Source organism: Protopterus annectens, chromosome 10.part0, assembly GCF_019279795.1.
Source record: "Protopterus annectens isolate FY-2018-M chromosome 10.part0, PAN1.0, whole genome shotgun sequence".
Taxonomy (NCBI): Eukaryota; Metazoa; Chordata; order Ceratodontiformes; family Protopteridae; genus Protopterus; species Protopterus annectens.
This window is the reverse complement of record NC_056744.1, coordinates 1724179947-1724324125: the sequence shown is the minus strand read 5'-3', so window position 1 is coordinate 1724324125 and position 144179 is coordinate 1724179947. Positions and strand designations below refer to the sequence as shown.

The following is a 144179-nucleotide window of genomic DNA, read 5'->3' as shown; positions in this document are numbered from 1 at the left end:
AGAAATAAAAATATAAATGAAAACATACTGCAAAATTGATACATACAATATAAGTGAAACATACATATTCAAGTACTCTAAACTGAAACAAAGCTACAAAAGTAATACCAAATAATCATCAGTATTATAGCTGCCATAAAAATGTAGCTTAATACATCCAAAGTTTCAGTATTATATATCAGGTACCAAAGTTTCTGGAACACTCAGACACAAGTACAAATGAGCCTGCAACAAATTCATATTTTCAGGGGCTCACAGCCCTGAAAAAGTAAAACACAGAGCCTTAATGTTCCCCTGCAAGCTTGGCTGGACCGCATCCAAAGCAAAGAAATACATTTTGCAACAGAACGCTGTTCATGTAGGTGCAAAACAAACTGCTCCCAACCAAAAAATGCATTGCAATACAATGATGGGGTTATACATATTAGCCACGATCCCCTATTATAACATGTACTTAATAGTTTCCATGCAATGCATAATAATGGATATAAAAGTAGGTACAAAATATAAGTACTTTACAAATTCTAGACAGTCAGTCAGTCAATGGACAACACAAGAAGGAATGCATAATAAAAGATCACAAGACCAAGACTAAACAGTTTCACAGCCATTCAAAATCAGACTCTCCAAAGCATCATTACATCATACCTCTCAACATATAAGAGCAAGAAATCTGGACAAAGACATAAATAAAAGGGGGACAAAGGCCCAAAAATAACAATTTCTAAATATCTCTCTTACAAACTTAGAAAGTTGATAGAATAACAGGTTTTGAATTAGTGTGACTATTCTGAAGGATATGAAGTCTGAAACCTAAACATCTGTCATCTGTTTCGAACTGCAATATTTAACGATTTACCAGTAATTTGCCAGAAAACCACTACTTTAGGAAAAAAAGACAAAAATATGAGGCCAAAATCTCAACATAGTGTGTAAATCTGTACAGTTGAGAGGTATGATTTCCATGCATAATAGAAGGATACAAAAGTCCAGGACAGGAATGACTCCATGGTAGCACCAGGACAAGGTGACTGTACACTCAACAGGCACTTCAAAACTGGCCATATAAAATCAACGGATACATTCCAGTGAAATAAAATGTACCATGAAGTTGCATTCACCTGGCAGCTTAATTACCAAAGCTTCCTTTAACATCCGGTCATCTTTCTCCCATCACCTCAAAACTCCTGTGCACTACTAATTGCTGCACATTTTTACCACAAAATTGTAGAGAGAGAAAAGCAAACTCTATTCAATGTATACAAAATAATTGTGCTTATACTATCTTCTGCAATAAGCCCTCCTGTGAACACTCTTGCATGTTTTTTTCCTTCTGTGCATGTCATTCAAGACAAAACATTTCTAATATGCACGTTTGCTGCAATTACTTTCACTTTATCAGCTTTGACAAGTCCATGTATACTGAGAAAGAAAGGTGAAATACAACCAATTTTGGTAAGGGGAGAACATGTCCAGTACATCTATGAATAGGAGCAAATGCACTTATCCTGTAACAAATACATGCAGCGCGTAATACAGCCTTCTATGGTAAGGGTATCTCTGGTTTCCTATGTCTGTAAGTAGGACTACATGTAGTTATCCTGTAACATTAATAAATGCAGCACATGTAATACAGCCTTCTATGATAAGGACTACATGTAGTTATCCTGTAACATTAATAAATGCAGCACATGTAATACAGCCTTCTATGATAAGGGTATCTCTGGTTTCCTATGTCTGTAAGTAGGACTACATGTAGTTATCCTGTAACATTAATAAATGCAGCACACGTAATACTACCTTCTATGACAAGGGTTTCTCTGGTTTCCAATGTCTGTAAATAGGACTACATGTAGTTATCCTGTAACATTAATAAGTGCAGCACATGTAATACAGCCTTCTATGATAAGAGCATCTCTGGTTTCCTATGTCTGTAAGTAGGACTACATGTAGTTATCCTGTAACATTAATAAGTGCAGCACATGTAATACAGCCTTCTATGATAAGGGTATCTCTGGTTTCCTATGTCTGTACGTAGGACTACATGTAGTTATCCTGTAACATTAATAAATGTAGAACATGTAACACAGCCTTCTATGGTAAGGGTATATCTGGTTTCCTATGTCTGTAAGTAGGACTACATGTAGTTATCCTGTAACATTAATAAATGCAGCACATGTAATACAGCCTTCTATGATTCTGGTTTCCTATGTCTGTAAGTAGGACTACATGTAGTTATCGCATAAATTAATAACTGCAGCACATGTAATACAGCCTTCTATAATAAGGGTACCTCTGGTTTCCTATGTCTGTAATTAGGACTATATGCAGTTATCCTGTAACATTAATAAATGCAGAACATGTAACGCAGCCTTCTATGGTAAGGGTATATCTGGTTTCCTATGTCTGTAAGTAGAGCTACATGTAGTTATCATGCAACATTAATAAATGCAGCACATGTAATACTCTCTTCTATGACAAGGGTATCTCTGGTTTCCTATGTCTGTAAGCAGGACTACATGTAGTTATTGTGTTGTTGTTGTCTTTCGGCTTTTCCCGGTTAGGGGTCGCCACAGCGGAAATCCAGTCCGCTAATGATTGGCAGTAGATTTTCACGAATGCCAAGGTGCCAGCTCGACATTCAACCTTCAACGAAGGCACGCCCATTTACGCATGTCTTTCGAACGCCCACCCAACCATGGGGAGGACATGCAGACTCCACACAGAAGGGATTCCCCGCACTCTAACCAAGAATCGAATGGGAGAACCTCTTGCTGTGAGGCAACAATGCTACCGCTGCACCACCGCAGAAGTGCCAACATTAATAAATGCAGCACATGTAATAAGCCTTCTATGATAAGGGTATCTCTGGTTTCCTATGTCTATAAGTAGGACTTAGTTATTCTGTAACATTAATAAATGCAACACATGTAATACAGCCTTCTATGATAAGGGTATCTCTGGTTTTCTATGTCTGTAAGTAGGACTACATGTAGTTATCCTGTAACATTAATATATGCAGCACATGCAATACAGCCTTCTATGATAAGGGTATCTCTGGTTTCCTACGTCTGTAAGTAGGACTACATGTAGTTATCCTGTAACATTAATAACTGCAGCACATGTAATACAGCCTTCTATGATAAGGGTACATCTGGTTTCCTATGTCTGTAAGTAGGACTACATGTAGTTATCCTGTAACATTAATAAATGCAGCACATGTGATACAGCCTTCTATGATAAGGGTATCTCTGGTTTCCTATTGTAAAATTTATTTTACTACACTAAAAGGTAGTCTGTACTTGAGCCGGTTCAATCTGATATGAACATTCCTTTACTGCATACGAGTTAACATCTAGTATAACAATGAAAGATACACATGTAACAAACTTTACAGCATTATGACTGTAAGAATCAATGTCTCTCATACAAAAGAAGTCCAAACTTTATAGTCTCTTTCTAGTTTACATCAGCAGTTTAGAGAATATACCAGAATAATAAGACTTTCCCATGAAGCTGGGCTGTTGACAGTTTGTTTCCCATGTGTCAAACATTCCATTCCTGAAGAATAACTCCTCAGCCTTGCTCTTATCTTGTACGTCCTGTTGATAGAGACACAGCTGCATACAAGAGTTCATCTTGACCTGCTTGTAGATAGAGAATTTCACAAACTGCACAGTTTATAAAGATAAAATATTTTACTTCTGATTTCTAATAACAATGAATGCCAAGCTATATGCTTTAAACTAAGTGCACTTTTGTACTACACTGAAAAGCAGAGTACTTATTTTACATTTTCAGACAAATCCACTGAAAGCCATTTTTAACTTGTTCACTGCTGAAAGCAGAATATATCAAATCTCACAATTCCCTCTTTTCAATTAAAAGGCAGAAAATAACTGTTCATTTTCGACTGCAGTTGCAAACTCTGAAACCTTTTTCAATTTATCCAGGTTAACCATCATGATCTATTGGATTCTGTAAGTTTTTCGCAAATGACAACTTAAATAGCAATTCCAATATAGTTAATATGACTACAATGCCTAAAACTACTACTACAGGATGGATTAGCCAATCCAACAAATTCTTTCCTGATGTGGACCAACCCGTAAAGATATCCCACCAATTGTGAGCAGTGCCTTTTTTGGTCTTTTCAGCCAAACTAAGTAATTTATCTTTTGGAATGATGCTCAATGCTTCATAATACAGAATACTTTTATTTCTTTTTTCCAAATACTCTCTGAGAATCTTTGTGTTGTTCATTATTTTCCTTAAATTATCCAAAGATACAGATATACTGGAAAGCTGTATTAAATCATAACTCCAATTTATGGAAGCATCCACTTCTATGGTTTTAGTAAACACATAGCTCCGATTATTCCATTTAAGGAAATCAACATGTGATAAACATCCTACAAAAGGTAATTTTAAATTTTGACCTACATCCTGATCTGTAACCAGACAAACATGCTGAGGAGTCACTTCTATAAACACTTGAAAAGAAGATGGCACAATTGTCCACTTACATAAGTTAACAGAATGCTGCAGTAAGCATGGTTCATAGATAAGCGAATGCTGTCCACAAATTAATCCATTTTGAGTCTGTGTACAATACTCAGTTTTATGTGTTTTTCTCCTCATATCTATATGATTACCTTTAAATTGTGGCAACCAATAGTCATGTCCTTCTGGAACTAGAAATGTCATAGGTAATATCGTAAATTGACACATAGCACTGGTATCAGTAACATTGTAATGTGAAAACTGTCCTGTGCAGTATTGCGGAGTACAATACGCTACTTTAGTATATAATTTAATCCAGTCTGTATCAGGTACCCATTTATGAAACAATTATCGCCAAACATTTTCATTCTGTAACATCAATTCAGTTTGTATTTTATTCTTTTGAATATCCACATACAAAGACTGCAAAGTACATTTCGTCCAATTTACAAAAGTAGTCATGTTACCATCAATTTTTAACTGTTGTAACTGCATAGCATCATGATTGTCTAAAAATTGCTGCTGGTAGTTTAAATTGTGCTGGTGTACCTTCCATATCTCTGGATTCCAAGATGCTTATGCAATCTGACAGATATCGTCCCCCACTGTTTTTAAACGATATCAGCTGCATTAATAACTCTTAATGCCTGTGCCTAGGCCTCCTAGCAGAGTATTATACCAAGCTCTTTTGTATTGGCATTTGCCTGTGTCTAGGAATGTAATGTTAAAATGTACTTCAACCTTTTGATACTGTCTGTCTACCTTTGTACAGGTAGAAGGGATTTTAACCAAATGGTCTGTATGAACAGAGTAGGTTTATCTGTTAATATTGATAGAACATATGCCTAATTTGCGCTGCCTGTAATGACTGTGGTATTAGTACATATACTTGTACCCACCTTTAGCTGGGGGTAATGTACCTGCAAAGTCAATTTAGATGGCATACCAAGGTCCATCTGCTGGAGTTAGCCTTAGTAACTGTGGCTTTTTCAATTGAGCATTAACCTGCAAACATATTAGGCATTCAGCATGTACTAAATCACAGATTTTCTTTAGCTGTGGATGCCAGTACTTGTTCTTTACAATGGGCCAGAACTTTTGTGTGCCCAAATGTCCCAATACTTGATGATTAAATTTCACTAACTGTCGTGCCTGTTGGTATGGAATATAAGGAAGACTAGAACCGTCTTCAAAACATTTTGCATAATATTGCCCTGGACTGTCTCTTACAAGAGTAAATTTCTGTAATTTTTCCTTCAGTCCAAACTTAGTCTGTATCTGCAGCAAATCGTGTTGCAAATTTTGAGCTGAAAATGTCCGTATGGCATGTACTGAAGTAGTTTTATCTGGTACACCAGAAAGGTGTTCTGTAGGATACAACTGCATTCCTTTCCTGGCTGCCTTTTCTGCCATCTGATCAGTATAGTTATTTAACTGAAAAATCTCATTTGTAGCTTTTTGATGAGCTTGTACCTTTAAAATACTGTAGTAACCCACAAGGGACCGGCTACAAACTAAATTTTAAATAGTCTGTAACACAGAAGCATGCTTGAGTGGTTTACCCATATTATCAACAAACCCTCTCCTTGCCCATGTAAACATAGGCAGCTAGAGAGAATTAATGACATATGTACTGTCTGAAAAACAAATTTCCTTTATATTCCATGAAGTTAGATTATTTATTTATTTATTTGCAGTTTGTTTACCAGGGTGGTCTACTGGGCCTTGAGGAGCCCGTTTTCAGTGGAGTCTTGGGGAGAAAAGCTCCAAAGTTACAACTGGTTAAAATAACAGTATTACAAATACAAATACAACACAATTAAAAATTAAAATAAAATAATTCTAAGTTACACAGAGCTACTAAGAAGTCATAACTGTGAATCTACTAGATACTGACACAGCGGTTAAAGAGAATTTGAAAATAATGTCAGAGTAAATAAGTAATACTTATCTCCAGTCTTTACTGCAATTTACTTGACACTAAACCATGCCAACCATTTTGCAAACACTGCTTGACTGATGTAATCAGTTTATTAACTGTGTCTCATTGACCAAAGCTTGTATGGCATAATGTGGTGTTTGTACTACAATGACTTTGGAGAAAGCTGTTAAGTATTTAATTTGTTTTAAACCCCAGTAAATGGCCAAAAGTTGTTGAATGCACAGGTGATATCCCCTCTCAACATGTGTCATTTCTCTACTGAAGAATGTAAAGTCTTTTTCATTTTAGCATCAGAGCCGTGAGGCCACGCCTGTAAAAGCACAACAGAGAGTGTGTTGGGTCCAGCTGCTGCCTGTAACACAAAGGGACTTGTTAGACTCAGAGCTAATAGCTTTGTAGCACTGGCCAATGCTGCCTTTCTAAATTACAAAAAGTTGTATTTTTTTTTTGTCTGCATTCCAGAAAGGGAATTCTTTCTGGCTAAAAAGCATGTCATGACATGAATTGCACCTTTTTACTTTTAACCTTAAACCCTGCCTCCTGCAGTGGATTAAGGACCTGTATTACTTTAGCTAAATGCTGTTTTTTTTGTTTCCGACACAATTAGTGTATGCTTGCCCTTTGGCTGTTACCTGCCCTCCCTTTTTGTAAAGGGACCTGCATATTTTAACTGCATACCATAGCCCATGCTCACCCTTTGGCTGTTACCTGCCCTCCCTTTTTGTAAAGGGACCTGTATATTTTAACTGCATACCATAGCCCATGCTCACCCTTTGGCTGTTACCTGCCCTCCCTTTTTGTAAAGGTACCTGCATATTTTAACTGCATACCATAGCCCATGCTTGCCCCTTTGGCAGTTACCTACCCTCCCATTTTGTAAAGGGGCCTGCATATTTTAACTGCATACTATAGCCCATGCTTGCCCTTTGGCTGTTACCTACCCTCCCTTTTTGTAAAGGGACCTGCATATGTTAACTGCACACCGTAGCCCATGCTCGCCCTTTGGCTGTTACCTGCCCTCCATTTTTGTAAAGGGACCTGCATATTTTAACTGCCCACCATATCCCATGCTTGCCCTTTGGCAGTTACCTACCCTCCCTTTTTGTAAAGGGACCTGCATATTTTAACTGCATACCATAGCCCATGCTTGCCCTTTGGCTGTTACCTACCCTCCCTTTTTGTAAAGGGACCTGCATATTTTAACTGCATACCATAGCCCATGCTCGCCCTTTGGCTGTTACCTACCCTCCCTTTTTGTTAAGGGACCTGCATATTTTAACTGCATACCATAGCCCATGCTTGCCCTTTGGCTGTTACCTGCCCTCCCTTTTTGTAAAGGGACCTGCATATTTTAACTGCACACCGTAGCCCATGCTCGCCCTTTGGCTGTTACCTGCCCTCCCTTTTTGTAAAGGGACCTGCATATTTTAACTGCATACCATAGCCCATGCTTGCCCTTTGGCTGTTACCCACCCTCCCTTTTTGTAAAGGGACCTGCATATTTTAACTGCCCACCATATCCCATGCTTGCCCTTTGGCAGTTACCTACCCTCCCTTTTTGTAAAGGGACCTGCATATTTTAACTGCACACCATAGCCCATGCTCGCCCTTTGGCTGTTACCTGCCCTCCCTTTTTGTAAAGGGACCTGCATATTTTAACTGCATACCCATAGCCCATGCCTGCCCCTTTGGCAGTTACCTACCCTCCCTTTTTGTAAAGGGACCTGCATATTTTAACTGCATACCATAGCCCATGCTTGCCCTTTGGCTGTTACCTACCCTCCTGTTTTGTAAAGGGACCTGCATATTTTAACTGCATACCATAACCCATGCTCGCCCTTTGGCTGTTACCTACCCTCTTGTTTTGTAAAGGGACCTGCATATTTTAACTGCATACCATAGCCCATGCTTGCCCTTTGGCTGTTACCTACCCTCCCTTTTTGTAAAGGGACCTGCATATTTTAACTGCATACCATAGCTCATGCTCGCCCTTTGGCTGTTACCTACCCTCCCTTTTTGTAAAGGGACCTACATATTTTAACTGCATACCATAGCCCATGCTTGCCCTTTGGCTGTTACCTACCCTCCCTTTTTGTAAAGGGACCTACATATTTTAACTGCATACCATAGCCCATGCTTGCCCTTTGGCTATTACCTACCCTCCCTTTTTGTAAAGGGACCTGCATATTTTAACTGCATACCATAGCCCATGCTTGCCCCTTTGGCAGTTACCTACCCTCCCATTTTGTAAAGGGACCTGTATATTTTAACTCCATACCATAGCCCATGCTCGCCCTTTGGCTGTTACCTACCCTCCTGTTTTGTAAAGGGACCTGCATATTTTAACTGCATACCATAGCCCATGCTCGCCCTTTGGCTGTTACCTACCCTCCCTTTTTGTAAAGGGACCTGCACATTTTAACTGCATACCATAGCCCATGCTCGCCCTTTGGCTGTTACCTGCCCTCCCTTTTTGTAAAGGGACCTGCATATTTTAACTGCATACCATAGCACATGCTCGCCCTTTGGCTGTTACCTACCCTCCCTTTTTGTAAAGGGACCTGCATATTTTAACTGCCCACCATATTCCATGCTTGCCCTTTGGCAGTTACCTACCCTTCCTTTTTGTAAAGGGACCTGCATATTTTAACTGCACACCGTAGCCCATGCTTGCCCTTTGGCTGTTACCTGCCCTCCCTTTTTGTAAAGGGACCTGCATATTTTAACTGCATACCACAGCCCATGCTCGCCCTTTGGCAGTTACCTACCCTCCCTTTTTGTAAAGGGACCTGCATATTTTAACTGCATACCATAGCCCATGCTTGCCCCTTTGGCTGTTACCTACCCTCCCTTTTTGTAAAGGGACCTGCATATTTTAACTGCACACCGTAGCCCATGCTTGCCCTTTGGCTGTTACCTACCCTCCCTTTTTGTAAAGGGACCTGCATATTTTAACTGCATACCATAGCCCATGCTTGCTCTTTGGCTGTTACCTACCCTCCCTTTTTGTAAAGGGACCTGCATATTTTAACTGCCCACCATATCCCATGCTCGCCCTTTGGCAGTTACCTACCCTCCCTTTTTGTAAAGGGACCTGCATATTTTAACTGCATACCATAGCCCATGCTTGCCCTTTGGCTGTTACCTACCCTCCCTTTTTGTAAAGGGACCTGCATATTTTAACTGCATACCATAGCCCATGCTCACCCTTTGGCTGTTACCTACCCTCCCTTTTTGTAAAGGGACCTGCATATTTTAACTGCACACCGTAGCCCATGCTTGCCCTTTGGCTGTTACCTGCCCTCCCTTTTTGTAGAGGGACCTGCATATTTTAACTGCACACCGTAGCCCATGCTCGCCCTTTGGCTGTTACCTACCCTCCCTTTTTGTAAAGGGACCTGCATATTTTAACTGCCCACCATATCCCATGCTTGCCCTTTGGCTGTTACCTGCCCTCCCTTTTTGTAGAGGGACCTGCATATTTTAACTGCATACCATAGCCCATGCTTGCCCCTTTGGCAGTTACCTACCCTCCTGTTTTGTAAAGGGACCTGCATATTTTAACTGCATACCACAGCCCATGCTTGCCCCTTTGGCAGTTACCTACCCCCTTTTTTTGTAAAGGGACCTGCATATTTTAACTGCATACCATAGCCCATGCTTGCCCTTTGGCTGTTACCTACCCCCCCCTTTTTGTAAAGGGACCTGCCTATTTTAACTGCATACCATAGCCCATGCTTGCCCTTTGGCTGTTACCTACCCTCCTGTTTTGTAAAGGGACCTGCATATTTTAACTGCATACCATAACCCATGCTCGCCCTTTGGCTGTTACCTACCCTCCTGTTTTGTAAAGGGACCTGCATATTTTAACTGCATACCATAGCCCATGCTCGCCCTTTGGCTGTTACCTACCCCCCCTTTTTGTAAAGGGACCTGCATATTTTAACTGCACACCGTAGCCCATGCTTGCCCTTTGGCAGTTACCTACCCTCCCTTTTTGTAAAGGGACCTGCATATTTTAACTGCATACCATAGCCCATGCTCGCCCTTTGGCTGTTACCTGCCCTCCCTTTTTGTAAAGGGACCTGCATATTTTAACTGCACACCGTAGCCCATGCTCGCCCTTTGGCAGTTAACTACCCTCCCTTTTTGTAAAGGGACCTGCATATTTTAACTGCATACCATAGCCCATGCTCGCCCTTTGGCTGTTACCTACCCTCCTGTTTTGTAAAGGGACCTGCATATTTTAACTGCATACCATAGCCCATGCTTGCCCTTTGGCTGTTGCCTGCCCTCCCTTTTTGTAAAGGGACCTGCATATTTTAACTGCATACCATAGCCCATGCTTGCCCTATGGCTGTTACCTACCCTCCCTTTTTGTTAAGGGACCTGCATATTTTAACTGCATACCATAACCCATGCTTGCCCTTTGGCTGTTACCTACCCTCCCTTTTTGTAAAGGGACCTGCATATTTTAACTGCATACCATAGCCCATGCTTGCCCTTTGGCTGTTACCTGCCCTCCCTTTTTGTAAAGGGACCTGCATATTTTAACTGCATACCATAGCCCATGCTTGCCCTTTGGCTGTTCCATACCCTCCCCTTTTTGTAAAGGGACCTGCATATTTTAACTGCATACCATAGCCCATGCTTGCCGTTTGGCTGTTCCCTACCCTCCCTTTTTGTTAAGGGACCTGCATATTTTAACTGCATACCATAGCCCATGCTTGCCGTTTGGCTGTTCCATACCCTCCCTTTCTGTAAAGGGACCTGCATATTTTAACTGCATACCATAGCCCATATACTGACTTACTCGTAGTAGTATCTATGTGCAAACAGATTATTAATGACACGTGCACAAGTATGACATCTTATTACAATTACCAAGCAGGATTTTTGTTAAGCCATTTGGCCTGGCAACCAGTCTTGTTTCCTTGACCTTATAAATTTCAGTACCAGTAACGTTTTATGTATGCAACATTCCTTGTAACTACCCATTCCTGGAAAGATTTGAACTTACACACTTTTATTCTTTCTTTCTGTGCATTTGAGACACTTAACCCATAACTCCTTCAGCACACTTACTCGTACTTTCAGTTATTCGTTAATATACTTGTAACTTTAACTTGATTAACTATGCTTAACACTGCTTTTGAATAATGTTTTACCTGGAGTCTTTGCTATTTTTTATGCTATGCGATTACAAAATACTGTAAGAAACAAGAGAGATACATTTGCTGTTGTCTGCCTTTTGCTGCACTTTGAAAAGAAAATACATGCATATCAGTCTTGTGACATCATGTCTTTACTGTGTTTAACTACTGTAGGAAATTATTTTTTATCGGCGTAGTTAACTGCGGCTAGCCAGATTATATTTGTCAGTATTCTGTTCTGCTGACTTTAAATGTCTTATGCACTTCTGAAAAAGTGTTTATAAATGTCTGAACTTTTTGAACTCACTCTATGTCTTAGAAGTTAATTAAATCTGTTATTTTACCATGAACCTCATCTCTGTTAATGTGCAGTGCTTTTATGCCACTTTTGCTGTATATAAGTCATGAAATGCTGAGGAGAAAAACTTCAGAAGTCACGCTCAAGTGTTTCAATTTATACAGTGCCTAAAGTTTTAAGAACCCAAGCTTCAAATGTAATCGTCATTAAAAATACCCTTCTGTTTATCCCACTTAGGGAGAATTTTTCTCTAATTGAGCTTGTAATGTGTTAGTCTCCTCCCTTGCAACAGTTACATCATGCTGTGTGTCAGCCAGTTGTCTGACATGTTTATTGTAAATTATACCATGACCCCCCCCCAAAACGTGCACGCTGATTGGCCAGCGTGCACATTGTAAATCGAGTTATACTAATGGAAAAAGGTCCGGTCGCCCGGACTTTTTCCATTAGTATAACTCTACTTTTAAAACACTGTCTCGCTATGCTATGTTAAATGGGTTTAACATAGCGAGACAGCTTTAAAATAAGCAACGGAGATCTCCGTTGCTTATTTTAGCTGTCTCGCTATGCTAAACCCATTTAACATAGCGAGACAGGTTTTAAAAAAGCAACGGAGAAAGCAAGATCTCCGTTGCTTTTTACTGTTCGCTATGTTAAATGGGTTTAACATAGCGAGACAGTTTTAAAATAAGCAACAGACATCTCCGTTGCTTATTTTAACTGTCTCGCTATGTTAAACCCATTTAACATAGCTTAAAACAGTAAAAAACAACGGAGATCTTGCTTTCTCCGTTGCTTTTATACAACTCTGATGTACTGCGCGGGCACAGTACATCAGAACTGCCGGATGCCAGACATCTGCGGAAGGGCAGTAAACAGGCATTATACTATGCCATTATTTAAGAAAAGTAATAGTTTCTTTTCTTAAATAATGTTATGGTATAATAGCAATACATGCCTGGGTGTGGTAATGCTTTACCCACGGTTGGCTTTGTTTGGTCCTCGGCCCCTGGGACCAAACCACGCCAACCGTGGGTAAATCCAGCATTACCCACACCCAGGCGTGGGTTATTGCTATATGAACAGTTAACCCTTTTATTATACAAATAGCTTTACTGCCTTGTTTAATAACAGTCTGCGTCTTAATTTTAGTCTATGAGACTTTCAAAAACTGAGAAAATTATTTTGTACATTTAGCAGTGTCAGCATGCAGTTTCCCAGACATATTGCATTTATCACAGTAAATCTGAAAGTGGCCCATGAGGTCAAAATAAACTCCTGGAAATCAGACTGTAAAGTACAAACTTTGACATCTACATCACCCTCTAATAAATCTTTAGAAACAGGAACCATTGTCTGTGCTTCAAGCATTACTTTAACCTGGTTGTGTTTCAGGTTTTGTACAATATGTACAATACGTTTATGACAAGGCATGCAAAATACATTTAAATAAAACATTTCTGTACATTGTGACATTTCTGCCCAATGTAGTAAAGACTTACAGATGCTAACATGCTGATTATACTATGTATTTAAATAATTCCACAGATCTACATATAATTCTGCTCCCTCAACAAAGTGCAGTGAGATCATATTCTGATTTCAGGCACTCCTACTGTGTACAAAGAGAGCATTTGGGAAGGAAACCCCTGTAGCCTCTTAATCCTGCTCTGTTCCCTCCCTCAAAAAAAAAAAAAAAATATATATATATATATATATATATATATATATATATATATATATATATATATATATATATATATATATATATATATTATTTTTTTTTTTATTATTCAGCTGCTCTTACTGTAACTGTCTTATTGGCTCTTCTGTGTGCTTTTATCTGTTCAGTCGCTCTTACTCTGCACTTATTACTGCTTGTTAATAGCCTTCTAATTTACTGCCTTCTGCACTTGTTTTTTAGTCATTTGTTAATTTAATTGCATTTATTTGAACCGTATTTGTCGTAGTGTTGCTACACACTCCGGTGTGCTGGCCTGCACTACAATTTTCTAAGCTTGTTTCCTGCCTTTCCTGTAACTAGTCACATCCAGATACAGACTTGCTGTATGCAGGACTGTTGGTAAGCTTTAGAGCCCCCCCAAACCTTTCTGTGTTGGAGGGAAGCCTTCTAGCTTATCAGTGGGAGTGGTAAGCACTAGGCAGCCTATCTACCATGGGAAAAGTGGGTTTTGGCCCAGAAATTGTAATTCATTGGCCGTTTGGGCAGTTTTTCCATCTCTTTTAACTTTCTGGTTAAAAGCCCGTCTTGCGTTTGGTCCCCGCCTTTCTTATAACTAGTGTATTCCAGTTACAGATTTGCTGTATCCAGGACTGTTGGTAAGCTTCTGAGCCCCCCAAGCCCTTCTGTGTTGGGAGAGAAGCCTTCTAGCTTATCGGTGGGAATGGTAAGCACTAGATAAACTATCTACCACAGGAGGAATGGTTTCTGGCCCAGAAATTATAGTTTATTGGCCGTAGGGAAGCTTTTCCATCTCTTTCAACCTTCTGATTTAAAAGCCTGTCTTTGCGCTTGTTTCCTGCCTTTTCTGTTACTAGTCTAGTCCAGGTATAGATTTGCTGTATCCAGGACTCTTCGTAAGCTTCTGAACCCCCCCAAGCCTTTCCGTTTTGGACGGAAGTCTTCTAGCTTATCAGTGGGAGTGGTAAGCATCAGGTAGCCTATCTACCACAAGAGGAGTGGTCCCTTGCCCAGAAATTGTAGCTACTGGCTATTTGAGCAGTTTTTTTCCATATCTTTCAACTTTCTGGTTGGAAAGCCGCACTTGTGCCGGTTTCCCGCCTTTCCTATAACTAGCCTAGTCAGGTTACAGAGTTGCTGTATCCAGGATTGTTAGTAAGCTTCTGAGCCCCCCCCCAAGCCTTTCTGTGTTGGAGGAAAACCTTCTAGCTTATCAGTGGGAGTGGTAAGCACTAGGTAACCTATCCTCCATGGGAAGAGTGAGTTTTGGCCCAGAAATTGTAGTTTATTTGGCCGTCTGGGCAGTTTTCCATCTCTTTCAACTTGCTGGCTTAAAAACCTACATTTGTACTTGTTCCCCACCTTTCCTGTAACTAGTCTAGTCCAGGTACAGATTTGCTGTATCCAGGACTCTTTGTAAGCTTCTGAGCCCCCCAAGCCTTTCTGTGTTGGAGGGAAACCTTCTAGCTTATCAGTGGGGGTGGTAAGCATTAGGTAGCCTATCTACCACAAGAGGAGTGGTTCCTGGCCCAGAAATTGGCCTTTTGGGCAGTTTTTTCCATCTCTTTCAACGTTCTGATTTAAAAGTTACACCTGCGCTCATTTCCCACCTTTCCTGTAACTAACCTAGTCCAGATACAGAGTTGCTGTATCCAGGATTGTTGGTAAGCGTCTGAGACCCGCAAGCCTTTCTGTGTTGGAGGAAAGCCTTCTAGCTTATCAGTAGGAGTAGTAAGCACTAGGTAGCCTGTCTACCATGAGAGGAAAGGTTTTTGACCCAGAAATTGTAGTTTATTGTCCATTTGGACAGTTTGTCCATCTCTTTCAACCTTCTGGTTTAAAACACCACATCTGCACTGGTTTCCCATCTTTCCTGTAACTAACAAACTGGGTAGTACTAGAAAGCCTTAAACTGATACAAGCCTTCTAGCTTTAGAAGAGAGACTTTGGAGTGATTAAGTATCAGTTTTCTGTACTTTCATGCTGTACTTAACTGTTTTCTGCCTAAACACAGACTTCCAGCATTTATTGTGATTTAAAAGCTTTTTTTTTCACATATTGTACTTATTTGACTGCCTGCACTTTTAAAAAGTTGTTTTTTGTTTAAATAATTTAACTGTTGTAGGCTACACACTAAAGTGCGATAGCCTTTTCTGATCGTTTGTAGTCGTTTAAAGCTGTTTTAAGTGTATTTTTTACTGTTTTTGCCTTATCCTTTCCAAAAAAGCAAAAAAATTCCTTGTCTCCCACTTTTCTAAGCTAGTATAGTCCAGTTTTCAGGCTAGTGCTGAATTCAGGGCTGTGATACTAGTTTCTGAGTTGCCCATACCTTACTTGGATAGAAGGAAGTTTCTCTGTTCACCTGTGAGAGAGGGGAGCTTTGAGCAACCTATCTGTCCCTGGAGGAGTGGTTCCAGCCCAGAAGTTAGTAGTTTATTGGCCATTTTAGGCTAATTTCTCTCTCTTTCATTTCCCTACAATAAAAACCACATTTGCACTTTTTTGAGCACCAGCAGTGCCGATTAGCTACGGTTAAATTAATGCCGCTCCACTAAGTCTCCTCTTCAGTTTTTCCCTTGAAACTAGTCTCTCTCTCAACCTAAGCACTCAAAAAGCATCTTACAGCCCAGCACTTGCTCAGACCTAATAGCAAGCACTAATATACCCTGACACTGATTGCCCAGCAGGGCAAGGCTCTTTACTCACCCCTTTGCTTATTCATGCTCAGAACTTGTAATCACTAAATAAGCTACTAATTACTATAGCACTCCATCTTCCTTATTATCTAGAGGAAAACAGTTTTTGTACCAACTATTCACACTTTCTTAGAGAAAAAACAGCCCTTGTACTCACTTTCTTCACTTATCTAAAGGAAAATAGTTTTTTATTCAGGCATGTCCAAGGGTCAGCTCCCAGTGTTCTCTCCTGTCTATCTGATGAATCTGGACATCTTGAGGCAATGTAGAAATTGCCTCATGTACACAGACAACCATCTCCTCCTACTACCCAACACTACAACCTGTGAGAGATGCACTTATCTAGCCAAACTGGAGGTAAAGCTCTCTCCAACCAAGACTGAACTTGACAGTCACGAGGAGAAGGTAAACATTTGCACCACACCCATCACATAGTCTCACTAAATGTACACCACCAAAATCCACACACAGTAACACAAACACATTCGCGGAGGCTCTCAATAATAATCTGCCTAAGCAACAGAGACCTTCAAAAGCAGAAACGCAAGCAACCTCCATCCCCCAACACAACCCAAATGACACATAGCCCACAGACTCAGTGTGCCACTCAACCCCAGCCAATAAGGCAAAACAGCGTAGCCAACACACTAGTCATAGGTGACTCTATAGTCAGGCACACTGATGTCCCACTCACCAGGCTAAACAAGTAGAAAGTTGCTGTCAGCTGCCTGTTGGGTGCCAGGATCCACCACATAACCCATGCACTCAAGTCACTCCACAACAAGTACAAATATGACTGTGACATTGTCCATGTTGGTGTGAATGACCTGAGATGTACCTCTCTGGACTACATGAAGAGAGACATGGAAGAGCTCTCCAATCTTGTAGCCCAGGCAGGTATGACCCTAGCCCTGAGTAGCATTCTGCCATCGCCGAGAATAATACTGCAATACAAGGACAAAATGATTGACTTCAACAATTGGCTAAGCTTCTGGTGTCATTCTAAGGAGATCCACTATCTGTCTGCTTGGGATCACATGGTTGACCGACCACGATGGTTTGCCACAGATGGCCTGCACCTGTCGCCCCTGGGATTCCAGATACTGGCTAAGGCTCTTGCTGCCCCTACAGTGCCTTTTATAGGCAGGGTTCAAATAACAAATTCACCACCATAACAAGAACAGGCAAGCAAAAACTGAGGGTAATGCTACTCAATGCTAGAAGTCTAAATCTCAAAATGTACTCACTCGAAGCACTCCTTACAATGGAGAACATCGATATCTGTTCAGTGACTGAGACCTGGTTCAAGGCTCCAGAGAGCACCCCTGCACTACCAGGCTATAACTCATACCACACTTTTCGGCCATGTAACCTGGACTGAAACACCAAAGGTGGAGGTATGTCCATATTCATTAAGGATATCCACACCTCCAGGCTAGTTGCTCAGCATAATCCATCCAAGGTTATCCAAGTGCAACTAACTCTGGGCAAAACTGCAATCCAAACTGTAGCTTGCTACAGATCCCCCACCATGCCCCAGGATTCCCACTCCTTTTCTTGATGTACTGGAAAATATTAGGGTTCAACCAAACACCCTAATAATGGGCGACTTCAAATACCCCACCATTAACTGGGAAACTACTCATGTACCAACTCCTTAGCGCAACGCTTTCTGGAATTCATAAACTCCAATGCCCTAGATCAACTTATCCACACCCCACCAGGGGCAACAATATCCTAGACCTAGTCATTACCAACATGAGTGACCGGAGTTCCACACCTGAAGTCAACTCCTCATTGGTCCGATCCGATCATAAGCTCATCACCCTTGATATCCACATCCCGCCCCCACCTCCCATTAAGGAAATCACAGTAAAAAAATTATCCAAAGCCAACTTCATGCTTCTTAAGACAGAAGTGGTGAACTTCATGACACCCATGCAGATGGACAATACAGTTAAAACTGCTGAATCCTACACAAATGCACTCTATAAGCACTTACACGACTGCATGGATTGTGCTATCCCAAACAGAACCAAAACGCTATCCTCCAAAAAAAGTAAGCCAATCTGGTGGTCCCCTGCCATAAACAAACTGTACAACAGAAGGAAGAAACTGTTGCAAAAGAGAGTAAAATCCCATGAGTGGAGGAGCTCCATGGCCAGCCTCAGTAAGAAGCTGAGACCTCTTATACGATCCTCCAAAGCTAGCTATCGCCACTAAATCCAAGGGCAACCACAAAGCATTCTATAGCTATGTCAAGAATCTAGATGGCAACACCCACAAAGGCATGAAAATTACAGACCCAACTGATATTGCCAACATCCTGGCAGATAGGTTCAGTGCTAACTTTACCCCCCTCTCACCCCCTAAAGGGCCCATATCTATACAGGAAGAATGCAGAGTCCCTGTAATCACAACTAAGCAGGTAAAAGCTGCACTCTCTAAAGCCAAAAACACAGCATCCATATGACTGCACAACATCACAGGCTGCGTTTTACACGAACTTCAAACGAACTGGCTCCCCACTTAAGCACCATGTTCAATAATAGCCTCACATCAGGCTTTGTGCCCACTGAATGGCAAACGGCAACAGTTACCCCACTTTACAAAGGGGGGAGCCACCACTGATCCCAAGAACTATCGACCTATTAGCCTGATGAGCCTGGTCTGCAAGGCCATGGAAAGTATCATCATGGAACTCATAAACAAAGACATTGGTAACCTCCAAACTCTGGATCTCACCTAGTTTGGGTTCGTGAAAGGCAGATCATACCTCCTGAACCTGATCGACTTCTTTGAGGCAGTCAACAAAGCCATGGATGAAGGTAATGTGGTTCACACAGCCTATCTTGACCTCGTCAAGGCTTTCAACACCATCCCCCATTCTGGAATTATAGCTAAACTCACTAAACTACGTATAAATCCCTACATCATAAGATGGGTTGCCAACTGGCTCACTGACAGAACCCACACTGTAAAAGTTGCACACTCCAAATCTGACCTCAAAGCAGTGACAAGTGGAGTACCACAGGGTTCCATCCTGGGACCTCTCCTGTTTGGTATCTAGTTCTCTGAAGTACAGGCTAACACAGAAGGCCTCTGGCTAACGAAGGTCACAGATGACTGCAAACTAGGAGCCATAATCAAGTCCCCAAAAGATGTGGACATCCTACAGAAGGGCCTCATTTGAGACAGATGCCTGGTGTCAGAGCCATGGCCTCAAGCTCAGTGCCAAAAAGTGCAGTGTAATCCCCTTTGGTAAAAACTCTGTACCCATGAACTACCACATAGGCAGCAATTGCGTGATAAAGAGACCATGGGACCCAGGGGGACAGTAGTCTCTCCTTTGATAGTCATATTGTCACAGTAGTCAAGAAGTCCTTCTACATGGCACACCTCATCATAAAAGGGTTTTCATCCAGGAAAAAAATGGTCATTGTTCCCCTCTACTCGACACTCATTAGACCCATTATAGAGTACAATGCCCCTTTTGGAATGTACCTCACAAGACATCTGCAGCAGCTGGAAAGGCCACAGAATTACCTCACAAAGAGGATTACAGGCCTCAAACAAATGCCCTATAATGACCGCCTCAAAAAACTCCAGCTTTACTCCGTAGCATACTGCCTACTCCGAGGTGATCTCTGCCTAACATATAAAGCTATGTCAAACCCAGAGCTGTTGGACATGCTACACCTAAATAAATCCCAATCCCTCTGAGCTACACGCTCTAGGGACCTAAACCTTGTCACCACAATAAACGGGACACACTGGAGGGATAGATTCCTGTCCCAGAGACTTCCTATACTCTGGAACAAGCTACCCATCTATGTCAAGCAAAGTTCTTCATTAGCACTCTTCAAGAAAAATCGTGATGATTGGATGGGAAATAGGAAATGCACCCCGGGGGATCACTTCTGTGTCTCTGCTAGACAGTGGCACAGGAAAATAACTTTCTTGGGTGGTGTAAGCCATCAAACCTTTTTGGCTAGTCTTACTTAAGCCCTTGGGCCGATAGCCTAGTATCTACCTATGAACCAACCAAGTGACTAAGCAACTCACCCTACTATTCAGGCATGACTAAAGGGCAACTTTGGGTGCCCTCTCCAGTCCAGCTGGTGAATCTGGGTATCCTGAGGCAATGTTACAACTGCCTCATGACCACAGACAACCCTCTCCTACTACCACAAAACACTAACATATGCGAGAGATGCAATTATACAGCCAAACAGGAAGCTAAGCTGTCTCCACCCAAGACTGGAACAGACAGTCAAGAGGAGAAGGTTAACACTTGCACCACACCTCCAGCCGCACACAGGCCTACTAAAACAGCACTGGCAAAAAATACACAAATACACAAAATCATTCTCAGAGGCTTTAAATAAAAAAATGCAAAAGCATCAGAGACCTCCATAGCAGACACCCAAACAACCTGCACCTCCCGTCACAAACCAGACAACACATAAAACACATGATCAGTGTGCCGCACAATCACAGTCCTTAAGGCAAAATAACATACCTAACACACTAGTAATAGGTGACTCTATAGACAGGCACACTGACGTCCCACTCACTAGGCTGGACAAGCAGAAGGTTACTGTTAGCTGCCTGTCGGGAGCCAGAATCTGCAACATAACACAAGCACTCAGGTCACTCCAGAACAAGTACAAATATGATTCTGTCATTGTTCATGTTGGTGTGAATGACCTGAGATGTACCTCCCTGGACTACATGAAAAGAGACATGGAAGAGCTCTCTGATCATGTAGCCCAGGCTGGTATGACCCTGACCCTGAGTAGCATCCTGCTGTCACCAAGAATGATACCGCAGTATAAAGAAAAAATGATCAAGCTCTACAATTGGCTAAGTTTCTGGTGTCATTCAAAGGGGCTCCAGCTTGCACCTGTCACCCCTAGGCTTTTGAATACTGGCCAAGGCTCTTGCTGCCCCCATAGTGCCTTTTTTAGGCAAGGCTCAAAAGTCAAACCCACCTCCATAAACAGTACAATTAACAAAAAACTGAGAGTTATGCTACTCAACGCCAGGAGTTTAAATCTCAAAATGCACGTGCTCGAAGCACTCCTCAGTATGGAGAAACTCGACATCTGTGCAGCAACTGAAACCTGGTTCAAGGCTCCAGAGAGCACCCCAGCACTACCAGGCTACAACTCATACCACACGTTTTGGCCACAGAACACGGACTGAAACACAGAAGGAGGGGGTGTATCCATATTCATCAAGGATACCTACACCTCCAGGTTAGTGGAACAGCATGATACCGCCGAGATCATCCATCTGCAAATAACATTGGGCAAATCTGCAATGCAAATTGTGGCCTGCTACAGATCACACTCCATGACCCAGGACCACCACTCCACCATTCCGGAGACACTGGAAAATATGAAGGTCCTACCGATCACCCTGATATTGGGCAATTTCAATTACCCTACCATTCACTGGGAAAACTACTCGAGTACAAACTCCCAGGCCCAGTGCTTCCTGGAATTCATCAACTCAAATGCCCTGGATCAGCTGGTAAACTCCCCTACCAGAGGTGAAAACATATTGGACCTGGTCATCACCAACATGGGCGATAGGTGTTCCACACCAGAGGTCAACCCGTCACTGGTTAGATCAGACCATAAACTAATCACTCTGGATGTCCACACCCCACCATCACTCCCAGCTAAGGAAACCACAGTAAAAACTTTCTAAAGCAAAGTTCACCTTACTTAAGACAGAGGTGGTAAGTTTTACAGCCCCCATGCTTAAGGAGAACGCTGCCCAAGATGCAGAAACCTTTACAAATAAACTCTATGAGCACCTACAAGGATGCATGGATCGTGCTATTCCTAGCAAAACCAAGACTCACTCCTCTAAGAGAAAGAAACCAGTCTGGTGGACCCCTGCCATAAACAGGCTATACAACAGAAGGAGGAAACTAGTTCAGAAAAAAAGCAAATCCCAAGAAGGAAAGACATCCCTGATCAGTATCAGTAAGAAACTAAGGTCCCTCATAAAATCCTCCAAGGCTAACCTCGAAAGAAAAATAGCCAAGGATTCGAAAGATAACCACAAAGCCTTCTTTAGCTATGTCAAGAATCTAAGTGGCAACTCACAGATATGCTCTGAGCTAGTGCAAAATAACACAAAATATACTGAACCCAATGATATTGCCAACATCCTGGCAGATAGATTTAGTGCAAACTTCACCCCCCTCTCACCTCCAAAAGGGCCCACAACAATACTGGAAAAGTGTAGTGTCCCGGAAATCACAGATGCACAGGTGAAAACAGCCCTTTCAAAAGCCAAAAGCACAGCGTCAATGGGGCCAGATGGTGTCCCAGGCTGCATCTTGCAAGAACTACAGAACGAACTAACCCCCCACCTAAACACACTGTTCAACCCTCAGCCTCTCCACTGCCTAGGTGCCCATAGAATGGCACACAGCAATGGTTATTCCACTTCACAAAGGAGGGGCCACAACTGACCCTGGTAACTTTCACCCCATAAGCCTGACTAGCCTGGTCTGCAAGGCTATGGAGCGCATCATCATGGAACTCATTAACAAAGACATTGGGAACCTCCAAACACTTGACCCGACCCAGTTCGGCTTTGTTAATGGCAGATCATGCCTACTAAACCTGGTTGACTACTTAGAGACAGTCACCAAGGCCATAGATCAGGGGAAGGTAGTTCACACAGCCTACCTTGACTTCGCCAAGGCTTTTGACACTATTCCCCACTCAGGAATTATATAAAAACTCACCAGCTTGAACATAAACCCCTACATCACGAGATGGGTTGCCAACTGGCTTACAGACAGAACTCACACGGTAAGAATAGCGGGCTCCGGGTCAGACTCTAAACCAGTCACAAGTGGTGTCCCACAAGGCTCGGTCCTGGGACCCCTAATGTTCGGCATACACTTCTCAGAAGTACAGGCAAACACAGGAGGACTATGGTTCATAGGTTCATACTAGGCTATCTGCCCTAAGGCATTTATAAGCCTAGCCAGAGTGTATGTGGCTTACACCACCCCTTAGGATGAGAATACTACACCCTTTTAGGGTTTAGTTTACTATGCCTCTGTCTAGTAGTGACACAGAGATGACCCCCGGGGTAAACCTACGATCTCCCATCCACTCGTCGAGATTTCTCTTGAATAGAGTCAGTGAGGGGCTCTGCCTAACATGGACTGGGATTCTGTTCCAGAGTGTAGGGAGCCTCTGGGTTATGAATCTGTCCCTCCAGCACGTCCTATTTATTTCTGTGTTGAGGTTTAAGTCACTTGTTCTCGTGGCTCTGATGGATTTGGATTTTCTGAGGTGGAGCATGTCCATTAATTCAGGATTGGACATGGCCTTGTACGTCAGGCACAGATCACCTCTGAGTAGGCGGTATGCGACTGAATAGAGCTGGAGTTTTTTCAGTCGGGCAGCATATGACATATGTTTAAGACCCTTTATCCTCTTGGTGAGGAACTTTTGGGGTCTTTCCAACTGCTGCAGGTGTCGGGTGAGATACATCCCAAATGGGGCATTGTACTCAATCATTGGCCTGATAAGAGAAGAGTACAGGGGCACAATGACCTCTCTTGATCTAGATGCAAAACCCTTCATGATAAGGTGGGCAATATAGAAGGTCTTCCTAACCACTTTGGCAATGTGAGTGTCAAATGAGAGGTTGCTGTCAACCTGGGTCCCTGATTACCTCTTCCGTACTTAATGGATTACTGCCTATGTGGTAATTTGTCGGTACCTTGTTTTTCCCAAAGGGTATGACTATACATGTTTTGGCGTTCAGCTTAAGGCCATGGCTCTGGCACCAATTATCTGTTTCTATGAGGCCTCTCTGAAGGATGTTTGTGTCCGCTGGAGTATCAATTATGGCGCCCAGTTTGCAGTCATCTGCGAACTTCGTCAGTCACAATCCTCCTATGTTTTCCTGTACTTTGGAAAAATAAATGCTGAACAAGAGGGGTCCCAGGACTGAGCCCTGTGGGACACCGCTTGTGACTGGCTTAGAGTCTGACATAGCTCCAGCAACTCTGACCCTGTGGGTTCTGTCCTTGAGCCAGTTTGCAACCCATCTTGTGACATATGGGTTTACATTTAATCTGGTGAGTTTGTCTATGATGCCCGAGTGGGGTATTTTGTCAAAGGCTTTTGCAAGGTCAAGGTAGGCTGTGTGAACTGCCTTACCCTCATCAATGGCCTTAGTGACTGTAAGTCGACCAAGTTCAAAAGGCAGGATCTGCCCTTGACAAAGCCAAATTGAGTAGGATCCAATGTCTGTAAGTCCCCAATGTCTTTGTTTCTGAGTTCCATAATGATCCTCTCCATAGCTTTGCAGACCAGGCTCGTCAAGCTTATGGGGCGGTAATTTCCAGGGTCCATAGAGGCACCGCCTTTGTGAAGTGGGACCACTGTTGCCGAATGCCACTCTTTGGGTACGTATCCTGTAGTAAGGCTACGATTAAACAGCAGCCTTATGTGTGGGTTTAGTTCCTCTTGGAATTCATGTAGCACACAGCCCGGGACACCATCCGGTCCCATTGATACTGTGTTTTTAGCTTTAGAGAGGGTGGCTCTCACCTGGGCATCTGAGATGTTAGGGAGGCTACACTCTGCTGGGATAGTTATTTCTCCTTTTTGGGGGGGAGGGGGAAGAGAAATTTGCACTGAACCTGTCTGCCAGAATGTTGGCAATGTCAGTGGGTTCAGTGTATTTTGTGTCATTTTGGACCAACTCTGAGCATATCTGGGAGTTTCCACCCAGGTTTCTAACATAGCTAAAGAAGGCCTTGTGATTGTCTTTTGCGATTTTTCTCTCAAAGTTGGCCTTGGATGATTTTATGAGTGATCGTATTTTTTGCTAGTACTGATCAGAGACGCCTTCCCTTTTAGGGATTTTGCTCTGTCATGTAGTAGCTTCCTCCTTCTGTTGTAAAGTTTGTTTATGGCTGGGGTCCACCAGACCGGGCGCCTGCCTTTGGGGGAATGGGTCTTGGTTTTATTTGGGATTGCATGATCCATGCATTCTTGAAGGTGCCCATAGAAGGCATTTGCAAAGGATTCAGCAGTGTGGGTTGTGGTTTCCACTGGCCCAGGGGCCTTGAAGGATACCACTTCAGTCTTAAGAAGTGTGAAGTTTGCTTTTGAGAAGTTCTTCACTGTGGTCTTTTGTGCAGAGGGTGGGGGCGGGATGTGGATTTCCAGTGAGATTAATTTATGGTTTGATCTTACCAAAGAGGGATATACTTCCGGTGTGGAGCATTTTGTCCCCATGTTTGTGATGATGAGGTCTAGTATATTGTCCCCTCTTGTGGGAATGGTGACTAGTTGTTCCATTGCATTTGAGTTTATGAATTCTAGGAACCTTTGGGCTAGGGTGTTGGGGCTTGAGTAATGTTCCCAGTCTATGTTTGGGTAGTTGAAGTCTCCCAAAATGATGGTATTTGGAGAGACATTCATACTCTCCAGTGTCTTCAGGAAGGCTGTGTGGGGTTCCCGAGTTTGAGAGGGTGGTCTGTAGCATGTTACAAACTGTAAGGCAGTTTTGCCTATGGTTAGTTGCACCTGGATAGTCTCCGATGCTTCGTGCGTTGCCACTAACCTGGAGATGTGGTATCTTTGATGAAAATGGATACTCCCCCTCCTTTTGTGGTTCGGTCCAAGTTTTGGGGCCGGAAAGCATGATATGAGGTAAAACCTGATAGTGCTGGGGTGCTCTCAGGAGCCTTGAACCAGGTTTCAGTCACTGCACAGACATCGATGTTCTCCATACTGAGGAGGGCTTCGAGGGTGTGCATCTTGAGGTTTAGACTTCTGGCATTGAGCAGCATTACCCTTGGTTTTTTTCCACTTGTGTTTTCTAGGGAGGTAGATTTGTCATTGGAGCCTTGCCTAAAAAAGGCACTATGGGGGTGGCAAGAGCCTTGGCCAATATTCGGAAGCCCAGGGGTGACAGGTGCAAGCCATCCCTTGCGAAGCAGCGTGGCTTGTCAAGCATGTCATCCCAAGCAGACAGACATTGGATCCCCTTAGAATGACACCAGTAATTAAGCCAATTGTTAAAACTGATCATTTTGTCTTTGTACTGTGGTATCATTCTTGATGAGGGTAAGATGCTGCTCAGGGTCAGGGTCATACCGGCCTGGGCTACATAATCAGAGAGCTCCTCTATGTCTCTTTTCATGTAGTCCAGGGAGGTACGTCTCAGGTCGTTCACACCGGCATGTACAATGACTGAGTCATATTTGTACTTGCTGTGGAGTGACCTGAGTGCTTGTGTTATGTGGCGGATTCTAGCTCCCGACAGGCAGCTTACTGTGACCTTTTCCTTGTTCAGTCTGGTGAGTGGGACGTCAGTGTGTCTGACTATGGAGTCACCTATTACAAGTGTTTCTGGCATGTTGTTTGGCCTTAAGGGCTGTGACTGTTTAGCACATTGACTTTGTGAACTATGTGTTGCATGTGCTATGTCTTGAGGTGGTGGTTGCTTGGGTGTCTGCTTTGGAGGCCTCTGTTGTTTTGGTAGATTTTTAATCAGCACCTCCGAGTATGTTTTTGTGTGTTTATGTGTTTGGTTTGCTGTTGTGATAGTTCTATGTGAGACTGGGTTTGTGGTGTGTGTGGTTACCTTCTCCTCCTGACTGGTCTTGCCAGTACTGAATTGAGAGAGCTCAGCCTCCAGTTTGGCTATATAGTTGCATCTCTCGCATATATTTGTATTTGTTGGGAGGAGGAGAGGGTTGTCTGTGTACATGAGGCAATTGTAACATTGCCTCAAGATTCCCAGATTCACCAGCTGAAAAGGCGAGGACGCCAGCAACTGACCCTTCGACATGCTAGAAATAGTGAAAAAGATTGCTATGTAACTGAGTCAGAAAGGACCTATAGGGAGATGTGTACGCAACAGAATTTTAGGTGAATGAAGTACTTTCTTTTGTTTAAGAGTGCTTTACCTGTATAAAAATGCTTTAGGAGCAAGTGCTGAGCTTTTCAGATAGAGTATAGGCTGTTTAGATTGCAAGTAGAAACAGTTCTAAGGGAAAAATTGAAGAGCAGACTTGGCGGAGCCAGAAAAAGTTTAACCTTGTTTAACCAAGTATAACTGGCGCTGCGCACGACCGCGCAAAGCCGTGCAAAGGCGGATTTTAAGCAGTGAACTACAAAAGAGCTAGGAATGGTCCCAAACAACCAATTACTACAGCTTCTTGTGCTGAGGTCACTTCCCCCAAGGACAGGTAGGCTGCTCAAGGCTCCCCACTCCCACTGGTGAGCAAAGAAACTTCCTTCTATCCAACTAAGGTAATAGACAACAAAGGAACTACACCACAGCCCAGAATACAGCAAAGCCTGTATACTGGTCTAAACTAGTCGAGAAAGGCGGGAAAACAAGGATTATTTTTTTGTTTTTTTTTTTTTTTGTAGAAATACACAGAAAATGCAGAGACAGTGATAAATTAGTTACACAGGCTAGCACACTTTAGTGGGCAGCCTCCACAGTTAAATTAAACAAACAAACAAGCAAACTTTCGATTAAATTCGACTAAATGTAACTTTAAGTGCAGATTTAAAAATAAATGCAGTAATCAGAAAAAAAACAGTTCATGCTAGTTTAAAGTAAGCAACAGAAGCTATTTCCAGTGGAAAAAAAGCAAATATACTTAAATCCAGAAGGTAGTCGCTTTTTCGAGTTCCTTGGCTATGGCTAATCAAGTTCAATGACTGCAAACTGGGAGCCATAACTGACTCTCCGGCTGGCAAGGATATTCCAAAAAGAGCCTTACTGAGACGGACACCTGGTGTCAAAGTCATGGACTCAAGCTAAATGCCAAAAAATGCATAGTCATCCTATCTGGGAAAAACAAAACACCCATGAATTACCACATAGGTGGTAGCCCCCTTAATACAGAAGAGGTAATAAGAGATCTGAGGACCTAGGTATATAGTAATCTCTCCTTTGGCAATCATATTGCCAAAGTAGTTAGGAAATCCTTCTATGTGGCCCATCTAATTACTAAAGGGTTTGCATTTAGAAATAAAGAGGTTATAGTGCCCCTCTACCCATCACTCATCAGACCCATCATAGAGTATAATGCCCCATTTGGGATGTACCTCACAAGACACTTCCAACAGCTAGAAAGACCACAAAAGTACCTCACCAAGAGGATTACTGGCCTCAAACATATGTCCTATGCAGCCTGACTGGAAAAACTCCAGCTGTACTCAGTGGCATATCACTTACTCAGTAGTGATCTCTGCCTGACTTACAAAACCATGTCCAACTCAGAAGTGATGGACATGCTCCACCTAAAGAAATCCAAGTCACTGCGAGCCACTCGCTCTAGTGAGTTAAACCTCGCCACAACAATAAATAGAACATGCTGGAGGGATAAATTCCTGTCACAGAGACTCCCTATGCTTTGGAACAAAATTGCTAACTACATTAGGCAGAGCCCCTCACTAACACTTTTCAAGAGAAACCTTGACGAGAGGATGGGTAACAGAAAATACACCCCTGGGATCACTTCATTGGCTCTTCTTGACACAGGCTCAGTTAATTAATCAATGGGGTGGTGAAAGCTGACACACTCTGGCTAGGCTTATAAATGCCCTTGGGCAGATAGCCTAGTACCTACCTATGAACCTATAACGAGATGTATAACGAGATGCAAACGAAGCAGATCTCAGCCCAAGGGAAACATTCAAAATTCAGACGTATCTGGTCATGATCGAAAGTCTATTAGCTGAACTGGAAAAGCGGATGAAAGCGTATGATGATATTTGTAAAACATTCGGATTTCTCTCAGAGCAAAGAATCTCGTTTCCTCGTACCCAGATGACTTGGAAGACAAACTGGTGGCTGAGCTGATACAGTTTGCTGCATTTATGTGCACTCAGAAACCGGTGACTGTGAACAAATCAGCAGAGCTTACCATGTACAAGCTTTTGTCATCGTTGAATCTTTCTCAGACATTTCCCAACGTCGAGATTGGGTTGCGCATCTATCTGTGCATGATGGTGTCCAATGCTTCTGGCAAGTGGAGCTTCTCAAAGTTGGGAATAGTCAAAGGACAGCTGCGGTCCTCAATGGGGCAGGAAAGACCAAGCATGTTGGCGCTTATGAGCATTAGCGGTTGCACAGCCTTGACTTCACTGACATGATCGAAGAATTCGTGTTTGCTAAAGCTCGAAAAACAGCAATATAAGTAAGCAGCACTTGCGCAGTAGTAAGAGTGACAATATTCCTAGGTAGGCTCGGTTCAGTTGATCTAGTTTAGCCTTTTCTGCATTAAGTGCACTTTTCAGACAATTGCTATTGAATGTTGATGTTACATAGCTTGATGTTAATCTCGAGTTGCTACGATAATACATCAGCACGTCGTTATTATTATTCATGTTCAATAAAGGCTGGCTGGTTGCGTCACAATAATTAAGGCTTCTTAGTCAGTCTGACTGCGCATGTACGGTGAGTGCCGAATGCACATGCACCAATGCCGAGAAAAAATAAGCCCTTTTTGCGCTGCAGCATCAGGCTCAATTTGGTCTTAATCCGGCCTTGCTCGCCACTGTAAAATTTATGTTACTACACTGAAAGGTAGTCTGTACCATTACTCAATAAAGACAATTGAGTCGGTTCAATCTGATATGAACATTCCTTTACTGCATACAAGCTAACATCTAGTATAACAATGAAAGATACACATGTAACAAAACTGTACTTCAGCTTTACAGAATCATGCCTGTAAGAATCAATGTCTCTCATACAAAAGAAGTCCAAACTTTATAGTCTCTTTCTTGCTAAAATCAGAAGTTTAGAGAATATGCTAGAATAATAAGTCTTTCCCATGAAGCTGGGCTGCTGACAGTTTGTTAACAGCTTGTTTCCCCATGTTTCAAACATTCCGTTCCAGAAGAATAACTCCTCGGCCTTGCTCTTATCTTGCATGTCCTGTTGATAGAGACACAGCTGCATACAAGAGTTCATCTTGACCTGCTTGTATATAGTGAATTTCACAAACTGCATAGTTTATAAAGATAAAATATTTTACTTCTGATTTCTAATAACAATGAATGCCAAGCTATATGCTTTAAACAAAGTGCACTTTTGTACTACACTGAAAAACAGAGCATTTATTTTACATTTTCAGACGAATCCACTGAAAGCCATTTTTAACTTGTTCACTGCTGAAAGCAGAATATATCAAATCTCACAAATCCTGTAACATTAATAAATGCAGCACATGTAATACAGCCTTCTATGATAAGGGTATCTCTGGTTTCCTATGTCTGTACGTAGGGCTACATGTAGTTGTCCTGTAACATTACTAAATGTAGCACATGTAATACAGCCTTCTATGATAAGGGAATCTGTGTCTTCGTATGTGTATAAGTAGGATTACATGTAGTTATCCTGTAACATTACTAAATGCAGCACATGTAATACAGCCTTCTATGATAAGGGTATCTCTGGTTTCCTATGTCCGTAAGTAGGACTACATGTAGTCATCCTGTAACATTAATAAATGCAGCTCATGTAATACATCCTTCTATGATAAGGGTATCTCTGGTTTCCTACGTCTGTAAGTAGGACTACATGTAGTTTTCGTGTAACATTAATAAATGCAGCACATGTAATACTGCCTTCTATGATAAGGGTATCTCTGGTTTCCTATGTCTAAGTATGACTACATGTTGTTATCCTGAAACATTAATAAATGCAGCACATGTAATACATCCTTCTATGATAGGGGTATCTCTGGTTTCCTATGTCTGTAAGTAGGACTACATGTAGTTATCCTGTAACATTAATAAATACAGCACATGTAATACAGCCTTCTATAATAAGGGTGTCTCTGGTTTCCTATGTCTGTAAATAGGACTACATGTAGTTATCCTGTAACATTAATAAATGCAGCACATGTAATACAGCCTTCTATGATAAGGGTATATCTGTAAGTAGGACTACATGTAGTTATCCTGTAACATTAATAAATGCAGCACATGTAATACAGCCTTCTATGATAAGGGTATCTCTGGTTTCCTATGTCTGTAAGTAGGACTACATGTAGTTATCCTGTAACATTAATAAATGCAGCACATGTAATACAGCCTTCTATGATAAGGGTATATCTGTAAGTAGGACTACATGTAGTTATCCTGTAACATTAATAAATGCAGCACATGTAATACAGCCTTCTATGATAAGGGTATATCTCTGGTTTCCTAAGTCTGTAAGTAGGACAATATGTAGTTATCCTGTAACATTAATAAATGCAGCACATGTACTACAGCCTTCTATGATATGGGTATCTCAGGTTTCCTATGTCTGTAAGTAGGACTACATGTAGTTATCATGTAACATTAATAAATGCAGCACATGTAATACAGCCTTTTGTGATAAGGGTATCTCTTGTTTCCTACGTCTGTATGTAGGACTACATGTAGTTATCCTGTAACATTAATAAATGCAGCACATGTAATACATCCTTCTACAATAAGGGTATCTCTGGTTTCCTATGTCTGTAAGTAGGACTACATGTAGTTATCCTGCAACATTCATAATTACAGCACATGTAATACATCCTTCTATGATAAGGGTATCTCTGGTTTCTTATGTCTGTAAGTAGCACTACATGTAGTTATCCTGTAACACTAATAAATGCAGCTCATGTAATACAGCCTTCTATTATAAGGGTATATCTGGTTTCCTATGTCTGTAAGTAGGACTACATGTAGTTATCCTGTAACATTCATAAATGCAGCACATGTAATACATCCTTCTATGATAAGGGCATCTCTGGTTTCCTATGTCTGTAAGTAGGACTACATGTAGTTATCCTGTGACATTAATAAATGCAGCACATGCAATACAGCCTTCTATGATAAGGGTATCTCTGGTTTCCTATGTCTGTAAGTAGGACTACATGTAGTTATCCTGTAACATTAATAAATGCAGCACATGTAATACATCCTTCTATGATAAGGGTATCTCTGGTTTCCTATGTCTGTAAGTAGGACTACATGTAGTTATCCTGGAACATTAATAAATGCAGCACATATGACACAGCCTTCTATGATACGGTAGATCAGTTCCCCAAGTAGTAGTTTAATACACACACTCCTTATTCACTGCACTTTCCTGATGTGATTTAAGGAAGAAGCACAAGAAAAGCTATTTGAGAACTGTAGGACATTTTTACTTAAGATTATTTTTTTTTTCAAATTTCTTTGCCTTTCCTACATAATATCCATCAGAAGAAAAACAGCTGGCTAGGTACACAACTGCTTGAGTGTTGCAGGCACACATACCCCTGCAGGTGTTACTACACAAGGCCTAACACTGATCAAAGTACACCATTTGTATGACACACATTTTTTCATAAAAGCATTTGCCTATTCTGTAGTTTTATTCCTCTGTCCATCTCGAACATTTCTTTTTCTGTGGACTGCAAGGATATTAACAAGAATATTTATTGTTTGTGCTCCAAAAGGTCTCTTTAGAGGTCATCTTCAGAGGTCATCCTTTGAACTTTATTCTACAATAAAGACAGTTGATGTGGACACAACTAATGCTACTAGGGTAAAAGTCATAAATTCTATAATTTATAATTTGTATTTTATTGTTCAATTTTATTATCAAGAATATAACTTTACATATAAAGAATTTATCTGATAAATAAAACATCTATTCATTTTTTTTTAATTTCGAAGGCTTAATTTTTAGATGAAATAAAACTATTTAACACTAAAAAGTTTATTTTTATTTTATATAATTCATATGTGATAGTGTATTATTACCCATAACATTTATTGAGGATATATTTTACTGTGAGACTGTATGACTTTAAAACACCTTTCAAGTCAGCTGGTGTAATAAGACCATGTTACTTTGTTATATAAAATGTGAAGTTAGGGCATACAAGCATTTTCTGAAGTCCAAAAGGAGAAAAGTGCTAAAAATTCTATTAAAACATGGGAGACATTTCCTATGACTTTGTTCAGTATGCCTATTGGTATGGAATGTGTTGTGGTTGTCCTACCCCAAGACAACACTGTCCATCTTAAAAGTCAAGGTGTAGCAATGAGTGTTCACCATTCAGTTAACCAGTGTAAGTACAGGGCATACTTGTGAAACTGCCCATCTTACCTTCAAACTCTAGCAATGCAGGGCCTCCCTTTCAGGCCTTTCTGATTACATCCCACATATCTATAGCCTTACACTTACTTGTTACTCTGCCTCTGTGTGTCATTGACTGGTCACCATTCAGGTAACCAGTGTAAGTACAGGGCATACTTGTGAAACTGTCCATCTTACCTTCAAACTCTAGTAATGCAGGGCCTCCCTTTCAGGCCTTTCTGATTACATCCCACATATCTATATCCTTACACTTACTTGTTACTCTGCCTCTGTGTGTCATTGACTGGTCACCATTCAGGTAACCAGTGTAAGTACAGGGCATACATTGACTGGTCACCATTCAGGTAACCAGTGTAACAAAGTACAGGGCATACTTGTGAAACTGCCCATCTTACCTTCAAACTCTAGTAATGCAGGGCCTCCCTTTCAGGCCTTTCTGATTACATCCCACATATCTATATCCTTACACTTACTTGTTACTCTGCCTCTGTGTGTCATTGACTGGTCACCATTCAGGTAACCAGTGTAAGTACAGGGCATACTTGTGAAACTGTCCATCTTACCTTCAAACTCTAGTAATGCAGGTCCTCCCTTTCAAGACTTTCTGACTGCATCCTGCAAGTCTATTTCCTTACACTTATTTGTTACTCTGCCTTTGTGTGTCATTATTGTACGGACTGAGACACATGAAAATTGTTCAAGACCAGTGATTTTATGCTATGAACCACATAAACATCTGACAGCCCCTGGGTGGGTATAAAGTGACAAATCTGTATGTGGGGCTGGTGAGCTACTGGGATCCAAAGCAGGAACTGGAGGAAAACTGGAGCTGCAGGTCTACATCAGAAGCTCTGTCTTGAGTGCTCTGTTATTGTACAGGGCAGAGCAGAGCAGTTTAGTATCTTCACTACAATCTTGCAGAACTAGGTTTGATTCCCACAATATCCACCTTCCTAATGCATGATACTAGACCCCTTTGTCATTTGTGAAAGGGGCCAAACATATCTAACAGGTTTTACAATGTAAATAAATAGTACATTATAAACATACAGAAATAATTATTTCATAAGAGTGACTCCTAGATCTCTGCATTACTACTTTCTTTAGACAGAGAAAGAGAATATTCAGTATTTCATGGGGCAGTGCACATTTACCAAGAGATTGCCGTTTCATGTAAAAGAAACAATAGATAAACCTGACAGGATATATAGAGGAGAAGAATATGAAAAGGTAGAATTAATAAAAATGTAATTTACAACATTGTCATACACAGCATAACCCACAGAAAGAGATTATTCATGACTATATAGATTCATTATAGAATGGTATTAAAATAGCTGTCATGACATCTGAAGTTAAAAGGTGGCAGAGATCTTTCCCCAGTACAATGCATACATTTCTGAAGGATTCATCTGTTTTCTTCTACACACCTACAGGTTTCAGGATTCAGGGTTAGTGGGGAGTTTGTATGCTTCTCTTATGTCTTATTAACTCAAACTTCAGTCTGCTTCCTAAAAATATGTTGACTGAACAGGTTTCTATAAAGTGCACACCTGGATCCATATTCATTAACCACTGTGGTCCAGGTCATCGCTAAAGATGGTCTACAATGGACCAGATCACTTATCAAAGAGTTGAGATGTCGTTTTGACACTGCATTTTAATAGGACACCCCTACTTCTTACAATAAAGATCTACCTAAATAGGATAGAACCACACATACCTACTGAAATCAGTGTTTCATAGTTCTGTATCATCACTTCTCGGTGAAGCTCCTTGTCTTGTTTTCTTAACATCTTCCACTCTTCTTCTGAAAACATGACAGCTAGATCCTCAAAGCTTTCTGGAACCTGTAAAGAGAGACACATTGTGTGGTTCATATTTTTTTTCTTTTACTGCTAATGACATAAAAGCTGCCATTTTCAGCAGGATACACTGGCATTTGCCACTAGAAGGGAAATTCTTATGCTAAAACTGCAACAGTGGTCATACATTAACTAAGAATTAAGTCACCATTTCATTCTAATGAGTATAGGCAGCCACACCATTTCAGTAATTCTGAAGGGTAATACTTGCAGAGAAAAGAAAATACCAGAAGTCTTTTTAATACAAATTCAAATGAAATGGGAGGTTGATATTTGTCTGATTGAGTTTAATAAATGATAATAGATAATAAAAATGCCAGCATAAAGGCAAATGACCAAAGCATAGCAGACTATCTATATGCCAGGGATTTTAATTTCTCTTAAAAGTGAGTTTACCTTGTGCTCTGTTGAAAGAAAGGAGGAACACCAAGCAAAGGAGTTTAAAGACAGACAGTTAAACCGCCCATTTCTGGGCACATGTCAACAACTGATAGCAGGAAATGAGCGATTGGGATTAGCCAAAAGCAAGACATAAAAGTCAATCTATCCTTCAGGTGAACTGATCAAGGACAGGAGTAACATGTCTTGAAGTTAAGAAGAAGTACCCCCTGCGATCCAACAGACTGGTACCCCTAAAACTAAAGTTGAAAATTAAAAAGGAAAGAAAGAAAGCTCTACTTCAACCCTGAAAAAAATTCTCGTCTTCTAATTTTTATAAGGTCATTTTATTTAATCATTTAAACAGCAACACAGCTGATACTTGTCAAATGAATACTAGCCTCAATACTGAATGACTACTGCTGGCACAGCATTGCTGGCACTCCACTTCTGCTTGACCAGCACTGTCTATCATGGTCCCTAACAAGTTGCACCTGGGACAGCCACAACCTTCACCCTCTCCTAGCCATGCATCAAATTAAGCTACAAGGACACAGGTCCATTTTCTGCATCTGCTGACTTAAGATAATAAAGGAATAAAACAGCAGACATTTGCCTGTTCCAGTTGTGCAACTAAGGATTTCTGAACGTTGTAGGTTAAAAATAACTCTCCCCTCCATTCTACTTTTCCACAGAACAAGTTTAGCAATGAGGCACGAATGGGAAATCAGCAAAACAAATATATTAAGGAAAAATCAATTAAGACTTGGTGACATGATTCAGAGAATGGAAAACAAGAAGCTGGAGGGGAACTTAGGAGAACAGTGGGACCATGACAGAGTGAGGGGTGGAAACATGAGAATGGACATAAAATTTAGTGATTGGGGTAGCAGTATGGTTGAAGAAGCTGTTGGGAGATGGCTGCTGAAAAACAGGAAGGTTATACAAAGTGGTCTGGCACATCAGTCAGGGTTTAGGAGAGAAAGATACCTAATCTGAGGTAGAAGACTCAGTGGTCTGGATTAATGTAAGGGCTATGGAACAGTTAAGGAAATTAATTAAGTGGTCAGTGACAGAAGTATGTATGGAGTGGCCAATGAGATGGGAGTATAAAGGAACTGATGGTAACAGCTGTGGGGAGAGCCTATCCAAAGACAAGCATCTGATGATTCCAGATGTTAGCTACACTGGTGAATAACGGCAGCAATCTGGTTAGTGAGGAGAGAGACAGAATGAAATATAGACAATAATAGGTACATGCAGCATATAAAACCATACCATGAAATTAATTCTAAGGGGTAATAGTCTGCCCATTTCAAGGGCTGTAGAGTTTCTGTTATGCTTGCTTCCCATGTGTAAATGGTTTGATACTGAACAGAACATTTGGCAACATCCATAGGCATTGCACTTAGGCATAGCTGGACTTTGCACTGGCAGTGCCCAAGCACGCCTTAGTTAAAATGGCGGACAACTACACTTAGAACCAGCTACTTTAGTAAGTTTGCAAAAAAAAAAACAAAACAAATTAAATGATACAGTTAGATGTAAATCAGGAATGGCTGTAAACTGTGTGATGATCTTATCTAAACAATGCATTTTTCCTGCCTGCTTGCAATTCATAGTAACATTTCTTTTGTGTGTTCCCTCACTGTGCACATATACTTAGCAAAGAGGAAGTCATGCCTTTTCTACCCTTGTAATTTGTGAAGATGCTTGTGATAACTGCTACCTTGGGTATTTCCTGCTGAGAACTGCTTGCTCTTACCAAAACTAGTGGTGCTGGATGGTCAAGAAGGTACAGACATCTTGGTCTTTGGCTATTTCCATGCACTCATTTCCTATCAATGGATAACATGGTCAGTACCCCCCCCCCCCCAGAGTGTATGGTAGCCTAAAAAGCTGCCAGCATCACAAGTTTCAGAACCTGGAAAAGGCAGAAGTTGACTATGCAGTGGGGAGACACCTTCAATCAACAGAAACTCTTCTTTAGCAGGTAGAAGACTTGCTGACCCAAATGTCTTTGACCATTAAGCCACCAGAGGCCCCCATCCACATATCATCAGGGTTCCCTCTGAAGACCAGTCAAGGAGGGGTGATATGTGAGGTCCTTCAGACTGGGATGTGACCTGTGCTGCACAAATCCTCACCCTTCCACTTTTGTGTCTGCTATCAGTATGTCTTCCACTTTTGTGTCTGCTATCAGTATGTCTTCTGTCCCTCACCATTGTGGGCCCACCATAATACTCCTGTCTTGTCCATATTTTATGCTGCAAGCTGCAGCCATTCCTTAACTCTTCCTTACACCTCTCTCCTACACCTTCTTCCGTTACTCCTTCCTGAACTTCTCATATTAAAAAACTAGGGGGTCTAGCCCCTGCAAAGACTTGCTGCCTCTCCCCTCATCTCCCACCCCCTCTAACACAACCCTCTTTATGCCTTCCTTCTGTGTGTCCCTCATCTTCTCTTTCCCTCATTTCCAGCTCTCCTATTTTTCCCCTTTCCAGTCTTACAAAAGACCAGTCAAGGTGTCCACTTAAGCACATCCCTACAATCAGTAAATAAAAGCTTTTAGCAGTTTAACTTGATTTCTAAACAGCTGTGCTGAGCGCAGGTTTTCTCAAATAACTAACTGTTAGTGGTATGTACAGGCTAGCACAGGCTTTCAATCACTTATAAAGAATACAAACAGCAGAAAGAAATTGCCACTTTACATTCAAGTGGCTTCCATGACATATAACAGACTATGTTTAATAGATTTTACAGTATTTCAGATAGCCACAAATGTTGCGGTCATTTCTGTACAGCACACCATTTTTCTGTAATCAGCACCATTCATTGGTGCTTACCACATTTATGTAAAGGTACAGTGGCACTCTTCTCAGGTTACCATTGCACATATGCAAGCTGAGGGACTATGAATGCCACCCAATGTTTTTCTTCTGGTGTTTCCACAACAGTACATAACCAGCTCAATTAATCTGTGCATTGTCTATACATGACGTTTACAGCATTTTGCAGGAAATACAAAACAAAAAATATAAATGCAACCACAGAGGTAAGAATCTCCATTTCTACACATCGCACTGAATGGCTTCTAATACATATAAATGTAATTACAGCAGTAACATTTATGAAGATGAAAAGGATGAGATGCAAGCACAAGACTAGATTATTACCCTACAGATGTCACTTGTGTACCACTACAGTACCGGCACAAATATTCTTCATACGTAAAGAAAAAAAAAACAGCAGGTATCAAAATGTTTAGTGTCGACACAATACGAACTGTTTACAAACAGTGTGCATGCGTGCATGCAATACGTTTTACCGTTACTAAGGTTAGCAGCAACAAAAAAGTTTAGTAACAAATGCTCATACACAGACACACACAGATAGGTCTGAATCATACTCTCAACCTTCCATCTCCTAAATGAGGAACACTGCCCCCAAAATGTGGAACAAATGGGCAAAATGTGGAACACCTCCCAAGAGCTTACTACCACCTTCAACTAGGAAGGTCACAGGATGGTTAAAATGTGCTACTTTATACTTATAAAAACTTATGAATTAATATGATTCAGTACTATTTAGCATGGATATCAGTTAAAAAAAATTCCTAACAATGAATGTGTGACAGACCCTTTTCAAGTGGAACTTTAAGAAACATGGACTTTTTAGCATTCAAAATGAGGAACGTTCCTCGTAATGAGTTACACTTGAGAGGTATGGTCTGAATTATCAAACCATTACTTGTGTAATGAGACTGGTACCACTGAGAGCTATAAAACAGTCGAGAGAAGTGTGTGTGTACACACACACACACACACACACACACACACACACACACACACACACACACACACACACACACACACACATGAAAGCAGGGGTTCAACATTTACTCTGTGCACTAACCAGTTAGCAGAACTCTATGCCAGTAGAATAAATGTGAAAGTATTTATTCCCCATTACAGACATCATTGTTCTAACATGCATATGCAGACTGTTACTATCAAGTCATCAGTGAAGTGGCCCATGGGTTTGCCTTAGTTATCCAATTCTCTGAGATGGAATTCAACCAGAAAAACTGAGGAGTGGGTGATGGGTGCAAGTCACCCCTGGAAATATGGGGCGGGGGGTTCTGTTAACCATCTCAGACCATGTAGACACACACTAAATCCTCTTAGAATCCATTTACTTAGCCAATTACTGAAGCTGGTTATTTTATCCTTGAACTTCGGCATCATTCTTGGTAACAGTAAAATGCTGCTCAATTCCAGAGCCTAGCTTTCTTCAAAGACATGAGCAGAGAGAGTCTGGCTGTGTCTACTCATCTCCCTTAAAGTGGAATGTCTATCATTCAACCCCTCGTGGCAAACTACAAAGTTGTAATTGTAAATGGGATGATGCAGAGGCCTAAGGACCCTAGTGACATCCCTAAACCTAGCATCATACACAGCTGTCACCTTGTCCTTTGCCAGCCTGGTGACCATGATCTCTCTATGTCTTGAAATGTAATTACCAATGATCAACATATTTCCTGGAATGCCTTACAAGACCTTAACGGTACAGGTGACTTGGGTGTAGGTATACTGTTAGCATTTTGACAACATGGCTGACATAAGCTAGCAGGATGTCAACTAGACCTTGGAGGTTAAGGAAAGGTTTAACGACCTCAGCATATGTTGCAGTGAAGTTGTGGAACTGTTTTACTATGTTATGTTGTGTTGTTTAATGGGTTACGGGTGGGACAAAGAGTGAGAGACACTAGGCCTCCAGATTTGATAAACAATGCATCTCGGTCTCTAGTGCAACCAGTGAATCTTAGAACTTGGCTAACAGTAAACATGAAACAGTAGTTATACTGCCTCAAAAATCAGAAACAAATAAGTTCTTCAAGGATGAGACTAAAGTATATTCAGACTTGACAGTTACATGCAGTGTTCTTTTAGTTCAATTAATTACACAAATGACTGCTGATAGAATATACTCTCAGTATGGATCTACAAGCAATGCAAACAGTGATAGTTGATGACACCCATGTATAACTAGCTTGCTTACACAGTAAGTGGATCAGCTCTGAGTGAGAGTCTTTTAGAAGGTCATTGGTTTCGCCCATAGTTATATGTCGGCACTCAGTATTCTGGGTCTATGGATCACAACAGGAGGGAAAATTAATTTAAACAGTTTGAGAGGAGTGGCTTCACACAAAAAATACTTTTGGGTGTTTACTGGTGAGGGTCAATGAAAGATGAGAAGGAAGGTAAATTGTGGTAAAATTAACATGAGGGGCAGATAACTACAATGCAATAGGTTTAATAACAGAACAGGAACATAGTGGAATGATGTTAAATCTTTAAATTTGTGGGACATGCAAAACTTATTTTTTCATTGGAACTATAATGGTTTAGGACTCAGTAGATGATCATGAGAACGACATAAAACAGAATGAAAGACGGAGTTGGGTTTGGTGCTTTGTATAATTTACTGATGAGAGAGAGAATTGCATGTAGCATCAAACTGATAAGAGCAGGACTATAAAAAGAACTAGCGATGACACATGACAAATCACTGATTATGTGGTTTGAATATTTTAGACTGAAAGCATGACCGAGAAGCTGGACATTGTAAAATAAGAACTATAACACATGGGGAAAGTAATACTGAAAATGAATAAAAAGAAATTAAAGTGAACACGAAACTATTGGCAACCTTAAGAGATAGGATGGGCCTGCTTATAAAAATAGCACTTAGACAGTACACCAAATACAAGCAATATACACGAGCCAGTCAGCCTACAGCTCTGCTACTCAACCAAAGATATTCTAATCATTTGGATACTGTTTACAAGTCCTACTTTCACAGTTTTTCTGCACTGTATCGCAACAGTGTCTATTATACATCTCAACTTCATGTTCAAGAATTCAGGCCAAAGCCAGAAAGAATGGGAAGACAAAGGCCCAAAATCAGAAACAATTGAGGAACATTACTCCAGTTCACTTAAAATGTTAATAAAGCAACTGGTTCTGTATTAAGAAGTACTTTCAGAAGGGCAAGAAAGAAACTCTGATGTCTAGCATTAACAACTGCCTGTAATCCTCAGTAATTTACCAAAAAATGAAAATTTTTTGAGGGACATGCAAAAATATAACGTAAAACAAGGAGTGTTCTGCAAAATTCTTGACAGCTGAGAGATAGGTTAGCAGATCTTACCACTGTGTATTTCTGTGTACTGCAATGGCTAGACACATTAACCTCCGTAACCTTATATTGTCTACTAGTGTTTTCCTCTGCATGTCTCAATATAAATGGACAATGCCTAGATGGAACTTTACAATCAACAAACAAACAAAGTTTAAACAATGCATGTTCTGTATTGGTGGTGTTTTGCATTATTTGCAAAATCCTTGATAAATACACTTCTGCAATACATAAAGAAAAACATATCACTGTTTATACTAAATCAACTGCCCAACCTTGTATATAAAATAAAACACATGTAACGAAAGAACACTTACAGTTAGAATATCAACAGTCTTCTGTTTTATAGGCTCCGACTTATCATACAATGCTTTACATGTTGCAGTAACATCACTTTTAATGTTTTCAGCATTTTCTTTCATCTCTTCCAGAGTCAGTGTTATTTCCTTCCTGAACTCCAAGCTGCCAGTGGGTACTTTCACACTGGTGACCACAGCATCATGTTTTGTACATTCAAGGTTTTCTTCCTTCTGTTTTAGAACTGCCACATTGTTATTTTTAAGCTGTTGGAGTAATTTTTGCTCCCAGTCATGTAGTAACAGGTGCAGTTTTGTAAACTCTTGTATGACGTATTGTTCCAAACTATAAGCATCATCCTGGAAAACAAACACAGAAAGAATCAAGTTGAGTGGCTGTACATCACAATGTCAGTTTTGTCTATGCACCTCTTCTCATACAACCAAATGAGTGAAGGTCAGTCCTGTCAGAGAGGCCAAGCATCTGTCCATGACATTTGTGACCCAATTTCAACACTTAGTCCATGACAAGAAAAGAGGGACAACTACCTAGGGTACTTTCTGAGAATGTTCAAAGGGGATGCCAATATAAAGATGATCCCCCTCCCCAAAAAAGGCACTGGAAATTGATGATTATGGGAGGAGGAAAACACAAAAAAGGGAAAAGGCACGTAGCTGTGTATTTGAGGGGTTGGTTTCTGCCAGTTCCATCTCTGTTATACAGCCTGGATGTTCTCTGATAACTAAATTGTCTCTCTGGATATGTCCAATTGTCAAGAGGCTATAATTCTAAGAAACCTCTCCAGCCATCAGGAACAAAGTGAGCTTAGTCCCTACAAGAACATTAATATATGATTAGTAAGAGAAATGCTGAGAAACCATTTTGACTGTGCTATGACCTCAGTCAGAGCAGCAGAGCAAGGCCTCATCAGTTGGGTCATACTGTTGTATGGAATTTGTTTAAAAAAAAGTGAATAAGTGGGGGATTATACATATAAAAGTTATTTCTACAATGTAAAAACTGGCACATAAACACACAAATAACTGCCATGATTCAGCCACAGCAAATAAGAATTTGCAATGCATCTGTAATTATGTGTTCTACATTGGGCCAGTCTTAGGTCTTTGTATGAAATTTGGGTACATACATGTGATGTAGCAGGACATGTAGGCGTCTGATGTTGGGAAACACATGGGATGCAGAATGGGTGGTACTGACCTACGGGAGATGCTGTTCACAGTGGGTACATAATGGCTCATGTGACACCTTCATAACTTCCTTTCAATACATTAACCAGAAATGGGGATTATCCAAGTATTAGATAATAAGGTTCATTGCCATTAGCTCAACCTTTAAAGACAAAAATCAGTCTGAACTTTCTTCCTGTTCCCTTCATTAGGAACACTGCAAAAAGTACAGTGTGTAAAACTTACCATAAAAGAGTAGACGCCCTTCTCATCTCTGTTGCAGTGCTCTTCACTGAAGGAAGCTCCTGCCAAGGACAGTCCAACATCCAGGCAACATACCAAAGCCTTTACATCTTATACCTGCCGTACGTCTCACATATGTTCTTCGCATTGGGTGTGGGGCATGAAGGTCACATATGAACACAAACATTCAGAAATGAATTGCCTCAGGAGAAACAAAATACTCCTCTCCCCAAAGACAATGCAGAACATGTATATCCAGAAGAAAAAAGTTCAGAATTGAAAGGAAGTTAGAGTCGCTCAGCAAGGATGGTCACAAAAGACAGGGATAAGAGCCATAACAGAGGGAGGAAGGAAGGAGGGGCCAAATACTGCCACAGTGAAGAGAAAGACATCTACTGTTATGGTAAGAGTTTCCACAACTGTACCAAGCCATTCAAAGTTACTGTTGCAGTATTCATAACAAATGGGAAAGTACAAGACCTAAGAGGAAGATTGGGAGGAGGAAGACACAGAAGAGCCCTTTACAAACCCATGCAGAATAGCCCTGGCAAAACTTGACCTGGGCCTGGAAACAACATCCAATTGTAATGCTGAGTAAAATTATGAACAGTGGACCAAGTAAGCAACTTCAAGGATGGAATTAGTGTCCAAATCCTTAAAAAAGACACAAGCAGAGGCAATCACCCTAGTAGAATGTGCATTTACAGATGAAGAAACACATTTGCCATGAAATAAATTAAAGGAAATGGCCTTAGAGATCCAGGTAGAGATGGTTTACTTGGAAACAGCTAAAGTCCTGGGATAAAAAGGAAACTAAAAGTTGCTCAGATTTGTGAATAACTTTTATTTTATCCAAATAATATCTGGGCTGTCTACACAGGCCCAGGAAGTGAAGAACCTTCTCACTGTCAGACTAAGAAGGGAAAAAAAGGACAGAAGTTGAATAGACTGTTTAAAGGACAACTCATTGACCATCTTAGGTGTAAAAGGAGGATTAGTACAAAGAGACACCCCATCTCTGTGAAAAATTTAAAAAAGGAGAAATAGCCATAACAGCCTGAAGCTCAAGATTTCTACTGGCAGAAGTTAAAAGCCAACAAATGAACAATTCCAAGTACAAAGTTGCAAGAAAGCTGAACTAGTGGGTTCGAAAGCAGTCCAAGTCAATTTTAAGAGAAAAACTGAGGTCCCAAGAAGGAGGACTAGATTTTTTCAAAGGCCTGATATGATAGATGAGTTTCAGTAACTGCTTGACCTCAAACTGAGAGGCCAAAGGAGGACTGAATGCTAGACAAGCAGAGATAGCAGGCAGGTGAGCTTTAACTCAAGAATACACCAAGCCAGCATGGAGATTATCACAGAAATTATAAAAATCAGAGGAACCCCTAGTGAGAAGGGATCCTTATAGAAGACGAGCACCAAACAAAAAATCTTTTCCATTTAGGCATATATGCTTTTCTTTAAGAATATTTTTATTAAATTTAACATACTTACAATATATACACAGAAAGGAAGAAATTCAACATCACAAATTGTTATACAACATTAGGAATATATTGAATCAAGGTAATTTAATTTACATTTGGTTACCACGAAAGTCTGACTGGACACAAGTCCTTTTTCAGCAGAGGCTCAAGAAGAAAAGCTCTATGTTTATGAACAATAATTATTACAATAAATGAAAGATACACAGAAGTTAATATATACAATTTAGGAAGTGTGTCATAATACAGGAAGGGTTAAAATAAAATACAAGCTTCAAAGTAAACATTATAAACAGTTTTACAAGTAAGGGAGGGTATCAAGATACTGGTAGTATGAGAAGCGCAGTCACTCATACACAAGTCTGAGTGATATAGGACATTCACTATATTATACAAGTCAGGAAGCAGGCAGGGAGTCTTGCACAGAGCGAGTTGATTACACTGTGAAGGTTCTGTGGCCTGTACTATGGACATGCTGAAAGAGAAAGTAGACAGTAACTGGTACGTGGGAGACATAGTTGAGGAAAGAAAGGAGAATAGTGTCACACTGTGGACTGGTGGTAGCCAGGAGTGGCACAAGAGCACTGCCTTGTGTCAGCCAGGTGAGCTTTTAAAGATTGTTTGAAATTTGCTATTGAGGTTGTAGTTGTTAAGCTGGTGAGTAAAGAATTCCATTCTCTAATTATAATATTTGAGTACAAGGATTCACCGGCTGTACTACTGGCTTTAGTTACATCCAGAAGAAGTCTATTACTGGAACAATTATTGGTGTGGGGATGAAGTAGATTTATAGAGCAGGGTGATACAGAATTTTATGGGCTAGACTAAGTAGGTTATAAATGATGACCTGTGGTAATTCTAACCATTTAAGTTGCTGTACAGCTATGCAGTGGTGAGACCTATAAGGAGAATCTGTAGCAAACCAACACGAGTCATGTTTTGCAAGGTCTGTTTTTCTTAGATTAGAGAGAATTAGAGAACTGTAGGTAAGTGTTGAGAGGAGGGATGTGCATGCTACTGTTTCTTTAGTTGTTCTTGTAAGAAATTTCTTATTTCTGTATAGAACACCCCATTTTTTGTGGACCTTCTTTATTGTTTGGGAGATATGAATATCAAATTTCAAATTAGTTGATTTTGACCCCAAATAGTTTAGTGTGGGTGACAGGTGATATAATGGCATTATTTTCGGATGTGATGTTGAATAGAGGAGATGGTGGAGTGTATCTATTTGGGTGGAAGAGCAGCAGTTTAGTTTTATTAGGGTTTAGAATAAGCTGGGAGTTAGACAGCCACGATTCAACAGAAAGAAAGGAGGCTCATGCTAGTGAATGAAGATCTTGAAGGAAAGAAGTGGCACATATTAATGTGGAATCGTCTGCAAATTGGATAACAGTAGCATGTAATGCAGAGGTATAAAGGTTGTTAGAGGACAGTACAGGACCAAGGATGGAGCCTTGGGGAACACCTAGAATAATGAAGTAGTGGGGAAAATTCTTTCTGCCAGTCTGCTGCTTGCTATCAACCTGATAGACAGCTTTGGAACCAGGCATTAGAAGGTTCACGGAGATTTAGACTGGAAAGAACATTAATAAGAGTCGTGTCCAGCTGTATCAGATGCCTTAGAGGTCCAGAAAGACTGCAGATGCAAATTTTCCATTGTTTCTGTGGTTATTAACTGTGTCCGTGAATGACATTAATGCAGTGGTGGTGCTGTGAAAAGGCTGAAACTCGTGCGGTGTATTAGACAAAAGTTTGTGAGTATTCAGGTGTTCCATGATTTGAGTATGTATACACCTCTCTAGGATTACAGAGGGGAAAAGAATGGCAATGAGGTGAGAGTTTGTCAGTTCTTCTGAAATACCTCCTTTGTGAAGTGGAATTATATGGGACATTTTCCAGATATCGGGGACTAGATTTTCAGATACTGATCTGTTAATAATGGCTACAGGATAGGCTATTGCATTAGTAGGAATTCTTAGAAAATCAGCTTGTAGTTTATCTGTCACTAATGTTGTGGGTTTTAATCTTTTTTGAAGTTTTTTTTAATCATGTCCATAGGAACAGATTGTACGGAAAATCTGCTATAGTTACCATTTGGCTTAGGTGGTTCTTTGGGGATGGAGGATTTTTGAGGGCTGGCTGGGGTGAGAACAGATTCAGTTAAATATTTGTTGAATTGTGTGGCTATATTCCCAGATGAGTTTGTTGTGCTTGGGGAGGGTGTACCAGTTTCACCAGGTAGGAGAATGTTGTTAATGGCTGACCAGAATTTTTTAGGCTCGTTTAGATGCTTATTTTGTATACTGCGATAGTAGTTGATCTTATCTTGTTTGACCAACTTCTTTGCTTTGCTTCTGAGCTCTAGGTACAACTGTTTTGAGGCCCGAGAACCAGTTTTATGCCACTGGTCCAAAATGTTGTCTCTAGCTTTCAGTAATTCTGATAGTTCTGGGAGAGACGTACAATTTTAGTATGTCTAGAAAGGTAGTGCTAAAGTAATTTACTGCTTCATTTAGGTTGAGGATCTCAAGTGGTTCCCAATTCCAGCTTTTTAGAGAAGTAATAAAAGTAAGTGGGGTTCAAGTCTTTTTTTTTTGTGTCCTATTAACTGGTAAGTTGTAGGTTTGGCATAATATGTAGATTGTTTAAGTATAAAGGTTGGTAGGCAGTTATTCAGGCTGTCAGCCAGAATGACATAATTGAGCTGGTCTATTTATCAATATCCCGTCCACAAATGACTGTCTCTTGGACGATTTATCAATTCTAGTCGGTGATGGCATTATTTGATACATACATGGAGGTTTAAGTAACTGGTAGGATTGGCTAACTTGTAACTCAAGCAATCTATATTAAAGTCCCCCACAATGATATTGTCATGAGAAAATGCATTGAAGGCCCAGTGTAGTAAGTTCTCCAATATGGGTATGTTATTACTAGGTGGTATGTAGCATTCAATTATGTTAATTTTTGGGGGGGGTTAATTTTTAGTCTGGTAAGGATAACTTCAGCTTTTTCAACAGTAGGGATGGAAGTTCCAAAGTTTCAACATTAAGCTGATTTTTAAACAAAATGGCTACAGTGCTTCACTTTTTATTTTTTCCATCATTACATAAGAAAAGAAGTCAATAAGTACTTCCAAATTAGTGAGAAGTTTTTAAAGCAAATCATATGCACAAAATACTGCCAAATGATCATAAGAAGATATTGCACAATATAAAAAAAACTGAAGAGGACAGAGACAAGGGAAGTGTACTGGGAAAGAAATACAGAAGAGGGGGGAAGTGGCTAAGCACTGTTGCTAGTGCATCACTAGAAGGGGAAAAGAAGGCTGTAGATTTGGACTGTGAGGGGGTAACAAGTATCAAAAAGAATGGCTTAGTTAGGGGGACGGATGGCAGAAGAAAGTGGTAAGTAGACAATAGAGTAGTAAAGTGCTATGACTGCAGGTAGATTAAGAGTAGTAAGCAGCAAAGGAAACCGGTAACGGGTAAAGAGCTAGAAAACTGGGTAGCCTGACGAGCCTGGTCTGCAAGGCCATGGAACGCATCATCATGTAACTCATAAACAAAGACACTGGAGATCTCCAAACTCTGGACCCCACACAGTTCGGGTTTGTAAAAGGCAGAACATGTCTCCTAACCTGATAGACTTCTTTGAAGTAATCACCAAAGCCATAGATGAGGGTAAGGTAGTTCACACAGCCTAGCTAGATCTCGCCAAGGCATTCAACACCATCCCCCACTCTGGAATTATAGATAAACTCACTAAACTAGGTATAAAATCCCTATGTCACAAGATGGGTTGCCAACTTGCTTACTGACAGAACCCACACTGTGAAAGTAGCAGACTCCAAATCAGACTTCAGACCAGTGACAAGTGGAGTACCACAGGGTTCAGTCCTGGGTCCTCTCCTGTTTGGTATCTACTTCTCTGAAGTACAGGCTAACACAGAAGGTCTTTGGCTAACTAAATTCGCAGAGGACTGCAAACTAGGAGCCATAATTGAAACTCCTAACGATGTGGACATCCTACAAAAGGGCCTCACTGAGACAGATGCCTGGTGTCAAAGCCATGGTCTCAAGCTCAATGCCAAAAAGTGCATTGTCATCCCCTTAGGTAAAAACTCTATACCCATGAACTACCACATAAGTGGTAATCTACTTAACACCAAAAGTGTGATAAGAGACCTTGGATCACAGGTGGACAGTAGTCTCTCCTTTGATAATCACATCGCCACAGTACTCAGGAAATTCTTCTACGTGGCACACCTCATCACAAAAGGCTTCTCATCCAGAAAAAAAAGAAGTCATTGTTCCTCTTTACTCATCACTCATTAGACCCATTATAGAGTACAATGCCCCTTTTGGTATGTACCTCACAAGACATCTACAACAACTGGAAAGGCCACAAAAATACCTCACAAAGAGGTTTACTGGCCTCAAACAGATGCCTTACGCTGACCATCTCAAAAAACTCCAGCTTTACTCCATTGCATATCGCCTACTCAAAGGCGATCTCTGCCTAACATACAAAGCTATATCAAACCCAGAGCTGTTGGACATGCTCCACTTAAAGAAATCCCAATCCCTCCGAGCTACATACTCTAGGGACCTAAACCTTGTCATCACAATAAACAGAACATGCTGGAGGGATAGATTCCTGTCCCAGAGACTTCCCATACTCTGGAACAGACTACCTATATCAAACAGAGCTCCTCATTAGCACTCTTCAAGAAAAATCTTGATGATTGGATGGGTAATAGGAAATTCACCCCGGGGATCACTTCTGTGGTTCTGCTTGACAGGAGCACAGGAAAATAATTTTCTTGGATGGCGAAAGCCAGGGTACCTTTTTGGCTAAGCTTATACAGGCCCTAGGGCCAATAGCCTAGTACCTACCTATGAACCTATAATAATTTAGAGGGAGGTATAGAGTGCTGGGGGCTAGCCTTGCTATTCCAAAAGCAACATTTCGAAACTATACTGAACACTAAAATTAGTAGGATTTATAGATCTTATTCTGATCACTTATTTTTCAGTTTTGCATAGTATTGCTGTTAATTTTTTTTAAATGTAGGAACTGAATTTGATTGCAGTGTTTTTGTAATAACTCTTCTAGCTACTACCAAGAGACTCCAGAACAATTGTCGTTTGTCTTTCAGGAGATAAAGAAGTAGAACAATCATTAGTATTATTAAATCAAGGTAAACAACAATTACCACACCATAACCCCTTAAAATACTTATCTCATCCCAATATACATTTAATTTTTCACAATGCATAAAAGTGCATGTCTAATCAGCCTTTACATCTTTACTACATCTCCAACAGCTTGAAGAAGTCATTTTACCAAACTTATGAGATTTTAAAGAGTGAAAACATTGTGTATAGATTTCCACATAAAACCTTCCAGTATAAACTTGAATAAGTTTGATTAACTTATTTAAGCAATAAAGTTTTATTCTCACCATCTATTGAGTCAATCAACCCACTCCTATCTAAAAAGTTCCAGAATGTTGCATCAAAAGTATTATTTATAATTAACTTATATAGCTTGGACAACTTTCATTTGTAGGTCAATTTACCTTTGATAATAGCATTCATATAGTCATATAATTGGGGAATAGTGTTCTGTTTCTCATCACTCATATTATCATGCATCTGGTTAACAGATACATCCAACTTGTATTCATTCATTAAATATTCTGTCAACTTAGCTTTTCCTTTTTCAAAGCAATCAGACTATAACATCAATCCATCCTTTTTAGTATATTAATTTCACATTCTTCTGAGTTTCCTTAGATCTAGAGGTGTGTGCAACAGGAAAGCACAAAATATCCAATTTTATATTAATGAAGTCTTAAAATGTATTTTTTTAACTATTTTAAAAAACTGATTTCATATATGCAGATTCTAAAGATTGAAATGAATTTCCTTCTAAGGTAAATTTTATTAACCAAATGAAAGGTTTGTTACATATTTCTACTTTATCATATTTGATAAACTTCTAAGAATTTGGTAACATCTTCTCCTGAATGTTTTTTTTTTTTATTGACTAATGTAACTGGAGCCTATCCAGAGTATAACAGAGTTAAAATTTGCAGCAATAGAATTAATTCTATATCTAGGAAGCTGATATCATCATACTCCCATAACCGTATGCTATTGAATGCAATACGTACATATTTGGTAATATAATCTTTTTAATAAATACTAATCTAGCCTCTAAAGTTAAAAAAAGCATTCCTTTTTTAATAAGTACCATTTCAGTTATTTTTCAAAAATTATTAATAATCTTATTCACATTTAATAGACTTTATTCCTAAATATTTTTGTTTTCTTCCCAGTTCTATCTATATTTATCTTTAACCTTACTATCAATTTATTTAACAGTAAAATTTTAGTTTTATCATTACTGAATTTCAGCAGCTATACTTCTTGAAACTATTCAATTTCCTCATTTACTTCTTTAATTGAATAATTTAAATCTGCTATAGCTGTATTTTAGATTAATAATCCTTGTTAACTGAGAATCCATCAATTTTTCCATTGCTTCTTATACTATTAGCTGATGTTTCAATAACGGACTAGGGACATACTTGCTCTTTGTCTTTGTTTAAAATGACTCCCCAGAGAAATGTAAGAACCATTTTTAACCCAGAGAGTCCCTATATATGTTTTTAAATATTCCAACAATTTTTTTCTGGAAATGCAAGCACTTAAGTTTTGATTCTGTAAACTGGAGCTACTTGTTTAAAAGCTCTCTTGATAAGTACGAGAATTACGGCTAAATTTGTGTTCTTTCTTTTGCTAAACCTAAGGCAGATATTAACATATGATGATATAAATAAGTTAATCTACTAACTATAAATCCTGTTTGATCTTTATAAATCTACTACACCTCAATCATGTACTGAAGATGGAAGTACATATATTACAACCTACATTTAATAATGAAATAGGTCTATATGAGGAAACAAACTTACTAGAACTTGTTTAAATATACATGAGATTACAGAAAATTTCTAAGAAGGAGGAATTATTTTGTCACTCTGCAATTATAAAATATTTAATGGAAGCAAACTATATAATTCCATACTTTTACATCTAACTATGGAGCTTTATCATTTTTTCCCTTTTTAAAGCTTCTTTAATTTCTATTTGGGTAATAGGTCTATTCAGCACAGATATTTGTTGGTCATTAAGTTTTAGTAACATTTTAATTTAAATAATTGTCAAATTTGTAATCATCAGGATTATTATTTTTATCTTTATTAAGATCCTCATGGATTTAAAAAATATTAAGCATTTCCTCTATATCGGAAGTATGATTATTAGTATGAGAATTTCTGATATTATTGATATGTGCCTCTTTGCTTAACCTCTAACTTCTATTATCCAACTTATGAAGGTTCTTTGAAGTCAACCCACAGCTTTAGAAAAATAAGATTGCACAGCCACCTCCACTTTATATATTAAAACTACTTGATATTTTGTCATTTTAATGATTTCATTATTTTCTAATTTGTTTGCTGTACAATCCTTAATTTGCATCTTTCATCTTGTATTTCTAACAACTGTTTATCCCACTCTAATTTTATTACTAGCCCATCTTATCATTCTATCCTTAATATGCATTTTTAAGGAGACCCATAGCATGACTTTACTAACCTAACCATTATCATTCAAAGATAAAAATTTCTCAATTTGTTCCTTAAGATAACTTTAAAATTCTTTTAATTTCATAATAAATACTAGGATTCTATAAATAATCAGAAATGTCCTTACATTAATTAATATATCAGTACTTAATGCATTATGATCAGATACAGGACAAGGAATAGCTTTAAAATAATTCACTTTATTAAGTCAATCTGCAGAAGCATAAATCCTATTAGTTCTAGTTTGTGTCTCATGCACATAAGAATGAGCGAAGAAGGCCAAAAACATTGCATCAATGGACCCAGACAACATCCCAGGATGCCTTCTAAATAGCATGAAATATGACCTACCAGGCCCTCTGGAATTGCTATTTAAGTGTAGCCTCCATACAGGCTTCATGCCTCATGTATAGGGAACAGCAACAGTCATCCCTCACAAAGGTGGGCTATCTACAGACCCTGGAAACTACAGACCCAACAGTCTCATTAGTCTTGTATGTAAAACCATGGAAAGAATTATCATGGAAATGATCAGTAGTGATACAGTAACCCTCCAGACACTGGACCCAACCTAGCTTAGTTTTGTCAGGGAACAAACATGCCTACTCAACCTGGTGGACTTATTTGAGGTGGTCTCCGAAGCAATAGATGAGGGCAAAATGGTTCACACTGCCTACCTTGACCTGGACAATGCATTTGACACAATATCCTACTCTGACATTGTTGACAAACTTAAGAGGTTGGATACAAACCTGTACATCACTCAGTGGATAGTCAACTGGCTCAAGGCAGGACCCAGGAACTTAGAACTGGAGAGTCTACCTCTACAAAGAGGTCTGTCATACATGAAGTCCCTCAGGGATTGGTCCTTGTAAATACCAAAAATGTGCAGTCCTTCTCTGAAGTCAAGGCCAACATCAATGGTCTCTGGCTGACTAAACCTGCAGATGATTGCAAATTATGAGCCGTCATTGAATCCCATGTGGATAAAATGTTCTCCAGGAAGGGCTGGCACAAACAAACAACTGGTGTCAGAGCCACAGACTGAAACTAAATGCCAAGAGATGCATAACACTATTCTTCCAGAAGTCACCCACCCCTGGTAATCATCCCAGTAGTCAGGGACTTAGGGACACACACAGATAGTAATCTAGGCTTTGACCATCATGTGTCTACAGTAGTGAGGAAATCATTCTATGTTGAGCAACATATAACAAAGGTATGGCATACAAGTTCAAGGAAGTCATTGCTCCACTGTACTGGGCATTGATCAGACCCATCATTGAGTACAATGCCCCTCTGGTATGTACATAACCAGACATATCCAAAATTTGGAATATCCACAAAGTTTCCTCAGTAAAAGAATATAGTGTGCAAGTAAAATGTTCTAGGCAGACTACCTCTAGACCCTATCTCTGTATTCTGTCTCCTATAGGGTTTTGAGGGAAGATCTATGTCTGGCATACAGGGCACTGTCAAACCCCACACTGATGGACCTCCTCCATATCCACAAAACAAACAGCACCAAAATTACCTATTCTAAACACTTAAACCTTGTCTGTGATATAAACAGAACCTGCTAGAGAGACAGGTATGTATCCTAGAGACTACCCAGTCACTGGAACAGGCTCCCCATCCATGTGAAGCAGAGTTTCTCCCTAACCCAATTCAAGTGAAACTTGGACAACTGGATGGGGAACAGGACATTCATCCATGGTTTGGGCACCTATGTCTCTAATGGCACAGGCACTGTAAATGGTTCATCTCCCAGTCCCTAAATATAAATGTTTCATCTCACAAGCCCCTGCTTCCACTTATCAATGGTATCAGAACTTGTCAGAGATTTGAGATGCATGGCTAGGCTTAAGAAGGCCTGTGTGTTTCTTAGCGTAGTAAATACCTATGAACCTATGAATCTTAACAGGTGTGGAAGACCAGGGAGGAGCACAGACGGATACCCCTTGTGGGGGTTTCAATGCCAGCATGGCATTAAATGAACACTGAATAAAATCCTGCCACTCATGTTAGGGATCTTTAGGAATAGGGGAAATATGGTTGGACTTTTGCTTTTCTTACACAGAACACCTACATTAAACAACCCTCAGTGGCTCAGTCCCTTGGCAGGATTAAATTATAGTAGGAATTGCTTCCCTGGCTAAGATTATAGTATACTCTCTCAGTCCCTCAGAAATAATCAACCATGTTTCTCCAGCAATGTCTGGAGCAGACATTTGAAAAGCCTCACAGGACATTTGATAACTTGGATCCATGGTGACCTCCAACAGGGTTGAAGCAGAGGAATCTGATGCAAACACCAGACATTCTTCAAGGCTTTCATTGGCTTCTACAGAGGCATCCAGTGAAGGCTGGACAGCATCCAAATCAGACCTAAACTGTTCAGCCTGCTTGGAAGATGGCTGTCTCTCAGGATGGGAGGATTCTGCCACAGCACCTATAGCCAACAATTTAAGATGTTGGTTCTCAAGGTATATGGAGAAGGTGGATAAGCAGACTAAGGAGGGTCATCATCTTCTTCTTTCGGCTGTTCCCATTAGGGGTCACCACAGCGGATCATCTGTTTCCATTTCTTCCTGTCCACTGCATCTTGCTCCGTCACACCAACCACCTGCATGTCCTCTCTCACCACATCCATAAACCTTATCTTAGGCCTTCCTCTTTTCCTGTTACCTGGTAGCTTCATCCTTAGCATCTTTTTCCCAATATACTCAGCATCCCTCCTCAGCACATGTCCAAACCAATGTAATCTTGCCTCTCTGGCTTTGTTTCCAAACCTTCCATCCTGGGCTGACCCTCTAATATACTTATTCCTAATCCTGTCCACCCTCGTCACACCCAGTGCAAATCTTAACATCTTTAACTCTGCCACATCCAGCTCTAACTCCTGCATTTTTGTCAATGCCACTGTCTCCAACCCATATAACATAGCTGGTCTCACTACCCTCTTGTAGACCTTCCCTTTCACTCTTACTGGTACTCGTCTGTCACAAATCACTCCTGACACTCTTCTACACCCACTCCATCCTGCCTGTACTCTCTTCACACTCACTATTACTCTGAACTATTGATCCCAAGTATTTAAACTCATCCACCTTGGCCACCTCTACTCCTTGCATCCTCACCATTCCTCTAACCTCCCTCTCATTCACACACATATATTCTGTCTTAGTCCTGCTGACCTTCATTCCTCTTCTTTCTAGAGCATAACTCCATCTCTCCAGGGTCTCCTCCACTTGTTCCCTACTCTCACTACAGATCACAATGTCATCTGCAAACATCATAGTCCATGGAGACTCCTGTCTGATCTCGTCTGTCAACCTGTCCATCACCATTGCAAATAAGAAAGGGCTCAGAGCTGATCCTTGATGTAATCCCACCTCCACCTTAAACGCATCTGCCACTCCCACCACAGACCTCACCGCTGTCACACTACCCTCATACATATCCTGTACCATTCTTACATTCTTATCTGACACTCCCAACTTCCTCATACAATACCACAACTCCTCTCTAGGCACCCTGTCATATGCTTTCTCTAAGTCTACAAAAACACAATGCAACTCCTTCTGATCTTTTCTGTACTTCTCCATCAACACTCTTAGAGCAAACATCGCATCTGTAGTGCTCCTTCCCGGCATGAAACCATACTGCTGACCACTAATCATCACGTCCCTTCTTAACCTAGCTTCCACTACTCTTTCCCATAACTTCATGCTGTGACTGATTAATTTAATCCCTCTGTAGTTACTACAGCTCTGCACATCATCCTTATTCTTAAAAATCAGTACCAAAACACTTTCTTCATTCCTCAGGTATCCTTTCACTTTCCAAAATTTCATTAAATAATCTGGTCAAAAACTCCACTGCCATTTCATCTAAACACCTCCATGCTTCCACAGGTATGTCATCTGGGCCAACAGCCTTTCCATTCTTCATCCTCTTCATAGCTATCCTTACTTCCTCCTTGCTAATCCATTGCACTTCATGATTCACTATCCCCACATCATCCAAACCTTCTCTCCCTCTCATTCTCTTCATTCATCAACCCCTCAAAGTACTCTTTTCCATCTGCTCAACACACTTTCCTCACTTGTAAGTATGTTTCCCTCATTATCCTTTATCACCTTTACCTGCTGCACATCTTTCCTAGCTCGGTCCCCTCTGTCTAGCCAATTGGTACAGGTCCTTTTTTCCCTTCCTTAGTGTCCAACTTTTCATACAACTCTTCGTATGCCTTATCCTTTGCCACCTCTCTCTTTGCCATGCACCTCATCTCCTTATACTCCTGTCTACTTTCTTCATCTCTCTGACAAGCTGACTTCTTCTTTGCCAACCTCTTTCTCTGTATACTTTCTTCTACTTCCTCATTCCACCACCATGTCTCCTTGTCGTCCTTCCTCTGTCCAGATGTCATACCAAGCACCTTTCTAGCAGTATCCCTTACTAGCTCTGCTGTAGTTACCCAGCTATTTGGTAACACTTCAATGCCACCCAGTGCCTGACTTAACTCTTCCCTGAACTCCACCTCACAATTACCCTTTTTCAATTTCCACCATTTGATCCTTGGTGCTGCCCTCACACTCCTCCTCCTCTTCTTGATCACCAATGTCATCCTACAAACCACCATCCTATGCTGCCTAACTACACTTTCTCCAGTCACTACTTTATAGTCTCTAATCTCCTTCAAACTGACCCTCTTACATAAGATATAATCCACCTGTGTGCATCTTCCTCAACTCTTGTATGTCACCCTATGCTTCTCCCTCTTGTTAAAATACGTATTCACCACAGCCATGTCCATCCTTTTTGCAAAATCCACTACCATCTGACCTTCTGCATTCCTTTAATACCATACCTACCCATCACTTCCTCATCCCCTCTGTTCCCTTCACCAACATGCCCACTGAAATCTGCTCCAATCACCACTCTCTCACCCTTGGGTACAGTCATCACCACTTCATCAAACTCGCTCCAAAATTTTTCTTTCTTGTCCATTGCACACCCAACTTGTGGACCATATGCACTAACAACATTCATCATTATACCATCAATTTCTAGCTTCATAAACATCACCCTGACACTCTTTTCACCACCAAAACACTTTTAGCATACTGTTCCTTCAGGATATCTCCTACGCCATTTCTCCTCCCATCCACACCATGATAAAACAATTTGAACGCACCTCCGATACACCTAGCCTTACTCCCTTCCATGTGGTCTCTTGCACATGCAGTATACCAACCTTCCTTCTGTCCATCATATCGGTTGGCTCTCTCTATACCAGTTATACTGCTAACATTCAAAATTCTGAACCTCAATACCACACTCCTAGCCTTTCTCCTCTCTTCCTGCCTTCAGCCATGCCTTCCCCCTCCTCTTCTCCAAGCAGACTAAGGAGGGCCTTAGGGAAAAATGCTTGAGAGATAGGGGATTCCCACAACCATACTTGTGATTGTCTTAGTTTAGACTCCCACACTAATAATGTTCCTTCTTGGGTGACATGAACACAAGTAACAACAATACTGAGAAAAAGGTGGAAGAAACCTCAGTGGGGAAGTTATCTGAAGACAGCTTGGGTAACAGCACAGCAGATGAGCATTTAGACTGGCAGCAAGTAAGTTCTAAATATTTGCATCTGTATTTCACTTTTATGCCCTATGCAGGGAGCATACATGTGATGTAGGATGCCTATAAAATCTAAAGGCTTTGATATACTGGCTGAACATCAAGCTATCCTAGACAGGACATGCCTATAAAATCTAAAGGCTTTGATATACTGGCTGAACATCAAGCTATCCTAGACAGGAGATCCCTTCAGTGAAGCATACTGCAACAGTGATATGAAAGGACATCTCAATTGTATTTCAGTTCTGAAGGACTGGCTTAAAGCATATTATGTTTACAAAGTGCTGATAATCTTAGGAGTAAAGCAAACTGAACAAGATCTTAAAATATTCTACAGAAAGGTGCCGCAAGTTACATTTTAATCAAGCTATAAACAGTATTTCACATCAGAAGAAGTTAACATATCTTACATTTATGAAAAACATGCCATATTCTCTTTAGTCTCTATTGGAAACCACAATTGCATATTAAAAATGTATTAAAAAGGGTTTACTGGAAAGCATAACTTGTGTGCAGTGCTACAAATTGTGTCATTAATACGTTAGGTTTATGAAAGTCTTGAGCAACTTGCTTTCCATCAGAATGGTACGGTTCCTTATGCTGTTCTTTACATTTTAATAAAAACCTTCAAGCGCCAACACAAGGTATGGATACTTAATATGCTAGCTATAATGAAAGCTCCTTGAAATCGCCAGCTGAATTACCTGTCCAATACATAAACGATTGTTGGATGGATTGGATGGATTCAATAAACCCAACACAGTCCATTAAAACCATGCGTGCGTTGGGCATGATGTGCACACAGTTACGCACAGTTTTAGATTCAGTAAGCAGCTCAACATGGTGTGTAGCACCACGCAAGCACAGTAAACATAGTGGCAAGCAAATAACAGTATAAATAACTGAACTGTATGCAAATCAAGCAATCTGAGATGGAGGACCAATTCAACAAGCTATGAATCAACTGCGTAGACTCAGTTCTAGTTTTCCCTTCGAATTCCAAAAACGATTGGAATACAGCAATGGAACGGAATCTACACAAAAAGAATGTTAGGGGTTGCTGTTGCTTTCATCCATGTGTATGTCCAACAGGCTGATGTCACTGCTGCATCTGAAGTCATGGTTCCGGTGCTTAGAAACATCTGGATCTGGAGGAGCATTGTAGTATAGAAAGCTTCACCATGTATGCCATGACACATTATCAACATCCTGAGAAAAACAACATCAGCAGGATCAGCAAGGGGAAGGGGAACACATCACACCAGCAATGGCAATATCACCACAGCCACATGCAGGTGAGGAGTCAGAGGGGCGTCAGCAGCTGCTATGGGTTTAGGCAGATGTAGGTGTACTCAACATGCCTTCACACTGGCTAAGAGGCAACATATAGCACACTCATTAACCACCTAATGGACTAAAACCTTCATCCTATGCATATACATACAGCAACACTCATGCCAGGCAATGCTCAGAGCCTTTACCTACCCATGTAATGGTTGTGTACTCCTGGCATCAGACAGACTCAGCCCTAAAATAAATCTGTATCAACTTCCAGACTTACAAGGAAAGTGTACAGAACATGGAGTGTTAAACCAGAATTGTGTAATACAAATGAATAGCATACCCTTGCATGTTCTTACTTGCTAATCTATGTAAGTAAAAGTTAGTTCACTTGTACAGCAATGTCTTTCCAATGTGAACGCTGAGACTTATGTGAATGCACGTGCCTTCTATCAGGTAATAGGCCTCAGGCAAATATTCCTACATTCATACTTCTCAAAAGTACTGATGGTTAATGAGTATCTTCAGTCTGTCCAGACTTCATAACTCTCAGAACATTCTTAAAAATACTGATGCAAAAAACTGCTTTTATTCAATCAACTGTCTAACTTTCCAACACCAAAATATATGAAGAGCATAATTAGCAAAACAACCACAAAAACACAAATATACTAAGCATAAATGCAGCTATGCACCATGAGCATCAAACATAAAAGCTTATGTATCCCTGAATTCAAATAGAAAACTAGGGTATGGCACAGATATCATCACTTGCACAGGGCATTTTTGGGGAGAAGGAAGCCTAGGTTGACACAAACGGTAATACAGTGAGTGTGAGTAAGAAAGAGAAACAGGGAGACATTCGGCTAAAGTAACACATGACCAGTAAGACACAATGAACCTGATACATCATGGATGAAGTGTGTGTGTGTGTGTGTGTGTGTGTGTGTGTGTGTGTGTGTGTGTGTGTGTGTGTCTTTATGGGCCCTCCGCTTGAGCTTGGCGTGCGAGTCTATGCAGCTTGGTATGCGAGTCTATGCAAGAACACAGCCAAGCTGTGTGCTAGCTCTACATCTTTTAATTGGACATGTGTGAGCCATGCATGGTAGAGGTGGCAGCTCATCGCTGTCATTCTCGACCACAACACCTGGTTTTGCCAGGAGTTGCAGTGGCATGTCAATGCCCCCATTCAGATTCACTGCTGCTGTTTGAATGTGATGCTGGATGACTTCTCATGAGGACAGCCGGGAACACGGCGCCATGGACTGCCATGTCTGGGAGTGGACACCCCAAGCAGTGATGAAGCAGTGGAAGTAGATCCACTATAGGAGTGTGATCTGTCATGGCCACATCTGCTAGCATCAGATGATGTTGATGGCTTACTCCCATGTGATTGCTGTGCCCCCTCCCAGCAGACGTTCCATCACAGACACCATCTGTTCCAATTTGTCATTCATCTGATCCATGGAATCAGCAACACAGTAGAGGCAGTCACACACGTCAGACTGTTCAACATCTACAACCCGAAGCATCTCTCTAGAGTACCTAATGGAATGTGCCTGTGCCTTCATGATGGTCCTAAACATATGTTGAAAGGCATAGGAAGACACACCTGCATCAGGTGGAAGATGAACAGCAGGCCTCCTATGAGCACCCTTAACAGCCCTCCTGAGTGGAACCTCACCCACACTTTGGCTATAGCCAGAGTCAACAGGTACTGAAGCCAGAGTAACCACACTACCCTGATTGAGTGCATCACCCTCCACCTGTCTAATATTTGATTGTTCACTGGAATGTGTTGGCAAAGGCAAGCTGGTTGCATCTGATTGAATTACAACTGATGGCTGAATGTCAACCTCAGTGTCAGATTCACCTTCTGCACCCCCATTGTGCTTCCGTTTGCCCACCACTATCATCAGAGACTGGCTGAAGAAATCCTGTCGGAGGCCCTATGGTCTCACCTGGTCATATGCCCTGCTGTGTCTTCCCACTGCATTAGCATCAGCTATCTGTTGCCAAATTCACATTCTACCAGACATATCTCCACATCCTGTCCCAAGCAGAAAGGAACTATGTTGCCTAAATGCTTACACAATTACCTCATTTTCAGAGTCCGCGAAGGAGGGTTTGTAGGGATTGGGACACCTGGGTGCTATATTCCTAGTTGACATAAAAACACAATAGAAGGACAATACACATAAGTATCACTTAAATAAAAGTCCTGTTTAGATAGTACACATAAAAGGTTCACTATTAGACACTGGAGAATTACAGATCTTCAAATATAAAACAAGGAATAATGCGGATGTACAATATTACAATAATACTGGTTGGTACAAAACAAGTACAGACTTTTGTTTTTTGTGCCAGTACAGTAATGGAACTTGGCTCCCCCACCCACCCAAAACAACATGCAAATAACACTTTTTGAAAACAAACCCTCAGTTAACTGCTTAAACCGCTATCAAATAAACTTCCCATGAAATGTGTGTGCACATTTACCACATAACGTTCAATAATATGCAACTGCCAGTCATTTCTACCTGTGTCCAGCACTTCCCTACAATTATGAATGGGCCGCCTTAGAAGGCTAACACCCCTGTGTCATTGACAAACATATAATACAGCTTTGTACCAAGATAACAATTTAGAGTTTGAAGAGGAAAACTGTTCTAACATAAGCACTTCGGATGACATTTAATAATGATATGCATCTGTGAAAGCAAAATGCCCTGACAAACATATATATGCCACTAGAACACTGATAAGAAATGCATATCCACTATACAGCTGACAACTTTAACCTACATTTTTCTTCAGAACAGCTCAAGGCAGGAAGCAATGCAATCAAGAATCCAGCATTCTGACACAACTGGAACACTCTTGTTTTCAAGCCTTTAAGTGCTACTTGCTTCATGAACAACTTGTGATGAGAACATGTTCATTGGAACAAAGAAAGCAAAATCACCAGCACTATAACACTTCTAATTAGCATACTAATTAGATCTGATATTCAGTTAACTTAGTAAGACAAATACTAAGCAAAGTTAAACAAATAAAATTCTTAAAGGATGTAGTCTTAAAAAGTTACCAATTCTACTGCTTGTAATTTAATGATATTGTCTTACAGGAAATATTTGTTTAATACTGATAAATACAGTTATAAGTTTAGTTATATTAAATATATTAAAAGCCTTTCACTGTAAATATAGTAAAATTAATCATTTATATGTATCATGAAAAATGTTTTAGCTTAAAATATAAATACATACTTACATATCTTTTGAAGCTTAAAGTCCAATACAAATCTTTTACCTAAAGGGTAAATCCATTGTTTCAGAAAAAATTCCTGCAAGCAGAGAATAAAAGTCACTTGTTTTTAAGCTTAATTTTAGAGGCAGTTTTCCAGGAATCTGGGTCACTCTGTCTCTTGAGGGATATAGTGTTCCAATCCATTTCTTTAGTATTAAGAATGTTACTTTTCCTAACAAAAGTGGGTGTCTCCTCCAGTGTGTCAAATATTTTAGTTCCTTCAGAAAGAAATAATTTGATCTCCACAGGAAACACCAAAGTGGCTTTAATATTGTACTTTTTAAGTTCCTTTACCGGTGATGAACAGGATTTTCTTTTACTCACTACTTTACTCAAATAATCATTGTCAAATCTGACTACTTAATAGGTGGGCCCGACCATGCTGTTTTTAATATTTGATCTTTTACTAACCTAGACTTAAACTTAACTATAATTGAACATGGTGATGAGTTTTTCCTTATTCAAAAGTGCTCTCAAGGATCTATGTCTCCTTTCAATTCCAAAAGATAAACTTTCAGGAGGATTTAATGTTTTATGTTGCCAGGTTGTTAAGACATTCATTATATTGTCTCCCACATACTTTTCAGGTGTCCCGTGAATTCTATTATTTCATCTCAGTTTATTTTTCTAAATCAACAACTTTATCTATGACACAGTTATTTTGTTTTAAAAGAAGTTCAGTCTGAGATTCGCCTTCAGTTATTCTCCATTCATAATAATTTATAGCTTCTTCCATACTCCTGATTTGTGCCCTTTGTTTTCAATAAGAATTTCTATATGTTCCATCTTCTTCCTGGTCTCTTCTTTGAAGCTTTCTATTTTGGTATCCAGTTTGTCCATTTAAGTAACACATCCAGCATACTAGATATTAGTGAATGGATGCACTTTTAACACAAGAATCGAGAATACAAACTTCTGAATGGCTCTTGTTGAAGTGTCTTCTCCCTTAACCAAATAGCTAAAATTATGAAAAATTACAGCTTTTGAAGAGCTTGAAGCTACAAAGCATTACCCTGATTATTAGTGAATAGAATTAGCTAATGAGTATTTCCAAATTTTAATTTTTTGATTAGATTTTATGCCACAGAAAGTTTTCAGCCACAGACCTTTCACCACTTGCTGCTCACAGTCATCTTGGGCATCCCCCTAGATATATACAATTTTCTGCTAGTAGGTTTTCTGGCCTACTGCAGAACCCAAACCATATCCTCAGAAAAGAGGTGTGTAAAAGGACCAAAACCCGATCACCCACAGTGTCATCTGAAGAGTGGAAAGGGGAGGGTAGACAAGAGATTCCTTGTCTTGTGTGAGAAGATCCACCCAGTGAGGTAACTTGTGGTGATTGCCTTTGGTGAGATGAAAAAGGGGAAATCAGTGCTATCTGGGCCAAAAGGGAGATTTTGGGAGAGTCCTGCTTCATCTTGTGCAGAACTCTTTCCAGCAGTGGAAGGGGAGAAAAGGCACATGGAAGGGAATGTTTCTAAGGAAAAGACAGGGTATCCACTTTCCAAGTCAAGGGACTTAGTATTCTCAAACAGAATAGAGGAAGTTGTCTGTACAGAGTGGTGGCAAAAAGATCTACCCAAGGAAAACCACAATAGACTATATCCAGAAACACATCTCTGTGAAGCATCCATTCATGAGCTTGTGTTTGGACTTGCTGAGAGTCTGCTATTAGACGATGCTCAGAAGGAAAGCAAACTGCCTGAAGAGTCACAGGATAATTGATAGCCCACAAAGCAGGACTTCGTACACCCCTACTTGTTGATATACCACATCATGATAGTATTGTCCATGAAGATTTTCAGGGTGCCAAAGACAAAAAGAGAATGAAAGGCCTGTAGAGCCAGAAGCAGAACACTCATTTTATGTTGATATGGTCTGACCTTTGATGAAGACACCAGAGATCTTGAACTTTTCATACAGCCACAAAAAACACCCCACCCAAGTTCAGAAGTGTCCATAAACAGTTCTTGGGAAGGAAATGGAGCATGAAAGGGCATTCCCAGATTGAGAGAAATTTGCTGAATCCAACCGTGGTGTTTGGGTTTGAGACAAGGAAGCAAAGGAAAAGGGAACTCCAGGAGGTGGCAATGTTGAAGCCACATTGGTTTGCAGTATCTCTGCATCTTCTTTATATGTAGTCTGGTAAGAAGAAGCATGGGAATGGTGAAGGCTATAAGCCCAAGGATCCTTAGAAATTCCCTGGCTGTGATAGAGGAAAGATGAGAAAAAACTGGAAGAAGGTTGTCACTGATAAAACCTTAGGAGCAGGAAAAAGGCCAACATGGGAATGGTCTGAATCCTGCAATTGAGGAAAACTATGATCCTAGGAGGGCATAACACTGACTTCTTGAGATTGATGGAGAACCCCAGATTTTGTAAAAGACAAGTGGTAAAATGAAGATCTTGAAGACTGCTGGGAGAAGGAGCCTGAATAAGCAGCTAATTTAGATAAAGGAATATCTATATCCCTTAAAGTCTGCAAAATGCAAGGGCAGGAGTGATGCATTTCGTGAATATCCTTGGGGGCAGCAGAAAGGCCAAAGGGCAAATCAGAGAAGTGAAAATGACAAGAAGAAACAGAGAAACATAAATATTTCCTGAACAGAAGGTGAATGGGGGGGTGGTCCCCTTCAGATGAATGAAATTCCAAAAGTTTGAAAGTCTTATGGCCGAGAGCATATGATCGAACATTTGAGATTTCCAACATAAAATAAAAAAAGTTGTTCATATATTTGCAGTGGGGCAAGACCCTAAGCTCCCCTACACCCTCTGCTAATTAAATATACCAACCCAGAGATCCCACTACAGCAAGGAAAATGGTAAATTTCTCGTTCACGCTGTACTGCAATCTCCATTCATACTTTGAAATTTCATAAGTTTGATCATATGGTCTTGGCCATATGATTTTTAACCATCTGAAAGGGACCCGAACAGGGATGTGAAAATTGTAGACCTCAAAAGATGCCCAAGACCAAGAAGGCTTGGAGGAGTAGGAGAGAAAACAAAGTCTGAAGAGACAAAATTCTAAAATAGAGACAGGTCCAGAACTAGTCACCAAGCAACTTCTTACATCCTAGAATAAAAACCTCTCCCCATTTTGGTAGCTGGAACAATTGAATGGTGTTCTGCCCCAAAAAGGACAGCAAAACATCTGGAAAAAAGAGAGAGTTGGTCTGCAGGAGGCTGCAGAATGTCTGAAAAATGGGGAGTGAGAGATTTCCATATCATCAAATACCCCTGACAAATTATAGATAGCAACCCAAGAGTCTGAGGTAATCTGTTGCCAGTTTGGGAGAAACTAGGGGACCTGGCTGTGGGGAAGTTGAGACAATGTGTTAAATATAAACAGGCTTATCCTGAAAGGAAGGCTTCTGACATGCAGGAGTCTAAGTGGACTTATCAGGAGGACTACTGGACCTCTTCTTACTTTTTGGGAGGCTGTGTCTGTCTACAAATAAAGGCAGATTCAGAAGGGAAGTTTCTCTGACATTTGAGTATAGGGGAGATATGCTAGAGTTCCTGCATGGCCTTACCCTCATCCTGGAGGGACTTGAGATCAGCAGCAGCTGTCCCAAAAAGATTTTTATTATCCAGAGGAGCATCCAAAAGTTTGGCTTTAGTATCAAAATAAGGCCAGTAGACAAAGCCAAGAATAATGTCTCATCACAGAACCAAAAGCAGCAGCCACAGAAGAGGTATCAGCAGCATTGTAACTACATTTCATGGAGTGACAAGTGACCTGGGAAGTGGACCCAACAGGGAAACAGCTGTAGCTTTCCCTTTTTAACCAGGCAGATCAGGCACAAGTTTAACTACCTTAACTACCTAAGAAAGGAGAGCCAAGACATACCTGGTTATGTGGGTCTGGTAATTAACATCCCAAAATGACAAGGTGGCAGCAGTATATACTTTTTTTACCCAACCTTTCCATAGGTCTACTACCCTCATCAGAAGGAAGAAGCTTGGAAGGTGGTCAAAGGTTAGAAGGCTTAATCAGTTGAGACTCAAACCACAGAAAGATGAGAATAAGGACATTTTAAAAAGAATTTGCAGTCTTCAAGCACCTTGTAGAACCTGTCTGGTTTCTTAGGGGCAGTAGCTGAGAGTCAGGAGCTACATAGGCAGCAGAGATGATGTCTAAAAGTGCTACCAACAGAGAAGGAGTAGCTTAAGGGACTCCACTTGAAGAAGCTCATAGTATCTCTTTTGGATTTCAGAGACCTGGGAGCAATACACTTAAAAGTACTCCATCACATGAACCTAAGTATATGCAAAGGGTAATGTTTCCAGGGGAGAATGAGGGCTCAAAGAATCTTCTTCCTCTGAACCATAGTTTAAAGAAAGGATTCCTTCCAGAACCTAGATCCTTGTCTGAGGAATCCAGTTCCATTGTCCTCTTAGCAGGTGTGGAAGACCAGGGAGGAGCATAGACTGACATCCCTTGAGGGGATTTCAAGCCCATCAAGGCATTAAGCAAGCACTGAATAAAATGTTGCTACCCATGTTGGGGACCTTTAGCAACAGAACCAACACTCAGCATCTCAGGGCCTTGGCAGGATTCAATTATCACAGTAGGGATCACTTCCTGGGTTAAGATTTGAGGAATTCTTCTCAACCCTTCAGAAATAATCAACCGTGGTTCTCTATCAACATTCAGAGCAGACATTTGAAAAGCCTCAAAGGACATGTGAAAACTTGGATCCATGGTAGCCTCCAACAGGGTTGCAGCAGAGAAATCCGATGAAAGCACTAGACATTCTTCAGGGCTTTCATTAGCTTCTACAGAGACTTCCAATGAAGGCTGGACAACAACTGAATCAGGCCTAGTCTTTTTATTCTTCTTGGGAGATGGCTGACCCTCAGGATGGCAGCATTCTGCCACAGCATATTGGTTCTCAAGGCATATGGAGAGAGAGAGAGAGGATAAGTGACTAAGGATGGTCTTGGGGGTAAATGCTTGACAGGGGATTCCCATGACTTGACTTGTCGTGATGGTCTTTATTGTAAAAGGACTCCTACACTAACAATTTTCCTTCTTGGGTGACATGAACACAATACTGAGAAAAATGTAGAAGAAACCCCAGTGGGGAACTTATCTGAGGACAGCTTGGTAGCAGCATAGCAGATGGGCATTTAGACTATCAGCAAAGAAGTTCTACGTATTTGCATCCATACATCACTTTTATGCCCTACGTGGGGAGGACACGTTATGTAGGGTGCCTATAAAATCTAAAGGCTTTGGTACACTGGCTGGACAGCGAGCTATCCTTGGCAGGAGATCCCTTCAATGAAGAATACTGCAATAGTGATATGAAAGGACATCTCATTTGTATCTGATTTCTGAAGGAAGTGCTGATAAGCTTAGCCATATAGCAAACTGAACAAGATCTCACTATATTCTACAGAAAGGTGCCAGAAAGTTACACTATCCTCAAACTATATAGAGTTTTTCATATCAGAAGTAGTTAACAGACACTTTTATGAAAAAACTCTATTGGACACCACAACTACATATTAAAGATAGGTTTACTTGATGCACACAGCTTGGCTATTGGAAAGCATAACTCATGTGTAGCACTCCAAAATGTGTCATTAATACAATGAAAGTCTTGAGCACAAGTGCATTATTGGCAAGAAAATGGGATATGCCCCCTTCCCCACTGCAGTGCGACCCTGGAGTTAGAATATACAGTTAGGGGGGGCACAGCCCCCCACAATGGGGGTTGGCCCCACTTAATTTCATATTATAATGTTTAGTTTTGCTTTAATATTCTTTAGTATACATATACATTTTTTGCTGTTCCTCACATTCTGATAAAAATCTTCAAGTGCCAACATAAGGATATGGATATTTAATCTCCCTGCTCCAATGAAAAGCTCCTTGAAATATCCAGTTGAATTACCTGCTCAATACGTAAAACTGTGTCAGTTGGATTCAATAAGCCCTACACAGACTGCTAAGACCATGTGAGCACCATGGTAGTGCACCATTTTAGATTCAATAAACAGCTCTATATGGTATGTAGAGACGGGCAAGCACAGTAAACATTGTGGCATGCAAATGACAACATACACAGCTGAATTGTATGCTAATCAACCAATCCAAGATGGAGAAGCAATTCAACAAGCTATAAAGCAACTGCGTACACTCAGTGCTGGTTTTCCCTGTGAATTCCAAAACCCAATGGAATACAACCATGGAAAAGAGTCTACATAGAACAAATGTTAGGGGCAGCTGTTGCTTTAATCCATGTGTATGTGCAACAGGCTGAAGTCTATGCTGCTGCTGCTAACAGACAAGGCCAAGAAGGAGAAGAGTTTTCAGACCCCATTTTACTTCTCACAGTCTGCATGATGTGGAAATTGTAGAGTGCGACAGGGTAGATAGAGACACTACAGGACCTCTGCAACCTCTGTCATCCTCAGCTGAGACCCAGGGCAAACAAAGGGGAACCAATTCCAGTGGAAACACAGGTAGGAGTAGCCCTTAGAGTTTTAGCTATAGGAACCTTTCAGAGACCAACAGGGGGCATGCTGGAGGGCTTCACAGGCATAAGCATCTAGGATACTCATCAGTTTCTGAATGCTATACTATAGTATGCCACTGACCACAGATTTTCCTCATACTCCTCAGGACAAAGCCACAAATATGCAAGAGTTCTATCCTGTGGCACACTACCCTGCAGTACTGGGTGCAATAGACTGTACTCATGTAGAAATCAAGGCACCAGCTGGGGAACAGGGCAGGGCAGGGTCTACATAAATAAGAAAGGCTTCCACTCCAACTGTCAAGTCATGTGTAATGCTAAGGGAATCATCCTGAATGTGTGCTGGCAACCCAGGCAGTTACCATGACTCTCATATCTGGCACACCTCCCAACTGTATCAGATGTTCGATATGGGTGATATCCCACGGGGATACAGGTTATGTACTGAAACCATGGCTGGTGATGCCCATCAGAAATGCACACACCTGCAGAAGAACACCATAATGAGGCACATGCTCAAACTAGAAATATCACAGAGCATGTGTTTGAGCTGCTGAAGTCACAATTCCAGTGCCTAGAAACATTTAGGGGGACCCTACAGTACAACTCATGTACATGTACAGAAATCTTTACCATGTGTGCCATGCTTCACATCATCCAGAGAAAGCAGCATCAGCAGGATCAACAAGGGGAAGGGGCACACATCACACCACTGATGGCAAGGTCACCGCAGCCACATGCAGATGAGGTATCAAAGAGAGGGAACTGCTGTGGGTGTAGGCAAATGTAGTTGTGTTCAATATGCCCTTGCATTAGCTATGAGGCAGCACACAGCACACTCAACAACCACCTAAGGGGGCTAAAACCTTCATCCTACGCACATACATATAGTAACAGTGATGCCAAGCAATGCTCACAACCTTTACCTACCCATGTAATGGTTGTGTACTCCTGGCATCAGACAGACTCGGCCCTGACATAAACCTGTATCATCTTTAAGTGTTGAATCTGGAGTGTTAAACCAGAACTGTCTAATAATACAAATTAATGGCATACCCTTACATGTTCTTACTTGCTAATGTAAGTAAGTAAAAGTTAGTTGATTTTTACAGCAATGACTTTCAGACAGCAGAGACTTATGGGAATGCATGTGTCCTCTATCAGGTAATAGGCCTCAGGCATCAAAGATTCACACATTCATACCTCTCAAAACTACTGATGGTCAATGAATGTCCTCAGTCTGTCCTCACACTTTTGAACTGGAAAATCATTAGAGAGAGAAGTTAGAAAGTAATGAGATGCATTTCAGTTTCAGACTTCATAACCCTCAGAACATTCTAAAAAATACTGATGCAAAAACTGTTTTGATTCCATCAACTAACTTTCCAACACCAAAATATGTGAAGAGCACAATTAGCAAAACAACCACAAAAACACAAATATACTAAGCACTAAAGCAGCTACGCACCCTGAGTATCAAGCACAAAAGCTTATGTATCCCTGAATTCAAATGAGAGAAAACAAGGATATGGCACAGATATCACTTGCACAGGGTGTTTTTTTTGGGGGGAGGCAGGAAGCCTAGGCTGACATAACAGGTAAGACAGTGTGTGACAGTAAGAACGAGAAACAGGCAGACCTTTGGCTACAGTAACAAATGGCCAGTGAGACAGAATGAGCCTGATACCACACAGATGAACCCTGTAACTGTGTGTGTGTGTGTGTGTGTGTGTGTGTGTGTGTGTGTGTGTGTGTGTGTGTGTGTGTGTGTGTGTGTGTGTGTCTGTATGGTCCCTCCACTTGAACTTGGAGTGGGAGTGTATGCAAGAACACAGCCAAGCTGTGTGCTAGCTCTATGTCTTTTGTCGAACAGGTGTGGGCCATGCATGATCATCTCAGTTGTTCTCGACCACAACACCTGGTTGCAGTGGCACGTCCACGCTCCCATTCAGATGCACTGCTGCTCTTTGAATGTGACTGTCTGCTAGATGACCTCTCCTCACGAGGACAGCCAAGACCACGGCCCCATGGTCTGCCATGTCTGGGAGTGGACACCCCAAGCAGTGATAGACCCACTATGGGAGGATGATCTGGCATGCCCACATCGGCTAACATCAGATGATGTTGCTGAACTACGTCCATATGGATGTAGGCCCCCCCAGCAGACGTTCCATCACAGACACTACCCATTCCAATGTGTCATTCATCTGATCCATAGAATTGGCAACATATTGCAGACAGTCACACATGTCAGCCTGTGCAACATCTACAACCCTAAGCATCGTTCTGGAATACTTACTGGAACATGCTTGTGCTTCCATGATGGCCCTAAACATACATTGAGTGGCATGGGAAGACACACCTGCATCAGGTGGAGGATAGATGGTAAGCCTCCTCCAAGCACCCCTAACAACACTCCTGTGTGGTACCTCACCAACACTCTGGCTACTGCCAGAGTCAATGGGTACTGAAGTCACAGGAACTACATTACCCGGATTGAGTGCACCACCCTCCACCTGTCCAACATTTGATGGCTCACTGGAATGTGTTGGCAGAGGCACACTGGCTGTGTTTGATTAAATTACCAGTGATGGCTGAATGTCAACCTCAGTGTCAAATTCAGCATCTGTACTCTCCACTGTGACTCTGTTTGCCCACCATAATCATAAAAGTCTACCAATACGCTAACATCAGGTAATAGGATTGTCACACTTCCACTGTCAGGATCACCTGTGATAATAAGCAACAAACACAGGAAAGCAATTAAACCTTACACTGCTATAGTTCAATATATGCTAACACACTAACAGTGGTGCCACTATTACACACAGTGCAGCAATACACACAGCACCCACATCAGAAAATAAAAAGTTTCTTTTAACTCATTATCAGTGGTGACAAAAAAATGTTTGGATTACCATGTGTAGATGCTTCACTGCTTGGGTATGTGATCGTTCTGTAAGAAGGAAAAAGTAAGGACACCAGCATCATAATGAAGAGTAACATGGGGGGAAGAATTTGCTCTTTACATGTCCATTAACCATGTTTTTAACAAGAACTTGGAGGACAAATCCAGCCCAAGCCAATGTGTAATTAACCTGACTGTGTAAATTATCAAAGAACTATCCTCCCCCAAAAAAAAGTTACAGTTAACAATTGTTATACAGAAATTGCTTTGGCTGTTAATATTTTACTATCCATTTTCTGTCAATATTTTCCTATCCAAAACGTATTTAACAGATAAAGGTAAGTCTACCTGAAAGCTCCTCCTGGGACACACCTGTCCTCTCTGAAGCAGCAGCACCAACACCAATGACATGCTGCTGTGCAATTCCCTGCATCTGGATCCCTGACAGTGGACAGGAACTCTTCATTTGCTGTCAGTGGTGGCTCTGTAGCAGGTCCCTACAGGTTGCCATCTGGTCACGGGCCACTGCAGCTGCTCTCCTCCTGGCTGATGAAATCATATCAGAGGCCCTATGGTCCACCTGGTCATACGTCCTGATGTGTCTTCCTACTACATTAGCATCAGCTACTATCTGCTGCCAAATTCGTATTCTGACAGATAAATCTCCAGATCCCATCTCAAGCAGAAAGGAACCGTGTTGCCTAAATGCTTCAACAATTATCTCATCCTCAGGGTCATTGAAGGGGGGTTTATGGGAATTGGGACACCTGGGTGCCATAATCCTAGCTGACATAAAACACAATCCAAAAAGAAGACAAGTCTGAGGAAGCAATTCTCCGTGAAAACGCTCACGTTTTTTGCTATTAAACTCCCCGTTTTATTTTTACTTCAGTTTGTTATTATGCTACTCTTTGCTGTTCATTGCTGTGGTGGTTGAAGTCTTCTTTTCTGCTTGAGATGGGACGTGGAGATATGCTGTGGTGGTAGAAGTCTTCTTCTTTGGATTATATATTGTTGTGGATTCATTTGACCTTTGCCTGCAAGTGTTCCTGTTTCTCTTCTTGACATAAAACACAACAGAAGGATAATACACATGAGTATCACATAAACAAAAGCCCTGTTTAGACAGAACACATATAAGGTTCACTACTAGATACTGGAGAAATCCAGATCTTGAAATATAAAACAAGGAATAATGTTGTTGTAACATATTACAGTCACACAGATTGGATACAAAACAAGTACAAACTCTTCTTCTTTTTTGGAATACAGTTGTAACATTAGCATTTCTGATGACGTTTAATAATGCTGTGCATCTGAGAAAGTAAAATGCCACGACAAACATTCCTTTGCCATCAGTACACTTATAAGTACATACAGATAAAAGTTAGCCATTTAGTATGGCATATATAAGCATATCCACTATATAGATGACAAATGAAAGCATACCTTTATCAAGAACAGTAGTCATCTGTGCAGATTAGTCCAAAGTAGTATCAGTTTTCTTCTGTTTTACCCACATAAACAAGTCTCCTCACCTTCAGTTTTCTACCTACAGGATGCCCTTTTTTGGTATAGATTCAGGGCTGTGAGCACAGTGAAGATGCAAATGAGGTGTCATCTCATTAGAATTACTGAATCCCTAACACTTGACTGTGTATATCAGATGTACACATAATGCAAGCACTCCCTAGTGGATTGCAACTCTACATGGTTACTGGTAGTGAGAAGGAAACAGAGCAAGCAATTCAGACTCAGTTACCTCCAGTGGGTGTGTCAGCCAGGTTAGACTTACAAAGTGTAGAAGCAATTTTATCAATGTTTGAAATATAACTAATCAGCACACATTTCACAATGTCAGTTTGTCAGGGTATTTTACTTTCTCAGATGCGCAGCATTATTAAATGTCATCAGAAATGCTAATGTTACAACTGTTTTCCAAAAAAGAAGAAGAGTTTGTACTTGTTTTGTGTCCAACATGTCCTTCATTCCTTGAAAACTGTACATTACTGCCATTTAATATCCTCACACATTTTAGAATGCATTGCAGACTGCATGTCTCTGATTACTGCTCATTCTTGTCTTATCAAAGCAGTAAACACATACATACAAGACAGAGTTGCATATATAGAAGCAAATCTCATAAATGGTTGTGTGATCATACAGTGCAGTACATCTGAAAGTGATACATGTACAAACAACTATCATATATTTCGGTAGTACTGTTGATGGCATTGCAATTGGTTGCATGCACAATGATTTGCAATCTTTACTACAAAGTGGTTTCTGTGGAATAGGAATAAGACACCCAGATTGTGTTTTAAAGGTTCATTGGATTGAGAGTTCACATCCAGAGCTGTGTGAACATGTCATGTACAGCAACATCAGTTTTAGTCCTGTTGTTGATGTAGTGCATGCATTTGCTTCCTTTGACAAAATTTTGACTTTTTTAAAATGCCACTATTTGTGTGATGCACAGCTTCACACTAACAGGGGAAACAGAAGTTTTAGCTATGCTCATCTCATTAGAGCACCATTTAGCAGAGTACAATCTTGGACTAGTAGACCACACAGTAGACAGACAGAACAACTGCAGACAGGGCGAAGACAGTGCAAAGGTCAAAAGGATACATTGTTGCAGAGTTTGCTTTCCATCACGTGATGTCACTAAGTGATGTTGCACAGTGCTTAGCAACCTCCCCAATACCTGCAGCCATCCAACATTTGCAGACAGGAAGCAGATAGTCAATAACTGCAGAACAGATAAATTTAATCAATTACACTGGGCACGGTGCATGGTGGCTAACACACAAGTTAAGAATGAGTAGAAAATTATGCAACTCTTATTTCACTATTCCTGTGGCAGCAGGTGTAAGTGTAGGATAGTAATACAGAAGGTCCTGGGTTCTGATACAGGAGTTGTAGCATAATTTTAGTGCTGTGACAGTTCATTCTACAGTACTGAACAGGAAAATATCCAAGTATTACATCAACATTCCTATGGCAGCAGATGTAAGTGTAGGGCTGCTGTACACATGGTAAATGGGTTCTACTACAGGGAATTCCATGCATTTTTGGTGGTGTTCCATTTCACATTATGTTGCATATCAGCTATAGCACTTTATACATAATTATAAATAGTGTAGCTGATATGAATTACAAGTATGTGGGCTAACACATCCATACTATGTTTTGAAGGTTCAGATGTATAACTGAGGTTATACGGTCTATTATGTTTCTGTTATTCTGCTATCCTGACTTGGATGGCCTTCATACTTGACTAAGTCACACACACAAATGAATGTGCATACAAGGACCTTGTCAGGTCACACACAGCCATGGTTAACACCTCAATCTGTCTTCTGTATTTATCAGTGATGCATGACTATGTCTGATAATCACTTATTCTGTGGCAAAGATGGAAAATAGCTGTTGTAGAAAAAATGTTTTGTCCCTTATGCACAGGTTCGAACTCCACACTATAAATTTCAAGTTTAGCAATGTATAAAGCCAAATAAACATGTGCCAGGTCTTGACATTTATGTTCCCACTGCACATTTCCAAAGTTGAATCATCTAACAATTACAGCAGAAGACAACCCCCAAAGAAATGTCAAGTGTTAGATTATCTTTCCCATTACAAAACTTGATTTTATCTCTGTTTTGTACTGTTGTTCATTCCTTAACATCGGGCAAACACACTTGGCATCATTTCTCAAGTTTTCACCCTACCACTAAATGTGATAACAGGAATTGATGGGAATTCATCATTGTACTATTCTTGGGACAAGACACGGTTGGTGTTAGAGGAGAAGGTGCCCAATTTTAAGGCTCAGAGGTGGGGTGTTCAGGAGTCCAGAATCTTTACTGGACTCCTAGTAAAGTGCCACAGCCAAAGGCTCCTGCAGTGGGACTATTCTGGCTCTCAGTACAAGTCTGAGGCATGGAATAGTTTGGCTCAGGCTGTATCCACTGCAACTGGTATCCCACACACTGGAGAATAATATAGGCACAATTTTAATGAACTATTCAGGTGTATGAAGCTTACATTTAACCACTGATTGGCTGAGTTCATGAACAAGAGACATCCCACAGCTGTGTAAGTAAGCATATATAGAGAATTTAAAATACAAAGAAAGGTACATGTAGGCCAGACTGGTTGACGTCCCCTTCAGGCTCATCCATCTCCACGCAGTGCAAAATGATCAATTTAAAACCAGAATGTCTGGGGGGTTCTAATAAATGTTTGGCTACAGCGTTCCTTGGGCATTTATGTCTGATGTCAGAAAGATGACCTGAATTCCTACATTTTAGTTTATTTGTAGTCTTACCCACATAAAATGCAGGGAGTCATTACACTTGGCCCTATATACAACTTTTTCAGTATTACAGTTACCACCAGCTGAAGATTTCACCTTTGTTTTAAGATAGGGGCACTCAAATGAGTCGCACTCCATCAAGTACTCACAGAAAGTGCAGTTACGTGGCCCACAGATTTCAGTGCTTACGTCATCCTGGTCTTCCTTAATTTTCTTTTCCACATAACTACGTATGCTTCTGTTCTTTTATACAAAAGTAGGGTGTTCTCCTAAAACCCCTACAAGCTGCTGTCAGTAAGGATGGCCTAGTTCTCTTTAATTATGGCTTTAATTGTACTGAAATCACAGGTCTAAGTTAGAATGCAACTGTCCTCACTTTTCTCTCCTTTTGGATTAGGGTGGCCTTGTCGCATAATTCTACCAGAAGGCCTATTCCACATAGGGTCACTGTTAGTTTTAGAATCTCTAAATGGGATCCAGGATCACATGTAACATGTTTGATTGTTATCCTCTGGATAAGAACTCATTTTCAAGATCATAGAGAAAAGGAGCCAAATCTGTGGTAATGCATGTTAATCTCTACCCTTGTGAATTTATTACATTGTGCTTAGTTTTTACTGGATGCATACTGTGTCTGTGAAGTAAGTAGTTCACACTTGTTGGTTTCCTGTACAACTGGTTAATCTTCCTCTGTATTTATCAATACTGACAGTCATATCACGGAACTGTACTGACTCCGAGCAGATGAAAGTGGTAAACTTCAGGAAGAGGTAGCATTACTGATGTAGTGGATAAACTCGGCGAGTTTAGATTTCTCACCTTGCCGGACAATAAATACATCAAAAAAGTGAAGGTAGCTGGTCATAAATCTTCAGTATTCAGTTTGAGCAGAAATTCCTCCTTCCACTTGCTTACGGCTACACTGGCAAGGCTAGGGGTCATAGCTGCACCCATGGCTACCCCCCTCATTTGTGTGTAAGCCTTGCCACTGAAAATGAAAAAATTGTAACTAGACACCAATAACTCTACCTCCTTCCTTAAATTTACCACTTTCCCACTTCCATCAGCTCAGAGTCAGCGCAATTCCTTGATATGACTCTCAGTATTGATAAAGACAGAGGAAGATTAAATAGTAACTTATACAGGAAACCAACAAGTGTGAACTACTTACTTCACAGACACAGTATGCATCCAGTAAATCTAAGCACAATGTAATAAATTCATAAGGGTAGAGATTAACATGCATTACCACAGATTTGGCTCCTTTTCTCAGTGATCTTGAAAATGAGTTCTTATCCAGAGGATAACAATCAAACATGTTACATATGATCCTGGATCCCATTAGAGATTCTATAACTAACAGTGACCCTATGTGGAATAGGCCTTCTGGTAGAATTATGCGACAAGGCCACCCTAATCCAAAAGGAGAGAAAAGTAAGGACATTTGCATTCTAACTTGCATCTCTGATTTCAATACAATTAAAGCCATTATTAAGGAGAGCTGGGCCATCCTCACTAACAATCAGCAGCTTGTAGGGGTTTTAGGAGAACACCCTACTTTTGTGTAAAAGAACAAAAGCATACGTAGCTATGTGGAAAATTAAGGAACAGCAGGATGGCATGAGCACTAAAATCTGTGGGACACCCAAATACACTTTGTGAGTACTTAATGGCGTGTGACTCATTTGAGTACCCCTACCTTAAAAAGATGGTGAAATCTTCAGCTGGTGGTAACTGCAATACTGAAAAAGTTCTATATAGGGCCAAGTGTAATGACTCCCTGCATTTTATGTAGGTAAGACTATGAATAAACTAAAGAGGAGGATTTCAGGTCATCTTTCTGACATCATATATAAATGCCAGAGGAATGCCTTATCCAAACACTTATTAGAACACCCCAGACATTCTGGTTTTAAATTTATCATTTTGCACTGTGTGGAGATGGATGAGCTTGATGGGGACGTCAATGGTGTTTTGGAGAAAATAGGAATTATGCTGGTAGCTGAAATTAAATGCATTCAGAAAACCAGAACTAACTATTATTGCTCTACTAACAGTATGTTAAATGTAATTAGGGTACCACACACTCAGTAAAGGGTTTTTTTAGGGAATTTGTGGGGGAATTTTTATGTACTAAAGGTACCAAACATACTAAAAAAAATAGAAAAATGTTTAGAATGTATATCAATATATATCGAGATATATGCGTGCGCGTGCGTATGTGTGTGTATATAAATATATATATATATATATATATATATATATATATATATATATATATATATATATATATACTTTAACCTCAATTCTGATTTGATTAGATTTAGTACACACTTGCATCACACCAGAGTTTTAAATGGTAGATTCAAAACACACATCTTTTCATGCAGCTATTTCCATACATTTTTGGAATAACACACCCATTTAGCATACTTATGCACAGTCATGCTCACACCTGCACACTTTGATACTTTACTAGTTTACTCATATACTGTTTTCTGAATTTTTGTGTTTTTTTTTCTACTGGTTTTTCACTGTATAAACATCTTCTGAGGCTGTAAACATAAAAACTGTCATGACAGTTTTTTTTTCTCTAAAGTGCAAAGCACACTGACATTTTTCTTCTGAGCTGTAAATTACTTAGTTTTTATGCACAGTAATACATATGGATGAATGCTTATTACAAATTATTACACAGATACATATTTGTATTTATAGTGTTATAATTAGATAATGTTTATATTTAGACAGCTGTGTGTTTTTTCTTTTATCTCACTAGTTAGCCCTTTTTACTTATCCACCTATGTATATGATTTAAGTTCTTGTCACAGCCCTGATGAAGGCTTTATTGCATTAGTTAGCCGAAAGCTATTTAGCCTTTTTATCTATATGTTATGGTTTTCTTAATACCGGATTTAAGGAATGTGAGTTATAAATAGGTAGTGTTTTCCTTAACTAGGATTTAGTTCGATTTAAGTAGTAGTATGTGGGGGCAGGTACTAGCTGTTCCTAAATGTACATTTACAGCCTTGTTTATATTGTTTGCCTAGAAAAGGCTGTTTTAAAATTCAACAATACATATATTTTCCACACCTACTTCTAAGTGTATAAAAGGCGATATTTTTAACATTGTAAAGTATTTCTGATGTCTTGAGTTTTTCTACTGAGGATCGCTTGTTATGACAAATAAAGGGTTGTTGCTTTAGAACACTACCTGGGTTTCATGATTTTTGTAAATTATTGTGACCGAGCTCATCAATGAAGTTTTAAGACTACTAATTTTTCTGTTTTTTTTATCAACACTCGTGTTGAGGTTGGAACTAAACAGATTCTTGTGCATGCAAATTATATTATTTTTTTCATGCATTCAATACTACATCTCATCATTTTAGCTATGAGCCTCATTTGTACACTGCTTAATCTTGTACAAACAAGTAAAAGTTAAACAAATGTGCATCTCACATGCGCAAACAGTTTGCAGCCATCGCACAAACCCACTGCTCTGTGGTGTGCTATGCAGATTGAACATTAGCATGTATTACTGCTGTTTAATGTCCATTTAATGTTCTTGACTTAAAAGTATGTGTGTAAACAGGAAAACAATAAGGCCATATCTAAGAATATGATAGATATTTATAAAACAGCCATCTCTTACCTCCCCCATGCACTGTGAACATGGTCTCTCAGTACTTGTTCACAAATATATGAAATCCGCTACATAAAAAATGCATGCTTTTTTATGTACCATACACATCTATAGAATGACAGTATACATAACATTTTTAAAATACCTACCCATCCTTTTCAGGCAGCCCCCGCCAACCTCCGTCTCCAACATCCCCTGTTGATATCATAGGTTCATAGGTTCATACTAGGCTATCTGCCCTAGGGCATTTATAAGCCTAGCCAGAATGTGTTTGGCTTTCACCACACATTTTGCTATGCCCTTTTTTGAGGTTAGTATACTGTGCCTCTGTCTAACAGTGACACAGAAGTGATACCCGGGGTAAACCTACGATCTCCCATCCACTCATCAAGATTCCTCTTGAAGAGAGTCAATGAGGGACTCTGCCTAACCTGGACTGGGATTTTATTCCAGAGTGAAGGGAGCCTCTGGGTTATGAATCTGTCCCTCCAGCATGTCCTATTTATTTCGGTGCTGAGGTTCAAGTCTCTCGAGCATGTAGCTCGATGGGATTTGGATTTTCTGAGGTGCAGCATGTCCATTAATTCCGGGTTGGACATGGCTTTATACGTCAGGCACATATCGCCTCTGAGCAGGCGGTATGCCACTAAGTAGAGCTGGAGTTTCTTTAACCGGGCAGCATATGGCATCTGTTTGAGCCCTTTGATCCTCTTGGTGAGGTACTTTTGGGGTCTTTCCAGTTGCTGCAGGTGTCTGGTAAGGTACATCCCAAAAGGGGCATTGTACTCAATTATAGGCCTGATGAGGGATGAGTAAAGAGGCACGATGACCTCCCCTGATCTAGATGTGAATCCCTTCATGATTAGGTGGGCTATATAAAATGTTTTTCTAACCACTTTGGCCACGTGGTTGTCAAATGAGAGACTGCTATCAACTTGGGTCCCCAGGTCCCTAATTACTTCTTCTGTACTTAATGGATTACCACCTATGTGGTAATTTGTGGGCACTTTGTTTTGCCAAAGGGGATGACTATACACTTTTGGTGTTTAGCTTGAGGCCATGGCTCTGGCACCAGTTGTCTGTTTCTATGAGGCCCTTTTGGAGGATGCTTGTGTCGGCTGGAGAGTCGATTATGGCGCCCAGTTTGCAGTCATCTGCGAACTTGGTCAGCCACAGTCCTTCCGTGTTGGCCTGTACCTCCGAGAAATATATACCGAACAAGAGAGGTCCCAGGACTGAGCCTTGTGGGACGCCACTTGTAACTGGTTTGGAGTCTGACATGGCTCCAGCAATTCTAACCATGTGGGTTCTGTCCTTGAGCCAGTTTGCAACCCATCTAGTGACATAGGGGTTTATATTTAAGCTGGTGAGCTTATCTATAATGCCCGAATGGGGTATTGTATCGAAGGCTTTTGCGAGGTCCAGGTAGGCTGTGTGGACCACCTTCCCCTCGTCAATGGCCTTGGTGACTGTTTCAAAGAAATCAACCAGGTTTAAGAGGCAGGATCTGCCCTTAACAAAGCCGAACTGGGTAGGATCCAGTGTCTGTAGGTCCCCAATATCTTTATTTATGAGGTCCATGAGGATCCTTTCCATAGCTTTGCAGACCAAGCTAGTCAGGCTTATGGGGCGATAGTTTCCAGGATCCGTTGAGGCACCACCTTTGTGGAGAGGGACCATAGTTGCTGTACGCCACTCTTTGGATACATATCCTGTAGTAAGGCTGAGATTGAACAGTAGTTTTATGTTTGGGTTTAGCTCTTCTTGGAGTTCATGTAGGACGCAGCCCGGGACACCGTCTGGTCCCATTGATGCTGTGTTTTTTGCTTTGGAGAGGGCGGCTCTTACCTGAGCATCTGAGATGTCAGGGGGGCAGCACTCTGCTGGGATAGATATTTGCCCTTTTGGTGGGGAGAAGTTTGTGCTGAACCTGTCAGCTAGGATGTTGGCAATGTCTGTGGATTCGGTGTATTTTTTGTCATTTTGGACTAATTCTGAGCATATCTGGGAATTACCACCCAGGTTCCTAACATAAAGCCTTGTGATTATCCTTAGTGTCCTGTGCAATTTTTCTCTCGAAGCTGGCCTTAGACGATTTTATGAGTGCCCGTAGTTTTTTGCTAATACTGATCAGAGATGCCTTCCCTTTTTGGAATTTTGCTCTATCATTTAGTAGCTTCCTCCTTCTATTGTATAGTTTGTTTATGGCTGGGGTCCACCAGACAGGACGTCTGCCTTTGAAGGATTGGGTCTTGGTTTTATTTGGGATCGCATGATCCATGCATTCCTGAAGGTGTTCATAGAATGCATTTATAAAGGATTCTGCGGTCTGGGCCGTATTTTCCACAGGCCCGGGGGCTTTGAGGGATTCCACCTCGGTTTTGAGGAGTATGAAATTTGCTTTAGAGAAGTTTTTCACTGTGGTTTTCTGGGCAGGGGGTGGTGTCGGGATGTGAATATCCAGTGAGATTAGTTTATGGTCTGATCTTACCAGTGAGGGATACACGTCTGGTCTGGAGCATAGAGTCCCCATGTTAGTGATGATCAGGTCCAGTATGTTTTCCCCTCTTGTGGGAGTGGTAACAAGTTGTTCCATAGCATTTGAGTTTATAAATTCTAGGAACCTTTGGGCTAGGGTGTTGCCTCTATAAATTTTCCTGCAGCCTTGTAAAAGTTAGACTTGTGCTGTGGCACCTGTATAATGTCTTGAGTTCTCTAGTCTGTATTTAGACAGGTAGGGGCTCTGTTCTCACTGCAGTAAAACAGGAGGTGTGCGTGTGTGTGTGTGTGTGTGTGTGTGTGTGTGTGTGTGTGTGTGTGTGTGTGTGTGTGTGTGTGTGTGTGTATGTATGTGTGTGTGTGTGTGTATGTGTGTTTGGGCACATGCATGACATTATAGAGAGCATTTTAGAACAGCATGTGGGACTGTGCTCTTACCATCTTCCTCTCGCCAAGCTCTGCTGATTTGCAGGTGTGCAGTATACCTATTAGGCAGGGTCAGAGATGGCCTGTAGTCAAGGCACAAGTCACCTCATCCTGTACATAACAGATTTCTGGAACAGGGCTTTCAGTCTATCTGCATACATCATAGCATGGTTTGTAGGACTTGTATTTTCTTGATGTGAAAATACCCCATGGTCTGTCCAGCTCATGCAAACGTCTGGTGAGGTACATGCAAACTGAAGCATTCTACTGTATTAGTGTTCTGATGAGGTTCAAGAACAGTGCTGTTATATCATTCTCAGATCTGGATATGATGGCCTGACTTATGAGGTGCACAAAGTCGCCTTTCCATACCACTGTGGACACTTGTTGGTCAAAATTCTGATTGCTATCTATATGTGTTCCCAGATCTTGCAACACTGGTTTTAGCATGGGTGGGGTTGTCAATGGTGTACTTACCAGGAAATTTCACTTTGCATAAGGCCCAAATCCTGACACATTCTGTATTTATAAATAGACTGTGTGGCTTTGGCACAAATCATTTGTCTGCGTTAGCCCTTCCCGTATTATGTTAACATCATTGGTGGACTCAATGACTGCAAACAATATGCAGGAATCAGCAAACGTGGTAAGGCACATGTCATATTCTGTAGCCTGGACTGTTAAATAATAGATTCCAAATTGTACTGGACCCAGCACAGATCCTTGGGGTACATCAATGGTGACTGCTCTTGTGGTAGAGCTTGACTCACCAGCTTTCATAATATGTGGTCTGTCGGTGAGGCAATTGGTTAACCATCTAGTCATGTAACTGTTAATCCCCATCTGGTGGAGTTTGTCAATGATAACTGAGTGGGGGATTGTGTCCAAACCCTAGGACAGATCAAGTTAGGCAGTATGCACCGTCTTACCTTCATGCAGGCCTATCACACAGAATTAATGGGTTGGGACATCACAGATCGCCTATAGCTTGAGTCAGACTATATGGTTGCCTGACATGGTTTCGCTACACACTCTAAACACACCCTCCAAATAGACTATGTTCCCATTGAAGGGTGTACATCACCATGCATCCATCTGAATGGGGTGGGGAAAGCACCTGATGCATGCATGTATAGACACATCCTGACTCTCCTGATCTGTGAGATAAACCAGCATGTCATCGAGTCTTTTGTAAACGTACACTAGTAATATTCCAGCTGTGTGCAACAGACACGTGTGAGTTGTTAATGCAACATCTATGTCTGTCACATTTGTCAGATGTCCTCAAAAGGTCATGTACTGCATGCAGGATGACAACACTGTCATCCTGTGGAAATTGATCAAGCCAAGGAATTTGACAGGAATTCATATTGAGATATTCACTCCACACTGTCAGATGTGGCCATAAACAACTATATCATCAAGTGGGTAGAACAATGGATCACATAGGTAACACCTAAATATGTTGGAATGTGTGACGTGACCTGTACCTCATGTCCAATGATCAATTCTATCCATCAGGGCTGTCTGTTAGGCCCTTTCCTGACCATGATTTAAATCACAGACGTCAGGAATGACATACAAATCCTGTGTACAAACAGCTGTTTGGAGGAATACACATTGCAGGCAATCATTGACTACAACTGTGTTATTAGTATACACAGACAGTATCACACACACCACAGATTGCTGCCACGGTGATGACAATACATGATATGCAAAAACATATTAGGATTTGTTTTGTTATGCAAATGAATGCACAAACCAAGGATCATGTAAAACTTGTGTCCTATAAGCAGACTAGTTGGTACATGACCTATGGCCTGTGTCCTGGGTTATATGGCATGTAGACTTTCCACCAGCATGTGTCCACAGTGGTGAGTGCTCCCTTGTATGTAACACAACTAATGAGTATGTGCAGACTTCCACATGAAAGGCCATAATATCTTCATAGTTTATAGCCTTCACCACACCAATACCAGAGTACAATGCACCCTTCCTCGTGTCCCTCCCTACACATCTTCCAATGTCGCACCTTTGCCAAAGCTGTTACACATGTATTTGTGCACACCTAGGGATTTGTTTTTTTGCATAAACATTACTATCCAATGGTACAGAACATCCATCAAGGTATAATGCCACATGCATGTGTGTTATCTGTTTCGGTAATGCACTCAGTACATATATAGCTGTTTAATGACATTGACGGCATGGTTTACATTTGTGACAATGCAGATTGTGCCATACATATATCTGCCATGCACATCAGTCAGCTAGCTTGTAATGATCATAATGTCAAGTGTCTCTCCTCACACCTCCAGCATATGTTAGTGTCAGGAGAATGTGCTTGATTACACTCAGAGTGCTGACATCATAATAATTGTACAAGAGTGTTGGTGCAGAACCATCTATGCTCACAATCACATATGTTGTATCAGAGACATGGGTATTACTGGTGGTATTATTGTGATATTGTCCATGATTGTGCATGCTGGTTTTACTACTGGTCATGAGCCTGTAACTGTGTCCCACTTGCTGGAAACCTCCGCTGACAATACAGGCATATTCAGGCAAATCACACAGCTTCACAATATGCTCCCAACCATAACTGTATACAACATCCATGACATATGTCCTCTCCATTGCTAATGCCTGGATGCTTGTATCACACATACATCCTCTCCACTGATTTCACCTTGTGTGACAGTCATGTAATATTCTTTTGTCACTGTGCAATCTGTACTGTGCCACATGGAGATGTGATTAGTGTTCCTGCTACAACTGTCTTCCTTTTTCTGCTGTACATTACAATCTTTCATCTGTCCTCCTTCCCAGTGTTCATCCCTAAACTTCATCTGTGCGTCCCTATTCATTAAACACAGTGCTTATGTCTGTTTACTATAAACAGCAGTCTTTGTGCCGTTACTTATTAGTTACACAACTTGTACAGACTGCCTGCAATGGGATTCCACAACACTATGCACTATATACAATGTCCTGTACTGTGCTTGGAACATATGAAATATCTAGATTTTATTATTATCAGCCCCCCCTTTTTTCCCATTTTTCTACATGGGGTCAGAGTATCGTGTTAACTGTTGCCAGCTCTCTCGATTCAGTGCCACACTCCTACCTTCTTTAACACTCATGCCTGACTGTCGCAGATCTTGTTTCACACAATCCATCCACCTCTTTGCTAGATGCCCTCACTTCCTCTTACCTTCTTCCTGTTGGTCCCAAATCTTCCTCATCAGATTTTCTTCTGCTTTACTACACATGTGCCCAAACCACGGTAATCTGCTCTCTTTGATATATATAGACACATACATATATATATATATATATATATATATACATATATATATACATACACATATATATATATATATATATATATATATATATATAAATATGTAGATATGATATGAACACACACACACACACACACACACACACACACACACACACACACACACACACACACACAGATTTATGATAAAGCCTAGTAATCAATGAGCTTTTCACGCAATTCCACTAACCTAGTCTGCTCTCATGTAAACAAGTTTGCCATCGGTGTCACTTTATATGGTTTCTTGGCTGCCAACACTGTTGCCAGCCATGAAACACTTGCTTGTTTATGTTTGAACATGGTGTGCAGCATGATTATGCATTAAGCTCTACTGCTCACTGCACAAACATGTAAACTCTGTGTAAGCTTCATGCGAAGTCTACACAGAGTTTAATGAACCCCAGGGAGTATTGCAATTTTATCCCAAGGTTGGTTTGACATGCTGGAGATTGGATTTGTCCCAGGAGTCATAGTTATGAAATGAGCCAAATGGCATGTCTCCTAATCTTTTTAAATGCTTGAATTGATGGCCAGAATATAGTGCATTAGCTTTCTCTTTAGTATACATGGTCTTTAATAATTTAACTCCTTACAGATTAGCAACATGCATTAGCAGGGTATATCTATATTCCCATAGAAGGCATAATTAGTAGGAGCCAACCTGTACTTCCAGTTCATTAATCCTAACATCCAGGCAGATATACGCTTACCACATATCCATTCTTACCACGGTTATTATAGTATGAAGTGTTTAGGTAGTTGCTTGGACTACTGGTTGTTTATATGAATTTAGTATTTACTCCTTCATGTAATTCTTGTAATATGGTATGAAGATGTTTTGACATAAAAAGCTTCTTTTAGATCAACAGGTTACAGTGATATTTCAAATTCATTTGGTTGTGCTGCCATATCAGTCTATGAACTAATGTGTCTAATACAGCAGTATTTTCTGGTTACAAAGAACAGAAGACAGCACTGAACAGTTGGCCCACACAGAAAAAAAGGGATTATCCTACATGTGGTTAACAAGTAAATTAATGACAAATGTTTCTCCAATTCCCATTCCCCCAAAGTTGCTTTTTTTTCCACAGTATTTTCTATTGTGTGATTTGACAAGGAGTTCAGAGTTCCTACAGCTTCTGTTTTCACCCTGTCAAGATGTCTCTCTTTTCTCCATGGTTGCATGACTGCGCAGTTAGTGTATTTAAATTAGGGGATGCGGAGGGCAAAGTTTCCCATACTGCCCCCATGGAAAAAGAAATAAGTACTCTTCACTACTCTGCTGTATTAAAAGCCCCGTCCCTCTACTCAGTGTGATGCAAAACCTTGAGTGGTGATCTCTGCTTAGCCTTTTATGTTATGGATGACCCAACTTTCTCAAATCCCTAAACCTAAACAGAACCAGTAGTATGGCAAACACATGTCCTATGGCATTAGCACCACCAAATTGCATGTCAGGTAACTAACTCAATGTATACCAAGTATCCGGATTAGACTGTCCTTACCTGTCAAGTACCCCTGGCAACCTTTAAAACCAGTCAGGATGACTGGAGGGGTGATCATAAATTTCCAAAGTGGAAAAAGGCTACTTAATATCAATGTTAATTGGTCCCAGCCCCCCCTACCAGTATTGGGTGATGCAGCAGTTTCTTTATGATCTTCTTTGGCAATAAATTTAGTAAAACCTAAACCTTTGGTCCCATTAGCTGTATTTGCTTACAGGCAATTGTTCAGTTTTCTCAGTTATTGTTATCAGTGAATTGGTTTTCAGTAGGTTTTGAGATGATTTTGCATAGTAGACCTATTTGAGATACCATGGAATGGACACCAGCCTTCATCAGGTAAGACTGCTTACGAAAACCTCTTGGGATCTGGTGAATCATAAGTCAGTCTACGACTTATGAATTCCTGCACAGATTACATCATCCTTGAAGAACTCCTTATACAACTACACTCCCTGCAGACTCTGGCTTCAGCAGCCACTAACAGTATGGGAAACATGCTGTGCTCATTCATTTTCTGATATCCACTTCATCTTACTCAGTATTATGGGATAGCACAGCCTATCCTGACAACCAACAGGTATAAGGAAATGAACAAATCCTCGTAGGTGGAGAATAAAACCTTGATGAGATGTCAGTCTATTACAGTATTCATACTACACACACACACACACACACACACACACACACACATGGGCAGATTGGAAGACCACAACTTCAAGATTATGGGGTGTTGGAAGAAACTACAGCATACAGCAAAACCCTGATGGTCACAAGAAGGACATGCAAATGCTGTAAAGAAGCCCCCCTCCTCCAAAAGTTGGAAACCTCACCAGTCATCCAAGCACTGAATGGAAGCAAAACTAATGAGTGATGTACCTTTGTGTCACCCATCAAGCACTGAGTGGAAGTAACAGTAACGAGTAATTTACCTTTGTGTCTCCCATCAAGTACTGAGTGGTAGTAACAGTAACGAGTGGTGTACCTTTGTGTCACCCATCAAGCATTGAGTGGAAGTAACAGTAATGAGTAATGTACCTTTGTGTCTCCCATCAAGCACTGAGTGGAAGTAACAGTAACGAGTAATGTACCTTTGTGTCACCCATCAAGTACTGAGTGGAAGTAACAGTAATGAGTAATGTACCTTTGTGTCTCCCATCAAGTACTGAGTGGATGTAACAGTAACGAGTAATGTACCTTTGTGTCACCCATCAAGCACTGAGTGGTAGTAACAGTAACGAGTAATGTACCTTTGTGTCTCCCGTCAAGTACTGGCAGGATGTAACAGTAACGAATAATGTAACTTTGTGTCACCCATCAAGCAGTGAGTGGAAGTAACAGTAACGAGTAATGTACCTTTGTGTCTCCCATCAAGTACTGAGTAGAAGTAACAGTAACGAGTAATGTACCTTTGTGTCTCCCATCAAGTACTGAGTGGAAGGTACAGTAACGAGTAATGTACCTTTGGGTCACCCATCAAGCAACACACACTTCTTATGGCCTTACTATTATTAAATGAGTAACAATACCAAAAATAATCAATAAATGATTTGTTAAATATTCTATGAACTGTCTGGTGACATAAATGGATAAGGTGTAACAATATTAAATAAACTTTAAGTTGGTGTCTATCTGGCCAATTGTAAAATTTCCTGACTAATTCAGGCAAAATTGGTTCACCTTTTCTTTGTCACTAGCCACAAACAGACCTACAAAGTACAACACACAGTCCTGGACCTTTGCTACTGACTATCTGCATTCAGGACACTCAGAAATGATCACAATCCCTTTACTTACATGTATGTCCAGGAGTTCCTTCTCATTTGTCTTCTGCTGATCTTTAAGATGCTCGAATTTTAATTCCAGGGATGATAAGGCTGTTTTTAGCTTGTCCTGTGGATATTAAATAAATACATGAATTAATAAATGCGTACATAAATTAAATGAATTAAGTAACTAAAACTATACTATTGCAGCAACCTTTTCTCCCACCTCTCTGCTTCTGCTTCTAATAAAGTCTATTAACAATCAGTAGCTCTTACAACTTCCACAGCTGTAGTCTTTGGAAACTGGCTCTTCCCTGGGCTTATCTCCTGTTTATGTATTTGTTAGTTTTGGTTTTACAAACTTGTCTATATTTTCTGCATTCTGCTGACTATTGTATGAACCTTCGTACTATATTATGTTTACAATTTAATGACCATTTTCTAGCATGTTGTTACAACATACATCTCATACATGTTGTGATTATTGTAATTTTAGTTAGAACTCTGTCATGTGATTACGTTTGTTACAACACACATCTCATACATGTTGTGATTATTGTAATTTTAGTTATAACTCTGTCATGTGATTACGTTTGTTACTTGTACTTTTTGGAGCTTTTCTCCTCGGGCCTTCACTGAAAAAGGGCTGCTGCCCAGACTAACTCGGTCAACAAATGTGAAATAAAAAATAAATAAAATAAACAAAAAAGGCTGGCTGTTAAAATGAGCCAAGCAGACTACTAAATCAACTAACTTTTCTTGGAAAGAAATGCAAAAATGGACAAACATACAGAGATTTTCAGAACCACTAGTGACAGACATGCCAGAGCTGTCAGCACCAAAAGTTCAAACTGTACCTCCTTGATTATGCACATTTTACAATAATAAATATTCTCAGTTATAAAAATGGATTTATATACTTTCTGTCTGAATATAGTTTGTTATTCTATCAGACAGGAAGGATGGAAAACTCATGATGGGATGGAAACAACCAGTCCTCAAGTTACATAATGCTATTATTCAATGCTCAGTGTACAGGGTCTGCCGGCATGTAAACCTGGGGGAACACCACATTACCACATCTAATTGGTTCTAAAAGCTGACTAAACTCTCTGCCTCCCTAATACGTAAAGGTAATAAGTTCCAGAACCTCCCAAGCATATAATGGACAGTTTTCCTTTTTAGGCTGGGGTTACAGACTGATAATGTAACCAGTGCCTAGTTGGTCCTCATGCAGAAGTGCTGTGAAAAATCATCCCTCATTAAGGGATACCCAATTAAATTTTTGTAGCATTTATAAGCTAGGATCATCTCCCCTCTAAATCAGCTGGTAGCCTATGGAGAATAGAGACAGTTCAACAACTCTCTCAGAGTACGTGTTCCTTAATCTCACCCTACATCCTACACCCTACATTTTTGTAGCATTTATAAACGAGGATCATCTCCCCTTTAAATCAGCTGGTAGCCTATGGAGAATAGAGACAGTTCAACAAATCTCTCAGAGTACGTGTTCCTTAATCTCACCCTACATCCTACACCCTACATTTTTGTAGCATTTATAAACGAGGATCATCTCCCCTTTAAATCAGCTGGTAGCCTATGGAGAACAGAGACAGTTCAACAACTCTCTCAGAGTACGTGTTCCTTACTCTCACCCTACATCCTACACCCTACATTTTTGTAGCATTTATAAACTAGGATCATCTCCCCTTTAAATCAGCTGGTAGCCTATGGAGAATAGAGACAGTTCAACAACTCTCTCAGAGTACGTGTTCCTTACTCTCACCCTACATCCTACACCCTACATTTTTGTAGCATTTATAAACGAGGATCATCTCCCCTTTAAATCAGCCTGCAGCCTATGGAGAATAGAGACAGTTCAACAACTCTCTCAGAGTACGTGTTCCTTAATCTCACCCTACATCCTACACCCTACATTTTTGTAGCATTTATAAACTAGGATCATCTCCCCTTTAAATCAGCTGGTAGCCTATGGAGAATAGAGACAGCTCAACAACTCTCTCAGAGTACGTGTTCCTTACTCTCACCCTACATCCTACACCCTACATTTTTGTAGCATTTATAAACGAGGATCATCTACCCTTTAAATCAGCCTGCAGCCTATGGAGAATAGAGACAGTTCAACAAATCTCTCAGAGTACGTGTTCCTTACTCTCACCCTACATCCTACACCCTACATTTTTGTAGCATTTATAAACGAGGATCATCTCCCCTTTAAATTTATTTTTATTTATTTATTTATTTATTTGTTTACATTTGTTGACCGGGCTAGTCTAGCTGGATACATATCCCTTTTCAGTAGAGGCCCGAGGAGAAAAGCTCCAACATAAGTAAATTAATACATTCAAAATATTATAAAAAAGATTAGTTTTACATTACAAAATAAGACATGAAAAAAAAATAAATTGTGAATAATGTAACGTTTCATTTGAGTAGAAGTAAAAAAAAAATTAAACAAGTCTTAATGCTTTAGTAGGGTTCATGTGAAGTCAATCAAAACTAAAACAATTTAACATTAGGAAACATGTTATAGTGTTGTTCATAAGATATGGGAGGGTAATTGATTAAGGAAGCAGGAAAGTAAGAACCAGGGGAGAGATGAAAAGTAGATTCAATCAGGCTTTGAGCAGGGGCAAAGCCAATGTATTTTAAGGTGGTCTCTAAGATGTTTTTTAAAGATTACAGAGGATGAGAGTGAGGTGAGTGTATTTGGAAGTTTGTTCCAGATTCTACCCACAACATTGGAGAAGAGGGAATCGCCTGCTTTGTTATTAGAGGTTGCAGGCAATAAGAAGTTTATTAGCTGAGCGAGTGTAGAAAGATTTTATAAGGGGAGATCAGATTAGTAAGGATGGGAGTATTAGAGGATGGTGCAGGATTTTTGTGCAATCACAAGTTGATTGTATTGTAGTTGGTTTTGTAGTTCTAACCATCTGAGTTGTTTAAGGTTAAGGCAGTGATGAGTTCTATATGGAGAGCCATTAGCAAATCTGGTTATGTTATTGTAGCTAGTTTCAAGTTTGGTGAGATTATGCTTAGATAGATTGGTGTAAATGGCAGAAGCATAGAAAAGGGTGGAAGTAAGGTGAGTCTGGGCTATGGATTTCTTAGCTAGAGGTGTAAGGAAGGGTTTTATTCTATACAGGAGCCTAATTTTTATTAACAGTTTTATAATATTATTAACATGGGCATCAAGGTGAGGTTATGGTCAATAGTTAGTCCAAGTAGTTGGGCAGTAGAATCGGGGAAATGCAGGTTCCATTGTCAGAGGTAATAGTGAAGTGGAACTGAGGAGATTTTATAGTGGGAGTAAAGAGTAGTAGCTTAGTTTCTTAGGGTTAAGAAGAAGGCAGCTAGTGAACCAGTTTTCAACTGTGTTAAATACATTTTGTGTAAGGGTGGAGAGAGGAAGAAGATTTGGCAGTACAGATAAGAGTGGAGTCATCAGCGTATTGTATACAGGTGGATTGTGGAAAACAGTATGGAGATCATTAATAAAGATGGAGAAAAGAAGAGGCCTAGGATAGAACCTTGAGGAACTCCAGTGCTTACTGGGAGGTATGTGGATAGATTATTATCCCAGAGTACTGCTTGTTGTCTGTTTTCCAAATAAGATTTGAACCAAAGGATTGCTTGTGGGTCAAGAGATTGGGCTTTTAGCACATTGATAAGTAGGTTATGATTGACCATATCAAAGGCTTTGGAAAGGTCAATAAATAGGGCAGCTGAGAGACAGTTATTGTTAAGATTCCTATTTATGCAATCAGTAAAAGTTAAAAGGGCAGAAGTAGTGCTATGAAAGGGCCTAAATCCATGTTGGCAGTTAGCAAGCAAGTTGTTTTGGAGAAGGTGCTGGAGTAGCTGATGGTGAATACATTTTTCCATAATTTTGGCTAGTGGGGAGAGTAGAGCAATAGGACGGTAGTTGGAGATCTCAGTAGATTTACCACCTTTGTGCAGAGGGATTATATGTGAGAATTTGCCTATGGAGAACAGAGACAGTTCAACAACTCTCTCAGAGTACGTGTTCCTTAATCTCACCCTACATCCTACACCCTACATTTTTGTAGCATTTATAAGCTAGGATCATCTCCCCTTTAAATCAGCTGGTAGCCTATGGAGAATAGAGACAGTTCAACAACTCTCTCAGAGTACGTGTTCCTTACTCTCACCCTACATCCTACACCCTACATTTTTGTAGCATTTATAAACGAGGATCATATCCCCTTTAAATCAGCCTGCAGCCTATGGAGAATAGAGACAGTTCAACAACTCTCTCAGAGTACGTGTTCCTTAATCTCACCCTACATCCTACACCCTACATTTTTGTAGCATTTATAAACGAGGATCATCTCCCCTTTAAATCAGCTGGTAGCCTATGGAGAATAGAGACAGTTCAACAACTCTCTCAGAGTAGGTGTTCCTTACTCTCACCCTACATCCTACACCCTACATTTTTGTAGCATTTATAAACTAGGATCATCTCCCCTTTAAATCAGCCTGCAGCCTATGGAGAATAGAGACAGTTCAACAAATCTCTCAGAGTATGTGTTCCTTAATCTCACCCTACATCCTACACCCTACATTTTTGTAGCATTTATAAGCTAGGATCATCTCCCCTTTAAATCAGCCTGTAGCCTATGGAGAATAGAGACAGTTCAACAACTCTCTCAGAGTACGTGTTCCTTACTCTCACCCTACATCCTACACCCTACATTTTTGTAGCATTTATAGACGAGGATCATCACACCTTTAAATCAGCCTGCAGCCTATGGAGAATGGAGACAGTTCAACAACTCTCTCAGAGCACGTGTTCCTTACTCTCACCCTACATCCTACACCCTACATTTTTGTAGCATTTATAAACGAGGATCATCTCCCCTTTAAATCAGCCTGCAGCCTATGGAGAATAGAGACAGTTCAACAACTCTCTCAGAGTACGTGTTCCTTACTCTCACCCTACATCCTACACCCTACATTTTTGTAGCATTTATAAACTAGGATCATCTCCCCTTTAAATCAGCCTGCAGCCTATGGAGAATAGAGACAGTTCAACAAATCTCTCAGAGTACGTGTTCCTTACTCTCACCCTACATCCTACACCCTACATTTTTGTAGCATTTATAAACGAGGATCATCTCCCCTTTAAATCAGCCTGCAGCCTATGGAGAATAGAGACAGTTCAACAACTCTCTCAGAGTACGTGTTCCTTACTCTCACCCTACATCCTACACCCTACATTTTTGTAGCATTTATAAACGAGGATCATCTCCCCTTTAAATCAGCTGGTAGCCTATGGAGAATAGAGACAGTTCAACAACTCTCTCAGAGTACGTGTTCCTTACTCTCACCCTACATCCTACACCCTACATTTTTGTAGCATTTATAAACGAGGATCATCTCCTCTAAATCAGCTGGTAGCCTATGGAGAATAGAGACAGTTCAACAACTCTCTCAGAGAACATGTTCCTTACTCTCACCCTACATCCTACACCCTACATTTTTGTAGCATTTATAAACTAGGATCATCTCCCCTTTAAATCAGCTGGTAGCCTATGGAGAATAGAGACAGTTCAACAACTCTCTCAGAGTACGTGTTCCTTACTCTCACCCTACATCCTACACCCTACATTTTTGTAGCATTTATAAACGAGGATCTTCTCCTTTAAATCAGCCTGCAGCCTATGGAGAATAGAGACAGTTCAACAACTCTCTCAGAGTACGTGTTCCTTACTCTCACCCTACATCCTACACCCTACATTTTTGTAGCATTTATAAACTAGGATCATCTCCCCTTTAAATCAGCTGGTAGCCTATGGAGAATAGAGACAGTTCAACAACTCTCTCAGAGTACGTGTTCCTTACTCTCACCCTACATCCTACACCCTACATTTTTGTAGCATTTATAAACTAGGATCATCTCCCCTTTAAATCAGCTGGTAGCCTATGGAGAATAGAGACAGTTCAACAAATCTCTCAGAGTACGTGTTCCTTACTCTCACCCTACATCCTACACCCTACATTTTTGTAGCATTTATAAACGAGGATCATCTACCCTTTAAATCAGCTGGTAGCCTATGGAGAACAGAGACAGTTCAACAACTCTCTCAGAGTACGTGTTCCTTACTCTCACCCTACATCCTACACCCTACATTTTTGTAGCATTTATAAACGAGGATCATCTCCCCTTTAAATCAGCTGGTAGCCTATGGAGAATAGAGACAGTTCAACAAATCTCTCAGAGTACGTGTTCCTTACTCTCACCCTACATCCGCAGTCCTCTAAACTTGTCTTTGGCCATTTAATAATGTAGATGTAAATTCACAAAGATTACATTGTTCTACATACAGGCATAATTAAAACCAGAGTCAAAGTCCCGGACCTACCTAAGTGCATAACATCTCCCTATAACCCCTTGTCAGATTCAAGCAAAAGCCAACAAAGATTAGTCAAGCAGTATCCTTCATAAATCCATGTTGGTCAACATCTGAATCTTGCTTTGCTTCCCTTGGTATTTTCTGTATTAGTATATTTTAAAAGCATTAATCAATTATACTGGAAAGGTTTAGGGATGATAAGGGTAATTACTGCAACATGGCAGACAGTTATGTTTAGGTGTCACAAATGATTCTATACATATAGGAGGTACAAACCCTGCTTGAAGCATTTAAAAAATAACAGTCAAACACTAAATATGATTTGTTACTTTACTTAGGAAAATAACATTTAACCCATCAGGTCCTGTTGACAAGTTACCCTTAAATTGCTGATGTTGCTTTTTGCACATCCCAAAACAACTTCACATTCACTTTTATGGAACATGATCCTATTTTGTTATGTGATAACCATTTTTAGTCTCACCAACCATTTTTAGTCTCACCAAAATTTTTTTTTACTAAATTCCTCATCCAATATGCTGTTAGAAATAGTTATAATGTTAACTCTCACATTCATTTCTGACTGGTTCAATTTCCCATAATACCTTGCCATTTCTACTGGTAAGTCAGATAATATTAACCCTTAAAGTGTGTATAGCTTTTTCCTTATACTTTTCCTAAATCTTACCTTACAAGCTTGATTTTTTTTTTTGTTACTTATTCAAGGAAAATTCTTACACACCTGTCAAAAATACCTCTTTCTTTTATACATTCTGGCTAATCTCATTGTCAACTGTGTCATTAAACACCTACGGCAAGTTAGCATTCAAGCACACCGGAGATGTTCTGTGTATCGTTCTCCTCTGCTGAGAGGCACGGAGTTTCATAAGGCAAATATTACATACACAAGGTGACAAACACTGGCTGATTGTTTTTGTTAGGGGAAACTACAGAGGGCTAGCCCTGCTCCGTTCACCCTATCTCTGCTTGGGCTCACTTCTCTCCCCTACCACCCACACCTCCAATATCATTTCTATATACCTCACCACCCGTTTCCTCCCACCATCATACTTCTTCCCTTCCTGCACCCAGCAACCTCCCACAGCCTACTCTTAACATAACTTAATCCATTACAGCCTATTATTCATTATTCCTCCTGTTTCAATACTTCTTATCCCACTGCTATCTACTAACCTTTCCAGACTCACAACCCAGTCACATTCCTAATATGTAGCTATCTCCTCCCAACTATAATACCTTTTTCCCTCTTCAAAGACGCCCGTCTCAATCATTTCTGTCCTGCTCCTCCCCCCACTACTCCTCCTACTCACTAGCACATCACCTCCCACACACTTAACCCCTATCCATAAAGTCCCCACCAACTCTCTCTCACATATCTTTTCTTATCCAGAGCAACCCATAGCTATCTCTCCATCTATCCTTCCAATGAATAGCCAATTCCTTAAAATAAAAATCCTCCCGCCCACCTTCTTACATCCAAAAACAAGGCAAAGTATCTTACCACTTATCCACTAAAAATGAAATCTTACTATTTCCTAAAGACCCTGCTCTTATCAGGTGACATACATCCAAATCCTTGTCCTATTACTAACTCTACCACCCCACAAAACAGCTCTCCCAATTCTAGCCAATCACCCTCAACAAATAAACAAATTTCTTTCTATCAATACTCAAAGTATCCTTAACAATTTCACGCTTTAATATCTCATCATACCCCAGATGTTCTCTGTAACTAAAACTTGGCTTAAACCCCAAAATCAAGATAAAGACAAAGACATCCCCCCCCCCCGGTTACAGCATACTTTGCCAAGACTGCTTAAAGAAAAAAAGGTGGCGGAGTTGCCATAGTTTACTCTAACAACATCACTCGCTCCCATCTTAAGCAACCATTTCCCTCCTTTACAGCTACTGAAGTACTGGCAGCAAACCTTAAACTTAACAACTATACTACCATTACAGTTGTAGCAACTTAACAACTATACTACCATTACAGTTGTAGCAACTTAACAACTATACTACCATTATAGTTGTAGCAACTTAACAACTATACTACCATTACAGTTGTTGCAACCCAACAACTATACTACCATTACAGTTGTTGCAACCTAACAACTATACTACCATTACAGTTGTTGCAACTTAACAACTATACTGCCATTACAGTTGTAGCAACTTAACAACTATACTGCCATTACAGTTGTAGCAACTTAACAACTATGCTACCATTATAGTTGTAGCAACTTAACAACTATACTACCATTACAGTTGTTGCAACCTAACAACTATACTACCATTACAGTTGTTGCAACCTAACAACTATACTACCATTACAGTTATTGCAACTTAACAACTATACTACCATTACAGTTGTTGCCATATATATTCTACCAGGGGACAACATTCCCCTACTGAGAAATGTTCTCTCATATCTCTCCCAAAACATCACTAATGAACCATCCTTCTTGGGAAAGTAAATATTAACTGACTAACCCTCAGCAACCCTAACTCTCTGCATCATATAATCTCTATGGATTTACACAACTAATCTCACAACCTACCCATACTAATAACTCTCGTTCTCCAAGCTCCCTAATAGACTGGATACTTTTTACAATCCCAGCAAATACCACAATCCAGAAACACTACAAGATTCCCTGAGTGATCACTCACCAATAAAAGTGCTTAGATATACCCCTCACTTCCCTAAACCACACCGGCATATCACTGCCACAAACTTTCCAACTTTAACCCCAGTACATTTAGAACCCTTCTCTACAGTTAACTGGAACTTCCTAACACAGCTCCCATTAGACAATGCAGTTAAAGCCTTCAACTCAACTTTCCTTAGCATTTTAAATTCACTAGCCCCACACAGAAAAGTTCAGATAAAAGCTAACATTTCATCTTCATCCTGGTTATCTAAAACCACCCACTCCCTTATGAAAACCAGAGATAGGGCTTGGAAAACATGGGCACAATCCAAACTTCCAACTGACTTGCAAAGGTACAAAGAACTTAGAAATCAAACAAAAAACTCATCACAAAGACAAAAAGGATTTCTACTATAATCTACTAAAATCTGATCCAAAAAAAATTCTGGAATGCTATAAACCAGATACTACGTCCTGGCAACCCAACTTCACCTAATCCATTTCAGACAGGTCACATGAAGAGACTGCCAATAACTTTAACACCCACTTTATTGAATCAATTTGTACACTATTTCACCCCAACCCCTCAAACACTTCTAATTTCTCTGAACCTTCTTCTACTACTAACCCATTAAACTCCTTCTCTCTTAAAACCATTCCCACTAGCTATATCAAATCTCTACTCTCTAAGCTCTGTATCTGCTGACAGTATCCCTTCATATTTTCTCCAGATTGCAGCTCACTCCCTTGCTATGCCTGTACCTATCCTAATAAATTGCTTCATCTCTGAAACTAAATTTCCATCAATCTGGAAACAGTCCTACACTCCCCCTATTCATAAAGGAGGTAACTCTACAGAAATCTCTAATTTCAGACCTATCGCTATCCTCTCCCCTCTTTCTAAAGTCCTCAAGAAATGTATACACAAACAAGTTATGCATTATCTCATACAGGACAAACTGCTCACTCCTACACAGCATGGTTTCAGTCCCAAGCATAGCATAGCACCACCACAGCTCTACTATCCTTTCTTAACACTTATTACTCTAGTCAAAGACAATCATAAACTCATATCCTGCTTATTCATTGACCTCTCAAAAGGCTTTTGACACAGTCTTTCACTCTCTGCTACTAGCCAAACTAGCAGAACGTAACTTCTCCACTGAAACAGTAGCATGGTTCTCTAGCTATCTCACTGACAAGCAGCAATCAGTGAGATTGGACTCTGCACTATCTACCCCCCTTCCATTAATAATGGGTGTCCCCCAAGGATCCATACTTGGACCACTCGTGTTTAATATCTTCGCCAAGTCAGTTTACTCCTCTTGCCCTCGGTCCTAAAAAAAACAAAATTGCTACTCTTTCTTCCTAAATCTGTAAACCACATCAAATTTTCCTTCACCATAATGTCGCTAAACAGCACTCCTATAGAAGTCGAATCTAGCACAAAAATACTTGGCATTACCATTGATGATCAACTAAAATTTGACCTACACATTAACAATTGCATTAGAAAAAACATCAGAAGCTAGGACTACTGTATAGAAATAACAAATTCCTGACCTCTGAAGCTAGGATTACTCTTACACACACCAACCTTTTACCTTGCTTAACTTACTGTTCCCAAATATTCACTAATCTGAACTCCTCCCTACTTACCAATCAATAATCAAAGATAGCTAGATTCGCAGCTCAACAAACATATAAATCTCACCATCTCTTCCTAAAATACCTGAATTGGCTTGAACTACCTCACCTGTTTCTCCACTCTCAGCTCCAAATCATACACTCCATTCTCTATCAGCCCCCTTTCTGCCCAGCTCTATCATCCCTTACCTCCCATTATTCCCCTACAAGACATCTCCGAAGTTCAACCCAAGACCTATTAAAATGTTTACAGACCCAACTCTAACACTGGGCACAGCTTATATAGCTACCACCCCTCTATTACATGGAACAAAATCCCACTAGAAATAAGGACCCTTACCCACCCCAAACAATTTAAGTCAGCCACTAAAGACTACTTTAAAAAACACTGGACTTGCCGCTGTTCGCACCCTGCCTAACCATAAACAACCTACAAAGTACTGTTTATGAAACACATAATACATGGCATAATCCGGTTACATCCTATACTTTCTGTGCAACTTCCTTAGTTTCTGTAATACACCACTAATTGCTCTTTAGATTAGCAAACTATTTTACAATCAACAGCTTTACTTCTTAAGCTTTTATCGTCATCATCCTTTTTGTTTTTAGTCTTATATAATTAAATTCCTGTATGATATCTGTAATGTACAGAAATATCTCATTTGTTACTTAAATGTTTTGTATTTTAATGTTTGTATAATTTGGAGCTTTTCTCCCCGGGCCTCCGCTGAAAAAGGGCTTGTGCTAAGTCGGACACTCCTGGTCAAAAAATGTAAAATAAAATAAACAGCATACATATGGAGGATTTTCACTTTTTCCATTACTGGGTAATAGCAATCTAACCTAATGAAAATAAAACTCCTAATAGCTTGCTTTGATTTTTAGGAATATATATGAAGGCAGCTGCAAAATATATAACACCAACTGCAATGAGGTGTAAGTCAAAAATTAACATAAGATTGGTTTCAATCCCTTCAAGTAAAATAAGACAATTCACTTAATTTACTGACTATGGAAGTCAGTCACTGTATGCATTTTATTTCCATTTCATTTATTTAGTGCTCTTTCTTTAACCAGGATAACCACTACTACACTTAAAAACTATTTACAGAGAAGCTGTGAAGAAACGTACCACAAAGAAAATCATGTGAACTTCATAATCAGAAAAAAAAATTATGCCATTATAAAATGTAAAGTATGACACTGTACATAAAAAACAAAGAATAAAACTACTGTTTTAGCCCATTATTTACATAAAATATTTAGTAGTTTATGCCATTATAAAATGTAAAGTATGACACTGTACATAAAAAACAAAGAATAAAACTACTGTTTTAGCCCATTATTTACATTAAATATTTAGTAGTCAAAGTTATTAAGAAATTAATGACCGATTCTTGTTAAAGGAGTAGGAGGCTGGTGATAGAAAAGGATGGGAAAATGTTTTGAAATACAAAGCACACATTAACAGTGCCTCAAAATGCTGTAAAATATAACCTAGTTATCATCCAATTGTAAAACGTTTGCTCTAAGGAGGATTTTATGTATGAATTTCCCTATTAGAACTAAATGAACATTGCAGTAGTGGACCGAACTATATTCACTGTACAACTGCACTGGAAGCCAACTGGCTGCTTTAAAAGCTGTAACTCACCTCAAGGTGCCACATAAACAGCAGCAACAAGCAAACTGCACCTCTAATCAACCATCAGCTTTACATGCTATTAGATAAGTCATACCGTATAGCAGCTAATACTCTTCATGTTTTACAAATTTTGGTTATAGCTCCAAGCATAATAATTTGTGATATGATCTCACAGTGAATTCAATAAATATAATTTCCAAGCCCTGCTCTCAAGGTGAACTTCTTTAATGCATTTTTGAACACAATAACTTGGTTACGATCAGAGACCTGATCACAGTCCTCTGTCATTTATAAAATATTCAGAGTTGTACTTAAAACTGCTTTGGATGACAAGATGAGAGTGAGTTTGTACTCACTTTTTTAGAATAAAGGTAGAAATGGTAGAAAAGTATAGAGACAGCAGAGTTTAGCATCATTGGGTGAGGTTAGCAAGGAGAAGGAATGATGAAGTGTATCACACACTCGCAGGGACAAAGGGAGACAGAAACACGTGTTTGAAAGTGGTACTAACACTAGTTTTCTACTGTGCTACAAGTCTGTGTGTCAGACAGTGATTCAGGAGTGAGAAGACAAAGATAATACAAGGATAGACTGCATGTGATAACCCATCGGCTAATGATTTGAAATGGATTACTCAAAGTAAAATGTGATGGTGCTGCTCGTGTTGAGATTTAGGAGGTTAGAAGGATATAAAACTAAGCAACAGTATTAGTTTGATATTTATGCGTTTGTAGTACAGAAAGGTAAAGTTAGGTACTAGGCCTGTATTTATCAGCTCTGGAGAAGGTTCGAGTTTGGAAGCAGTTAGGTGACTGTACAAGAAAAAACTGAATTGTAAACTGCACAAGAAAAAACTGAATTGTAAAGCAAATTGGTCTCATGTTATATTTGACTGTTCCTCTTTACATGATTGTTGGAAACCCATACAAATGTTTGGTCAGGCTTTATGCTCAGATAACGTTTGTATTAATAGAGATTTGATTTTGTATAAGGTTCCTACTTGACCAAATGTTGACAATGCTCAACATTCTCTTTTGTGGTGTTATTTAACTATTGCTAGAAAAATTATAACAAGAAAATGGTTACAACTGGCCACACCTACATTTTCAGAGTTTATTGTTCTGTCAGAAGAAATATGTAATAAAGAAACAGATTTCATAAAATTGCATTCTAAATCAAAAATGTTAAATCTTATGTTTTGTCCGTCTGTTTTAGATTTTATTCAAAAACATGAACAAGAGAACCTGGGAAGAGAAGCTCCAAAAAATAAACAAACAAACAAATATGTAAATTTCATTATCATAAGAATCGTTGAGGAAAATATATATATTGTGTATAGTGTTTGTTCTTCTTAATTTCATTTCTTCTTAAAAATTCAATATAACAAATATTTAACGTTTTGTATTAATTTGTCAAATGAATATTATATTTGAAATTTATACTAATTCTTGTGGTTTTATATATATATCCCAATGAAAATAAACTTAATAAAAAAAATTAATACCAAGTTTTAGAGCGCTTAGGTATTTATTTAAAAAATGATTAGTAGTTTGAATTTTTTGTCTGCATGTCCCCCTGTCTGTACACAAGATTTTATGTGCCTCTATTAGTATGGTAACTACACATCATTCCTCGGCTGGGGTGCTTGCAGGAGGGTGTGTGCCCCCTCCCCCTGTCCATTCACAGGATTCTATCTGCATCTTTTAGCAGTGTTACCTCACAGCAAGAGATTCTGTGGTTTGATTCTCAGGTGAGGTGCCTTCTATGTAGAGTCTGTATGGTCTTGCATGTTCACATAGGTTTTCTCTGGGTATTTAAATTTCCCCCATGCCCCACATATGTGGTGGGTAAATCAGTGAATCCAAGAAAAATAGAAAGAGTGGGAGAAGGGGAAGACAGACTGAGGGAGAGGGGGATGGCAGGTTAAGTTAGGGCGCCATGACATTGGTTCACTCTGTCCCCACAAATGCTCAAATGGAGGCAGTGAAGTTAAAAAAAAAAAAAAAAAAGTTAAAAAATAATTTCAGTTACTGGAACCTCTGCAAACCTAAGTTCTGAGGTTCCCTTCCTATGGCTCTGTGCTTAATAGCTGCAATACTTTTCATTTAGATTCAAATCCCTGGAAAATAAAGAAAAAATAAGAAAAACAATTATCTACTGTGTTTCACATAATCAATAATTTCTCCTGTTTTTCAGGCTGAATGGAAAACGGACCTTTGAAATAATACATCTAATATGGTCCTCCTTACAGATACAGTATTCTGAAGGGGTCTGAAGAAGTATTAGGTGAAGATGAGGACCTATAAATCAAATGTATTAAAGGACCATGCACTCTGCATCTAAAAATGACAATTCACAAAAATGCAGCAAAATAAATTCTGAAGCCACTGGTCATCTAGATTAGAAGGTTCTGTTTTTTCTTCCATCAGGGTGCTAAACTCAACTGCAGTACAGCTTCCGATTTTTTTAAACAGCTTGAGACATTTTAATTTATTTTTGTCTAGAAAGCAAATCAAAAAGTTGTACAAGCTACAATGACTATGTACACCAAATATGCAAATAGTTCTAAGGTTATACAAGGTACGTTTATTCAATAGACCATCCAAAAGAAAATGTTAAAAATGAGGCAAAGAAAAAAGTTCCTTAATTTTTCAGGATAATTTTTTTCACATTCTCAAAACAAGGAAAGCAGTAAAAAGACCAACCTTGCGTTTATTCTGCCTTGAAAATCAACTCCCATCATAAGAGCTGAGAATGCTGAAACTCCAGAGCTTCAGCTATTTGACACAAAAAGGGACCTGATGACTTTGAAAATTTGGACACCTTTGTATGCATTATTCAAATACAAACTTTTTGGGGATATTTTTTTCAGTTTCAATTACAGCAGGAATGTTACTTTTTTAGTTCCCTACTTCACACTCTGCATCAACTGCAGACAGGAGAGTTCTAAATGCTTGCCCCTGCTCCTCTGTTGCAGGGCTTTCATATCTACTCATTACATGGATGACTGTGCAGTTCATAGGTGTGTACTAGGCTAATGGCCCTGGAGCCTTTACAAGCCTAGCTCATAGGATTACCCTGGCATCGTGCCACCCAAACTTAGTTCCCAGTGCCTCTGTCACGCAGAGCCACTGGAGTGATCCCTGGGGTGAATTTTCTATTTCCCATCCACTCATCAAGATTTCTCTTGAAGAGGGCCAGTGAGGTGCTCTGTTTGACATGTATGGGAATTCTATTCCATAGTATGGGCAGTCTCTGGGTTATGAACCTATCCCTTCAGCTTGTTCTGTTGATTGTGGTAATGAGGTTGAGGTCTCTGGAGCGTGTGGTGTGGAGGGATTGGGATTTCTTTAGATGTAGCATTTCTAACAGAGCTGGGTCAGACATGGCTTTGTAAGTCAAGCAGAGATTGCCTCTAAGTAGGCGATATGAGACTGAAAAAAAACTCCTTCTCTGTCTGTCCATATAGGACAAGTGTTTAAGGCCTATGATCCTCTTTGTGAGGTACTTTTGTGGCTTCTCCAGTTGTTGCAGGTGTCTAGTGAGGTACATACCAAATGGGGCATTGTACTTGATGATTGGCCTAATGAGGAAAGAGTAGAGGGACAGTGACCTCTTTCTTCCTGGATGCAAAACCCTTAGTAATGAGATGTGCCACATAGAAGGACCTTCTGACCACAGGGGCAATGTGGTGGTCAAAAGAGAGGTTGCTGTCAACCTGTGCTCCCAGATCTCTTATAACACCTTCTGTGTTCAGTGGACTACCATCAATGTGGTAATTCATGGGAAATGGGTTTTTCCCAAAGGGGATGATGACACATTTTTTGGCATTGACCTTAAGGCCATGGTTCTGACACCAGTCATTGGTCTCGGTGAGGCCTTTCTGTAGGATGCCAGCATCACTTGGGGAGTTAAATAATAGCTCTCAACTTGCAATCATCTGTGAACTTTGTCAGCCAGAGTCCCTTCGCGTTGGCCTGGACTTCAGAAAAGTAGATAGATACCAAAAAGGAGAGGACCCAGGACCGAACCCTGTGGGACTCCACTCATGACTGGCCGGCAGTCTGACTTGGAGTCAGCTACTTTCACACTGTGGGTTCTGTGAGCCACTTTGCAACCCACCTAGTGATATAGGGGTTTATGCCTAGCTTAGTAAGTTTTTCTATGATTCCTGAGTGGGGAATGGTATCAAAGGCTTTGGCCAGATCAAGGTAGGCTGTATGAACCACCTTGCCTTCATCCACAGGTCTGGTGACTGACTCAAAGAAGTCAACCAGGTTGAGCAGGCATGATTTACCCTTCACAAAACCAAACTGTGTGGGATCCATCCTTACATCCTTGTTTATTAGGTCCATGATAATGCATTCCAATAGCTTTGCATATCAGACTCATCAGGCAAATGGGGTGATAGTTCCCAGGGTCTGTAGTTGCTCCTCCTTTCTGGAGAGGGATGACTGCAGTAGTGTGCCATTTGGTAGGGACAAAGCCTGAAGTGAGGCTGTGACTGAACAGGGCACACAGGTAAGGTCCCAGTTCACTCTGTAGCTCCTGTAGAACATAGCCAAGGATATTGTCAGGTCCCATAGAAGCTGTATTCTTAGCCTTCGACAGTGTTGTTTTAACCTGCGCAGCAGTAACACTGGGTGACTGGCAATCTACTGGTATTATGATTGGTCCTTTGGTGGGGGAGAGAGAGTGGTAAAGTTGGCACTGAATCTGTCAGCCAGTATACTGGCAATATCTGTTGGCTCGGTATAGGAGGTACCATTGTGCAGTAGCTCAGAGCAAATCTGGGTATTGCTGTGGAGATTCTTTACATAACTATAGAAGGCCTTGTAGTTGTCTTTACTATCTGCTGCAATTCTGTTTTCATAGCTCACTTTACAGGATTTGATGAGGGATCTCAACTTTCTGTTGAGGCTGAAAAGGGAGTTTTTCCAGTCCTGGGACTTCACCTTATTCCACATCAGTTTCCTCCTTCTGTTGTAGAGTTTGTTTATGGCAGGGGACCACCAGATTGGCTTCCTTTTTTTGGAGGAGAGTGTCTTGGTTCTACTGGGTATGGCGAGATCCATGCATTTGTGTACGTGTTCGTACAGTGCATTGGTGTATGATTCGGCAGTCATGCAACTATTTTCCATTTGCATGGGTGCTGTGAAGTTAGCCACTTATGTTTTTAGAAGCCCAAAGTTAGGTTTGGAGAAATTTTTCATGGTGGTTACCTATGCAGGGCGGGTGGGAGGGATGTGGATTTCCAAGGTGATTAGTTTGTGGTCGGATCTAACCAGGGAGGAGTTCACTATTGGTATAGAGCAACGGTCACCCATGTTAGTAATGACCAGGTCAAGGATGTTGCTACTTCTAGTGGGTGTAAGAATGAGCTGGTCCAGGGCATTGGAATTAATGAATTCCAGGAAACGTTGGGCAAATGTACTGGTACACAAGTAGTTTTCCCAGTTAATGGAGGGGTAGTTGAAGTCGCCCTGTATGAGAGTTTTAGTTTGGACCCCAATATTCTCCAGGGTGCTTAGGAATGTGGAGGGCGAGTCTTGGGACATGGTTAGGGATCTATAGCAGGCCATGACCTGATTCGCTGACTTAGCTTCACTTGAAGTATCTCTGATGCATTATGTTGGGCTACCAGTCTAGAGATGTGCGCATCCTTTATGAATATGGAAACACCACTGCCTTTGCAGCTTCAATTCAACTTCTGGGGCCGAAAGGTGTGGAATGAGTTATAGCCTGGTTGTGCTGGGGTGCTTTCTGCTGCCTTGAACCAGGTCTCTGTTATGGTACAAATGCCGATGTTCTACATTTTAAGGAGTGCTTTGACTGAGTGCATTTTGAGATTTAGACTTAGCATTGAGCTGCATGACCCTCAGATTGCATTTGTTTGTAGCTGTTACGGTGGTAATTTGGTCTTTGGAACACTGCCTAAAAAAGGGACTATAGGAGTGGCAAGAGCCTTAGCCAGTATCCGGAAGCCCAGGGGTGACCAATGCAGGCCATCTCTGGCAAAGCATTGAGGTCTGTCAATCATGTCATCCCAAGCAGACAGATACTGGATCCCCTTAGAATGACACCAGAAACTTAAACAATTGTTGAAATCTATCATTTTCTGACTGTACGCTGGTATCATTCTTGATGATGGTAGGAGGCTGCTCAGGGCTAGGGTCATACCCGCCTGGGCTACATAATCCGAGAGCTCCTCCACGTCTCTTTTCATGTGGTCCAGGGAGGTATGTCTCAGGTCATTCACACCCACATGTATAATGACAGAGTCATATTTGTACTTGTTGTTGAGGGACCTGAGTGCATGCATTATGTGGTGGATCCTGGCACCTGACAGGCAGTTGACTGCTACTTTCTCCTTATTCAACTTAGTGAGTGAAACATCAGTGTGTCTCACTATTGAGTCACCTATGACTAGTGTGTTGGTCATGCTGTTTTGCCTTGGGGGCTTTGGTTGAGTGGCACACTGTTTAGGAGAGTTATGTGTCTCGTGATTAATGTTGTGCTGTGGTGCTCGAGTGCGTTTCTGCCTTGGAGGTCTCTGCTGTTTGGGTAGATTTTTATTGAGTGCCTCCATGAAGGTGGGTGTATGGTTTGTGTTTTTATGTGAAGGCAGTGCTGGTATGTGTTCTGGAGGGTTATGCGTTACATGTGGTGTGGTGCAAGTGTTGACCTTCTCCTCTTGACCAGCTATTCTGGTTTGGGCCGGCTGTGTGGCTTCCAGTTTGGATATACAAGTGCATCTCTCACAAGTCTGAGTGTTGGGAGGTAAGAGGAGAGGGCTGTCAGTGTAATGAGGCAGTTGCTACATTGCGTCAGGATGCCCAAGTTCACCAGGTTAATAAGAGAAAGCAAAGGGAACTGACATTTAGACATGCCTGGAGGGGTGAGCATTAATACTAGGTACTGGAGCGGTTTCCTTGCAGAATGTTTAGTGCTGATAGCACTTTTGTGTGCTACAATAATTGCTACAAGAAGTCTGGTAAAGTGCTAGACTAATAAGCTAGTAAATGTGCAGGAGAGGAGACAATTAGGAGATCTAAGGGAAAAATTGAAGAGCAGACTTTTTGGCACTGCTCAGAAGCTTACAAACAGTCCCAGATACAGCAAATCTGTATCTGGACTAGACTAGTTACAGGAAAGGTGGGAAAGTAATGCAAATGCAACTACCCAATGGCCAATAAACTATAATTTCTGGGCCAGAAACCACTCCTCTTGTAGTAGATGGACTACCTAATGCTTACCATTCCCATTGATAAGCTAGAAGGCTTCCCTCCAACACAGAAAGACTTAGGCGGCTCAAAAGCTTGCAACCATTCCTGGATACAGCAAATCTGCATCTGGACTAGACTAGTTACAGGAAAGGTGGGAAACTAGCATAAATGCGGGCTTTTAAACCAGAAAGTTGAAAGAGATGGAAAACTGCCCAAACGGCCAATAGGCTACAATTTCTTGGCCAGAAAACACTCCTCTTATGGTAGATAGGCTACCTAGTGCTTACCACTCCCACTGATAAGCTAGAAGGCTTCTCTCCAACACAAAAAGGCACATTCACACATTCATTCAAGCCAACAACTATAGAATTATCTGATACAGTCAGTTACATTTTGCGATTCACTAGGTGTTACAGGCTGACAAGGAAGTCAGATTTCAGCCCATCTTAACAGGAAGTGTTTAATGTAAGCTCTTCAGAAACAGCTAAAGAATAACATTTTTTTACTCAAAAAAAAAACAGACCTTGTCTTGTAGACAGTCAGTTTGCTTTACTTAATTTATAGCCGGCGTTATGCACCCATGAAACCTGCGGCCACGGGGAGCCCCCAATTACTTCCCCGCAAATGAGGGCCCCCATTCAGCAGCCGTGGGTTGCTCTGACCAGCGCTGCTCTTCTTCGGCTCAGCTCCTTGTGGACGTCCGCATAGTCTGGCTTCCTGGACCCTGCCGTCACCGTGAAAATCAAAACTGTGTTTCCGTTTTTTTTTTTTGATTTGCTGGCAAGCTGCACTCAATCAGGTCCGCTCGATTAAACAAGGGATCTGATTGGTTGCAGCAGCCTGCGAACTGAGTCCTTGTTTTTTTTTTTTTAAAGTAGAAAGTGATGAAGCAAGGACCTGATTGGTCCTTGTAAATCACTTCCTGCACAAACTGCCTTTAAAAAGGCACCTGCAGCTAATAAGGATTCCTTAGCAGCAGCAGAGTGCAGAGATCGAGCGGGGTTTGGACCAGCGTGAGGATGAACTACATCAGGAATGGATCAGCAGTGGATCAAGCCTTTGCAGCGGTTGTGGTCTTTGGATTCTACTCTTTTTAAAAACTGTCCTTCTAAGGGCAACTTCTCAAAAGGTCTGACAAACTGTCCTTTTAAGAGCAACTTCAAAGGGACTGAGTGGTCTGAGGAAGGCAAGCAGAGCAGGTGAGCCTTCGGTCGTGAAGAGGGAGCAGAGTATTGGAAGCAGCCTTCTGTGGAAAGCAAAAAAGGTAAGTTTTTGGGTTTAGTTTTAACTATTTTTGTGGGGGGGTGACTGTTTTTTATGCACATTTCTTGTGCTAAGAGGTTTAGGGGTGAGGGTTGTGGTTGCACTAGTTCTATTTTGGTTTTGTGTAGAGTTTTTGTGCTAAGAGGTTTGGGGGGATTAGGGCTGTAGTTGTACCAGTTTTATTTTGGGGCTGTGGTTGTACTAGTTTTATTTTGGTTTAGTGTAGAGTTTTTGTGCTAAGAGGATGGGAGGGCTGTGGTTGTACTAGTTTTATTTTGGTTTTGTGTAGAGTTTTTGTGCTAAGATGATGGGAGGGTTGTGGCTGTACCAGTTTTATATTGGTTTTGTGTAAAGTTTTTGTGCTAAGAGGGTGGGGGGAGGGTCAGGTTGCGGTTGTACCAGTTTATTTTATGTTCGTGCTCTGGTGGTAAGAAGATGGGGGGTGAGGGGCTGTGGTTTTACCAGTTTTTCACTTGTGTGGTGTTGTGTTATGAGGATTGGGGAGGTGGGGACTGGTTTTATCAGATTTAATTTGCTTTTATGTAGAGTTCTTGTGCTACGAGGATGGGGAGGCGAGGGGCTGTGGTTATTCCAGTTTTACTTTACTTATTTTACATTTGTTTACTGGATAGTCTGACTGGGATAGAACCCATTTTAAGTGAAGGCCCAGGGAGAAATGCTTTTTAGTACACAGGTGCTAGAAATATGTAAAATAAGTTTGGTTTTTCTGTTTATACGAGGGACAATATAAGGGAATGTGAACTGTAATATACATTTATTTTGATTGCCCATTGGTTAGGAGAGTGTGTAAGTTAGTTATTTGGGGTAAGAGGATTTTGTTTTGGCAGTATCTATGCTGTATATGTAAACAGTAGAGAGAATGGGATAGGGGTGACGAAAAGGAGGGGAGATAAATAATGGGACAGAGAAGGATATTATAGTTGGCTAGAGCAGGGATAGGTGGGCAGTCTTGTGAGATGCTGCTGTCTAAGTCAATAGTCTTAGCGTATGGGGCAAGTGGTGAAGATTAGCTTATTTCAGCCTGGGTTGGGACATGATCTGTTGCATGGTAGATGTAACACAAGTGTATCGATGTCAGCATATTGGATTGTGAGTGCTAGGGATGTGGCGGTATTGAGGTCGATAATCCACTAAATTGAAGTGGATCAAGGATGTAGCCTTGTGAGACTCCTAATGTGAGTGGAAGTAGAGGGGGTAGATACTGGAAACATTTTATGGCCGTTTACAACCTGTTGGGTAGCTTTGGAGCCAGTGGAGGGCTAGGGGGATCCGATTAAGGTTGGCGAGAGTTGTTAGTAGTTTGTTGAGAGATTCTGACAAAGGCCTTTAACAAATTGAGAAAGCCAGATACCATCATTTGTAAATTGATGGTGTTGGTATAACAGAGGAGGGCAGTTGCAGCATGAGGCCTGAAGCAGTGTTGGGATTTGGCAAGTAAATTATTGGTTGAGAATGAATGCATTCCTCTAGGAGTTCAGGTAGTGGGGGAAGAATTGCTCTTGGCCTATAATTTAAATTTGGTCAATTTTCCACCTTTGTGCAAGGGTATAATGTATATTTTTCAGATGGTTGGGATGTATACTGCTCAGTAATGGATCTTTTAAGTATTCAGGATAAGAACTGGCTTCAGCTGCTATTTTTTGAAACTGTTGGTAGATTATCAACTGAATTTGCAGTAGGTTTTGAGTTTTTGTTACAAGTTTGTCTGTTCTGCTATCTAGGTTTATAGTACTGTTTTACACTATCCCTGATGTTACACCTTGTTCTGCAGTTTTATTTGGCTGTTTGAATTGTGCTGAGTGGTTAGGAGGTTGATGGGGCCTGCACGTTGCTTAAAATGCCTAATGCTGGGAGGGTAGTTTGCAGCTGTGAGAATGTTGCTGCTGAAGGCATAGATGTTTTGAATGTATACTAATGCAAACCCTGTTACACTACTATTGCATATAACTGCAATGTTCTACTCATTCATGCAATGACTGCAACTTTTTCGTTGTCCGTAGTTAATGTGTTGAAAGTTTGGGAGTGTGGTTAGGGCCTGTGAGAATGTTGCAGTGTTCAATGTTTGCCTGGAACTTTTTTAATGGGGGTCACGTACTGTATAAGGACATTGTTAATGCTACGCCTATGTTTTTGGTTTTCACTTTCTCCAGGATTATTGTGCATTGGCTGGGGGGGGTGAGAATTTTGCAGAATGTACGGATACCTTAATGGATGCTAATGCAAACACTATTCTGCTGTCGAGGGTTATAGTACTGTTTAAATATCCCTAGTGTTACAGCTTGTTCTGCAGTTATTTTTGGCTGTTTGAATTATGTAATTTGGAGCTTGATGGGGCCTGTAAATTGTTTAAAAAGCCTAATGTTTGGAGAGTAGTTAGCGGCTGTGAGAATGTTGCAGTGTTCAATGTTTGCCTGAAGTTTTTTAATGTGGGGCCACGTACTGTATAAGCACATTGTTAATGCTACGTCTATGTTTTTGGTTTTCACTTTATCCAGGATTATTGTGCATCGGCTGGGGGGGGGGGGGTGAGAATTCTGCAGAATGTACTGATATCTTAATGTATGCTAATGCAAACACTGTTCTGCTGTCTAGGTTTATAGTACTGTTTAAATATCCCTGATGTTACAGCTTGTTTTGCATTTTTTTTGAGTGTTTGAATTATGCTGAGAGGTTAGGAGGTTGATGGGGCCTGTACGTTGCTTAAAATGCCTAATGTTGGGAGGGTAGTTAGCAGCTGTGAGAATGTTGCTGCTGAAGGCATAGATGTTTTGAATGTATACTAATGCAAACCCTGTTACGCTACTATTGTATATAACTGCAATGTTCTACTTACTGATGCAATGACTGCAATTTTTTCGTTGTCCGTTGTTAATGTGTTGAACGTTTGGGAGTGTGGTTAGGGCCTGTGAGAATGCTGCAGTGTTCAATGTTTGCCTGGAGCTTTTTTAATGAGGGACACGTACTGTATAAGCACATTGTTAATGCTAAGCCTATGTTTTTGGTTTTCACTTTATCCAGGATTACTGTGCATCGGCGGCCAGGGGGTGAGAATTCCACAGAATGTCCTGATATCTTAATGCATGTTAATGCAAACATTGTTCTGCTGTCTAGGTTTATAGTACTGTTTAAATATCCCTGGTGTTACAGCTTGTTCTGCAGTTATTTTTGGCTGTTTGAATTATGCTATTTGGAGGTTGACGGTGCCTGATATCTTAATACATGCTAATGTAAACACTGTTCGGCTGTCTAGGTTTATAGTACTGTTTAACTATCCCTGATGTTACGCCTTGTTCTGCAGTTATTATTGGCTGTTTGAATTACGCTCTTTGGAGGTTGACAGGACTTGTACATTGTTTACCATGCCTAATGTCGGGAGGGTAGTTAGCAGCTGTGAGAATGTTGCAGGAGGTGTGGATGTTTGAATGTAAACTAATGCAAACTCTGTTATGCTACTATTGTGTTTACCAACAATGTACTACTGATGCAATGGCTTAACTTTTTTCGTTGTCCGTACTTATTGTGTTGAAAGGTTTGGTGTGGTTAGGGCCTGTGAGAATGTTGCAGTGTCCATTGTTTGCTTGGAGTATTTTTAATAGGGCGTCACGGACTGTAAGCACATTGTTTATGCTACGCCTTTTTGTTTTCATTTCATCCAGAATTCTGCCTAGACTTGGGGGGGTGGGGTTAAGAATTGCACATAATGTACTGATATCTTAATGCCTGCTAATGCAAACACTGTTCTGTTATCTGTTTATAGTGCTGTTTAACTGTCCTTGATATGCCTTGTTGCAATGACTTAAATTTTTTCGTGGTCCATAACTATTTGTACTGAAAGTTTGGGAGTGTGGTTAGGGCCTGTGAGAGAATGTTGCAAGTGTCCATTGTTTGCCTGGAGTTTTTTTTTTTTGTAATGGGGGGGGAGGTCATGGACTGTTTAAGCACATTGTTAATTCTGTTTTTACTTCATCCAAAATTGTGCAGAGATGGGGGGGGGGGGTAAGAATTCCACAGAATGTACTGATGTCTTTAATGCATACTACTGCAAACACTGCTCTGCTATTCAAGTTTTTTGACTGTCTGAATTATGTTGACAGTTTAGGAGGTTGATGGGGCCTGTGAGAATTGTGTCCAGATGTTTTGGTTTTTGGCCTGTTCTCTCTCAAAATAATTGCATAGCACAATGCGGAGGGCTGAGGCTACTAACAGAAATGGACTTCTTGTTTCATACCCTCCACGTAATGCATGGTACATTCCCTGGATTTATGCTTTTGTACACGGATCCTGTGCTAAGAGGGGTTGTGAGAATGTCAGTCTCCCAATCTGTGTGCCACTTCTACATCCCTCACAAATGAGGTTTTCTAGCAAATCCATGATTTCACTCCTTTGTTCAACCAATGATTTTGGTTTGTTCAAGTGTACTAAGAGGTTGAGAGGTAGTGGGCACGAGTAGGTCTGTATTGTACTGTTACATTTGTCTTGCCTCAGTTTGGTGTGTTCCCCTTCAAACTTGTGCCTCTCCTAGTCATTAGTTCTTTCAGACTTTTTGAGAGCTTCTTAATATCGATTATTTGCATCATTTGTGGCCTCTTCACACGTTTAGGGGAACGATAGGGGAAGAATGAAGTTGACCTCTAGTGTTCGATATTTAACATGAAACTGTAACCTGGGCCTCTCATTACTTGTTTGTGCCTACTGGTTTGTCATTCTTCAGTCTTTCTGCCTGCAGTGCAATAGTGACTGATGTCAATGCAAGTCATTAAGCATTTTTAATAACAAATAACAAAAGGACTTTGTCTGCATGTGTAGTAATTCTGTTTTACTTCCATTCCCAGTTAGAGATGAAGTGTACATATTTGTTGGGAGCAGCAAAAAGAAAGCTTCAGCAGCAGAGGAATGAGGATGCAAAGAGACAGGGTTCCATTATGAAATTTTTCTGTGACTATCGGAGAGGGGAGATCAGGAGAAAGTCTGCCTTCAGGACAACACAATGGTTCTGCATTACAGTCTGACCACTGTGAGGCCAGCATCCTTTCAACAGAAAGTGACCACTCTTGCGGCTACACCACAGGCTACCTCCTGTGGACCTACAGTCATTACCATGGGTGAAAGCATGGCAGCAAATGCAGATTCACCTGAGGTGTTGCTTGGATCACCAGACTTTGATACATAAGGAGCCCATACTTCTGTAGTGACAGATGTGGCCTATGACTTGCAGGGAATGTCAGGTACATCTTTGGAGGATCTAGGGACCTGGCCAGACATGATTAGGGATGAGTTATGGGTAGCTGCCATTCACCATGGACCTGTGCAAGTGGTGTTACCACAGTTTCCAGTCAATGAGCAGAAAAGAAGATTTACATCTGAGAACTATTTCCATGTGCTACCTAATGGAGAGAGAACAAAAACACACTTGGCTGACATATTCGGCCTCAAAGGACGCACTGTTTTGCTTTGCATGCAAATTGTTTGGACATTCTAACCATCTTCTCAGGTCAGGTGGTTACAAAGCATGGAGAGAGATGTCCAAAGCTTTACACAGCCATGACCGAGCACCAGAGCATGATGAAGTGGAAGGAACTGGACTATAGAATAGAGTAGGCAGACTATGGATAAGAGACAAGCAGTGGTTGAAAAGGAGATGACTCACTGGCATGGTGGGTTAGAATGCATTATTGCTGTTGTCCAGTACTTGGCAGAACGGAACATGGCATTCCGTGGTACAACTGATACCCTGGACACCTATGGCAATGGCAACTTCTTAGGTCGAGTGCAACTTTTGTCGCAGTTTGACTCTGTCACGGCTGAACATTTGCGTCACATTCGGAATAAAAAGAGATAATGGATCACTATCTTGGGAAGGACATACAGAATGAAGTTATCCAGCTGATTGCAAATGCTATTTTAAAGGATCATTGTAGGGAAGGTGAAGGACGCTAGGTACTTTTCTGTGATTCTTGACTGCACGCCAGACATCAGCAATCAAGAGCAAATGACTGTAGTAGTTCGGTATGTGGATATTTCACAGACTGCAGCCACAGTTCATAGGTTCATAGGTTCATACTAGGCTATCTGCCCAAGGGCATTTATAAGCCTAGCCCATAGTTATGTGGCTTTCGCCACCCCTTTAGTTTGAAGAAAACTATGCCTATTATTTTGCTGTGCCTCTGTCAAGCAGTGACACTGAAGTAATCCCTGGGGTATATCTGCGATCTCCCATCCATTGGTCAAGATTCCTCTTGAACAAGGCCAGCGAGGTGCTCTGCCTCACATGTACCGGGATTTTGTTCCACAGCATAGGGAGTCTCTGGGTGATGAATCTGTCCCTCCAGCATGTTCTATTAATAACCATGTCAAGGTTTTAAGTCTCCCGCCCTTGTGGTTCTGAGGGATCTAGATTTTTTGAGGTGAAGCATATTCATCAAATCTGGGTTTGACATGGCCTTATATGTCAGGCACAGGTCACCTCTGAGCAAGCGGTATGCGACTGAATAGAGCTGGAGTTCTTTCAGTCTGGCAGCATAAGACATATTTTTGAGACCCTTTATCCTTTTGGTGAGGAGCTTTTGGGGCCTTTCCAGCTGCTGCAGGTGTTGGGTCAGATACATTCCGAATGGGGCATTGTACTCAATCATAGGTCTAATGAATGATGAGTACAGGGGGACGATGACCTCCCTAGATCTAGATGTGAATCCTTTCATGATCAGGTGGGCAATGTAGAAGGTTTACCTAACTACTTTGGCAACATGAGTGTCAAACGAAAGGTTACTGTCAACCTGGGTCCCCAGATCCCTGATGACTTCTTCTGTGCTCAGTGGATTGCCACCTATATGGTAGCTAGGGTAACCTTGTTTTTCCCGAAGGGTATGACTATGCATTTCTTGGCGTTTAACTTTAGGCCATGGCTCTGGCACCAGTTATCCGTTTCTGTGAGGCCCTTCTGAAGGATATCTGTGTCAGATGTGTTTTACTATGGCCAGTTTGCAGTCATCTGCAAACTTTGTCAGCCATAACCCTCCTGTGTTTGCTTGTACTTCAGAAAAGTAGATGCCGAACAAGAGTGGTCCCAGGACTGAGCCCTGTGGGACACCACTTGTGACAGGCTTTGAGTCTGACATGGCGCCAGCAACTCTGACCCTGTGGGTTCTGTCACTTAGCCAGTTTGCAACCCATCTTGTGATGTATGGGTTTACATTTAAGCCGATGAGTTTTTGATGATACCTGAGTGGGGTATTGTGTCAAGGCCTTTGCCAGGTCGAGGTAGGCTGTATGGACTGCCTTGCCCTCATCAATGGCCTTGGTGACTGTTTCAAAAAGTCAACCAAGTTTAAGAGGCATGATCTGCCTTTGACAAAGCCAAACTGGGATGGATCCAAAGTCTGCAAGTTCCCTATGTCTTTATTTATGAGTTCCATTATGATCCTCTCCATGGCTTTGCAGATAAGGCTTATCAAGCTAATGGGATGGTAATTTCCAGGGTCGGTGGAGGCACCGCCCTTATGAAGTGGGACCACAGTCGCCATGCGCCACTCCTTGGGTACGTATCCTGAGGTGAGGCTAAGATTAAACAGCTGTCCTAACTGCGGGTTTAATTCCTCATTGAGTTCGTGGAGCACACAGCCGGGGACACCATCCGTCCCATGGATGCTGTGTTTTTGCCTTGGAGAGAGCAGTTCTCACCTGGGCTGGAGATGTTTGGGGGCTACAATCCTCTGGTATAGATATCTCCTTTGGGGAGAAGTTTGCACTGAACCTGTCAGCCAGTATGTTGGCAATGTGTGTAGGTTCAGTAATCTTCACATCATTTTGAACTAATTCCGAGCATATCTGGGAGTTTCCTCCTAGGTTTCTAACATAGCTAAAGAAGGCCTTATGATTGTCTTTTGAGTCCTTGGTGATTTTTCTCTCAAAATTTGCCTTGGATGATTTTATGAGAGCTCTTAGTTTTTTACTTATAATGATCAAAGGTGTCTTACCTTTCAAGGATTTTGCTCTATCTTGTAGTAGCTTCCTCCTTTTGTTGTAGAGCTTGTTTATGGCTGGGGTCCACCAGACTGGACGCTTGCCTTTGGTACAAAGAGTCTTAGTTTTGTTTGGGATTGCCTGATCCATGCAGTCCTGTAGGTGCTGGTAGAAGGCATTTGTAAGTGATTCAGCGGTTTGAGTAATGTTTACCACTGGCTCAGGGGCCTTAAAGGAGACCACACTAGTTTTTAGAAGTGTGAAGTCGGCTTTTGAGAAGTTTTTCACTGTGGTCTTTTTTATTTCAGGTGGGGGCAGGGTGAGGACCTCCAGCGAGATTAGTTTATGATCTGATCTCACCAGTGAGGGGTATACTCCCGGTGTTGAACATTGTGATCCCATATTCGTGATGATGAGATCAAGTATGTTTTCTCCTCTTGAGGAACATTTTCTGGGATTTGTGCCTGTGAATGACACAACTGGGGCAGGACTTACAGAAGCTCTTCTTCAGACTCTTCAAAATCATCAACTGGACATTAATAACTGTCGAGGATAAGGATACGACAATGGCAGCAACATGAAGGGTAAACTAGCTGGAGTGCAGGCCCGGATAACACAGATGAATTCAAGGGCTTTTTATGTGTCGTGTGCCTGCCATAACTTAAATCTTATAGTTAGTGATGGAGCACATTCATCAGTACAGGCAGAGTCATTCTTTGGATGTCTGCAGAACATTTACATAGTCTGTTCAGCATCAACAAGCAGATGGCAGATCTTGAAATGGCACATAAATGTCACTGTGAAGCCACTGTCGAAGACTTGCTCAGAATGCAGGTTAGACTCTGTCAAGGCAGTAAGATTTCAGTTGAAGGGAGTCATTGAGGCATTACAAAAGACAGGGCAAGCAGTACGTACAAATGATGCTGCAACATATCAACAAGCAAGACGATTGTTCTCAGAACTTATGTCATACCACTTCATTGTATGTTTAGTGGTTTGGTATGATGTGCTGACAGAGGTAAATCATGCAAGCAAAGTTCTGCAGAGTCCATCTATTGATATTTCGACATGTGTCAAAGTGCTGGCATCCACTATGGACCTGCTAAAGAATTACAGAGAAATGGGATTTCAACATGCCATAGGCGAAGCCTCCAAGATAGCAGAAGAACTGGATGTTGGCAGCACATTTCAAGAAAAAAGAGACAGAGGAAAGTAAAACGGTTCTTTGACTATGAAGGAGAAGATGAGACTGTACAGGATCCAGCAGTAAAATTACATGTAGAGTTCTTCAATGTGCTACTGGACACAACAATCCAATCGTTTACTGACCGGTTTCAGCAGCTTTCAGAGTTTGATAAGGCCTTTGGATTTTTATCAAATATTAAAGCCTTGAGTGATGTTGCAGAAGACACACTGCTGCAACACTGCAAGGCTCTGAAAGAACAACTGACTGACAGGATAAGTGGCCACTGTGATATTGATGACTGACCTTAGACATGAACTTAAAAGCCTTTCTCAAATGATTAATAATGAATCATCACCACTGACTGTGTTAAATTTCCTTCTTCGCAACCACTTGCAAGGCATATATATATATATATATATATATATATATATATATACATATATATATAAATACTTATGTTTCACTGCGCATTTATTTGACTGCACCCGTTACAGTGGCTACTGCAGAACACAGCTTTTCTAAGCTGAAGCTCATAAAGACATACCTGCATTCATCAAGGAGTCAGGAGAGACTCTCAGGCTTAGCTGTGCTCTCAACTGACCATGAAGTAGGACAAAGTGTATCACATGGCAGCCTCATTGAAGACTTTGTCCGGAAGAAAATTCGTAAGATCCCAGTAAAACTGTAGGTTAGGTATGTGCTCATATTTCCTTTCCAGTAATCTTTTATAATGCTGTCAGGCAGTAATTTCAGGTAGTACCTTAGTGTGGCTTGTATGCTGTGTATTCACTTTTTGTTTGCGTACCTCCAACAGGTAGGACCATGAGGATGGAACTAACAGGATGTTAGGCAAAGGAAGCTAGGAGCGGCAGGACTCATCGGGAGAGGCAGGGTAGGGGCAGGACTCGTCAGGATGGTAGGACGGTTGGGAGCGGCAGGACTCATTGGGGGGCTAGGACAGAAGCGCAGGAAGAACAGACAAGTGGCAGCAGTCAGAAGCTGAAGAAGTAAATGCATATGGAAGATGAATGACACACTGGTCTTCACCTTTTTCTCTCTAGGTTGGAATCTGCCTGTCTCAGACTTACTAATCCCCATTACTCTCTTGTGCATGGGTTTGAGTCTGCCTCAGGCTCAGTAACCCCCATGTCTCTTTTGTGTGTTTATTTGGGTTTGAGTCTGTCTGCCTCAGGCTCCATAATCCCCATGGCTTTCTTTGGGGTTTGTTTGGGATTGAGTCTGCCTCAGGCTCTGTAATCCCCATTGCTTTCCCTTGTATGTTGTCTGTAGTCTTCTCTGTGTCCCATAGCTGTGTTGTGTACATCTGCAGTGTGACTGTTCTGCATGTCAGTAATTGCCTTGACTGATGTCAGTTTATCTAATGCTGTTTAAGTCTTGCTATATTGCTGTCATTGTCTTGTGTTTGAGAGTGGTGTCTGTTCTGTTTTGTGGTAGTGCTGACTTAACTTTGTGTGGGTTTATGTTCAGTCTTATAGTATATCTGTCCTGGTCTTGTCGCTGTACTTGTGGGGGTGGGTGCCTCTGTCCTGTGTCTGTATGGGTGTTAATGTTCAGTCTTGCTGTAGTGCAGTCTTTATCATGTGTGGGTGTCTGTCCTGTGTGCAAGTGTCTGTTTCAGTGTGCTTCTGTCCTATGTGAGGGAGTCTGTGTCTTTGTGTGTGTCTGTGTGGGAGTCTGTCTTTGTCTCAGTCTGTGTGGGTGTCTGTGTCAATTTGTGTAGGTCAGTCGGTGTGTGGGTCAGTCGGTCTTTGTGGGAGTCTGTGTTGGTGTCTGTGTCTTTGTGTTCCTCTGTGGGACTGGCTACCTTGATGCGGTACAGAGGCTTGTTGTAATGTAACAACATTGCTACTGAATGCCAGTCAGTGTGGGTGTCTTTGTGGGGAGTCAGTGTGGGTGTCTTTGTGTACCTCTTTGGGACTGGCTACCTTGATGTGGTACAGAGGCTTGTCATAATGTAACAACATTGCTACTAAATGCCAGCTGTAGCTCTCTATCTCATGGCACAAAATCTGGACAAAGCCACAGATAATGGGGTTCCAGCCTCAAAGATTTGGGAAAATTTTAAATATTGCTCTTATAAACTGAAAACGTTAGAATAAAAGGTCTTACAATGCATGTTCTGAAGGGTATATGAAGTTAAACTGAAATGCCTGTCATTTAAATGAATTCAGTCATCAATGATTTGCCACAAACAAAATCCAGAAAATTCCAAATTGAGGAACAGAACAAACGAGTCACATCTGGACATTCTTTGAAAATCTGGGCAGTTGAGTATGCAGTCAGTGTCTGCATCTGTGAGTGGCTACCTTGCTGTGGTACAGGGGTTTCATAATGTCACATTGGTACTAAATGCCAGTCAGTGTGTGCATCTGTGAGTTGCTACCTTGCCGTGTGCACCTGTGAGTAGCTACCTTGCTGTGGTACAGGGGTTTATCGGAATGTAACATTGGTACTAAATGCAAGTCAGTGTGTGTACCTGATTTGCTATCTTGCTGTGGTACAGGGTTTGTCATAATGTAACCTTGGCACTAAATGCCAGTCAGTGTGTGCGCACCTGTGAGTAGCTACCTTGCTGTGGTACAGGAGTTTGTCTTAATGCAACATTGGTACCAAGTGCCAGTCAGTGAGTGTACCTGAGTCGCTACCTTGCTGTGGTACAGGGGTTTGTCTTAATGCAACATTGGTAATAAGTGCCAGTCAGTGTGTGTACCTGTGAGTAGCTACCGTACTGTAGTAGAGGGGTTTATCTTAATGTAACCTTGGTACTAAATGCCAGTCTGTGGCTTGGCACATCAATTCTTAATAATCTGAATGTAGTGACACTAGTGGTTAAATGGTGCTGGATGAGCTTGACAGGGAAAGGGGTGCAATGGCAATGTGGTCATGCTTGATGTTCTCTTGAGTAGGGCCCCTAACTTGAACCTTGCTGGGGGCCCCCAAAATGCTAGCTCCGGCCCTGCTTAATTGCAACCAAACCATCTGTTTTGATACCAAAAGCATTTTTCTATATTCTGGGTCACATGGTGGCCAGAGTGATGGTGGTTCTGATGAAAAATTCACAGCAGATTACTACAGTAAAACTGAAGAATTTATCTATGAAATCTAGATGGCTTAAACTCACACATTACTGAAACATTCCAGAGGTTCTTAGAAGGAGTCAGACTGTCTTTTCTGTTTCTAGGTACAAACTTACATGTAGGACAGCTGCATACCTCTCAACCTCTTGGAGCAAGAAATCTGGATAAAGCCATTAATAAAAGTGGGACAAAGGCCAAAAAATAGGGACATTTTTTAAATATTGCTCTATCAAACTTAGAAAGTTGACAGAATAACAGGTTTTGCATTAGCATGAACTTTCTGAAGGGTATGAAGTCTGAAACTCAAATGTCTGTCATTTTCAAAGTTGTCTTTAATGATGTCACTAATTTGCAGAAACACACAATTCTATGAAAAACAGACCAAAAATACAAGGCAAAAATCTGAACATTCTGTGAAAATGTGTACAGGTGAGAGGTATGGACAGCTGGAACAGCTGCACATTAATGGGTAAAAAAGACACAGACAGGGATGCAGAAGGTGATACAAGTGAGGGACTGCACTGAAAAGGTCTGACCTTTACATCATTAGAAACCACACAGTACAGAAAGGCTGCTTTATACTAACAGACAAGCTGGACAAGCAGCTCACTAGGAGTGTCTTGGTGAACAGGAATAACAAACACGGTACCAGTGTACAGAAGAAAGGAGGGGAAAAACAGACATGGTACCAATGTACAGGGGAAAGGAGGGGGAAAAACACACACACGGTACCAGTGTACAGGGGAAAGGAGGGGAAAACACACATGTCGCCAGTGTACAGGGAAATGAGGGGGAAAACAGAGATGGTACCATGTACAGGGGAAAGGAGAGAAAATCCCAGACATGGTACCAGTGTACAGCGGGATACTAGAAACAAATCGCAGACATGGTACCAGTGTACAGGGGAAAGTAGAGAAAAATACCAGACATGGTACCAGTGCACAGGGGAAACTGGTAACAAATCCCAGACATGGTACCAGTGTAAGGGGGAAACTAGAAACAAATCCCAGACATGGTACCAATGTACAGGGGAAACTAGAAACAAATCCCAGACATGGTACCAGCCAACAGGGAGAAACTAGAAACAAATCCCAGACATGGTACCAGCGCAAAGGGGGAAACTAGAAACAAATCCCAGACATGGTACCAGTGCACAGGGGAAACTAGAAACAAATCCCAGACATGGTACCAGTGTACAGGGGAAACTAGAAACAAATCCAGACATGGTACCAGTGTACAGGGGAAAGGAGAGAAAATCCCAGACATGGTACCAGTGTACAGGGAGAGGAAAGAAAAATCACAGAGATGGTATCAGTGTACAGGGGAAACTAGAAACAAATCCCATATATGGTACCAGTGTACAGAGGGAAAGGAGGGGAAAATCCCAGACATGGTGCAAGTGTACAGAGAAAAGTAGAGAAACATCCTAAACATGACTCTGACAATGGAACAGAGTTACATGAACACTATGTTAGTGGACACTATGCCTGCTTGGGAAATACAAAATATATCATAATGAGCCAAGTACTAAGCACAACAGCTGAAAGTGCCTTAAAGCGCAGCTACTGAGATGTACCAGTTATACAAGATGTCACTACTCTGCCCAAGCAGTACCTGTTCCTAAGCCAGTAATGCTATCTCTAAAGGCATAAAGCATTCCCAGCATATGTAGAAGGTCACCTTTACACAGGAATACAGACAAAAACATACACTTCTGTATGGCATTGCCTGACACAGTGTATGTGCACATGTCTGCTGCAACCAGCTCACAACCGAAATATTAAAACACCGCATAACTTGCTGATGTTACTGCTTGTGCACAGATGCTCTTGCACCAATGTGAAAATGTGGACTTTAGTTTCTGTTGTCTAAACAATCCAGACAGATGAACAGCTGTCTATCATGAAATTCTAAGCTGTAAATAGATGTACATGGAGATTTGCTGAAATGTGCGTTCCACCCCGGCTGGTTATGCATGGAATGTTGTGCAGCTCAGTCCTTGAAGCTGGGTACTAGTCATCCTGCCTCTGCAAGAAGTGGCGTGAGCAGAGTCCCTGGAGTAAAATAAAGCAGTGAAGTACAAAGACAAACACATGCACCAACTCACTGAGATCCAAACACATAAATGTCTGCACTACATGGCACTGTAGATCAGTGGGTACACAGGCTGCTGTGCTGTACAACCTTTACCTACTGTTTTCCCATTTCCTCAGCACTGATAGCAGTAATGAATGGCAAGAGTAAACCATCTGCCCCTGAGCTATGCATGTTTTTCTTTCTCTGTCCTGTTCCATACCGTCATCATCATTACTGAAACAAAGGCAACAAAGGTTGCCGTGCACCATAACCATGGGGTCTTACTATGATAAGTCACTCATTCATGGTACTATGTACACTCAGGGTGTGCTTTTGCCATATGGATTTTCCAAGGGCTCAAAGTCCCTTGTACAGGCAGAGTGCAGGGGCTGCTATGCTGGACACACTTTCTGCAGATATCCCATCAGTGTGCTCAGACCTTTATGTGCAGGACACAGGTTACCATGATGTCCACCCTGCCAAGAGATGACAGCTCTTCTGCCTCAATGTACTACCCCATATTGGACACATTCTTAGGGCTGTTAAAATGTGCAGCATTTTAGACTTAACATACACAACACTTTGCGCATTTCTTCCAATCAACAAACTGCACACAGAAAAGTATGCAATTCTGCTAAAAATCATGTAGCCATCGGTGCAGCAGCCAATAAATCATCTGCGCTGAATCTCATATAAAGGAAGTGTGTGTCTAGGATTCTGGCTGGCTGTACTGATCTCCAATAGCTCTTCTAGTAATTTGTAGAAAACAGTCATGGGAAAAACTTAAATACGCCAAGTTTGGACAAGCAAAGCAGAACATAAAGACTTGTGTTTTACTTCCTTACACAAAGACATTTGTCCCAGTGATGTTGACTGATTCTCCTTTCTTCTAGAATTATATTATAATACTTAATATTTATAAAAGTCTTACACATAATTCAGCTGAAGACCCAACAGAGGCTATGGTGACAAACTGAAGGCAAGTTTACAAAGGTATATCTTGTAGAACCAAACTTTATTTATGGCAGAAGGATATAAAGTTGCCAGTCAGCAGCTTTAAGCCCCCGAGTAGTTTTATATAATTTTGCAAAATAAATGGATGAAACTTCCCAGTCCTATCCAAAGTGCCTGCATGAAAATTGTTCCTTCAGGTGAAAAAGGAGTTTAGGTCTAAAGGTGCTGCTGTCTGGTGGGTGGTACAGGACAGTAGGGAGTTGGTTCCAGGTGGGCGAAACAAAATATTATCACCACATGCAAGACTTATTACAGACTTGTCTACATCTGTGGATCTGATCGGTGAGTATAGAAATTGTCATGTGGATAACATACAGGATCTGTAATGATATGTAACATAGAAACCATTTAAATCACATGCCTTGACTGAAACATGGTACCAGTGTACAGGGGAAACTAGAAACAAATCCCAGACATGGTACCAGTGTACAGGGGAAACTAGAAACAAATCCCAGACATGGTACGAGTGTATAGCGGAAACTAGAAACAAACCCAGACATGGTACCAGTGAAACTAGAAACAAATCCCAGACATGGTACCAATGTACAGGGAAACTAGAAACAAATCCCAGACATGGTACCAGTGTACAGGGGAGACTAGAAACAAATCCCAGACAAGGTACCAGTGTACAGGGGAAACTAGAACAAATCCCAGACATGGTACCCGTGTACAGGGGACACTAGAAACAAATCCGACATGAAACCAGTGTACACGGGAAACTAGAAACAAATCCCAGACATGGTACCAGTGTACAGGGGATACTAGAAACAAATCCCAGACATGGTACCAGTGTACAGGGGAAACTAGAAACAAATCCCAGACATGGTACCAGTGTACAGGGGAAACTAGAAACAAATCCCAGACATGGTACCAGTGTACAGGGGAAACTAGAAACAAATCCCAGACATGGTACCAGTGTACAGGGAAACTAGAAACAAATCCCAGACATGGTACCAGTACACAGGGGAAACTAGAAACAAATCCCAGACATGGTACCAGTGTACAGGGGATACTAGAAACAAATCCCAGACATGGTACCAGTGTACAGGGGAAACTAGAAACAAATCCCAGACATGGTACCAGTGTACAGGGGAAACTAGAAACAAATCCCAGACATGGTACCAGTGTACAGGGGGATACTAGAAACAAATCCCAGACATGGTACCAGTGTACAGGGGAAAGGAGCGAAAAACACCAGACATGGTACCAGTGTACAGGGGATACTAGAAACAAATCCCAAACATGGTACCAGTGTACAGGGGGGAACGAGAAACAAATCCCAGACATGGTACCAGTGTAGAGGGGAAACTAGAAACAAATCCCAGACATGGTACCAGTACACAGGGGAAACTAGAAACAAATCCCAGACATGGTACCAGTGTACAGGGGATACTAGAAACAAATCCCAGACATGGTACCAGTGTACAGAGGATACTAGAAACAAATCCCAGACATGGTACCAGTGTTCAGGGGAAACTAGAAACAAATCCCAGACATGCTACCAGTGCACAGGGGTAAACTAGAAACAAACCCAGACATGGTACCAGTGTACAGGGGGATACTAGAAACAAATCCCAGACATGGTACCAGTGTACAGGGGAAACTAGAAACAAATCCCAGACATGGTACCAGCGCAAAGGGGGAAACTAGAAGCAAATCCCAGACATGGTATCAGCCCACAGGGTGAAACTAGAAACAAATCCCAGACATGGTACCAGTGTACAAGTGAAACTAGAAACAAATCCCAGACATGGTACCAGTGTACAGGGGAAAGGAGAGAAAAATACCAGACATGGTACCAGTGTACAGGGGAAACTAGAAACAAATCCCAGACATGGTACCAGTGTACAGGGAAACTAGAAACAAATCAGACATGGTACCAGCGCACGGGGAAACTAGAAACAAATCCCAGACATGGAACCAGTGTACAGGGAAACGAGAAACAAATCCCAGACATGGTACCAGTGTACAAGGGAAACTAGAAACAAATCCCAGACATGGTACCAGTGTACAGGGGAAACTAGAAACAAATCCCAGACATGGTACCAGTGTACAGGGGAAACTAGAAACAAATCCCAGACATGGTACCAGTGTACAGGGGAAACTAGAAACAAATCCCAGACATGGTACCAGTGTACAGGGGAAACTAGAAACAAATCCCAGACATGGTACCAGTGCACAGGGGGAAACTAGAAACAAATCCCAGACATGGTACCAGTGTACAGGGGAAACTAGAAACAAATCCCAGACATGGTACCAGTGTACAGGGCAAATGGAGACAAAAATCCCAGACATGGTACCAGTGTACAGGGAAAACTAGAAACAAATACCAGACATGGTACCAGTGTACAGGGGAAACTAGAGACAAATCCCAGACATGGTACCAGTGTACAGAGGGAAAGGAGGGGAACATCCCAGACATGGTACCAGTGTACAGAGAAAAGTAGAGAAAAATCCCAGATATGACTCAGACAATGGAAGAACAGAGTTACATGAACACTATGTTGGTGGACATTATGCCTGCTGGTGAAATAAAAAGATATATCATAATGAGCCAAGTACTAAGTACAACAGCTGAAATTGCCTTACAGTGCAGCTACTGAGGTGTACCAGTTATACAAGATGTTGCTATCTGCCCAAGCAGTACCTGTTCCTAAGCCAGTAATGCTATCTCTAAAGGCATAAGGCATTCCCAGCATATGTAGAAGGTCACCTTTACATAGGAATACAGACATGCACTTCTGTATGGCATTGCCAGACACAGTGTATGTGCACACGTCTACTGCAACCAGCTCACAACCGAAATATTAAAACACCCCATAACTTGCTGATGTTACTGCTTGTGCAAAGATGCTCTTGTACTAATGTGAAAATGTGGACTTTAGTTTCTGTTGTCTAAACAATCCAGACAGATGAACAGCTATCTATCATGAAATTACATGGAGATTTGCTGAAATAGTAATACGTTCCACTGGCTGGTTCTGCATGTTTTCTGAGCTGTAAACAGATGTACATTTCTGAGCTGTAAACAGATGTACATGGAGATTTGCTGAAATGTGCGTTCCACCCCGGCTGGTTCTGCATGGAATGTTGTGCAGCTCAGTCCTTGAAGATGGATACCATTCATCCTGCCTCTGCAAGAAGTGGTGTGAGCAGAGTCCCTGGAGTAAAATAAAGCAGTGAAGTACAAAGAAACACACGCACAAACTCACTGAGATCCAAACACGTAAATGTCTGCACTACATGGCACTGTAGATCAGTGGGTACACAGGCTGCTGTGCTGTAAAACCTTTTCCCTACTGTTTCCCCATTTCCTCAGCACTGACAGCTCTTATGACTGGTAAGAGTAAACCATCTGCCCCTGAGCTATGCATCTTTTTCTTTCTCTGTCCTGTTCCATACTGCTAACATCATTTCTGAAACAAAGGCAGCAAAGTTGCCATTCTCCATAACCATGAGGTGTTACTATTATAAGTCACTCATTCGTGGTACTATGTACACTCAAGATGTGCTTTTGCCATATGGATTTTCCAAGGGCTCAAAGTCCCTTGTATAGGCAGAGTGCAGGGCCTGCTATGCTGCACACACTTTCCGCAGATAGCCCATCAGTGTGCTCAGACCTTTATGTGCAGGACACAGGTTAAAATGATGTCCACCCTGCCAAGAGATGACAGCTCTTCTGCCTCAATGTACTACCCCTTATTGGACACATTCTTAGGGCTGTTGAAATGTGTAGTATTTTAGGGTTAACCCGGACAACACTTTGTGCATTTCTTCCAATCAACAAACTGCACACAGAAAAGTATGCAATTCTGCTAAAAAAATCATGTAGTTATCAGTTCAGCAGCCAATAAATCATCTGCCCTGGATCTCATATAGAAGAAGTGTGGTGTCTACAATTCTGGCTGGCTGTACTGATCTCCAATAGCTCTTCTAGTAATTTGTAGAAAACAGTCATGGGAAAAACTTAAATACGCCAAGTTTGGACAAGCAAAGCAGAACATAAAGACTTGTGTTTTACTTCCTTACACAAAGACATCTGTCCCAGTGATGTTGAGTGATTCTCCTTTCTTGTAGAATTATATTATAATACAATATATTTATAAAAGTCTTATAGATAATTCAGCTGAAGACCCAACAGAAGGTGACAAACTGAAGGCAAGTTTACAAAGGTATATCTTGTAGAACCAAACTTTATTTATGGCAGAAGGATATAAAGTTGCCAGTCAGCAGCTTTAAGCCCGAGTAGTTTTATACATTTTGCAAAATAAACGGATGAAACTTTCAAGTCATACCCAAAGCACCTGCATGAAGCTGGTTCTTTCAGTTGAGAAAGGAGTTTAGGTCAAAATGTGCTGCTGTCTGGTGGGTGGTACAGGACAGTAGGGAGTTGGTTCCAGGTGGGTGAAACAAAATATTATCACCACATGCAAAACCTATTACAGACTTGTCTACATCTGTGCATCTGATCGGTGAGTATAGAAAATGTCATGTGGATAACATACAGGATCTGTAATGATATGTAACATAGAAACCATTTAATCACATGCCTTGACTGAAACATGCCGAGTGCATCTTTCAGAAAAGGAAGCAGGTGTAGAGTAGTTACTGTCTTTTTCAATTTTTCTAAAGAGTTATCTATACATTTCATTTGCATTAAATTTAGCAAATTTCAACAAAACAACACAAACAACTATACCTACAACTAGCATAACTATGTACACTGAATACAAAGTGTGTTGCCTTTATACAATTACTACCATGGGTATCTCAGAAATGCCAGCATGGAAATGAATGTCAATACGCTACTGTTACCCCAAAACACCCTGTGCCTGGAGTGTCTGCCTCTCTTCTTCCCACCCCAGCATGTCAAATTACGGCACAGCTCCTTCTATTCTAAAGTCATGATTATTCAGTAGAATAACTTATTATATTTGCCTGGCATGATACTGCTGTTGGGAATCCATGTTGTCTTGAATCAAAATGGGCCCCCTACTGAAATGTCACCCTCTCAAAATGCCGAGTGAACAAGCCAAAAAAAAAAAGACTGAAAACACAGGAGAGGAGCGAATCTCAAAATTTGCTCTTCTCTTTTAAACTTCTTTTTCAAGGGGGCAAGACCCTCTTGCATTCCCCATGTGAGAGGCAAGCTCCCTACACCTCCAGACATGCATATACCAACTCCAAGACTGCCAGATCTTGGAGAAAAAGGAATACTCTGAGAAATGGCATCTTGGACTTCGTATACAGAAGTCTGATCTTTTGGCCATTCAGTCTCTATATTACAGGACTCACTCTAGGGGGTCCTGATATCAAATAGTGACAAAAAAGGGCCCACTGAAACTTCTGCACCAATAAGACCCTCAAATCTTTTCTCACTACCTCACCAATGTTACACTTAAACTAACCTAACAGCAAACATCTGCACTGTGAACAGCTACTGTACTCACACAAGAATTTTTCTTCATCACTTGAAAACACAATCTGCAGAAGTTAATAACCCACTCTCTGAACTCCAAGACTATGTCTGAAAATACAGAACTTTATGTAAGCATTCACTACTCATTAAAAATACATAAACTTCTCAGCCTGAAAAAAACAGGAAGAAAGCTTACGATTCCAGCCCATGTCCCAATCAGTGAACCTGTTACATTATGAAGTGTCCCTTACCTTATACACACTGAGTGCCTCATGCAGGAACAGAAAACTGTGGCTGGAATGTCTGGGAACACAAAGGACACAAATAAAGGCCTCATCCTCCTGGCAAAACAGCTCCAATCTCTTTCTGTGCTCCCCACAGCACTGCTCTGTTCTCATATTTACAACACACTGATTCTGCATCTCTTCTTTCGGTCTGAAGTCCATTTCCTGTCTTATGTGCTCCAACTTCAGTCCCTGAGATCTTTAAAGTGCATGTGTCAGCACTCAAATTGCGCAGGTCTTTTTGCTGGGAAGATTCTGTATAAATTAAGATAATTGTTGCATTATTTCAAACTCTGTCAGTGTAGGCCCTATAGAACTGGTGTCCACAGCACAGAATCAAAACAGATGCAAGAAAAATGAATAAATAAACTGCAACATTAAACTTACAACCTACATTCAGAAATAAAAATGGGCTTTGTTTTCCTAGTTTCATTTTAAGAGCACAGGAAGTAGAACATGTCTGAAAATGACAACCTACATTTAAAGGGGCAATGTTCCGTTAAGGATTCAGAAATCTTATTTTATATCTGAAAGTGAACATTAGTCCCTTTAATGCAGTTTTTTTATTTTGGTGTTCAGATTAACAAATCCTCAGCAAATTCTGACTCAGATGTTAATTTGTTTGGATATATTAAGGGATTTTGAATATATGAAAAAAAGTAAACTTCTCAAGCTAAACTTTTAATTATTATCTCATCTCTTCTGTACTAGTAATGAATGTCCTCCTCTTTCATCTATTTTTATTTATTTGCACACTGATTACATTACAGGTGGGTTGGTAGTACAGGCAACTTTTATCTCCTATTTTTTTCATTTTTTTATTACAGACAGTTCTTTGAATTTAGTAATACCAAATAAGCAAACACTAGAATAAAAATAGTAGAAAAACAAAAATAAGTGAAATAGTTTAACATTAAAACAAAAACACTATACATTACGCATGCTTCAATCATTTCATGGATACGTGAGCTGGGCAAAAGGATTGTTTTCCTATAACCAGTCTTGACTGAGAAAGACTTAATGTGTTAAGCATAATAATAAAAATACATAATAAAGTAGACAAAAGCGATTCCGTAACAAAGCAGTTTAATTATTAACTGTAGGCTTCACACTAAGCAAAAGTGCAGCTTCAGTGAGAGAAAACTGCATCAGCTACATTCATTTATTTAAAGGGAGAGCGTCAAAGATGCAAATTATAGAACACTATAAACACACCAAAAAAAAGCATGTCTCAGCAGAGGTAAAATCATTTAATTTAATAACTCCCACAAAACAAGCTGATGTCATGAGAATACAGTGTTTTCACTGACTGTCAGCTTCTTCAGGTCATAAAAGAGTATAAAAACAACTTAAATAAATACTCTGAATGCATTCAAATTCAGTCAATAAAATACTTAGTTGCACACCATGTGTACTTCTCACTGTGCTCCCTCCATAGTGTTCACTGATTGCTTTTACAGAACACTATTTTTTCCAGAACCAGTGCATACTTTAAGTGGTATAAAGCAGATCCATGTTACTGAATCTGCACTTTTTGGCTTCATTTTTCTGCAAATTCACAGTTTTTGTTTCTAGAGCACCCCACTCTCTTACTCTGGCCACATAATACCACCCACAGTGTGATGTCATCATGCCCACCCCTTCCCCACCTTCAGTTCTTTAAGTACGATCCTTTTTGACCTTTCCCATGGCTGTTTTAGTTCTGTAGGGAAATAGATACTTCCTTGCTTAATTCTGATCATAGTGGCTTCCAATCCAATTGACTTACTTTGCTTGCGGTAAACTCAAGGTAGTAGTTATTACTGTCACTGTTTTGCAACAATATTAAAGAAAAAGCATTTATAGAAAATTTTGTCTGTATCAAATCATTGTTCCTTTCTTCATTTCAAAGCTATGTTTAAATATTGGTTTAATTGTCTTGAAACATTAGTAGAACAGCTGGCCTTGTATCAATATGTATTCTGTAAATGAGAAAAGCGATGCTCTAATGTATGGCATTATTGAATGTAATATTCCATGATTTTCTAGGAAATTGCACATATTGTGAGGGCAGACCCAACACTTATACAACTGTAGTCAGGTGTGTTCTGCAAAATCAGGGCCAATTGAGAGGTACAGTTGATTCTGATAATTCAAATTTACATGAGCAGTGTGAAAATGTTACCCTCTTGAGAAAAAACTTAAAGAAATTGTTGCAAACTGCCCAGCTGAAAGAGTTTCAGGTTCCAAGCATGAAAGAGAAAACAGAACAATTACTTTTTTTAGAAAATAGAGTTTTGCTTGCATGGGAAACATTTTAGCTGACAGTTTGCAACTACTTGATTTTGCTCTTGCGACATTTGTTGCATTGGTAGCTGAAAAGTGCAGGCTAAATTCACATTGCTTTAAAAAACAAAAATTCAGCACTCAGTCAAGATTGATGCCATTGGGGAGGTCACATAAAAATCTCACAGAAGGTATGAGTAATCAGCCTGAGAACTTCACAAATGCTAGCTAGTCTCTCATGCCGTAAATGCAACATATCTTTTTCTACAATATTACTTATGCCACACTCGTCATACTCATTGGTCAATATTTTTTTTTTGTTTTAAAAAGTCTGTCAGTCAGACTGGGCAGTCTGTTTTTGTTACCTGACATAGAAGGAGCTCTCACCTGCTTCATCTTGCATTGCTGTAGTAAGTAATTTAACTAGGGAATAGTATTCTTTAGACTAGTCAGGAAAATATAATGACATTAGTTAAGTACTATTCTTCTGTATCTGTGTGAATCTATTCATCTGTGTTATTTTAATATTGTCTGTGTCTGAAATTCTTACTGCAAATAGATATTTAGTATTTTCATGTTATTATTTACTATTAAATATATTTAAACATTTCATTATGGCTGGTACTTGAAAAATATTTAAGCTTTTAGAGTATGTGCATGTATTTATTTGGTGATAACTCTGGCCACTCTCAAAAGCCTTGCGGTTGGTGAAACCACCATTTGTATTAATATTAATTTCCCTCAGTATAATTGGGTACCCTTCTAAGAGCCATAAAGTAGCTGACTTTTTCATGTCTGGTGGTAGTGATAACTGTGATAACTACTTTATACTCTGGGCATAGTTGGGCACAGGGAACTGCGGTGGTGGTGCTGCGGTAGCGTTGTCACCTCACAACAAGATGTTGTCCCATTCGATTCTCAGCTAGAGCGTCTTCTGTGTGGAGGCATACGTGAATGGGGCGTGCCTTCGTTGAAGGTTGTGCGTCATGGCTGGTAACCCAGTACGTAAAAATCCACTACCAATCACTAGCGGACCGGAGTTCCGCTGTGGTGACCCCTAACTGGGAAAAGCTGAAAGACACAAACAAACAGCATTTAAAATATTATAAATTGACTATTTCTCTCCACTAGAACAGTACCTTACTGTACTGTCGTGGCTTCACTTTCAAAAAACTTTTATCCCACCCTTGCTGCAGTCTCCAATTCATTAATGACAACAAGGCCACTGAATACAGGTAGTTTTCTGGCCAGTTGCCTCCCCATACTGACATCACCGTGACTGTCCTAAGAACCCACCTATGCTGTGATGTCACAGCTTCCCTGGTCCTTCTCCTCTCCATTCAGATAGTAAACTCTAGAACAAGGAAAACAGTACATGAGTCAAGTTTCCTGCTGTGAGCTGTCTATCACAGCAGGTAACAGCTCAAATTACCCATAGCACTTTGACAGCTAGGGAAGTTAGGTGTGAAGACAGATGGGAAATGAGTCAAAGTAGTACAATTCAGGCTTCACAAATAAATGCAGTTTAGCCATTCTAAAAAAGAAGCATCAGTAAAAAGCCCTTTGAAAGTCTGTTCTGTGGCATTTGTACTGTTTGTGTTTTAAGTAGTCATTGAATGGCATGAAATGTTACTTAAAACTAACTGACTGAAAAACAGCACTGTTGTTGTTGTTGTATCTTTCGGCTTTTCCTGGTTAGGGGTCGCCACAGCGGAACTCTGGTCCGCTAATTATTGGCAATAGATTTCTACGTACCGAGTTGCCAGCCCTGACGCACAACCTTCAACGAAGGTACGCCCATTCACGCAGTGACAGGAGCTATAGGAAGAAAGAAGCCTGTGTGATGTAATTTTTTACAGACAAGCACTGCAATGTGGGATACCTAGAGGCAGACTAAACAATCAGAATTACTTCAAGATGCCAGACCCCATGTAGCCAGACTCAGAAATTACATATAAAAAATATTTAATAACCTTTAAATAGTCCCAGAGTGGTGTTAAAATGTAAGAAACACCAAACCATGATGAAATAAATATGTTTGTTGAGTCTGTGAGCACAGAGCACTTAAAACTAACTGACTGAAAGACAGCAGTGTATGCATGTAAAATCAATGCAGTGACAGGAGCTTTAGGAAGAAAGATGCCTGTGTGGTGTAACTTTTTATAGATGACCACTGCATTTTGGGATACCTAGATGCAGACTAAACAATCAGAATTGCTTCAAGATGCTAGATGTCATGTAGTCAGACTCAGAAATTATGTATAAAAATATTTAAAAATCTGTAACTAGTTCCAGAGTAGTGTTAAAATGTAGGAAACACCAAACCATGATGAAATAAACATGCTTTTGAGTCTGTTGGCACGATTCTCCTTTAATGAGATGATGCTCGCGGTGGCCTTATCATGTCTCTGAATCACAGAACATCACCATCATGCTGTTGAACAATGTGGCATTGCCCAGAAGTGATATTTTTTTGTGATTCCCAGCTACAGCATTTTCTGGAAAGGCTTGTGAGCAGAGTTATTTGACAAATGCTTTTGTCACTGACTGTTTCTCCAAAGGAAAATTCTATTTACAGAAAGAAAATAACTTTAACTATTTCAGATCTTTGCATAAAAGAAAACTCACAGCTAGGTCAGGAAGTAAGTGAATCGATGCAAAAAAAAATAATAAAGTTTCAGAGTATATTAGTAAATGATTTATTTAAACTTTAGCACCTTTGTCTGTATAAAAGTCTGAGAGATGCCTTCAAAACAAGATGTACAATAAAATCACTGGGTTAACTATATTAAAACTAATCAACGGTACTAATAAAACTCCAAAAATATGTTAAAATCTCACCTTATTTCCTTCAACATTATCTAATACAGAAAATATAAAAAGAAATGTTTATATAATATAATGCTTGTGTCTCTGTTTTTTACATAATTTGTATGCTCACAAATCCTATAATTCAAATTTCTGATCATTTGCCAATATAAAAACATTCACAAGAGTATGCAAACAATATAAATAAAAAATATATAAAAAGTATTCACACAATAAAGGCTTCTTAAAGTGTGTTAGACAAGCAGAAGGATATTGTAAAATACCATAAAATATACCTACACTGTTTGTAAGATCCGTATTTGTGTATATCTTTCCTTTTATTAAAAGGCAATCCCGGATTCATGAAGCTCGGTGCAAGGCCGGCGTAAGGCTTGCGCCAGCCGTGCGGCATATATATGGAGTAGTAGCGCCATATGCATATTAATGAAGGCGCGCAGCCACCACAGCCACGTGCATAGGAAATGTGCGCGAGTGCATGGGGCGTAACGAAGTTGCGGAGGGAGGAAGGTCAATGTCGGCTTTCGATGAGCAACCTGAATTGCTGAATATTATATTCCGTCTGCAATAGTAATCGCACCTATCAGAGTCCGTGGAGACTGAAAGGTATACAAAGCATGCAAGATAGTCCCTGCGAACAGAAAATGAAGAAGCAAACACAAATGCACGGTAGGGAATAACGGGCCCCGACCCTTGAACAAATGACAGAAAAAACGTGTGCCCGTAGTCCAAAGTAGTGTTGATAGCTATACCATGTGGAAGTAAAATGTATCATATGTTAGGGCGCCGCCAGGAGGTACGTCCAGCCCAATGGAGAGGGTCACCAGCTGACCCATAATGTGAGGGAGGGTACATAGCTGTGCAGATGTGTCCATAACAAAATACATGAGGAGACATGCAGTCACCCACAAGGGATGTAATAGTCACATACAAAAGGTATGTCCGTATTCCACATAACAAATGTGATAGGGAATAGAATACACATGTAAACGAATCAGGAGCATAGAAACAGCTACAACAATAAGGACACATGTAGGCCGAAAGGAACAGTATGATCCGTACCGTCGACTAAGATTACCACCTGTCCCACTTTGCGAGTGACAGTCCCTCTGTGGGCAGATGTGTCCTGACACAAACTTGTAAACATGGCAAATGTCCAGAGATTATAGGACATAATTATTCCTCAGATGTCATGTAATAGTTGCATGACACAGTATTTCACCGTACGTATATTACATAAATGTCAGAAGAAACAGAATAAGCCACCGAAATGCTACAAGACTAAGCTTAGATATAGGCAAGATTTGTAAATTCTATCTGCCGAACTAACCGTGGGTATGTGTCGGCTTGTAAAATGTGCTGTGTTCACCGCAAATGTCACACCGTGGCCAATCGAAAAGGTGGAAACACAACCGTCGACTGTGGGGAGGCATTGTCCACAACAGTCGGATATGTGTAAGGAATAGCATGGACATAGGAAAAGGTGCCATCCTACCAATGACTACAACAGGTTTGCAAAATTCGGAAGGCAGCGGTATAAGGCGAACATGTATGTGACACAGTCAAACGGGTAGTACCCGGGTATACCAACCAAGTAATGAAAGTGAAGTATGGGCATGTACCTATGTGCATGAGGTATAGCACATGGAAAGCAAACATGGCAGGGTAGTCCACACAACCATAAAGGTACCTGACACATGTAGGGTGGTCAGTGTGTTACTCTGGCCGTGTCATGGGCCAACAACCAAAGTAGTGATCTATGGGTTGTGAGGAATTTGAGTGTGAGGGGTGGATGGGTAATGTTAAAATCCGCAAAGGCGATACTGTGTCGTATGCAGAAAAGGTGAACCGGAGGTGTAGGAGGGGGCAGTGGGTGAAGTGGAAAGAAACACAAACACATGGAGAAACAGTTGCAAGACAAGCAGACAGGCCATAGTGTAGAACACAATCCCACAAACATATGAATATGGAAATGTGCGATACAAATGTATAGATATGTCACTGTCACATACCCACAGATTTTGTGGAACTGGCCATAACAAATGCAACACACCCGGATGCATAATGGCCTACCCAGCATACCCTCCACATCACACAACCCGCCACCATACCAGAACGTCCACCAAATCCAGCCGTACGTGGCCTACTGGTTCATTGCAGACACAGCTGCGCATAGTGACCCCTACGCATATGTAGTAGGTATTGTCACCCTAGGCAGTTTCAGGATTGCAAACCATGTATCCCCTGCATGTAAAACCCCCTGCACATTTTCATAAAGCCAAAAGAATCTTCGATATCGGTCTTGTTTTGGTCTTGTCCAATTTTTGAGATATCCCTCATGGGATAACTAACTTGTGTAAATAGTAGAATGGGTATGATGACATGATGTCCAATCCTGTAGATATCTGGACACAGGTCAGAACGTGAAGTAGAGGTCCATGACACTGTCCAGACCTAAGTGGTCATGCATAACCTACTATCCAGGATAAAACACCTTCCCGTGATGCACGTGTCCCGACACGAATAAGCGGGAGAATATATTGCACACATTCGCATAGTGGCAAACGGCATAAGGGTGAGGAAGACACTGACATAAACAGGATAACCCTGACCAAGTGTGAGGGATACTTACTGTGTGCAGGCATGACCGACCATACCTGTCAACCTGTGTGAGCTAGATATCTGGACAGAGCCATGAATACAAGTGAGACAAAGGTCCAAAAGCAGGGACAATTAGTAAAGATAGCTCTTAGAAACAGAAATATGATAGAATAACAGTTTGCACAATGGCATTAATGTCCGGAGTATGAAGTCTGAAACTCAACTGTCTGCCAGCACGTTCTGACTTCAGTCTTTAATGCCGAGCTACTGCTGTGCCAGAACACAACAGCGTATTACAGAGGTCCGTACCATACCACTCCACTGTCCAGATATTTGCAGAATGACCAGAGTTTTGCTGCATATTGTCGTTGTGTGCCTCCGACGATCTGCACCTGTCTGGTAAATAGCTGAGGAATGACGTCACTAAATAATGAGAATTATATTGAGTTTAAGACTCCACATCCTGCAGAAAAGTCATGCTAATGCAAAACTAGTATTCCATCAACGTTCTAAGCTTGTAAGAGCAATAGTTAAAATGTGTCCCTATTAGCCCCCCATCATGTAGGTTTTGCGCAGATTTGTTGCTCTAAGAGGTTGAGAGGTATGGTCCGTACATATTTACAGTAACAACCCTTCACATTTGTGTAATGTACAACTGCATACCTGTAGTCACTTTATGTCCAAGATAATAATCCCCGTATGACTGAATACAGGTAACAGTCAAATGTGAATGGGAACACCCCTCACAGTGGAGTATGGACTCTAACAACCCCACCCATAATATGTATTGCCAACAGAATAAGCTGCTGACAGGTGCCCAAATACCTGTGTCTATAAACACAGGTAAAAATTCATAATAGGGAGAAATTCCGTTCACCAGGCAGACAAGCCTAAACCCAGATCACTACATGAACACCCTGACAATCAAACACCTGTTTGTGCCAGGACTATATGCCTTGGTTTTCTGCATATCCTTGGAGTGATTGAACAATGCAGCTGGGGTCCACAGCAGTAGGCAATAGGGAATGTGTAATATGTAGTACCGCATTTTTCCCAGCAGGAGAATGGACGTCTGTGTTGTAAGTGAAGCAGTGAGGCATATGTTGATGTAGATAAGTACTATAGGTATGCATATCAATGAGGCAGAACACCAATAGAATAGTGGTTCCGGCATCCGGCCAACGTGAATGCAGCCCCGGTTGACCTACTACCACTGCACATATAACTTTAGAGTGTAATGAATGCGTTCGTGCTGTACACACATTTAAATATGTAAAGGTGAAAGTGTGTTTCGCATCAGTCCGTAAACCGGAATACAGATATATAACTGTTACGGTCAGAAGTATGAAAGGCCACGTAAGCACAAATATCTATTAAACATATGTAACCCGCAATAAGGATATGGTAGTGCGCCTGCGCGTGTGTAATCCGCTCACAGCATAGCAAATGAATGCTGTTTTCTGCACGTTATATATACATGGCTCATACCTGTTAACCCCGTAAAGTATGAAACCAGACAAAGCCATGAAAACAACTGGTACAAATAGGGACAATCTCCAGATATTGCCCTAACAAACATAGAAAGTGGATAGAATAACAGGTGTTTCACTAGCATGGATTCTCTGAAGGGTATGAAGTCGTAACCTGAAATGCTTGTCATTATTTTCCAACGTCAGTCTTTAATGATATGCCACTAAATTGCCAGATAGACACAAGGTTATGAAAAACAGACCAAAGATAAGAGACAAACAGCTGTACATTCAGCGAAAATCTGTACAGTTGAAAGGTATGATATGGATATATATATATATATCTGTGTATACACATAATCCACAGACGTAAGCCAAAGCAAGTTATGAAATGAGGAATGTACAGACATATGTATATATGTACATGTATATATCTATACACAACAAACATATGTCCCTGTAGATGTAACACATGTACATAAATAGGTCACGGTATAGCTATTATGGATAGACAGACAGACATGCACGAAAGGTGAATAAACCGCTGCTCTCCAAACCATTGCCCGGAAAGTACCAGTGTGACAGGCCTGCAAGTTCTACACTTTAAACATGAATATAGGTGTCCTTTGCAGGACCCCAAAAATTGATCCCATACGAAGTGCGAACCGTCATTGACGCCAATGAAGTCACAGCTGCAACTACGATATAGCTGTACATGCAACAGTAGCAGGTGCAAGGGTAATAACACATGGGTCGATAGAATGTATGCCGTACGACCTGATAACCAGAGAGTGGGGAGTGCTCAGACGTGTCCTCACATTTTATTATCACTCATATTAAACATGTCTAATGGGTACTGTGCAGGGGTGTCAGGTATGGGAATCATGGGTATGCAGAAATGGGCCTAGGTGTAAGTTGGCACAGATTTCTTAGGTCCGCCCCATGGGAGTGATCAATATGCCTATGTGGGTATAGCACACGCCTATATTCTCCAAAAAGGTTCAACCCATCTACTGGATATTGTGTAAACCATTGGGGGAAGACGTTGGGACCTATATCAGTGTCATGTAGGCGATTATCATGGATGGACATGCGTACGACCAAGATGGTAACCATACCTGCCAAACTATCAGAATAAGACAGCTGGACTAAGGCATAGTACATGGAATACAAATAGGGACTATATTAAATATACCCCAGACAAAGTCAGAACGTTGATAGAATAATGGCGTAGTCAGGAATATGAATGTTATGAGGGTTAGTAATCATGAAATAGAAATGTCAGTCACTATTATCTAACCGCACGGTCCGTAATGCCTTGCCAGTAATTTACCAGAAAGGCACATTACTATGACAAATGTAACAAGAGCATAGGTCAAACGTCGGGGTGTTTACCCATAATGTGTACAGGTGAGAGGTATGAAGGTAACCTGTCCAAAATAAATGTACAGAACCAGTGATACTAGCTGGAGAGGTGAGAAGAAAGACATCAGGACAAATGACAAAACATGTACAAGTCAAAAGCATGTACTTCAACGAATGTGAATGACAACATATGCCCTGTGAATGTCAATGTGGAAGGTTAATAGACTCAAAAGAAATGTGTCCCTCAGGGTGTCATGCAGTGTCACCGATACAATGTCCAGTCCCCCATACTCGTACGTGAGCTCTGCCACTGACGGAAAGCGCAAATACCGGCGTACACATAAGGTACATGATAGAATAATTAGTGTGGATAAGCACCTGTTGGCCTTTGTGAGGAATACAACCTTCTGTGTGGGTGTGTCCTGCAATATAAATGTAATGGCATCTGGCCTGTGATGCCGCCATACAGTGTGTGTATTGGTGTCAGAAAATTGATATCCTGTATCAGAAACATACCTCGCAACTGTACAGATTTACGCAGAATGTGCAGAGTTTTGCCTCATATGTTTGGTGTGTTCCTCTTAAAATCTGTACCATTCTGGCAAATACCTGAGAACTGAAGTCATTAAATAATGACAAACATTTGCGTTTAAGACTCCAAATCCTTCAGAAAAGTCATACTAATGCAAAACATATTATTCTGTCAACTATCTATGTTTGTAAGAGCAATATTTAAAATCTGCCCCTATTTGTCCCCCCATCCGTTAAGGCTTTGTCCAGAGTTTTGCTCTAGGAGGTTGAGAGGTATGATCAGAAACAGATACATGTGTGAGAAAACAGCATTATTGACTGCAAGATAACTCAGAAGGTATGAAAAGCGCTGCAGTAGGACATTCAGTATTGGCCGCAGGTATGTGCTGACATGTCAAATGACACAGCAGTCTACATGAAGTACCTATAGGGCTGTCACCTTTACAAATGATGATAGTGGGACATACCAACAGCCATGTACACACCACAAATAGACATAGCACACAGCAAAACTAGGCCATGATACATGAAGCCTCCGGCATGTACGAGTAGAGTGAGAGTACAGCAAGGAAAGATGTCTGCCAAGCTATACAGCAAACTCCTGTAGGGGCGTGTAAGGCCGCCCGTAACATGAACGTTGCACGGACAATGTTGGGATTTGCAACATACCCCATTTATATGTGAAAGCTATGCAAATATGCGAGACATGAAACAGTCAGCTGTCCATGCAAGAGCTGAGTTATGTACAGAAATGTACCTGGATGTTGGGCGACTAACGTTCTGCACGTTTTTAAACGGAGCAATGACAGCCGCAAATACGGTATGAATACAGTCGAAGAAGCATGCCAATGTCCAAATCTAAGGCCAGTGGCCTTATTGTCCATTGGATATCAATAAAACTGTAGTTGTCCTCCCCCGATCTCCGGTGTGGAAGCATAGCACAGCGCCACGAGAACGCGCTGCACTTCAAAACAAGTCTAATATGTATAATATACATACAAAATGTAGGTTTAGTTAGATGTTAGTACGCAATGCAGATGAATGGCAAGCTGGAGACAACATGGCTACTGCGTACTGGTTGTTATGTGTGGAAATGCTCTGTCAGAGATGTAACGAAGCATTTGTAGGCAATGTGATGCAAGGGAGGCTGAGGATAGTGAATCACACTATGTCATGCCATATGGGCCAAGCCTCTACAGTGTAGTGTGGCATAAGGGGACTAGTAGAGTAGAAGATAGGTGACAACATGGGTGTGTATGTATAAAATACTGTAATCTTACCGGATCAGTGTCACATGTTCACTG

General features: G+C 40.7%; 1 protein-coding gene across 2 annotated transcripts; it reads right to left on the bottom strand.

Annotated features, from left to right (window-relative positions):
* Positions 1–29949: 29949 nt before the first annotated feature.
* On the bottom strand, positions 29950–132257 carry LOC122813961 (nuclear factor 7, brain-like). 2 transcript variants are annotated; one of them, XM_044086511.1, is made up of 6 exons: positions 132213–132257; positions 131786–132073; positions 89939–90034; positions 42210–42548; positions 35172–35298; positions 29950–30259 (listed from the first exon to the last, which is right to left on the bottom strand). In XM_044086511.1, the coding sequence occupies exons 2-6, from the start codon at positions 131978–131980 to the stop codon at positions 30246–30248; spliced, it is 771 nt and encodes a 256-aa protein (XP_043942446.1). In that variant the 5' UTR covers positions 131981–132073; positions 132213–132257; the 3' UTR covers positions 29950–30245. The 2 variants fall into 2 exon arrangements, with proteins under 2 accessions (XP_043942446.1, XP_043942445.1); XM_044086510.1 differs by having other exon boundaries at positions 131786–132251.
* Between the last annotated feature and the right edge of the window lie 11922 nt (positions 132258–144179).

Coding starts and splice junctions, on each gene's coding strand:
- LOC122813961 (XM_044086511.1), bottom strand. CDS start 131,980: ATGGACTTCAGACCGAAAGAAGAGATGCAGAATCAGTGTGTTGTAAAT. Junction 90,035..131,785: donor AGGCACTCAGTGTGTATAAG/GTAAGGGACACT, acceptor TAATATCCACAG/GACAAGCTAAAAACAGCCTT. Junction 35,299..42,209: donor AGACTGTTGATATTCTAACT/GTAAGTGTTCTT, acceptor CTCTCTTTACAG/GTTCCAGAAAGCTTTGAGGA.